The sequence below is a fragment of the Hyperoodon ampullatus genome (genome assembly GCF_949752795.1).
Source record: "Hyperoodon ampullatus genome assembly, chromosome: 6".
In the NCBI taxonomy this organism is placed as follows: Eukaryota; Metazoa; Chordata; class Mammalia; order Artiodactyla; family Ziphiidae; genus Hyperoodon; species Hyperoodon ampullatus.
In genome coordinates, this window is record NC_136919.1 from 34274240 (window position 1) to 34379114 (window position 104875).

At 39.3% G+C, this 104875-nt stretch overlaps 1 protein-coding gene across 3 annotated transcripts; it reads right to left on the reverse strand.

Moving 5' to 3' along the window:
• Positions 1 to 6778: 6778 nt before the first annotated feature.
• TMEM245 (transmembrane protein 245) lies at positions 6779 to 104638 on the reverse strand (the record flags this gene model as incomplete). Of its 3 annotated transcripts, XM_079705829.1 has the most annotated exons (18): positions 6779 to 6824; positions 17875 to 18069; positions 22863 to 23037; positions 24160 to 24260; positions 35326 to 35471; positions 35600 to 35722; positions 39653 to 39784; positions 41837 to 41935; positions 51584 to 51674; positions 55468 to 55550; positions 67489 to 67593; positions 72881 to 72904; positions 76400 to 76569; positions 77723 to 77941; positions 80235 to 80351; positions 92677 to 92778; positions 94314 to 94431; positions 104024 to 104638. In XM_079705829.1, 18 exons carry the CDS (start codon positions 104636 to 104638, stop codon positions 6779 to 6781), a joined length of 2661 nt encoding a protein of 886 aa, XP_079561955.1. The 3 variants fall into 3 exon arrangements, with proteins under 3 accessions (XP_079561955.1, XP_079561956.1, XP_079561954.1); XM_079705830.1 differs by lacking the exon at positions 72881 to 72904; XM_079705828.1 differs by lacking the exon at positions 72881 to 72904 and having other exon boundaries at positions 35600 to 35739; positions 39643 to 39784.
• Between the last annotated feature and the right edge of the window lie 237 nt (positions 104639 to 104875).

Consider the following 104875-nt stretch of genomic DNA (forward strand, 5'->3'; position numbering starts at 1 on the left):
CTCAGATTATTCCTTAGTGGGTTCCACACACGTCTCGCCCCTTCTAGAACAGAGAAACAAGATACCTGAGGGCGTCCCACGGCCACGTGGCTTCTTACCAGGGCAAAGACATCCATGCCCAGCGAAGCTTCCCATGCTCCCCAAAAGTGACTCGTCCTAACTCCGAATTCCCCGCGATTACTGGAACCTGCGCTGGGATTGAAACTAACTGGTAGACCGGGACCAGAGTCAAGCCTGTAGGGAAGGGCTTTTACCGTAAGACGGGAATTCTACAGGTTATAGTTTTTCTGGAGCTTCTCGGGAACGTCCCATTTCCCCCTTCCACCCTGCTCTTTTCCTAACCGTATCTTTCTCACAATTTCAGCTGGACTGAAGATGAAACTTTTGATAATGCAATCGTTTAAGGAGTATCTGGGTACTCGGCAAGAAAACAGTGATCTGGGTATCTTCAGGCTACTGTTCAGAATTACTCTTCAAAAGGAAATTAAATAGAACATATGGAAAAACTTCACCTCTGCTCAACACTATTACTTTTTAAAACTACTTTTCAAAATTACTTTTCCCCTCGTGCCTAGCACAGAGCAGTTTCTCAACAGCTGTTCAGTAACTGAAGATCATTTGTGTGTATCTCTGACTAAACTCACTTAAGGGTAAGGCTAAGAATCAAGGAGCCCCTGTGTGATGGAGATGGGAGGGAGAACTGGACACCTGTGACCCTAAAGTTTCCAGAAGCAAACCCAGAGGAGGCTGACAGAAGCACACACCCTGTGAAAGGGTCCTAGGCTTATGCAACAGACTGAGAAACATGAAGAAATATTTTGTGAACTAGCGTATTTGCCAATAAGAAACTATCAAGAGTAGAAAACAATCTGAATCTGAGGCTGGCTAGTCCACCCCTTACACCTTTGCCAGGATCATTTTCTCCATCTATAACGTCAGATTGATGAGCTGAATACCACACCAGCTCGAGGTGTCAGAAAGCTCTTTCCCAAGCACTGTTGAGATGTGTTTCAAAATACCTCCACTTGGGGTTCAGCTCCATCTGCTACTGCTGCGTAGATTATCTTTGCTATTGAAGATAGCCATACCTTAGGTTTGTTTTCTTCATTCAAAACATGTAGTTCTTTTATCCAACTTTGAGTCTCACTCCCCAGCCACCCACCTCATCACTTCCTTATCTACCAAAAAGTCACCTTCCCCTGGGCTCTGAGGGCTCCAGCCTTAGCCTTGGACCCTTTCACCTCTTTAAGGTGCTCAGCACCCACTCCACAGGTACATCTTCCCTTATGTAAGTTGCCCATATTTCATAAAAATTCAGTGTCAGCACTGGTGTCAAAGAAAAGGCAAGATATAAGGCCTAAGAGATGGATGTATTCTTGAAAGTCTGACTTCACTGAAGACCAAATTTCTCAACAGAAATGAGACTAAGTTTACCATCTGATTCATTCAACACATTGTAATTTTATTTCAAAATATAAATATTTTACATTTACAAAGATGTTACATCAGTTTGTTGTCAAAGCAAGTTAAAGCTAAGAAACAGTTTGTGAGAATAAAGGTGTATTGTTGTATTTGAATAATCTTTTTTTACTTTCAAACCATCTCTACCTTGCCTGAGAATGCAAAGATGATACATTTTCCAGAAGTTACATAAGCAATTAAAACTATATATCCAGGGCTTCCCTGGTGGCACAGTGGTTGAGAGTCCGCCTGCCTATGCAGGGGACACGGGTTCGTGCCCCGGTCCGGGAGGATCCCACATGCTGCGGGCGGCTAGGCCAGTGAGCCATGGCCGCTGAGCCTGCGCGTCTGGAGTCTGTGCTCCGCAACGGGAGAGGCCCCAACAGTGAGAGGCCCACGTACCGATAAAAAAAAACAAAACTATATATCCAATCTTGGTTTCAAAATCAAATGGTATTTGAAATACACTCCAATCACCTAGACAATCACCTAGACAAGTGGCACTGCAAAAGCACAAAAGAAGGGTTTTCTTTGGGATAACTACAATTGGAGTTACACTTTCTGGGTCACTGCCATAAAAAATAGTATTTGTTAAGAAGCCAAAATGATGTTTAAGATCTGCTTCCATACCTTTCATAGTAAAATATAAAGCTAGAAGAAAAAGTAAGTGTGGAGTAAAGCATTCTGGACTTGGAGTCAGAAGCTCTGCACCTGAATTCTGGCTCCATTATTTTGTGGTATAAACTTAAGGGAAAAATCACAAAAACCTTTGAGCCTCCAGTGCCTCATCTGATAATACTTACACCTGCCTGTCTCACAGGGCTGTTATGAAAGCATTCTGAAAACTATAAAGTGCCACACAAAAAAGCATTATTAAAATGTAATATCAATATATCACCACTGTATTTGCACACCAACTGATCTTTGAAAAACTTTCAAAACTAAAACACAAATACTGATTCTACACACCATAGGTAGAAAAGAATCTCTATACTTGAGGTATAGTTCTGAATAGCAAATACGTTTTCTTTCTGGTATCTCACTAAACTTTGAGATATATTACGGTTTACATGGTGGATGTACCATTCAGAATTCCATTAGGGATGTCTTCTAAAAGACCTGTAACTTTTATTTGAGAGCCATGTTTCCCAAAGGACATGGAGTCCTTGGAGCTGCTCTGAGAAAAGGAGGATGGGGCGCAGTTTAAGGTCAAATAAGTCTCGTAAACACAGTCTTTGTCCCCTTATAAATTCACAATATATAAGAACACATTAAAAACTCTTCGAAGTCCTACAGAAAGGAAACAAACTCAGCATTCCTCAATTTTAACTGACCCTGGAGTCCCCACCCCCCCACCCCATAAACACTTTTGTTCTCTTGTAACATCTAATAACATCCCTTGCAACTACTGCTATAAGGAACACATCTTTCCAAAAGCTGCTCAACTACAAGAGAAAGGGAAGAGAAGTAGAACAAAGGGCTGAGAGAAAAAAGAACTTACTCTGCTCTGAATTGTTACTGACTGGCTCTGTGTTAGAAAAGACACTTTAACCTGTGGATTTGTTTCCTTCTCTAGAAAATGACAGGATCACCTAATTAGATAAGGCTCATCTGGCACAGAATTTCTGACTCCAGGATGCAGGCAGAACATCTTGATTTGTAATTCTCTTGATTATTTTTGAACTACCAAAAAAATTAACTGTTCAGTGGTTTCACATAGCATTCATATTTTTTGCAGATCCTCGATAAGTTAATGAAATGAATATATTTTAATGGCAAAATGGCTAAAGACAAGAAGTACATAAAAAACAAAGAAATACTTGTTCTTGGCGGGAACTAGCATTTGGAAGTATGTTGCCGGAGGCTATAGTTCTACTGCGAAATGCCTAGTCTAATACTTTTGTAAGGATCTTGGAAGACCCTTAGAGGAGACTGCAGGGGTTTTCCTATAAACCTTGAGGTTGAAAGTTCTGGATAACTCACCTAAAATTACTTTGCTCTAATCTAACCCCTCATAGCCTGAATTTCTGAGCATTTCTTGCTCAGTAGCGACACATCCTGAAGCTCTAAATACAACCAAAGTGGGAACTAGGGGTACTAGCAAGTCCTGATGGGTCACGATGGGTTCTTGTTAAGACCAAGGTCAGCCAGAGGACCTCATCTGCAAGCCCTTTAATGGAATAAACTGCTATTTCCAAAGCTACTTAGTTTGTTTAAATAACACTTCTTGGGTATCAAGAGTCAATTTGCACCAGTCTCAGAAGTCACGGGAAAACTCTGCCAGCTAACCACCTCTAATGGAAATGGGTGTTAAGAATCCTTGCAAACTTAAGAATAAATAAAACTGGTATCTAAGGCAGCCTGGCAGAGATCACTTCCAGAAACAGAGAGTGTGATAGGAATTTTGGAAATGAAGCTGGACTTACATGACATGGAGTTTATGCTGAAAATCCCGTGCCTCGTTCTCGGAAAAGAGAGGAACATACTGTGTGGGGAGATCTTATCCCCTCCATTCAGTTTACAATTGAGTAGTGAATGGGACCTTCAAACTCATCTTCAATAAAGCTATAAAATGCAGGACATTGTGATAGGATTTCTGTACTATGTTTTTACTGAAGCTACTTCTACTTCATCAATGCATTATCTGTTCCTAGGGAAACTTCTTCTTTCTGGGTCAAATCCTGAGAATCATCTTTGAGACTTGAGCTTGAAACTCCTACTTTTTCTTATCATTTGACCTCAATGCCTTATGAAGATCTGTAAAACCTCCTCACTGTATCTGAGGGGGCATGTTCTCTCTGTTTTTGAGGGTTCCAGGAAGACCTTCCCCAGCTGCAGGGACTTCAAGTCCTTAGGCTGTTGCTGGAGTACGGGGGCAGTTCAAGTTTCCTGACAGGACTGGGGAGTACTCTGGGGCACCTCTGCTCCTGATACCTCAAGGTGATACTACATCATTGCTAATTTTGGCAGCTCTAAACTATTCTCTTAGGGCTCAGAGTCCCCCTCTAAGGACCTGGTATTCACACTAATAATGATGACCAGCAAGAGCCATATATTACCTCAAATTTATACTTTTGCAATATCACTTTACAGAGCTAAAAGCACTTTGGAAGAACATAATTTGCAAATGCACACTAACTCACTGTGCATAATATTTGCCTCTCATAAATATGTGCTAATCACAGCTGTAAACTTCTCAGTATACCATCAACAAAAACAAACCTGATTTCTTTCTTAATACTTTTAATGCAAAATTTTTAATTTTAGCAATACACATGATCTGGCTAAGATTTAAGGTGAGAGAAGGCCTTCTTATGAGTTATCCCCTACAGCACCCTGTACAGTGCCCGGCATAGAACCTAGAGTCTGGCAAACTCTCAACCAATGTTTTACTGAATGAATAACTGAACAAGTGATTAAAGAATGAGTTACTTAGTGCCACTTAGTGCCAGATGTAACACTTGGTGGAATACCAGATTGTAATTGTTGAAGGATTCACAGGAAATATATGAGATCTGTACAATCTACTCTACAGACAGAGACCTCATGGTAGCCTCTTTCCTAGACGGACTTTTTCTGAAGTAATATCAGAATAAATTTAAAGTAATTATCATTAACTATGCTTCTCAATGAGAAGATGTTTTAGAAAAAGATGATTTCTACTTTTAAATGTTTTCCAAAAATGAAATCTTTGTTACTTAAGAACTCTTTCTCCTCCATACTCCTTTGGGGGCGGAGAAAGAGCCTGAAGATTGTTTTACACAGTGGAAAGGGCACAAAGCTAAGAGCTGGGTTCTAGTCCCAGCCCTGTCATTAACCTTAGGACAAGTCTATGCAATAGAACAGGACACCTATTCTACCTCATAGCACTGGAAAAATTGTGTAAGATATTAAAAGAAACACTACAACATAGCAGAGTTGGCAGAGTGTGGAGTCAGAAAGATGAGGTCAAATTTTACTAAACTTCACAACTTTTGAGTTGGTCACTTTCCTGAACCTTACCTTCCCCATCTGTGTGAAACTGTTGCAAAATAATGTAAAGCTGTATGAAAGCTGATGTGAAGTGCTTGTGAGATAATATGTGCAAAAAGACTTGGTCACATGTAGAGCACTACGTGGTTACTGGGATCTCTGAGATAGTTTAAAAGTCATCATTTAATTCAACAAGCATTCATCTAGAGTCTATGTGTGGGCTTCCCTGGTGGCGCAGTGGTTGAGAGTCCGCCTGCCGATGCAGGGGACACGGGTTCGTGCCCCGGTCCGGGAATATCCCACATGCCGCGGAGTGGCTGGGCCTGTGAGCCATGGCCGCTGAGCCTGCGCGTCTGGAGCCTGTGCTCCTCAATGGGAGAGGCCACAGCAGTGAGAGGCCCGTGTACCGCAAAAAAAAAATAATAATAATAGAGTCTATGTGCAAGGCACTGTGCTAAGTGATGGGAAAATACCTCACAGATATAAAATTTTACTGCTAATAAAACTAATTGGTCAAATTCCAAATAGTGAAACAGGGATACTTTTAATGAATCAGAGCACTGCTGCCCCTGAGATTTTTTTCTTAAAACATTTAGAAAGAAAAACATTACAACATGAATTCTATCATACTGTTACCATTAATAGCAGCTTAATAAGAATTTAATTTCAATGTGGTCAGCCAAGTTTTTAAAATTTGGCAATAGAGCAGCAGGGGATGGAGGGAGAAGGGGAGGAAGAGCTTCGGTCTTTCTGTGGTCTCCTGTGGTTGTAACATAAACTAACTGAACTTCAAATAAGCCACCTGCCCTTACACTGAAGATTTGCTCTTCCTTACAGAGAGGACCATACACTGTGGAAGAAGGGAGAAGACTCATTTTTCCCACTCAAGCAACTACATTCTCAAAAGTGAAAGCCCTCTTCATGGAAAAGTGACTGTCACAGAAAAGTTTAAGAACAGATTTCTTAAAACAGGAGAAAACTACATTGTATACAGCAGGTAGTTTAGGACTCTTTAAAAAACTTTATAAATACATATTATAATATACATAACCAAAGTGGGAAAATTTCAAGCCATGGTACCAGTTTATAAACTGAAACTTTTCAAGCCATCTTAGCAACAGTTAAGTGAGTAAACCACATTTCTGAGCTCCAAAGCTGTGCTTTAAAATGCAAAGCACAGCAAGTCCTCTCTTGTCCGGGCATTCTGTATGGAAGGCTAGGAGGCTTCTGCTTCTCCTGGGCTCTGTTTGCCAGGCACAGCTGAAAGGATAGGAGGCCACAGCTGAGCTAAACTCACAGTCAAGGTTGAATTTCCCAGAGAAATCACTGCGGTTTAGAAACCAAGTCAGTCTACTGAAGGCTTCAGATCTTCAGAAATGTCACGGAAAGCCCTTTAAGAAAGACAGAATGATTAGTTTTGCTTTTGGAAAAGGGGAAAAAATAAAACCACAGAGAAGGGAGGGAGGGAGGGAGGGAGGGAGAGAGGGAGGGAGGGATGGAGGAAGGAAGGAAAGAAAAATAGCATCTAACCAGTAATTCATTGCCACAGAATATCTTATTTTTATAATTTGAGAGCCTTGATGAGGTTATGTAGTCACTATTTTTTTTCCTGATATTTTCACTGAGTATTGTTTCAAAGTCTGATAGCTGTCTCTCAATCTTTAGTAACAAGAACTCCAGGTTTTTGGAGGGTCCATCCAAAAGACTATTTCCCCAGACTCTCTTGAAACTAATGACCCTGTGACTAAGATCTGGCCAATTCGAAGTGTTGAGTGAGTTCTGGACAGTGTACTTAAAAGAGAAGGGTAATCTTCAATCCTTCCCCCTTCTTGCTGACTAGAAAGTAGACACAATGATATTAAAGAGAAAATCATTAAGAGACCAAAGATTAAACGTTAGCAGGATAAGTTTTATTGCAAAATAGGAAAACTGACCCAGCAATGTCCAAGCTCTGAGGATTGTGGTTCAGGGCAGGAGAAATGGGGTAGGTCTTTTCAACAGATGACCTTGTACTTGTACTGTCTCTAACCTACATCAAGCAAGCCAAGTAAATGTAGCTAATTGGCAGGCAATACCTGGGTTGGATGGAGGTGGTCTGCTGCATCTTTGTGGTGCCTACCTTAGGACTATAAAAGCTAGTTGGCCTTTGCTACGTAATTTTTACGCCCAAGCTAAGATGATATCACCCAGCCAGGTCTGCATCTGTGTTGGCAGCCACATGGCCAGGTCAGAGTTTATCAATGAACATGAGCTCAAGCACCCATCTTAGATGAAAAGACCTCACACCAAGGCTGGCGTTAAGGTAAGGCAAAGCTTGGCATGGATGTTTGTGGAACAGACACACTAGTCCTGATCTGCCTGCCTCTGCACTTCTTACACCCAAGAGAGAAATAAACTTCTGGCTCATTTAAGTCACTGTTATTTTAAGTTCTACTGATGGTGGATTCTTTTGAGTTTGTTTTTTGGTTATAATACAGGCAAATCTATCTTAACTGATACAGATATGAAGCACAAGTTTATTACCATCCTTTTAGATAGAGGTTGCCTTGCTCCTTTACAACAATGTCACCAATTAGGAGGGTTCAACAGGCAGGGCAGAGGTAAATTAAAGACTAACCCTTTAGCACAATGTAGGAAGTACTTTAAAGTCAAGAGGGGCACAGGTAAAATGTTACAGAAAAAAGATTACATTCAAGGATGCTCAGTTATCTCAAGGCTCCTTCACTGCATGAGGCCCTACATCTAAAGGAACAGCTTTGAGGAAGGGGTAAGCTTCCTGGTTATGGTTCCTGTGGCTCTGAAAGGGTTTATATGTGACATGACTGAACCCCATGTTGAATATATGCTGATAGGTCAAAGAATTGGAATGAATTTCTTTCCTTAAATATTTTTTATTTATACCTGGAGAAAAATTCCCCCAAACTAAGATTTATACAGACATAAATGTTTTATATATATATTAATATCCATCTATCTCTACATCCATCAAATCAGGGTTTCTCAACAGCCGCACTGTGGACCATTTTGTGCATTGTAAGATGTTTAGCAGCATCCCTGCCTCCACCTACTACAGCTGTGATGATGAACATGTCTCTAGACATTGCCAAATGCCCCCTGAGGGGAGCAAAATCACACCCTCCTCCTATGAACCATTGCTCTATATAGCTATCTACCCATTTATTTATGTATCTATTTTTCACAGTCTCACCTAAATTTTTGTTTTTACATTTGTGTATAGGCAAAGCTGGCTACAAGTTGCCTCAGACTATATGAATTTCAAGTAGCACTTAATTCTGGGAAGCCCTGGAAAATCTTTAAAACCAATAACCAAAAACTTGTCAATATTTCAAAGTATTTTCCAACACCCAAAACGGTTTGTAAACTCATTCTTTGATACCTTTTCAACTTTCTAAGATACCCGCAAATTTGAATCTCTAACTCTTCAATTCCCCTAAATTATGAATGAAAATTTCTGCCTCAGGGCAAAGATGCATGAAATAAGATTAAGGCTGTGGTTCGCCTGGCGACTGCTTTCTTTTGACAAGTAAGCTTAGCTGTGACCTTGAAATTCATACCTGCTATTCAATTCCGCCTCCAGGCCAAGAAAGTCTCCACAAGGACTCAGAAGAAAGAAAACAAAGTGAAGCAAGCTAAGAAAACACGGGCGGGGGCGGGGGGGCGCGGAGCGGAGCTAATGTGTGTGTAAAACCCTATAGAAGTAACACTGATCTTAACTGAACCTCAATTATCTCCTGGAAAACAAACTCCATAAGCTAGAGATAGAGAAATAATTTCTTTCTGGCCTCATCAAAGGCACAGTACTAACTAATCTGCAGGGCTCATAAATCTGTAACTCTCTAGATTAGGAAGAAACAAAGGAATAAATATTGCATTGACAGTACTTCCTTCTTTCTTTCTTTCTTTTTTTTTTTTTTTTTTGGCCTCAACGCGCAGCTTTCGGGATCTTAATTCGCCAACCAGGGATTGAACCCAGGCCCTCGGCAGTGAAAGTGCCGAGTCCTAACCACTGGACTGCCAGGGAATTTCCTTAACAGTATTTCTAAAAATGGCAAATGTCCTACCTAAACCATCTAAATACAGTATTCTTTCCCAAACCATAAGGCTTATTACACTCCTTTGAACCATAGTGGTAGAATTTCTCAAGAACAAGCAATGCACAATGGGGCCACATGAGACTGGGGGCGCACAGAGGACTGCTGTTAACATTTTATAGTTCCTTTAAGAGCAATGGAGATTGTGCGGTGTGATTTCTCATTTACAATCTCTGCTCCTTGGAAATATTTTGGGATCTGCTTCCCTTGAAGTTTCAATGAGATTTTTAAAAATCCATTTATGTGAATGTTTAAATCTTTTCTGATTTAACAACTCAAGAGTTGTTGACTCCCAGCCTCCCAGAGAAGCAGAGTAAATTGTGGATGTTTAACTTACTTTCGTTGGCTCAGGATAGCAAGTGTGTATTTCCTAGACCCTCACCTGCACATCTTGTGACAGAGCACATGTCATCACTATTATGTACATTCCTTCCCTTCCAAAAATTTGGAATAAAGTTCTAAGGCTGGAGTTTACCATGGCCCCTCCTCTTTTTATCAGCCTCACAGTTACACTGCAAAAATCTTTTAATCTGATCTGCTCTTGGTTTCACTAATCTATTAATTCATCAAATTTTCATTGAGCACTTTCTATTTGCCAAACACCATGCCAGGAATGGTAACACAGCTGTAAACAAGTTAGACATAGTTCCTACCTTCAGAAAGCTTACCAATTAGTGGAAAGACAAACACACATTTATATAATAGGTATTAAGTTAGGATAAGTGGAAGATGCTATGGGAACACATTGCAGGGACATCTTATCTAGTCTAGAGAGTTCTAGTAATGCTTCTCCAAAGAAGAGTACTTTAAGTAAAGGTTATGATACTGGACTTGGCTAGAAAGGGGGTAGTATTCTTTACAGAGGGGAAAACACGTGCAAAGATCTCACTGATTCCACAAAACTAAACAAGTTCAATATCCCTAGAAAAGAAAATGTAAGGCAGGCAACAGAGAGAGATGAGTCTGCTGAGGTAGACAGAAGGCACGAAAAGTCTGATGGGCCGATTTAAAGTTTCAACTTCATCTTGAAGGCCATGGGAAGCCACCATGGGAATTTTAAGCAGCAGAGGCATTTAACAGTTATGCTCCAGAAAAACCAGAGAACAAGATGGGAGGGAAGTAAGACTAGAGGCAGGCACCAGTGAAGAGGATGTTGAAGAAATCCTGGCATTGGGTCAACACCATTGGGAAGACAGAGGAATGAACAGATTCAGGAAAGTTTTTAAGTGACAGTGTCAAAGGAGAAGCACCCACCAACGGAGGGGGAGTAGCGTCCAGCTCCCTTCCCACCTCCAGTTCTCCTTTGTCCCTCATTATCCTAAACTGGAACGATGGGGAGTACACTCCAACTGAAATCCTTAAGGTTAATGTAAAGACCTGGAGGAGTGGTGACTGTTTTTTGGAGAACATCTTCATATCTTATTTTGCAAAGACAAAAATAACTTCTTGCTCTATAAAAAGTAGGATGTGTTACACCGTAGCTTAACTGCCAAATACTGATCTTTCTTGACTTAGGATGGTATTACGTCCCAATAAACCCACTGTAAGTTGAAAATATCAAGTCAAAAAGCATTTAATACACATAACCTACGAAACATCATAGCTTAGCCAAGCCTACCTTAAACATGCTCAGAACACTTACATTAGCCTACAGTTGGGCAAAATCATCTAACACAAAGCCAGTTTTATAATAAAGTGTTGAATGTCTCATGTAATTTACTGAATGCTGTACTGAAAGTGAAGAACAGAACGGTTGTCTGGGAACTGCATGGTTGCAGGCCTATCAGTTGTTTCTTTACCTGATCGAGTGGCTGATTAGGAGCTGCGGCTGCTGCCGCTGCCCAGCATCACAAGAGAGTATCGTAACGCACATCACTAGCCCAGGAAAAAAACAACATTCAAAGTTTAAGTACAGTTTCTACTGAATGTGTATCACTTTCATACCATCACAAAGTTGAAAAAATCGTAAGTTAAACCTTCTTAAGTTGGGGACCATTTGTAATTTCTTTTATGAAAAGATACTGAACTTTGTTTGAACTTTGGGTATTAAATCATGAAAGATAATCACAGTCAGGTTAAGATAATGCTTCTAAAAACAGCAATGAGTTACTAATTACTCTATCCTAGAAAAAGATAAAGCTGAGTTCCTAAAGGGCCACATTCCAGCTGTCACCTCCGGTCATAACAAGGTATGACAGAGGGCAAAGGAAAACTTGAATACAGAGAACAGCGTTCCCACAGGAGTTCCTGCGACAGGCCCTTACTTTCTACTTACAGGTTTTTCTGAGCTTTAACATTCAGAGATTGCTGCTCAGTTTTTGGTAGGAGTGAAATAAGTACATCAAATCAAGTCTGATTATCCTGTCCAAAAATCAAGAAAGCACTTGAAAATGTGTGACAGCAGGGTGTTTTGATCCTTCCCCACACCTCCCAAACAGCCCCAGTGTTAACAGAGAACAGGGGAAGCAATAGGTTCTGATTATTGAATCAAGGCCAAAATAGTTGGGAGCCCAAAGCTGTGCTGTGTCTGCGACATTCACCCTTGTGAAATAGTGCAACCACCACGATCAACAGTGAGAAGCAGAGAAAGGGGGTCCACCCTCCTTCATCTTTCCTTAGGTGGACAGTCATTCATCCGTCTGAAGATACATGGCAGTACACAGAAATAGCCGTGCAAATGGGTCTTCTCAGCCACCAGTGCCTCCATCTGCAATTAGAAGGTATATCTGCCTAATGGAATGAACAATCCACCCTCCATTATCACACTGTAACAACATGAGAGTTCCTAAGACAAGCCGAACCCTTCCACAGCTCATGCCTCTGTAGGGACTATTCCCTCACAGTCCATTCATTCCTTCAACTAGGAAGAGAGCACTTTCCAAGGTTGACAGGTGCTGTGGATACACCAGTAACTAACATGGACATGACCCCACAGTAACAGCAACCACAGTCAAGCGGGAAAAGACAAAGAATCAAGTATATAAGTGAAAGTCGTACGAGAAAGGAAAGGTACAAGGTGCTATCTGTAAGAGCATTAAACTAGCAGAAGGACGTAACCTAATCTTGGGGGTAGGGAAAGCCGCTCCCATGAACTGACACTTGAGTTGCGATCTGAAGAATGATTAGGAGTTAACTAGGCAAGGAAAGATGGGGGAGGGGGAGAGTGTCCAGACAGAGAAAGCAGCGTGCTTCAAGTCCTAGAGTTTGAATGGAGCTGGTGTCACTGAGGCCCTGACACAAAGCCAATGTGGCTGCAGCTCAGACAGGGGAAAATGTTTCAGAATTCGTGAAGCAGGCACAGGTAGATCATGTAGGGCCTTGGAAGGATTTTGATCTTCCTTGTAAGGACAATGGGAGGCCAGTTTTGGTAAGCACGACCAGATGTGCCTCCATTCTGAAAAGAAAACATCCGCTGCAGTATGGAAAAGGGACTGGAGGACAGTAAGAGTGGACACTGAGAGACCGGCTGGGAGACTGAGATGCCTGCAGCAGTCCAGGTGAGAAACCTAACAGCTGGGCCCAGGGCAGGTGGAACTGGAGAAAAAGGGGAAAGGACAGATTTGAGATAAAACTGATAGGACTTGGTAAAGATGGTTACTGAGGAGATGGAAAGTCATAAGGATGACCACACACTGGCACATATAATTAGAGGGTAACATCTACTGAGGAAGGAAACAGAGGAGAATGTTTTATCTTGTTGGGGCGGCGGGGGGGAGATGATTAAGGACAAGAAAGATCTTTAGTTGTAACACACCAGCTCACCTGCTTATTACTATGTGACTAGAGGCAAGTTAACCTCTCTAAGCCTGGATTTCTTCATTTATAAAATATGGAAAACAATCTTTCCTAACCTCACATGAAAATATTGGACAGATTAAGTAAAATAAGACAACGCAGGTGAAGTTTTATCACAGAACTTGGCATGCTGAGTCCCAATAAATGTCAGTAGGGGTTGTTTGTTACTATTTAAGAGGTCATTTAGACTTTCCACTAGAAAGTGCTGTGTTGAACACATAGTTCCTTCAGGCCTTCTCAAAACCCCATTAGAATGCCAGTAAAAAGTGTTTTTTTAAAGGCATAAACCTACCTGAAAAAAGAGGAGAAAAAAGAGAACATAAGAGGTTAAGAGCAACAAATTTTTAGAAGATGGAAAGCAGATGAACAACTGCTATGACCCAGCATAACCTAAAAAGCTGAATCCTAAGCCAGAAGTTATTCAGCAAAATTGCCCATAAGGCTCAGGAATTGGTGATATCAAGTAACTTTGGAAGTGGGGTTGAAGGTGGGACTAAACACAGAAGGGCTGCTTTAAAGTGTGCTTAAAAAGCAGTAAGACCAAGCTGTCAAACTCTGGGCAGGAGATTAAAAGATCTTTCTCTGAGGAATTTAGGAATTTAGCCCCAAAGGGAAACCAAAAAGCACTGACATCAGGGGTTGCACAAGACAATGGTCCTGGCAGATTATATTATGGTAACACACATAATAACCAACCCACAGATCCTGAGTAGTTCACTCTTAACATAAGCCAGTAGTCAAAAATATCCAATACCTCCTATTGTGATTATGTGGTATTAATATGGTGAAGGTGAAGGGATATTACAGATGTAATCAAGGTCCCTAAGCAATTGACTTTAATCAAAATGGCAATATGTTCAGTGGGCTAGGTCTAATCAGGTGAGCCCTTTACAAAAGGGTCTTAGCAGTCAGAGACAGAAGTCAGAAAAATACTCTCCTGCTGTCCTTGAAGAAGCAAGCATCATGTTATGAAATGCCTATGGAAAGGGGCAGCCTCTAGAAGCTACAAGCCTCAGTTCTACAACTGCAAGCAAAGGAATTCTGCCAACAACAGGCAAGCTTGGAAGAGGGCTCCCCAATCTGCAGATGAAATCCCAGCCCAAGCTTACACCTTGACCATAGCCTTGGCAGATCCTAAGCAGAAGACCCAGCTGAATTATGCCTGTACTCCTGACTCATGGACTTTAATATAAATGTATGTTGTTTTAAGCCACTAAGTTAGTGGAAATTTGTTATGTATCATAGAAAAGTAACACAGACCTATATGCCAAAAGAGGTAAATTTTATTTATACAAATAATACCTTAATAAACCAGACCCCCCAAAAATATGATAGCAGAAATGGAGACCTCTAAGAAGGTGTTAGAAGATAAAGTTGGAGAAATCACCCAGAAGATGGGAGCCAAAAAGACAGAACCACAAGAACATCAGAGAAAAGGTTAAAAAATGATATGAACAGTGTATGCGGGTCAGCACCAAAATAAAAGTAGTTTTGAAAGGGAGAGAAGGAAATCATTAATAAAATAACTGAAGAAAAATTTCAGAAGCACAGAACATAAATTTCCAGTTTTAAAGGTCACAAAGAGGCTTCCCTTGTGGCGTAGTGGTTGAGAGTCCGCCTGCCGATGCAGGGGACACGGGTTCCTGCCCCGGTCCGGGAAGACCCCACATGCCGCGGAGCGGCTGGGCCCGTGAGCCATGGCCGCTGAGCCTGCGCGTCCGGAGCCTGTGCTCCGCAACGGGAGAGGCCACAACAGTGAGAGGCCCGTGTACCACAAAAAAAAAAAAAAAAAAAAAAAGGTCACAAAGGCACTTGATACAAGTGCCAATTGGAACAACAACAACAAAATAGATTAAAAACAACAAAAAAGATCCTATAGGTTTTCGAACAGTTAAATTACAAAGAATCAGGAACCAGAAAGGCTTCAGAATTTTAACAACCGTGAAAGGTAGAAAAACAATGAAGAAATAAAGTTCTAAAGGGAAAAAATTTTAAACATAGAATTCTCTACCCAAACTATTGAGTACGTATGACTTTAGAAGAAGCCTTTTCAGACATGTATCGTCCCCCAAATTTACCTCCCATGCATTCTTTCCCAAAAATCTACAGGAGGATGTGCTCCAACAAAAAGCAGGAATAAATCAAGAAAGAAAACAATATTGGGAAATCATATGGGAAATAAGGATTCCAACAGAGGGGAGAGCTGAGGGAATCCCCAGGGTGACAGCTGTAAAACTCTGCTGGAGCAGATCAGAACAATCCAGGAGTGACGTCTTCAGGAAGATAACTTATAGCAAACCAGACGCAACTGAGCATGCTGAGTGAGAGGAGAGGTAAATACCTGGTGCAAAGCCTGGCATTGGACTAATTATAAGTTCACAGAAAACAAAGCAAATAAAAAACAGTATCTTTATAACACAAAGGAAAGCAAAATGTTGTACAGGTAAGGAACTATAGACAATATACAAGAAGGCTTAAATAAGAATGTAATTTACAGAGCCATAATAATGTAAACACCGAATACTGATCTAACCAATATCCCAGTTTAGTAATATCGGGCAGATGGTTAGTAGAAGAGATAATTTCTCACTTTCCAAGTGGGAAGTAAACAGTGCCAATACATGAAAAAAATCAAGAAATAAACACAATTTCAAGATATGGAGGTAAACATCAGATAGAGTCGAAAGTGGTTCCTCTTAGAGAGGAAAGGAAGGGGCAGGGAGAAGGCAAAGGACTGCTCTTTTTCACAAGCTTTATAGAAATTTTTGACTCTTTTAAACTATATACATCCGTAACTTCGAAGGAAAAAGATTACAGCGATATCGGTCCTTACATTATTTTTTCAAACCCCCATACCACTTAATTAACAACATTCTGCCTTCAGAAGGGGACCAGGGGAAAGGGGTCACTTGCCTCTAGAAGGATTCATATTAGCTTCTTTTGTTTCACCTTAGAAACTAACTCTTGCTCTACCAACCTGGAATCATCAAAAGTCTTTTTCTAAAATAACAGCAAAATATTGATCAACCAATTTTCTTTTTACTTCTTGTTTCGTGAGCCCAAGGAATATGGTATCCACTCAGCAAATGCTCTCTACTGCTTTCAAGTAACTGTCCACTGACTTCTCAGGAACCCAGTACCTGCCTTTAAGAGCAAAGGCAGGAAAGGATATCATAGTGTAACCACCCCCAAACTGGTGACGTCTTTGTTAAAACCTCTAAGTACCTCTTCTTTTCACTCTTCTTCAGGAAACTGATATTTCACTGCCATCAAATAAGTGCCTAGAATTAACTAAGATGGCCCTTTGACCAACTAGCTCTAACTCAGAAACGTTATTCTACTTGTTTTGGGTTAAAGGACTATGTCTTTCTTCACAAAATACAACACTTAAAATTAAATAAGCAGAACATTTTAGAAGAATTTTAAATAAAAATCTAGTTTCACTAAATACATTTTCAGAATCAACTTGTTAATGACTCCTTAATTACACTAGAATATGCAACAAAAAAATTCTTCTCCAGCTGAAAATAAAAAGGGAAATGCAGTATAGTCTCTGGAAAGTTAAAATACTGTATTCTGAGACTTAGTTTTTCATTAAAAGTCCTTCTTACTTTTCTGTTATTAAAATGTAATTTCTGGTACAGCCACATAGAAAAACTGTTTTGCAAGTATCCACTAAAGTTAAACCAGATGTAGTCCCAGCCATTCCTCTGCTGGTAACATACTCACCTGGAGTAAGTACTCATGTTCACCAAAAGCCATGTACCAGAAAGTTCATAGCAGCCTGATTCATAACAGTCCTAAACTGGACACTACCCAAATGTCCATCAATACTACAATGAATAAATAAATTGTGGTATATTCACACACTGGAATACTACAGTATATAAATAAATATATATAAATTAAATAGTATATAAATAAACCTACAGAAAAATTGAAATAGTACAATTAACAGCCATATGTCTGTCCTTCATCTAGATTCACCAGTTGTGAACATTTTGCTACAGTCACTTTCTCCCTCTCAGTTTGACAGCTCATCCCTAAAGGATATTCTGCTACATAACCAAAGTATCACTGTCAGACCTAAGAAATTTACCATCAATATAATATTATTTCATATATGGTCCATAATCAATTTCTCTAACTGCTTCAGAAATGTTCTTTATAGATTCTCTCCATTCCCCAATCCAGCATCCTGTCATGGACCCATGCACTGCATTTGGTTGTCCTATTTCCTAAGTCTCCTTCAATCTAGTATACCACTGTCTCAAAATGGTCTTTTAAAATTTATTTATTTTTGGTTTTTCATGACATTAACAATTCTGACCCAATCGGTTTTTAAATGTTCCTGATATGCGAAACCCAAAAGTCTACACACAAATGATTTCTATTTACTTTAGTGTCTTCAATCTTTAGGAGAGCAGAGGAACTGAAATACTCTGTATCCTAACAGACTGTATGCAGGTGAAAAACAATGAGATAGGTTAGTTCAATTTCACACACAGCTGATGATCATTTTGCTGTAACTCACCGCTGAGTCTGAACAGGCCACGGGGTCTGGTTTGGTGTGGGTACTGAATTCGTGGGACTCATTAACATAGCACTATAGATATTGGAAGCGACCACAAGTATGCAGAGAAGTATGGGCCCAATGATTGCTCCTTCTAGGCCCAGGTAGTACGCTCCACCAGCCACTGCCAAGCCTGTCAAGTAAGGATGGCCACCTCTGGAATAAAGAGCACACAGATTACTCATGACTTTTAACAAACATAAACCTTGGAGTAAGTCGGAAATACATTCTCTAACACAATGTTCATTCTGTAACACACCTGCCTTTTGATTGCATTATCAGCTTTCTTCAGATTACCTCAATGCAGATAACAAGATGCAAAAATTTTCTCGCCTACATGTGTGACGTTTGCCTTTTTATAGGTCCAGCAACTGAAGGAGTGAAGTCAGCAATGTTAACAGGTACCATTGCAGGGCTGTCTGAGGTGGGTTAATGTCAGCTTAGGACTGGTTATATAATCTACCTGTTAGGTTTACCTCCATCTAGAAAAATTAAGTGGCACAATTAAGTGTGTAGTTCAACTAATTATGCTTTTTTTATAAAGATGATAACAATACAATGACATCCCTGTTATTCATAAGTTAGTCTTCTAGCAACCTCCTAAAATAGAGATTTTAACACAGGTAGTGATAAAAGCCCTCATGAGGAAAATATTTGTTAAAAAGCCCAAGATTTTTATTTCATAGGAGAGTCATAAGTGTCTTCCAGCTTATCACAGTATCACTTACATAACTGGAATGAAATAAGACATAGGCAGACCTCAGAGATACGCAGGTTTGGTTCCAGACCACCATAATAAAGCCAAATATCACAATAAAGTGAGTCACACGAAATTTCTGGTTTCCCAGAGTATATAAAAATTATGTTTACACTGTACTGTAGTCTTTTAAGTATTCAATAGCATTATGTCTAAAAAAATGTACATACATTAATTTAAAAATACCTGATTGGTAAAAATGCTATCATGTAAGCCTTCAGCAAATTGTAATCTTTTTGCTAGTGGCGAGTCTTGTCTCGATAGTGACGGCTGCTGACTGATCAGCGTGATTGGTTGCTGAAGGCAGGGGCAGCTGTGGCAATTTCTCAAAACAAGACAACAATGAAGTTTTGCTGCATCCACTGACTCTTCCTTTCATAGATGATTTTTCTGTAGCACTCAATGCTGTTTGAGAGCATTTTACCCACCACAGAACTTCTTTCAATATGGGAGTTAATCCTTTCAAACCCTGCTTCTGCTTTATCAACCAAGTTTATGTAATACACTAGATCCTTTGTTGCCACTTCAACAATCTTCACAGCATCTTTACCAGAAGTAGATTTCATCACAAGAAGCCACTTTTGTTGCTTATCCATAAGCAAAGAAAGTTAAAGTTTTATCATGAGACTGCAGTAATACAGTTACATCTTCAGCCTCCACTTCTAAATCTAGTTCTCTTGCTATTTCCACCACATCTGCAGTTACTTCTTCCACTGAAGTCTTGAACCCCTCAAAGTTATCCATGAGGGTTGGAATCAACTTCTTCCAAACTTCTGTTAATGTTGATATTTTGACCTTTTCCCAAGAAATACAAGTGTTCTTAATGGCATCTAGAATGCTGAATGCTTTCCAGAAGGTTTTCAATTGACTTTACCCAGATTCGTCAGAAGATCTGGGTAAAGTCTTGCATAATAAGACTTGAAAGTTGAAATTACTCCTTGAACCACAGGCTGCAGAATGGATGTTGTATTACAGGCATGAAAACAACATTAACCTCATTGCACATCTCCATCAGAGGTCTTAGATGACTGGGTACATTGTCAGATAAGCCAAAGTATTTTGAAAGGAATCATTTTTTTCTGACCAGTAGGTCTCAAGAGTAGGCTTAAAATATTCAGTAAACCATGTTGCAAATAGATGTGTTGTTATCGAGGTTTTGTTGTTTCATTTCTCGAGCAGAGGCAGAGTAGATTTAGCACAATTCTTAAGAGCCCTGGGATTTGTGGAATGGTAAATGAGCACTGGCTTCAATTTAAAGTTACCAGCTGCATTAGCCCTTAGCAATAGAGCCAGCCTGTCCTTTCAAGCTTTGAAGCCAGGCGTTGAAAGTCCTAGGTGGCATCTTTTTCCAATACAAAGTTGTTTTGTCTACATTGAAAATCTGTTTAATGTAGCCACTTTCATTATTTCTCTTTAGCTAGACCTTCTGGATAACTTGCTGCAGCTTCTACATCAGCACTTGCTGCTTCACCTTGCACTTTTATGTTCTGGAGACGGCTTCTTTCCTTAAACCTTATGAACCAACCTCTGCTACCTTCAAACATTTCTTCTGCAGCTTCCTCACCTCTCACAGCCTTCACAGGATTGAGAAGAGTTAGGGTCTTTCTCCAGATTAGGCTCTGGCTTAAGGGAATGTTGTGGCTGGTCTGATCTTCCATCCAGAATACCAAAACTTTCTCCATATCAGCAAAAAGGCTGTTTTGCTTTCTTACTATGTGTGTGTTCACTGGAATAGCACTTTTCACTTCCTTCAAGAACTGGTCCTTTACATTCACAACTTGGCTAACTGACTCAAGAGGCCTAGCTTTCAACATACCTTCTTCACTAAGTTTAATCATTTCTAGCCTTTGATTTAAGTGAGAGGTGTCTGACTCTTCCTTTCACTTGAACACTTAGAGGCCACTGTAAGGTTATTAATTGGCCTTATTTCAATATTGCTGTATCTCAGGGACTAGGGAGACCCAAGGAGAGGGACAAGATAAGGGAACGGCTGGTTGGTGGAGCAGTCAAAACACATACGACATTTATCAATTAAGTCTGCCATCTTATATGGGTGTAGTTCATAGCACCCCAATACAATTACAATAGTAACATCAAAGATCACTGATCATAGATCATCATAAAAAACATGATAATAAAAAAGTCTGAACTATTGCAAGAATCACCAAAATGACACAGAGACACAAAGTGAGCAAATGCTGTTGGAAAAATGGTGTCAATAGACTTGCTCAACACAGCGTTGCCACAAACCTTCAATTTGTTAAAAAAAAACAAACAAAAAAGCAGTATCTGTGAAGCACAATAAAGCGAAGCGCAATAAAATGAGGCATACCTGTAGATTACAGCAGCACAGCACACTGATAATAACATATGACCACTGACATAAGAGGGACTTAGAAATAAGGTATATTTTGTTTGTTTCTAGTTTCTAAACACGGATGATTAGAACAATTTAGTGAAGGGAAAATAACTAAATACCTTGGAAGGATATCCTGTACTGTATTACAATTCAGTAACATTTAAGGTGAGCTAGTCTTCAGGAAACCAATAAATTATATTTGTAATTTACTTGTCTTCTTCATTCCAAAAAGGATTTAGGGTAATATTCCATGTTACACTATGTAAGCAAGCATTTTCCCTAAACAATACATTTAAGGAAAATTTTTATCAAAAATGCTTAAAGCTTAAAAAAAAGCAAAAAGTGTGGGGGCTTTTAAATAAAAGCTTAATTTATTACAAAATAAAATAAAGCAAGTTATGTAAAAATTTTCATTTCCTAATGATGTTGGTTAAATAAGGTGTTACTTTATTATTAAGATAGAACTATATCTAAGTCTTAAATTCTAGCTAAAAACCCTGATATAAAATTTACAGCAAAGTTTAAAGAAATGAAAACACTTAACTATAAATCATGTAACTACTCTTACGGTTTAAATTTCAACTATTAAATGTTAGTTAAGCTCACTATGAAGTTCTCCTGTTATCTTTAAGTTTTAGGCATAAAAGTTCCCCTAAGGTTTGCTTATGGAGTTGCTTGTTTCTTGTTGCTCTGGAACTTTGGGGCTTCTTAGTTGTTCTATATCATTTATTTTCTATTTTAACTTACTAGAGAAAAAACAGGGTAGCATATGACTGGTCTCTTCATAATTTCAAATTAACTGAAGGGTCCTCTTCCTGTAAACTGAGACCCTGTCTACGTTTATTGTGATGAGTTTTACTTAAAGAAAATTTAAAATATTAACTATTATGATAGTTTCAGTAGGTCATATTCTGAATTTGAGTAGCTAAATAAAATTCAATATTTGTCACATCCTAGATTGTAATAAGCAATGTTAATCTGGATATGTGACTAAATGAGAATCAGCTTGATTTACTGGATGCAATTTCTAAGAGACATCAAAACCTACAAAAACAGATATTTATTATATTGCCAAAGTTTGGCTTCTGCCTTAAATTTAATCTGCATTCATCATAGAACCATACTATAATATCTAAAGTAAGAAAGCACTGCTTGTCAGATACGAACTTGATGAGGTTTCATTTTACGTGGAAATCCTCAAACTTACAACCTAATAATGTGTTTCTCCAAAAGCAAAGAAGTTCTGAAAATAACTACTAACTTGTTATCGTACTTAAAATATTTTTATTTTGAAGTATGTACAGTAATACTTTTTTCCTAGGTTAAATGTCACTAAACCAGAGGATTATTCACAATTTTTAGGCTCATGTATTGTAAATAAAACTTATAACAAAATAGCATACTTTGCAAATGATATTAATTAAATTAAACTTTGATTATATCAGTGGGATCACAAAAGATTACTTCACTGAAAATCCTACCACCAGTCCTTTCTCCCATGCCCAAAAGGAAAAAAAAAAAAAATCTTCTTAAATAAGGCCAAAGGAGGGGCTTCCCTGGTGGTGCAGTGGTTGAGAGTCCACCTGCCGATGCAGGGGACACGGGTTCATGCCCCGCTCCAGGAGGATCCCACATGCCGCGGAGCGGCTAGGCCCGTGAGCCATGGCCGCTGAGCCTGCGTGTCCGGAGCCTGTGCTCCGCAGCGGGAGAGGCCACAGCAGTGAGAGGCCCGCGTACCGCAAAAAAAGAAAAAAAAAAAAAAAAAAAAAAAAGGCCAAAGGAATTCCTGGATATGATTCATCACCAACTTCAGAAGTTCTGTGGAATACTTACCCTGATATATCAGAATAGATGGCAGTATCTACAAAGTATGTCGGCAAGAGATGAAAAACCAACAGTAAGATGGCTTTGCATCCTAAGCCTTGTGTAAGCCACAGGTCTAGAACTGCAGGTATTGCTGCCCAATATGTGCCTAGAAATGGCACTGCTCCAAGGATTGCTGCTAAAGCTAATAAAGATTAAAAGAAGAAAAAGCAACTTAACATCATCAGCAAAGCAATAACAAAACAGCAGAATCTAATCACTAGCTCCTACTACTTAAAAGTTTCCACCAGAACAAGTTAAACAAATACAAACTCAAATTTTAGGGGAATTGGGCTTCCCTGATGGTGCAGTGGTTGAGAGTCTGCCTGCCGATGCAGGGGACACGGGTTCGTGCCCCGGTCCGGGAAGATCCCACATACCGCAGAGCGGCTGGGCCCGTGAGCCATGGCCGCTGAGCCTGCGCATCCGGAGCCCGTGCTCCGCAACAGGAGAAGCCGCAACAGTGAGAGGCCCACGTACCACAAAAAAAAAAAAAAAAAAAATTTTAGGGGAATGATATGCCTTGTTTAACTGAATTTGCTAGTTGAATGAGGTCCAAGATCTTCAAACTGGATCATGAAAATCTTTCTGAAGTGTGTGTTTACTTCATGAATCTGTTCTTAAGCAACAAAATTTTAGTGTCCCACAGTTGTTATTCTCAATCAATGGTTAGTTAATACGTATGCAGGTGGCCCTCCATATCCTCAGATGTGGAACCTGTAAATACAGAGGGCCAAAGGACCTGAGCATCCGCAGATTTTGGTATCCTCAGGGGGTCCTGAAACCATACCCTCAGGGATACCAAAGGACAACTGTACAGTCCTATAATATAACTATAGAGCACTGGTCAAATATTTGTACTGATTCCAAAGCCAAATCAGAAATTAGTTTCTAAATCTCGGATAAGAACGTATATTCTTTACCTTGCTTCTTTCTAATAAAAATGAAGTGTAATTTCAATAAAATCACCAAAAATAACGCTGCTAACCGAAGGACCTTACTTTACACTCATCCCTTTCCAGAACAGTATGTTCAATTAACAAATAAGTATTTGTTATTTATGCAGTGCTTCCTATGTGCTGGGTATTGTTTTAACTACTGGGGATACAGCAATAAACAAACATTCCAAATCATATTTCTGCTCTTAATCTGGACTGGATTAGATCTCAAAATTTAGCATTTTAAATTTAAGGAAGCTGACAGTATATGTAAAATGGCTTAATGTCCCTTAAATAGAGGACAGCAGAAGTTATGATACAGTTGTTACCTGATGGTATGAAGACAATATTGATGCCAAATATAGTATGAGTCAGCCAGGTGTACAATCCGTAGAAGCCAGCCATTTTGAGGGAAGCATCAAACACCCCTCTAGAACGTCCAAAGATAAAAGGGAAAGAAAATAAACACAGTATCATACTGTGATTCAGAAAAATCAATATTTCTAGGCTTCTGGCTACTTTATCCAAATCTGATAATAGCTTCAATTTTTCCAATGGCCTGAGAATGCTTTTTTCATTTTATTTCACAGAAACATAAAAATCTTGTATTGAAAACTTGAAATAGATTTACTAAACTGTTCTTTAAATTTCTCTAATGAAAAGATAACTGAAATAAAACACCTTAAAATACCCTATTCACTGAAATAACTCATCAACTCTTCACTTCTAAAGCAGATCGCTCACCACCAAAATAAAGAGAAAGAAAAATAAGTGTGAATATCTTATTTCTGAGGATGTAGTTAAATTTGGAGACATCCAGGCTGTGGCCAGCCCTCCCCTTTGGGAAGAGCAAGTGAGGAATACTATAGCCGGTACTTCATCAGTCTTTCTTCTCGTTAACAAAATGTTCCCACACATCTTAAACCATGCAACCCAACTTCAAAGTAACTTCAAAAAATGCTATCAAAGAATGCAGGTCATTGGGAGAGAATTTACCAAAAAAATCTTATTAATTCCGAAGTAAAATCAGAAAGGAAAATACAAGAGGTGTAAAAACAGACACACATATTCCGTGGTTAATAGGAATGAAAATATGCAATCTCAGGTACTTCATTTTTGCTTTGGAAGATTAAGGTAGTACTGTATAAGGAGGAGAAATAAGGAACTGCTCAGAGAGAGCACAAAGGCAGCAAATCTTAAGTTATCCCAAGGTATCACAAAGTTACAAAAACCAGGCATCTGTGGGGTGCACGGGACACACGCTTATATACTCATGAGAGAAGGAAAAGATTTTTGTGATTGAAAAAAGCAGAGACCGTGGCAGCAACGTAACACTGTACACACAAAAGGACACACCAAGATTTTCCAAAGCATCCCAAGAGGTGCACTGTGAGACTAAGTCAAACTCTGGAATCCAGTGACTCAGTCATTTCATAGGGTTCTGAGACATGGATTTGGTGACAGAGTGGCTCCCAAAATTGTGAAACCTTGTCATACTGACCAGCAGCTTTCACTGAAAATAGTGCCATAGGCTCTCTAACAATAAGGATACAGGCTAAAGAGATACCAAAAAGACTTAAAGTAAGGGAGATAGCCCACAGGAAATATAAAAGATCTGAACAGTAACTGACTAGAAGACATGGAGGAAAAAAAGAACATAAGAGATTCAGGTTTTAAACCTGAGGGAGAAAGAATGGCAGCGTCTCAAAGTCATGGAGAACCCCAGAATGGGAGAGGACATGGAAGAAAAGGGAATATGTTTAGTTTGGGCAGTGTTAAGTTGAAAATGGATGATGAAAATAAATACCCTGGAGGTAGCTGGAAATAAGAGACAAGGCTTAATAGTGAACTTGGGACAAGAAATTTGAGATACACCAAATAATCATAGGAAACGGTAAGATATCCCAAGGGGCAAGCCTAGAAAGAATGAGGCAATGAGCTCTGTTCTCATAAGGGACCTAAGGACAAAGATACACCAGCCAAAGAGATAATGAAATCATTTCTCTAGTAGGAAGAAAATCACTAGAGTACACTATTCCCAGACAGCAAGGGAGAAGGAAGCTTTTGAGAATGAGGGAATAATAATATCAAATATCATGGAAAGATTAATGAGAACAAAGTCTAAGAAAAAAAGTACAGAATCTGGCTAGGATGGGGAAGGGGGGCTGGTGAGAAAAGATATAGATGTGATATTTCGATCAACCTTATGGTGTTTTAAAAATTTTAAGCCAAAAATAAGTTGACATCAAAGTGCAATGGAAATGTAAGGCCAGACACTATCAAACTCTTAGAGGAAAACATAGGCAGAACACTCTGTGACATAAATCACAGCAAGATCCTTTTTGACCCACCTCCTAGAGAAAGAGAAATAAAAACAAAAATAAACAAATGGGACCTAATGAAACTTAAAAGCTTTTGCAGAGCAAAGGAAACCATAAACAAGACCAAAAGACAACCCTCAGAATGGGAGAAAATATTTGCAAATGAAGCAACTGACAAAGGATTAACCTCCAAAATTTACAAGCAGCTCATGCAGCTCAATAACAAAAAAACAAACAACCCAATCCAAAAATGGGCAGAAGACCTTAATAGACATTTCTCCAAAGAAGATATACAGATTGCCAACAAACACATGAAAGAATGCTCAACATCATTAATCATTAGAGAAATGCAAATCAAAACTACAATGAGATGGGCTTCCCTGGTGGTGCAGTGGTTGAGAGTCCGCCTGCCGATGCAGGGGACATTCCCCGGTCTGGGAAGGTCCCACATGCCACGGAGCGGCTGGACCCATGACCCATGGCCACTAAGCCTGCGCGTCCAGAGCCTGTGCTCCACAACGGGAGAGGCCACAACAGTGAGAGGCCCGCGTACCGTAAAAAAAAAACAAAAACTACAATGAGATATCATTTCACACCGGTCAGAATGGCCATCATCAAAAAATCTAGACACAATAAATGCTGGAGAGGGTGTGGAGAAAAGGGAACACTCTTGCACTGTTGGTGGGAATGTAAATTGATATAGCCACTATGGAGAACAGTATGGAGGGTCCTTAAAAAACTAAAAATAGAACTACCATACGACCCAGCAATCCCACTACTGGGCATATACCCTGAGAAAATCATAATTCAAAAAGAGTCATGTACCAAAATGTTCATTGCAGCTCTATTTACAATAGCCAGGACATGGAAGCAACCTAAGTGTCCATCAACAGATGAATGGATAAAGAAGATGTGGCACATATATACAATGGAATATTACTCAGCCATAAAAGGAAACGACATTGAGTTACTTGTAGTGAGGTGGATAGACCTAGAGTCTATCATACAGAGTGAAGTAAGTCAGAAGGAGAAAAACAAATACCGTAAGCTAACACATATATATGGAATCTAAGGGGAAAAAATTTCATGAAGAACCTAGGGGTAAGATGGGAATAAAGACACAGACCTACTAGAGCATGGACTTGAGGATATGGGGAGGGGGAAGGGTAAGCTGTGACAAAGTGAGAGAGTGGCATGGACATATATACACTACCAAACGTAAAACAGATAGCTAGTGGGAAGCAGCCGCATAGCACAGGGAGATCAGCTAGGTGGTTTGTGACCACCTAGAGGGGTGGGATAGGGAGGGTAGGAGGGAGAGAGACGCAGGAGGGAAGAGATATGGGAACATATGTATATGTATAACTGATTCACTTTGTTATAAAGCAGAAACTAACACACCATTGTAAAGCAATTATACTCCAATAAAGATGTTAAAAAAATAAAATAAAATATTTATCACAAATCTTGGACATAGTAAGAATTCAATACATCTTAACTGATTCTAAAAAAAAAAAAAAAATGCAATGGAAAACCACAACTGAATCACCCCTCTAGGTGGCAAGTAAGCAAAGCTCAATCCAAAAAGGACCACTCATAGGAGAAGTCTCTTTCTACCTCTGGGAATATTGACTGTTGGTAATATTCTCACTAAGGCAACTTTTAAGTAATTTTGTAGACCCTAAATGCACTATCTATTGTTTTCAGTAACTAAACATTTTCATGTATCCCAATGAGGGAAGTAAAGACAACATATTTCCCCTACCTTATGATCTGGCACACAGTTTTTTAGAAAGCAGAGAAAAATCTTCTAATAATTTACTAAGAGAATTTTTTAACTCCTTCAAATTCCTAGCCATTTTTTCTCCTCTCTTTCTTCTATATAAGTTTTATTGAACTATGATTTACCAACAATAAAACTCACCAGGGCTTCCCTGGTGGCGCAGTGGTTGAGAGTCCGCCTGCCAATGCAGGGGACACGGGTTTGTGCCCCGGTCCAGGAAGATCCCACATGCCGCGGAGCGGCTAGGCCCGTGAGCCATGGCCGCTGGGCCTGCGCGCCTGGAGCCTGTGCTCCGCAACGGGAGAGGCCACAGCAGTGAGAGGCCCGCGTACAGCAAAAAAAAAAAAACCCCAAAAAACCAAAAAACAAAACTCACCAACTTTTAGCGTATGATTCCGTGAATTTTGACAAATGTATACAGTTGCATAACTACCACCAGAATCAAAACATAGAACATTAGCATTATTCCCAAAAAGTTTCCTCATGCCCTGTTAAAGTGAATCCCTCCCTGAGCCCTGGCCTCTGACAGCCACTAGATATGCTTTCTGTCACTATGGTTTTGCCTTTTCTAGAATTTTGTACCAACAGAATCATATATTACGTACCTTTTGAAAAAAATGTGGTAAAACAGACATAACATGAAACTTACTATTTAACCATTTTTAAGTGTACAGTTCAGTAGTGTCAAGTACATTCCCACTGTCATAACGCAGCTTTTTGTGTTTGGTTTCTTTAACCTAGTACAATGCTTTTGAGGTTCATCCACATAGTAGTTTGTTCCTTTTAAATTGCTGAGTAGTATTCCATTATATGGATATACCACAATTTGTTTATCCATTCACCAGCTGATGGGCATTTGGGCTATTTCCAGTTTGGGGCTATTGTGAATAATGCTGCTATGAACATTTAAGCACAAGTTTTGGTCATATGCTGTCACTGCTTTTCAGTAAATGCCTTAGAGTGAAGATGTTGGGTAATATGGTATCTGTTTAACATTTTAAGAAACGTTAGCAATTGTTTTTATCTCTCCATTCAGAGAAAACCTATAGTCTATGGACACCCAGCCAGAAGTTACTGCCTGCTACATCACACCACATCTCCTCAAGGTGTAAGGCTTAAACTTCATACTTATGGTATTACGTGGGTGGATGCTGGCAGAAAGAACAATTCAGCTCATGAAAAGCTAAATGACAATGCATCTGGAGTCCCAAGTAACTGACCTGATACACACTTGGTGCTCAATAACAGTGGCTAGTATTGGAGCCACTGTTATCAGGTATCAAGTTCACCAGCCTCATATGTATGTAGCATACGGTCTTCCTCCACTATCCACCCCAATCTTTTTTTTAAATATTTATTTATTTTATTTATTTATTTGGCTGCATCAGGTCTTAGTTGTGGAACACGGGATCTTGGCTGAGGCATGCGGGATCTTTCGTTGTGGCGCACGGCATCTCTCTAGTTGTGGTGTGTGGGTTTTTCTCTCTAGTTGTGGTACACGGGCTCCAGGCCATGTGAGCTCTGTAGTTTGTGGCACGCAGGCTCTCTCGTTGAGGCGTGTGAGCTCACTAGCTGTGGCGCACGAGCTTAGCTGCCCCGCAGCATGTGGGATCTTAGTTCCCTGACCAGGGATCGAACCTGAGTCCCCTGCACTGGAAGGCGGATTCTTTACCACTGGACTACCAGGGAAGTCCCAATCTTTTCTTTTGAGTGGAAGAATATCTGCGTGTGCTCCACCTTCTAGGACACCTCTTTTCAGTGACTCTTTAAAGACTGACAGTTGTTCTCTAACTACATCTCCAGGCTTTCCTAGCACTCAGCAGTTGGAGAGAATCAAATTCAGAAGACTCAGCAGGCTCTTTTCCTCCCCTCTTTTGGTAGCTCAGTCAATCTGGCTCAGCAGGCCTGACTTAGCTGAATGGATGAGACTGACACCAGCCCCTGAGCTGGAAGCTCCCCCTTTCTAACAAGGCCACATCCTCACTCAGAGACCTTCCACTGTCAGACAGTCCTATAGATGTTCCCCTGCCCCATGCCATATGGAGACTGTTACAAGGCAGGGTCCCCTCTACTGGAAGGCAGGCCATAGCGCATCCCATCCAGTTAGGCCTCATCTAAGCATACCTCTCTGTGAATAAAAGTTCCAAGTTCATGAACAATCAGCTTTCTAAGTGTAATTATACTTGTATAATTATGCCACATAAAGGTTTGTGTGTCCATGCCTCGTTTACACAACTACATATCTAACTCCTCTGTACCAGAGACTTGAATTGACTTCAAATGATTGGTTAGAATTTTAATTCTTAACCAGCGCTCTGTCTTTATCCTTTATAAACTCTGAGATGAAACTGTTATTTTCACAAGTTTTTTACTTCAGCTCTCAGCCCCCTCTCATTTCTGACCGAAAGAGTATTTATGTTACTTTTCCAAACTGGGTGAGAGAGAACTAGCCAGCCAACTCAGGATTTCATCAGATGACCTGCTTTTAATGGAGTGAGACTTGAAGCAAGGACATGGGTGGGGAGAATGAAAAACCATAGTCAAGAAGCTCTGTGCCCTCAGGGTACACAGGGCCCTAGACCACAAACAAGTAGGAAGCACAGTCTAAGGGAAAAGAAAGAAAAGGAGAGTAAAGAGTCCACAATCAAATTCTGCCTACTGCTGACATTTCCTTACACGGGTTCTGCCCTCTTTTCTTTCTAAAGGTCAGACAGGAAGACTATTAGACCATCATTCCCCAGGGAACAACAGTAGTCTACCCTCACTGCCACACACCGCACCTCAAGTAGAAGGTGAGCTAGTGGCGAGGGCAGGCATGTTCAGAGACCCCGTGTATAAAATGACCAATCAGGGATCCCTTCATTACAACCCCCTCCCTTTCCTGATTCACTAGCCACCCCAGAGACCCAGCTCCACAGTAAAAGGTACAGAAACTTGGTTGACACTGGATTTCCATTCCAGAGGGGAATGGTCACGCTGTGCACGCAGACCTAGCGTGCTGGTGAGGGACTCAGGGAGAGCTGCTCCCATAGACGCCTTCCGTCCCCACTGGAAATAACTGTGAATCACACACACAAGCGTACGACTGTGGCATCACATTAAATCGTGTGGAGTCCTTGGCAGCAGTAAATACTAATTCAATATTTTTATATAATTAACACATTGTTTTGTGTCTTTGACAGTGCCTACCGATCATGGATACTTACTCTAGTGCTAATTAAAAAAATCAACAAGAGGTTGTTTCAATTACATCCGCAAATAGCAAACATTTGTATCTCAACACTAGTTCTATTATGAGCCTTATTAAAATGAATTTAGCAATTTTTAAAGCACCACAAAGAGAAACTAAATACAAGACAAAGTTTTAAAAAGTCATTTCCCTTGGAAACTTGAAGCAAAGGTTTAAGCTTATTAAACTGATCTTTAATCAAGTAGGTTAAAAAGGCATTATATTTACTGACTTGGTTATTATTTAAGAACTCTACTAATTTTAATTTTCCCAAACATGCATAAGAGATTCTGCCTCTCTATTTCAGTGTTAGGAGATCTCTTCAAATAAATGAAAATATATTTTCTTACAGCTTTAAACTCTTCCTTATACATTTTAATTTAAACAAATAATGTTTATAACCTTAACTCCACAAGAATTTCCTTCTAATGAATATTTAATACTTCCAGTAAAAACTGGAAATACCGATTTACTAAATGATTGATGCTGATTTTTTTTTAACCCAAATACTTTTAATTCTGCAAAACTGGAGGATAGAGGTGGGAAGCATGTTCACCGAAAATCTCACAGTACATACATTCTCCCATCAAATTCATCACTAGGACTCCCATCCACCGACCCTGAAAAGCTGTAATCCCACAAGCAAGAGCCCTACCCGTGTGCATGCACTCATGTGAAAATATCACACACACTAAATTGCACTGAGGCCGTGACAACATGCAACTTAGTAATGTGCAATATCTCCACCAGAGCAAGCAGAATGGAGCGTCGGGGAAGAAGGGTGTGATGCAAACATTCAGGACACAACATGCTCTAAGGGGAGGAAAATGGTTTGGGGGTAACGGATGCATGCCACTAACTCAAAAATTCATGAAATGAAAACCCAATCACAAACGTATTCGGTGTAGAAGAATACCCATTCAGAATGGAGAAAAATAACTAAGGTTCAGAAATTCAATGAGACAGTGATTATCTAGTAGCCACATATTTCAGAAGGCAAGCTTGAAGAACAAAGACACTTCCACTGTCTGGACATGCAGTTAACTCCCAATTTCAATTCCACTTTTAACTTATTAATGGATCATATAAAATGAGTTTAATAATTCACTTAACTGCAACATAGATGACAACTAATGACTGATGCTTATAAAACCCGACATCACTGATAATTTACACACTAAACTTCAGTCTCAGGGCATTATAATAATATTTTCATGATCATTTGTATAATATTTTCCCTCTTAAAATCTTTCTCCATGAAGAAACATATTCCATCTTGAACATAATCCTTAAGAATGAAAAAACTGACAGGAGCTTGTAGAACTAGAACTCATTGTTATCTTACATATATGAGAAAGTTCTTCAGAGGTATCTACGTAAGACTGTATATTTTAAGTCTTGAATTTGACCCAGTAAAGAAATAAAAAGCACTCAGGCTGCTAAAAATCAACCTGAATTACAATCTATAATTTATATAACTTGATACAGTTGTGGTTAGAAAAATGGCCCAGCCTATAACAAGTTATCTTGTCTGTACCATATTTTTCAGACTCACAGAAATCTATCAATTTTGAGAACAATTAGAATTGTAGTGTTGGTTGTTAATTTTTTTTTCTGTATTAAAATAAGTCCTCTATGTGACTTTTGCCACAATAAAAAAACATTAACCTCCGCTGTGCACCTGAAACTATCACAGCATTGTTAATCGGCTATACTCCAATACAAAATAAAAAGTTAAAAACAAATTTAAGAAAAATAAGATAACAAAATGAATGGTTTTTGTATGAGTATACGTTAGAACCAAGACATGGGCTATTCTTATAGTACATAATTAGTGTGTACAATCCCAAGAAGATAAAGCAAACCTAACCTGTGAGAAGACATATATGTCCTCATATCTCTGTAGATGACTGTACGCTCTCTAACCTCAAATTCCTTCCTGAGCCAAAGACCTAATTTTTTAAAAATTTTTATTGAAATATAGTTGACTTACAATGTTGTGTTAGTTTCAGGTGTACAGTAAAGTGATTCAGTTATACATATATATGAATATATATATTATTTTTTACATTCTCTTCCATTATAGGTTATTACAAGATATTGAGTATAGTTCCCTGTGCTATACAGTAGGCCCTTGTTATCTATTTTATATACAGTAGTGTGTGTATTTTATTAATCCCAAACTCCTAATTTAACCCTCCCCCCCACCTTGGTAACCATAAATTTGTTTTCTATTTGTTTTGTAAATAAGTTCATTTGTATCCTTTTTTTTAGATTCCACGTATAAGCGATATCATGTGATATTTGTCTTTCTCTGCAAAGAACTAAATTTTTAGCTGCCAGCCTCATGTGTCCCTGTGAGTAGTCTTAACAGTACCACGAATTTAATTCATCATCTTCTGTTCCAACCATCTCCTGGAAGAAGGCATCATGGTATACCAGAAGAATGTGTGATCTCAATCAGCTGGACTTAGGTAAAAATCACAGCTCTGCTTACCAGTTCCAAGGAACCATGACGTTAAAGAATAATCTTTAAAACAAAGGAGGTGGCATATTTGGCATAAAAAAAAAATGACTCAGTGACAGACATTTAGAGGACAGTCAGCTGTGCTAGTAAAGGTTACTTCAGGAAAAAGAAGTATCTTTCTTGAAGTTCTTTATGGACAAGCTAGATACTTTTCTGTAAGACTTGGCTTAAGTCACACTGACTAGAGGATTATGGCAGCCTTTGATATAGCTGATTCCACAGCTTTATCCTATTGGGAAGATAGAAAGTTATTTTTCCTTTTTGGTAAGGTATTTGCATAAACTTTTTTGAGACAGATGTCACTTAGATACACTAAAGTTAATCTATTGATAGATTAATAAAGATGATAACCAATGGTCAAATAGGCTTAGAAGGAATGCTAAAGCCAGCAAGTATCTTTCCTGAAGACAACTTCACCCTGAAAGCTGTTACAGTAGACAATATACTCCCAAACTTAGAATATTTACATGGATGGCTCCATGTGGATACCTGGGAGCACCAAAGGGGATAAGAGCTTTTTTGGTTTTAATCCCAGCTACTGTCCAATAAAGTAGGAGGAAAAACAGAAAACCTAGCAAAGTTTCCAGAGAAAATATATTTTAGGTGCATGCATGCTATTTGAATGTAACCAAGGGTTTTCCAAAGATCAAAGTGGTATCCTCACCAGCTGTTACATGAACACAGTGAAAAAATAAGCCAAAATCAGTCAGACAGAATTATCAGGTCAAATCAAGATTTCTGTGGCAGACTAGTTTCAACAAATTACCATTTTCTTAAAAGTATGTGGAAACAGAAATGCCAGCCAAAGATTCACTATTCAAGAGAGGCTTTAGACCGCCTAACAGCTTATTAGAAAAAGGAGCTCTAATGGATAACATGAGGATTTCATTTGAGTAGCTATTCATAAGAAGTCAAAATGAAGTAGAGTCTTATTAATGAGTTAGAGCAATGAGGGACAAAGTTTTGGGAAGGAGCTGAGACAAGGCTGCAAAAGGTCTCTCCCTACCTGACATGATGAAGAGGAAAAAGAAAAAGGCATCAGTGACTTAGAAAGAGGATATGAAGAATATAAGCTGAAGAATCATCTCATTCAGAATCAAGCCTGCAATACATAGACCCCAGAAGACATGATGGAAATTTCTGGCTGGAACCTGCGATACACACAGAGGGTGTGACTTGGAAATAACACAAAATTTTGCATTTCCGGTATCCAAACTACCCTCTGCAGAGGGCACAGCCTGGCTGCAGAGGGACAGAGGAAGAAACAGGAAGGCCACCTACTCTCCTCCCCAAGCAAAGCTAGAATTCCTGAGAATACAAGGAAGGTTCTGAGAGAAGCTGAGGTGTATGTGTGGTGCAGGAGGGGCTTCTTCCGAGCAAATTATGTGACGATCAGGAGCTGCAGCAAGGGCCTGGGGACAGGCCATTAGACCTTTGTACACCACAGGCTTGAGAGTAAGATATTGAAACTGTTTTACATTATCCTCTCAAAGGAGATGTTAAAAATTTGAAAATACCAGCGTCCCTCACTAGCTTAGCACTGAATGTTACCAGGAAGTCTCAAGACAGAAAAATGGGCCTCTCATGGAGAGCAGTTTCTGAAGGAACTAAGAACAGCATAAATCTTATCCCTACCTGATAGCTTCTTCCACAGACTGGCCAATAATATTAGAAGAAGGACCTGGCTGAGATAGTGGTGTCAGGCTTATCACCCACTTCACTGGCTTGTAGTACTCATCACTGGAACTTAACAGATAAAATAGTGTGGTCAGGAAAATTACCTGCAAAACAAAGAATAGTACCTCCTAAAATATCACATTTGGAAACTACAGGAAGGAAACATAAATGGAACCAAGAATATGCTTTACTGCAGAAGGAGTGTGACACGTACTCATCTGTGTGTACATACCAGAGACAGAACAAAGTTGAGGAGGGCAGTCCCGCTGTAGAAGAGGATGGCCAGGAGCGTGGTGACAGTGGTGAAGAGCAGGCTCACATTCCGGCTCATAACGATCCACAGAGACTCTAAGATCTGGCGAGGAAGGAAGGCTAAATATTAGAACTAATCCTCAGGCAAGAAGTTTCCACAGCTATCTAGTGTGCTCTTAATGGAGTGTTTTAGTACCATAAACTGAAACAACAAGAACTGAGGGGGTTTTTTTGGTTTTTTTTTGCGGTATGCGGGCCTCTCACTGCTGTGGCCTCTCCCGTTGTGGAGCACAGGCTCCGGACGCGCAGGCTCAGCAGCCATAGCTCACGGGCCTAGCCACTCCGTGGCCTGTGGGATCTTCCCGGACCGGGGCACGAACCTGTATCCCCTGCATCGGCAGGCGGACTCCCAACCACTGCGCCACCAGGGAAGCCCAAGAACTGAGTATTATTTTATCTGAAAACATTTGAATGTTGATTAGTAAGGAAAATGGTTAAGTAAATTATGGTGAATGTACTACAAATAATAAGAGGCGGCCATTAAAACACCTCTATTATAACACAGAAAAATATTTTATGATACAATGCTAAGTTCAAAGAACAGGACAAAAAAGCTTATTTATAGCATGATTATAACTATGAAAATGGCACGCATAGAAAAAATACCTACAGAAGAATATGCCAGAATGCAACCTGTAGTTGTATGTAGCTTGTAGGACCACAAGCACAGGCCAAGAAATTCTAACATTAGTCTGATTAGCTATACCTCCCCCACCGACTTGCCATCTTCAACTTAGAACCAACAACAAACACAAAAGCGTCACTTCAATGACTTCACTAAGGTCACAATAAAAGAAATGAACAGATGGGGTCAGAGCTCTGCAGCTGAAAACTTTTCCTCAGATAGATAATGACCCTATATCAAGACCTGATGAGTTCATCTGATCCATCACCTGCAAATTCACTGGAACCAGATGTTAATACATGTTAAATATTACTGAAAGAAGTTGCATAATATCTATAACACACCTACGTGTTTTCACGTAGGTGTGTTATAGATATTTCCTATCTCTTCATGAACTTAAAGTCCCATATGATAATGTCTGTTCTATTATTCTCCCCAAGAGGACTATCCTTCCTCTTAATGAAAAACAAGGAAGCAAGATGATCAGAAAAACACCTTCCATTATAGTTTTCAAAATGCTCGCATAAACCTCACAGCAATGCAGCGAGGGAAGCAATGTAGATGATATCATCTTTATTTTACAGATACACAAACTGAAGCTCAGAGATTTTTTAAGAACTTGCCCAAGGGCATGAAGCTAATAAGCGGAACTAGAGCTAGGACCAGAACTCCTAATGGCTGGTTTTATTTTGGTGCCCTTTCCAAAAGAGAAGTTCTGTTTTTTGTCATATGCTCAAGTTATACCATCTCTTCCATGAAAGGCCTATCCATTCCTTTCCTACCTCAAATGTACCACTTATAAAGGCATATTTTGTTGTCCTCAGCATTTCTTGCAAACCTCAGCTCAGCCTTCATAAGAGGACTTCGGCAGGCTAATTTCATTTACAATAGCTCCTTACATAAAATCTTGAAAATGCTTCATGATGCCTACAAAAATATGCATGATTGACTGTTTGACCTTATGGGATAAAGAATGAATGAATACTGCCACTGATTCTAAGAAACAAACCAACAATGCCCTTACTTGTGATTTTTACAAACATTCTTTTGGGGAATTCAGTCGCTTTGGAATTTTTGTCAAAAAAAATTTTTTAATAGTTTCTGGGTCATACTGATAGGAAATACTCTGTGGTAATTCTTAAGAAATTAACTGAATACATTAATTATAGACTGGTAGTCACTAACAATCCAGTAACTTTTCTATGTACTCAAAGTGATTAGGAAGAAAGGTTCAGAAAAGAAGAAAGAGATGCTGGGTATTATAAAACCAAAAAATTCAATCAAGGGCTGACCTTGACAGTTTCTTAAAATTTGTTCTGATGAGATAGGTGGTGATATTAAAGAATGTGACTTTTTTTAATACTGTATAACAAAACGTGTCAATATTTAGAATATATGTATTAGATATTAGTGAACCAATATTCCAAATGACCAGTGCACATTACAAAATCATGTAACGGTAGAAGATCCATTCCTAGCCAAGATAGATCAAGGGACCTTAATATAAGAGAGTAGAAAAAGTTCACTGATACGGTTTCAAATTCTACACTGCAACTAACCTTTAACAAATACCATTTGTTGAGTTTTGGTGTAGTATCAAAGAATAGTCATGATGACCTGAAAAGGTTATTAAAAGACTACCCGCTTTTCCAGCTACATATCTGTGTGAGGCTAGATTTCCCCATATACTTCAACCAAAACAACATATTCCAACAGACTGAATGCAGAAACAAATATGAGACACCAGACATTAAACAGGTTTGCAAAAATGTAAAGAAAGCCACTCTTCACACTAAATCATTTTTTTTGTTTTGGAAAATGATTATTTTTCAGACATAACAAGCATGTTCTTCATGTCAACAAGTAACGTTATTTTTTAGTGAATTGATAAATATTTTTAAAGTTCTCAGTTTTAACTGCTAATACAGTAAGTATCAATAGAACCCACATCAGCAAAAGCTCTTTGAAGTCCTCACACCAAAACGTGAGAGCCACTGGACTACAGAAAACAGAGGGAAGGGATTATCAAAAACAACATTCTTAGAATTGAAGGACATGAATTTCTAGATGTAATTTCAAACTGTTGTAGCTACATTAGGCGACTGGGAGAAAAGGAAACTGTGAGTGCAGGGATGGGTGAAGGAACCAAAGGAGTCGTAAGAAAACCCTAAGGGAGCTGTAAGGAAGCACTGAGGGACTTGTATCTTCATCTTCCATGTTAGGAAGCCAAAAGATAATACTGTAAAACCAAGAAAGAGCAGCATAAGCATTATTTAAGAAATTTAGAGGTAAATACACAGAGAAAGCTAAAAGAATTGAGAGCTCTTTTTGGAGAATGAGACTGAAGTGGGGAAGCACAGAGCAGGGGCACTGCTATTTTTTATTAAAAACCTTAAAACATTTTTGACCTTTCAGCTATGGTCATCTATTATTATTATTATTATTTTATTTTTTTTTTTTTTTGCGGTACACGGGCCTCTCACTGTTGTGGCTTCTCCCGTTGTGGAGCACAGGCTCTGGACACGCAGGCTCAGCGGCCATGGCTCACGGGCCTAGCTGCTCCACAGCACGTGGGATCTTCCCAGACCAGGGCACAAACCCGTGTCCCCTGCATCCGCAGGCAGACTCTCAACCACTGCACCACCAGGGAAGCCCGGTCATCTATTATTTTGGTAAAAATTAAATTTTAAAAATATCTAGCACAGCAAACCTCCCCTTTTATTAACATGATGAGTTACAAGCTTATTCACAAGAGAAGTCTTCTCATCTCTGTGAAAAGCCACAGACCAAGATACCTCACAAAGTATGCTATGGAATGAAGAACAGTCGCTAAAACTTGGCAACACAGCAAGCTGTTCCTTGCTGCCTTTGATCCTTTGGTAAACAAGGCAGAGGTGGGTGGTGCATGAGGGAAGGACAGGTGGGATGATAATAAGCGAAGCCTTTAAACATCCAGTTTCTCTAATGTGACTGGAACCATATTTCCATCTGCCAAAGGGCTTCACCCACCAAAGGTGTCTCCCTCTCTAGTGGTCCAACTAGGGACATTCTGGTCAGCCTAGGGGACAAGGATACCATCTCAGAATCTGAGAGCCACAGCATCATGTGTGCTACCTGAGTCAGCATCTCTTGGTTACTCTTCAACCACAGAGGAGGCATCAGGGGAGCTACACCTGAGGCCTATGGCTTTTGGACATCCTTCTAGTGCATTTCGAACTCTCCAAACTGTAAATGTCATGGCATTAAAAACAGGGTACCGAAAGGCCTTTCAGTGTGTGAAGAAAACTTGGAATTAGAGCTTCTGTTTTTGTTCCTAAGTCCAGTTTAACTATAAATACTATTTCTTACCGAAAGAAATGTCTCAATGTTCTCATGGACAAAGGAAGCGATGTCCTGCCAGTCCAGAATGTCTCCCAGCCAGCTATTCTGACGATTTACGTGCATCTTGTGTCCTTTGAGCCTTCCAGAGTGCGTTACATTCTATGGAATAGAACAGTTCAGACATGAAATCTCCATCTTAACCTAAAGAATAGGAGGTATAAATAGTCTATTTTGTTTTAGGTCCACTTGAGCAATTTAGTAAGTGCACAAAGGTGAAAAACTTTCTATTATTTAAGAAATCAACAAAGAACTCCACCGAAGGACCTGAAATATATTTTTCTGTTTACATTCTAGTTACTGTGTCTCAGCCTAGCTTAAATGCTTCCCTTCTAAGTACGTTCATGAACACACTTTACTTGTCAGTATGTTCAACTGAACACGAACGCAGCATATACTTTCATCTTATTTTTCCTTTTAGCCCCAGTAACCTTTCTCTTGGTCTCCCAGTTTTGCTTTTTTCCTCCCTTGCTCATCTCTCTTATTACTCCTCCATACACGCTAAAGGAAGCAGAGGGGAAACAAGAATATGAAAAAGTACAGCTAAAATCAATACAATGTTATATGTCAATCATATCTCAATAAAACAGGGGAAAACAAGGGTCGGGGGGAATCTAACTTGTCTATCTGGAAGAGAATTACAATGGCAGAAATGCAGGAATAACAGATTTGAAAGAGTGATGTATAAACAAAGTGACTGGTAAGGTTAAAATTTAGAAATAGAAGTAGATTCTTAACATTCTTGTGTTTCCATTCTCGCACTTTTTTCAAACAGCACTGTGATGCCAGCCTTCATTATGCAATGAAGACATTAGGTTCTAGTAAAGGAGGTAAAGAAAGCAATGCACTTACCCACTTACAAACCTATGCTTTAAAAACACTGACCACCCTGGACCATAAGTGAAGCTCAAAGGGGGTGAGGGACAGTAAAAACTGTTTGTCTGTAAGCAGAAGCCCCAGAGTCAGCAGAAGTGAATACATCCTTTCCAATAGTCTAGCTCTTCAGCAGATATCTACCCAGAGATCCCCCAGTTAGTTTTAACTTCCAGTTTTGGAAACCCACAAAAACCATCACTGTTCCTTCGACTCCTCCTGGGGCAAGAGTACACAATGCCAAACAGGTCACTGAGCAACAAATTCAAGTTTAAATCAAGCCCTCCTACCCCCAAACCCCAAGTTAAGAGATTTATTTATGTTTCTCTTCTGTTTAGATCAACCCAGGGAAAAACCAACCACGAACTCTGCCCCACTCTATCTCCTTCCCCTGGATGGGCATCTTCCACAGCACAGCTCCTAATGGCCCACAGGCCTTGCCAGCGCAGTGTATAGAACAGCCCGGCACAACTAGCTGCTTTCAAACCATCATTTTTATATTTAATGAAAAATGATGCTATTTTTTGTCATAAATTCTGAAATAGGAGTACATCAGCACAAGTAGCATTAAAGGTTTATTTAAAATAAAATAAATATCTCTAAACTTTTGGATCTATTTTCACTTCCTCAAAGAGAAAAGTTCTTAGTCTGAAGCTGTATTGTCCCAAATAGTAGCCACTACCCACATATGGCTACTGAGTACCTAAAATGTGGCTAGTCCAAAAACTGAGATGTGCTGTTAGTGTAAAAGATAAACTGGATTTCTAAGACTTAGAATGGAAAAAATTATATATATATATATATATATATAATATATATATATATAAATATATATATATATAATCTCATTAAATTTTTTTATTCATTCCATATGGAAATGACATATATTGGGTATACTGGGTTAAGTAAAATACATTATTAAAATCAATTTCACCTGTCCTAGTTTTTTTTTAAATGTGGCCACTAGAAAAATTAACATTACATGTATGACTTGCATTCATTACATTTCTACTGTACAAATCTGGTCTAGAGGATGGGATGCTGTTGATGGTAATGAACAGAGGATGGAATACTGATACACCAGAGAGACTGGTGGGTCTGCCATGGAGACTAATCATCAATTCAAGCTGACTTTTAGTGACCTGAGGTTTAAGAACTTGCGGCTTAAAAATGTCAATAAATGAAATCCCAATGTTAACACAATCCTACCTAGTCAATGAGTCCATAAAATAAAAGGACACTATTAGTTTACAACTGAAATCCTTAGCTAAAATAACTTACCTTTACAAACCAAGAATGATACAGTCTGTCCCAAAGTTCTAGTACTTGCTTTTCAATTACGGCAGTATTGTTCACCTTATCTCCAAGAATTTTATGAAGCTGGAAGAAATACAGATATTATCTGGGTTAATATTTCAGGCAACAATTCAGTAAAATTAATACATGCTGGGTCTTTCTATCTGTTCCAAATCAAACTAAAATGTTCCAGCCTATTTAATTGCCTCTAACCACATTATGTTCTTTCCTTAAACTCTACTCCTCAATATCCCCAGTAAATTTCCTCTCTCCCATCTTTTTGCTTCTTTTTTCTTTCCTTTATTCTTAGATCTCTAAGAGAGCTTCTTTAGGTTTTAAGAGAATTAAGCCATGCTTACTGACTTTTCTGATCTTACCTGCCCTCAGTCTTCTCTGCTAGCTCACTTCTCTGAGCTTCAAAAGCTTAAGTGCTGCAGGAATCTACCTTTGGTCCTCTTCTAGCTATATTCTCTCCTTAGGCCATGTTATGGGCTTAATTGTGTCCCCCGCCCCTAAATTCTTATGCTGAAGTCCTAACCGCCAGTACCTCAGAATGTGACTGTATTTGCAGATAGGGTCTTTGAGGAGGTAACCAAATTAAAATGAGATCATTGGGGTAGGTCCTAATTCAATATTACTGTGTTCTTATAAAAAGAGGACATAAGGACATAAACACACATAGAGGGAAGACCATGTGAAGACAAAGGACATCTATAAGCCAAGCTGAAAGAGGCCTCAGAAGAAACCAATTCTGCTGACTCCTTGATCTTGGACCTGTAGCCTCTAGAATTGTGAGAAAATTAATTTATGTTGTTGAAGCACAAAGTTCATAGTACTTTGTTATGGCAGCCCTACCAAAACTAATACAGTTCATCTCTACCAATCACATGGGTACTATCTGATATTCAAACTTCCATCTACAGCCCAGATCTCTCCCTTGAGCTCCAGCTAGGTATGTCCGATTGTATGTCTACTTAAGATATTTAATATGCCCTGAAACAGAATTACCAATCTACATGCAACACCTACACCCCACTACCACCTCCAATTCTCTTCATCTAAGTGTACAGCTATCCTTCTAGTTAGACAAACGAAAAACTTCCTTCCCTTGCACTCCATAACCAATCCATGAGCAATTCATGTCAAGACAACCTCAAAAACATATCCCAAATATGACAATTTCTCTCAATTTCCACTTCTACAATCTTAGTCCAACTCATCAACATCTCACCTGGACTATCAGAATACTCTTTCAACTGGTCTCCCTGCCTTCTTTATTCTTGCCCACTTCTCCATAAAGCAGCCAAAATGAGCTTTCAATATCCTAAATCTGGTCATATCCCTGTTTTAAAGTCCTCTGCAGCTAAATTAAAATCCCAAGTTCTTTATGACCTAAAGGCTTGTTTCAACACCACATTCCTTATTCCAGCCACAGTGACCTTTCTTTCCCTCATTCAAGCTCCTTCCCATCTCAGGGCCTCTGAATTTTCTATGCCCTCAACTTGAAACATTCTTTTCGAAGACCTTCATAAATTGCCTCCTTCTCACCATTCAAGTCTTAGTGAAAACATCACCTTCTCAGAGGCATTCTCTGGCCATTCTAGCTAAAGCATCACTTGGAGTTACTCTCTACCACATCACTCTGTTTACTCTGGTCACAGCACTTTCAGATCTGAAACTTTTATTTGTTTGCACATTTAATGTTTGTCTCCTTTCACCCGGAATGTAAGGCTCCAGAAGAGTTGTAATTCTTTCTGGTTTACTGCTTTTCGCCAGCATTTAGAACAGTGCCTGACATGTTTGTGCGCTGGCTGTCACTTTCTTCATTCTTGTCATCAGAGAAGGGACAGAGGAAATGTGCTCATTACTTATTCTCTTGCTGTATCAGGGCAGTATCTCTAGGTACAAATTTTAGAAAGAGAATACAAGTAGAAAGGATAGTTAAAGCAAGGATGTTGTATGACAAAAGTAAGCTGAATATTGAGAAAATAGTAAACTGGGAGGTCTGAGTAGAACCCAAACAATGCATAGAGGACATGGGAGATATGGCTGACAAAGGAGGCTGAGGGCAGACAGACAGGAACCCTCTCTGTTCATACCTGAACACACCCTATAAAAAACTCTTTTCCCTTCCTGAGTGTAACATTTTTTTCCCCTAGTTTGACCCTTTCTACACGTTAGTTCTTAGGACCCAATTCTTACATGATTCTTAGCTGGATAAGATCTGAGCTTACTGGAAAGCTACCTCTTCAATTTCAATGGTTCTTTTTTATTTAAACAATTATACTGACATATAACACACACCTTACAATTCAACCATTCATTTTTATATATATCACTTTTTTTAACATCTTTATTGGAGTATAATTGCTTTACCATGTTCTGTTAGTTTCTGCTGTGTAACAAAGTGAATCAGCTATATGTATACATATATCCCCATATCCCCTCTCTTATGCGTCTCCCTCCCACTCTCCCTATCCCACCCCCCTAGGTGGTCACAAAGCACCAAGCTGATCTCCCTGTGCTACGCAGCTGCTTCCCACTAGATATCTATTTTACATCTGGTAGTGTATATATGTCAATGCTACCCTTTCACTTCATCCCAGCTTACCCTTCCCACTCCCGTGTCCTCAAGTCCATTCTCAAGGTCTGCGTCTTTATTCCTGTCCTGCACATAGGTTCATCAGAACCGTATTTCTTTTGTTTAGATTCCATACATATGTGTTAGCATACAGTATTTGTTTCTCTCTTTCTGACTTACTTCACTCTGTATGTCTACCTAAGGAGACAAAAGACCTGTCTGCAGAAAACTATAAGACACTGATGAAAGAAATTAAAGATGATACAAACAGATGGAGAGATATACCATGTTCTTGGATTGGAAGAATCAACATTGTGAAAATGACTCTATTACCCAAAGCAATCTACATATTCAACGCAATCCCTATCAAACTACAACTGGCATTTTTCACAGAACTAGAACAAAAAATTTCACAATTTGTATGGAAACACAAAAGACCCCGAATAGCCAAAGCAATATTGAGAAAAAAACAGAGCTGGAGGAATCAGCCTCCCTGACTTCAGACTATACAACAAAGCTACAGTAATCAAGACAGTAGGCTACTGGCACAGAAACAGAAATATATAGATCAATAGAACAGTATAGAAAGCCCAGAGATAAACCCACGCACATATGGTCACCTTATTTTTGATAAAGGAGGCAAGAATACACAGTGGAGAAAAGACAACCTCTTCAATAAGTGGTGCTGGTAAAACTGGACAGCTACACGTAAAAGAATGAAATTAGAACACACCATATACAAAAGTAAACTCAAAATGGATTAAAGACCTAAATGTAAGGCCAGACACCATCAAACTCTTAGAGGAAAACATAGGCAGAACACTATGACATAAATCAGAGCAAGATCCTTTTTGACCCACCTCCTCGAAAAATGGAAATAAAAACAAAAATAAACAAATAGGACCTAATGAAACTTAAAGTCTTTTGCACAGCAAAGGAAACCATAAACAAGACCAAAAGACAACCCTCAGAATGGGAGAAAATATTTGCAAAGGAAGCAACTGAGGAAGGATTAATCTCCAAAATTTACAAGCAGTTCATGCAGCTCAGTATCAAAAAAACAAACAATCCAATCCAAAAATGGGCAGAAGACCTAAATACACATTTTCTCCAAAGAAAATATACAGATTGCCAACAAACACACAAAAGAATGCTCAACATCATTAATCATTAGAGAAATGCAAATCAAAACTACAATGAGGTATCATCTCACACTGGTCAGAATGGCCATCATCAAAAAATCTACAAACAGGGCTTCCCTGATGGCGCAGTGGTTGGGAGTCTGCCTGCCAATGCAGGGGACACGGGTTCATGCCCCAGTCTGGGAAGATCCCACGTGCCGCGGAGAGGCTGGGCCCGTGGGCCATGGCCGATGAGCCTGCAGTCCAGAGCCTGTGCTCCGCAACGGGAGGGGCCACAGCAGTGAGAGGCCCACATACTGCAAAAAAAATAAAAAAACAGTATATGTTTGCCGTGGCTGTCGTGTATCTGGGTGTCTCTGTGTACATATGATGGGGAAAGGATGAAGAGGAACTGGGGATTTGTGGTGACATGAAAAGCCAGCTGTAACTTTAAAAATTAAATGCAGAATATTTAAAAAAAAAAAAATCTACAAACAATAAATGTTGGAGGGAGTGTGCAAAAAAGGGAACCCTCTTGCACTGTTGGTGGGAATGTAAATTGATACAGCCACTATGGAGAACAGTATGGAGTTTCCTTAAAAAACTACAAATAGAACTACCATACAACCCAGCAATCCCATTACTGGGCATATACCCTGAGAAAACCATAATTTAGAAAGAGTCATGTACCAAAACGTTCACTGCAGCTCTATTTATAATAGCCAGGACATGGAAACAACCTAAGAGTCCATCAACAGATGAATGGATAAAGAAGATGTGGCACATATATACAATGGAATATTACTCAGCCATAAAAAGAAATGAAATTGAGTTATTTGTAGTGAGGTGGATGGACCTAGAGACTGTCATTCAGAGTGAAGTAAGTCAGAAAGAGAAAAACAAATACTGTTTGCTAATGCATATATATGGAATGTAAAAAAAAAAAAAAGGTCATGAAGAACCTAGGGGCAAAATGGGAATAAAGATGCAGACCTACTAGAGAATGGACTTGAGGATATGGGGAGGGGGAAGGGTAAGCTGTGACAAAGTGAGAGAGTGGCATGGACATATATACACTACCAAATGTAAAACAGATAGCTAGTGGGAAGCAGCTGCATAGCATAGGGAGGAGACCAGCTCGGTGTTTTGTGGCCACCTAGAGGGGTGGGATAGGGAGAGTGGGAGGGAGGGAGACGCAAGAGGGAAGAGATATGGGAATATATGTATATGTATAACTGATTCACTTTGTTATAAAGCAGAAACTAACACACCATTGTAAAGCAATTATACTCCAATAAAGATGTAAAAAATAATAATAATAATAAAAAAAATTCCCTGATGACAAAAAAAAAGATGCAGACCTACTAGGGAATGGACTTGAGGATATGGGGAAGGGGAAGGGGAAGCTGGGACTAAGTGAGAGAGTGGCATGGACATATATACACTACCAAACGTAAAATAGATAGCTAGTGGGAAGCAGCTGCATAGCACAGGGAGATCAGCTCGGTGCTTTGTGACCACATAGAGGGCTGGGATTGGGAGGGTGGGAGGACAGGAGATGCAAGAGGGAAGAGATATGGGGACATATGTATATGTATAACTGATTCACTTTGTTATAAAGCAGAAACTAACACACCATTGCAAAGCAATTATGCTCCAATAAAGATGTTTAAAAAAAAGTGTATTATTCTGTTGTTTTTGGATGGAATGTCCTATAAATATCAATCAAGTCCATCTTGTTTAATGTGTCATTTAAAGCTTGTGTTTCCTTATTTATTTTCATTTTGGATGATCTGTCCATTGGTGAAAGTGGGGTGTTAAAGTCCCCTACTATGATTGTGTTACTGTCAATTTCCCCTTTTAAGGCTGTTAGCCTTTACCTTATGTATTGAGGTGCTCCTATGTTGGGTGCATAAATATTTACAATTGTTATATCTTCTTGGGTTGATCCCTTGATCATTATGTAGTGTCCTTCTTTGTCTCTTGTAATAGTCTTTATTTTAACGTCTATTTTTTCTGGTATGAGAATTGCTACTCCAGCTTTCTTCTGATTTCCATTTGCATGGAATATCTTTTTCTATCCCCTCATTTTCAGTCTGTATGTGTCCCTAGGTCTGAAGTGGGTCTCTTGTAGACAGCATATATATGGGTCTTGGTTTTGTATCCATTCAGCCAGTCTATGTCTTTTGGTTGGAGCATTTAATCCATTTACATTTAAGGTAATTATCGATATGTATGTTCTTATTCCCATTTTCTTAATTGTTTTGGGTTTGTTATTGCAGGTCTTTTCCTTCTCTTGTGTTTCCTTCCTAGAGAAGATCCTTTAGCATTTGTTGTAAAGCTAGTTTGGTGTTGCTGAATTCTCTTAACTTTTGCTTGTCTGTAAAGGTTTTAATTTCTCCATCGAATCTGAATGAGATCCTTGCTGGGTAGAGTAACCTTGGTTGTAGGTTTTTCCCTTTCATCACTTTAAATATGTCCTGCCAGTCCGTTCTGGCTTGCAGAGTTTCTGCTGAAAGATCAGTTGTTAACCTTATGGGGATTCCCTTGCATGTTATTTGTTGCTTTTCCCTTGCTGCTTTTAATATTTTTTCTTTGTATTTAGTTTTTGATACTTTGATTAATATGTGTCTTGGCGTGTTTCTCCATGGATTTATGCTGTATGGGGCTCTCTGTGCTTCTTGGACTTGACTGACTATTTCCTTTCCCATGTTAGGGAAGTTTTCAACTCTAATCTCTTCAAATATTTTCTCAGACCCTTTCTTTTCCTCTTCTTCTTCTAGGACCCCTATAATTCTAATGTTGGTGTGTTTAATGTTGTCCCAGAGGTCTCTGAGACTGTCCTCAGTTCTTTTCATTCTTTTTTCTTTATTCTGCTCTGTAGTAGTCATTTCCACTATTTTATCTTCCAGGTCACTTATCTGTTCTTCTGCCTCAGTTATTCTGTTATTGATCCCTTCTAGAGAATTTTTAATTTTATTTATTGTGTTGGTCATCATTGTTTGTTTGCTCTTTAGTTCTTCTAGGTCCTTCTTAAACGTTTCTTGTATTTTCTCCATTCTATTTCCAAGATTTTGGATCATCTTTACTATCATTACTCTGAATTCTTTTTCAGGTAGACTGCCTATTTCCTCTTCATTTGTTTGGTCTGGTGGGTTTCTACCTTGCTCCTTCATCTGCTGCATATTTCTCTGTCTTCTCATTTTGTTTAACTTACTGCGTTTGGGGTCTCCTTTTTGCAGGCTGCAGGTTCATAGTTCCCGTTGTTTTTGGTATCTGCCCCCAGTGGGTGAGGTTCGTTCAGTGGCTTGTGTAAGCTTCCTGGTGGAGGGGATTGGTGCCTGTGTTCTGGTGGGTGGGGCTGGATCTTGTCTTTCTGGTGGGCAGGGCCGCGTCCGGTGCTGTGTTTTGGGGTGCTGTGAACTTAGTATGATTTTAGTCAGCCTCTCTGCTAATGGGTGGGGTTGTGTTCCTGTCTTGCTAGTTGTTTGGCATGGGGCATCCAACACTGGAGCTTGCTGGCCGTTGCGTGGAGTTGGGTCTTAGCGTTGAGACAGAGATTTCTGGGAGAGCTCTCACCGATTGATATTACATAGTGCAGGGAGGTCTCTGGTGCTCCAATGTCCTAAACTCGGCTCTCCCACCTCAGAAGCTCAGGCCCGACACCTGGCCAGAGCACCAAGACCCTGTCAGCCACACGGCCAGGTACATGGGGATTTTCTTGTCTTTTGGGAAGTCTGAGGTCTTCTGCCAGCATTCAGTATGTGTCCTGTAGGAGTTGTTCCACATGTAGACGTATTTTTCATGTATTTGTGGGGAGGAAGGGGACCTCCACCTCTTCCTCCTCCGCTATCTTGAAGGTCCTCCAATTCACCCATTTAAGTGTATAACTCAACAGTTTTTCAGTACATTCACAGTTATGCAACGATTACCAAAATCAATTTTGGAACATTTTCATCCCCCCAAAAGAAAACTCCATACTCATTAGTAATCAATCCCCCATTTCTCCCCAATCCCCCTACCCTGAAAACCACTACTCTACTTTGTTTCTGTACACTTGCCTCTTCCACACATTTTACATAAATGGATGTGGTCTTTTATGACCGCTTCTTTTACATAGGCTAATGTTTTTAAGGTTCATCCATGTTGTAAAATGTATCAGTTCATCCTTCCTTTTTATGGCCAAATAATATCCCAGTATGTGGATATACCACATTTTGTTTATCCATTCATCAGTTAATGGACATTCAATGGTTGCTTTTATGTATTATCCCTGTGTCTTGCAAATGAGGATCACAAATATTTTATAGTGTTTCGTAGCAATATCATCTCTCTTCAGCTGTCTTTCCTTTTAGACTCTTGAGCAAAAGGTTTCAAACCTATCTTTTCTCTAAGTAATTTGAAATTTACTTCTTTAAAATCTAAGGCACATTTCTCCAGCTATCCAAATTCCCCTTCTTTATCCTTTTCCCAAATACGTAAGAATTCCAGAATAAAAATTTCTCCTGAACAGATAATTCAAAAATCAAACACTATGCTTTCCATAGAATAAGTCAGGCATATACACATATAAAAGTCTAAAAGCCTTCTGCAATGACTGGATCTTTCTTCTATGATAGTTCCGAGATGTATATCCACATACAGTGGCCCTTTGACCAACACAGGTTGGAACAGCACAGGTCCACTTACACGTGGATTTTTTTCACTAAATATGTACTACAGAGCTCCACAATCTGTGGTTGGTTGAATCCGAGGATGTGGAACCAGGTATATGAGCACCAACTGTAAAGTTATACGGGAGTTTTTTGACCACAGAGAAGGTCAGCGCCTCTAACCACCACATTGTTCAAGGGTCAACTGTACTTATCTTTCATTTATTCAATAAATATTTTTTTTAAAACTTCCATGTGACAGTTGATTTGGTTAGCTGGCATGGACCCAGGAAGATCAGTAACACATTTTTCTCTTAACTTTTAAGTTGACCACAATTCCATCCTCAGGTTAGCAGATTACTGCATGTACAATATCATTTCCAAGATACCTTTTTTTCTGAGATTTTGTTTTTGAATTTTAAATAAGAAATCACACACTAATACGTTTTTTCTGGCACACATCTCACTGCAACAAATCTTGTCAATCCCTAGACAATCCTAATTACTTCAATACATTAAAACTTCAAATTACCTTCATTTCCACAGGCAAAACTAGGCAGGAAAAAAAAGAGATACCCCAAATCCATATCATGGAGTCTGATCTTAGCTGTGGTAACTGTGCCTTCTCCTCTGTCTTTCATCTCCCCTTCACAAAGCTTCAGCTTCCTGTCTCTAAATCTCGGATCACATAAATACCCCTTCTTAAAATATACTCTTCCTTCTCTATATTCATCCAGGACCTATCATTCCATTCCTTCAAGGTTTATCTCAAGTGCCACATTAAAGCACTAAACTCAGTTCCAGGCACACACTTCTAGCACACCACAGTAGAAAGAGCAAGGGATTTGGAATTAGTCTTCAGTTTGAAACCAAGCTCTGCAATTTACTACCATGACCATAGGGAATTTACTTAGCTTTGCTAAGTCTGTTTCCTCATCTATAAAGGGGATAAAATAATTCAGACTACAATAAGTTTCTTGGAAAGATTAAATGAAACAAATTGGAAACTGCCAAGCACAGTTATCAGTAAATAATAAAATATAATATGTGTTAATACTTTTTTCTCCACAAAGCCTTATTTGTCCACCCAAGCTTAGTGATCATTCTGTTCTAAAGCACAAATAATGAATCAGAACTATCTTGAACATGAAACAAAAGGCCTACCTCTCAGATTGTTCAGGCTACCAGCACTAATCAATATGATCATCCAGAAGGTTTAATTTCATCGTATATTGCTTGTTGACTTGCAGATTTAAGCCTATCTCAAAAATAGAAATTGTTCTAAACAGAATCTCCATTTTTGCTTTATCAAAGCAAGAAGTCACTACCAATGAAGACCCTGCAAAGAGAAAGATGCAAAAAGAGGCTCTTCCCTTACCTTGTGGGTTATCCATTCTCGTCCATACTGATACACATTGTTAGCCGCGGAATTAAGGGCTCTTTGGACTACCTGAGCCTCAGGAAGCCAACTAATTTAAAACAAACAAAGAAAAAATGAAAAACTAATATAGTGCACTGCAGCAAACTCTTGGAGCTTAATTTTTTAAACACTCATTAACTGACATCACACACTTACAAATGTAATAATCTTATAGTATAATAATATGAACAGGAAATTTGGATCTCTAAATAGAGATGTGACTTGGGAGAAATTAAGTAGCTTTTAAATTACTCCAGTATTTATAGATTCATTAGTGGTTTCAAGAGACTGTTGAATATTTTCAGTTACATGGTACTACATTTTAGGGGAAAATTATAACCTGTATTATTATTTAAAAGTGTGAAATTCACAGAGGTATCTGGATAGATCCTTAATGACTAACAAACATCTATTAGGCCTGATTAAAAAAATCTTGCTGGCTGCTGTGAAAACACTTTGCCACTGTATTCATGCAGGTGTCTGAAGAGCAACAGATAAAGAGGAGCTGTTGTGAGGCCAAGTCAAAGGCTTTGGCTCAGTCCAGACCTCCTCACAACCAGTGCCCTCTAGGAGACATGGGGCCAGAAACAACCTGAGCAACCTTTGCTGGGACAAACTGGGACACACCTTGGTCTTATACCAACCACAGCCTCTAAACTGAGCTTCTTGCTTCAGATATTTACTACATCAGCCAATCACTAACTCTCCTAGCCTCAGTCAAAAGGTATCCCTCAGGTGAAACCAAGCTCCTACAATTAGGACTGGCCTACCCTCATCGTCCTGGGTAAAGATTAATCTCTATCACAGTATGACCTACCAAGAGAACAGCCCCAATTTAAAACAGCTTCATCTACTGGGTTCCTCCCAAGTAAGGGCAGGGCTAAGTGACGTTCAGTACCATCGTAGTGCCATCTCCTAATGCAGGTCCTGAGAATCAACAGGCTTGAGACTAGTGAGTAGTAAGTAGAAAATGAGTTCTAGACTAATAATACTGTCCAGGAAAAGAATTAAGGTGTGTTCCAACTTCACCTTCATTTTCTTTGAAGCTCTACTAGGCTGATCCTACCCTGAGTCTTTCTAATTTATACTTCAGCTCACCAAGCACATCCACAGGAAGTCGAGGTACCTATGTAGGGCACACAAAATGTGTACCACACTGGAAGAAAGTATATCTAATCAATTCTTAACTGTATCACCTCCACTAAGAGCACCCACATGAATTTCCCACATGGTCAACTGCCATCTTCAGGACAAGAATCCACTGAGTACTGAGATTTGCAAGAAAACTATTAATTCATGACCACCCCCCTAATCTGCTGCATAAGAATCAGACCTCCCACAAATTACTGAAGTCTAAATAGCTTTTAAATTCTTTCCTGAACAGAATATTATTCAGCAATAAAAAGGAACATACTATTGCTACATACAACATCTTCAGTGGACTTCAAGGGAATTACGCTAAGTGAAAAAAGCCAATCTCACAAGGCTGCATACTCTATGATTAGATTTATGTATCATTCATCAAACAACAATATTATAGATATGGAGAACAAAATACTGGTTGCCAAGGGTTAGGAGTATATTGGAGGAGGAGGTAGAGGGTAAGTGTGGCTAAAAGGGGTGGCATGACGGAGCCTTGTGGTGATGGAACAGTTCTGTATCTTGACATGGTGTTGATAGCTAACAGGAAGCATGATAAAACTGCAGAGAACACATATAATTTACATGCACAAATACATACACAAGTGCATGTAAAACTAATGAAATGTCGATTTCCTGGTTTTGTTATTGTATAGTTATACAAGATGACAACTACAGTAGAGAAGGTGGGGCGAAGAGTCCAGGGGACCTCCCTATACATTTCTTTGCAAGTCCCTGTGAACTTTATAATTATTCCCAAATTTAAAAACAAAAACAACCAACTTTCTGAACTACTCTGATCTGGGGCTCCCTAGTTTGTGTGTGCCTTCAAAACAATAGTAGAGATAGTACTATTACAATTGAAAACCAGTACAGAAGGGCTTTGGACTTATTTCCACTACAGAAGAATGACCACCAAAGAAAAAGAGTCCTCTTCTAAGGAGATAATTAAGGCTGCCAGTTTTTTAACTTCACTCCAGATCACTCTCCTGAACTGTACACCAACATAATCAATAGCCTACTAGAGGCCTCTCTTGACACTTACCATAAACACCTCAAACTCATCAGGTAAAAAGTAAGTGAATTAGTTTTCCCACCATATCTGCTTCTCTGTTTCCTATCTTGGTGAATCCACCATCATCCACTAAGTTCGAAAGTTTGAAACATTAGAGTCACGCTAGGTTTCGTTTTCCTATACCCAATTAATCACCAACTAACCCCTTAAGATCTTACAAATCTGTCTGTCCTGTTCACTCCACAACAACTGTCCACAATTAAGAGCTTTACTGCCTCTCACCTAGTTTTACTCTAGCTTTTAACTGGTCTAAGAGGCTCAAGTCTTGGAACACCTTCCACCTTTTCTCCACAGCACAGAGGGAGACTGTTACAGAATAAAATCTGATCAATGTTACTTCTTATATCCTTCACTAAGACAATGAACATACCTATCACTCTCAAAAGTTTCCTTGCGCCCCTCTGTACTCCCTCCCTGGAACCCACCCCTATCCACAGATAGCCACTGATCTGTCACTAGATTAGTGTTTTCTAGAACTTAACATAAATGGAATCATATCATATAGACTCTCTTTTGCTTGACTTCTTTCATTCACCATAATTATTCTGAGATTCATCCATGTTGCTGCATGAACTGACAGTTCGTTTTTGTTTAATGCTAAGTATTATTCATTTGAATGGATATACTACAGTTTGTAACTAATCAGAAATATTGAGAACAAGCACTGAGTATGCTCTGGGTAATAGGAGATAAGTGGGTAGAAATATAACAGAAGTCCTTCTGAGAATATTTAAATATGATTCTAAACCAAGTTCAAGGAATGTCCTAAGCAGGTTTTATATAAAGAAATAAAGTCAAGTCAAAGGAAAAAACCAAGTTAAATCTCAATTTATAATCTTACAACTGGCAGAGTATTTCCTAACATAAATTAGTGACCACCGTGGCGTTAGTAAAAAAGGTCATGTAATTTGTCATCAAGTTCAATTAGGTGAACAGCGTAGTCCAGCTGAACACTCTCCTCAAAGACATAAAAACCCTCTCACAGAAGCCAAATTAAACAAGCACACAAAGAGATCCTCTAAGATAGGGGTTGGCAGATTTCTTTTGTAAAGGGCCAGAATGTAAATAAATATTTTAGGCTTTTCGGAACATATAATCTGTATCACAACTACTCAATTCTGTCTGCCTTTGTAGCCCCCAAACAGCTACAGACAACATGTAAATGAATGGGTATAAGTTGTTCCAATAAAACTCTATAAGAACAGGTGGCTAGATTTGGCCCTGAGCCACAGTTTGCAATCCTGCCGCAAAAACGATACAATATGGGAACACTGCTGACTGTGCCATGGGGGACTGTCACAAATTCCTTAGCCTTTGATCCTGCCTCCTCATCTGTGAAAGGGGGATAATCTCTTCAACCTACTGAGGAACACATAACACAATGTAGGTGAAAGCTTAATAAGTCACAAACATGTGGAAAACTGTGAATCTCAATTCATATATACGAACTCCCCCCTCCCCACCATCCCATTACATGTTATTTTTATACAAAAATGACAACATTCATCAAAGCCTTGGCAAATTTCTTTTCTCTTCCAAGGTAACTGTATCAATGAAGATCATTTCATGCAAACAGACATAGAACCTTGGCCATCCATCTCTATTTTTCTCAAAACAACATTCTTACTTTGCCCACTCAGGGTGATTTGCTAGAGTTTCATTAATCAAATTGCTTGTGACTTCAATCATGTGTACACTCTCTTGATGTACCTGTATTATGGATAAGAAGAGAAAAGAATCTCAATAAAAATTAAACCCAATTTAACATTTATTTTCTACACTATTATTGGAACAATGCTTTTAGAGTCAAGTACTTATACATCTTAGTGTCAATTAACTTAGAGACCTCCACTGAATAGCCGCTATCCATAATGTCCTAGGACACACACTATGGGAAATAAATTGTGCAGAACAGCTCCCTGTCTTCAAGCTCAACAATGGGGGGAGAAATGTAAATAGATACAAATACTTCCAAATATATACAACATAAATATATAGATATATTTAGTTCACATAAGTGTATGTATGTATAGCGTGTATATATGTGTGTGTGTGTGTGTGTGTATATGCAATATCAACACTACATGGGCTTTAGAATTATAAGGCAATGTGAGACATACAGGGAAATAATCAACCAAGTAAGGTTTGTGAGTAAAGTAACCCAAGTGAAAATGAATCTCAGAATTTGCCTTGCTCAGTAATCAACAAAATGAGGGGGATAAAAAAGGAGAAGCCAATGTCAGGGAACATGTTCTATACGATTTTACTATTTTTAAAAGTATTAAATGGAGATTGGTTCAAGATGGCAGAGTAGAAGGACATGCACTCACTCCCTCTTGCGAGAGCACTGGAATCACAGCTAACTGCTGAACAGTCATCTACAGGAAGACACTGGAACTCACCAAAAAAAATACCCCACATCCAAAGACAAAGGAGAAGCCGCAATGAGATGGTAGGAGGGGCAGAATCACAATAAAATCAAATCCCATAACCACTGGGTGGGTGACTCACAAACTGGAGAACACTTATACCACAGAAGTCCACCCACCAGAGTGAAGGTTCTGCGTCCCACGTCAAGATTCCCAACCTGAGGGTCCAGCAACGGAAGGAGGAATTCCCAGAGAACCAGACTTTGAAGGCTAGCGGGATTTGATTGCAGGACTTTGACAGGACTGGGGGAAACAGAGACTCATTCTTGGAGGGCACACACAAAGTAGTGTGCTCATCAGGACCCAGGGGAAAGAGCAGTGACCCCACAGAAGACTGAACCAGACCTACCTGCTAGTGTTGGAGGGTCTCCTGCAGAGGCGGGGGGTGGCTGTGGCTCACTAAGGGGACAAGGACACTGGTAGCAGAAGTTCTGGGAAGTACTCCTTGGTGTGAGCCCTCCCAGAGTCTGCCATTGGCCCCACCAAAGAACCGGGTAGGCTCCAGTGCTGGGTCGCCTCAGGCCAAACAACCAACAGGGAGGGAACCCAACCCCACCCATGAGCAGACAAGCAGATTAAAGTTTTACTCAGCTCTGCCTGCCAGTGCAACACCCAGCTCTACCCACCACCACTCCCTCCCATCATGAAGCTTGCACAAGCCTCTTAGATAACATCATCCACCAGAGGGCAGACAGCAGAAGCAAGAACTACAATTCTGCAGCCTGTGGAACAACAACCACAATCACAGAAAGATAGACAAAATGAAAAGGCAGAGGACTAAGTACCAGATGAAGGAACAAGATAAAACCACAGAAAAACAACTAAATGAAGTGGAGATAGTCAACCTTCCAGAAAAAGAACACAGAATAATGATAGCGAAGATGATTCAGGACCTCGGAAACAGAATGGAGGCAAAGATCGAGAAGATGCAAGAAACGTTTAACAAAGACCTAGAAGAATTAAAGAACAAACAAACAGAGATGAACAATACAATAACTGAAATGAAAAATACACTAGAAAGAATCAATAGCAGAATAACTGAGGCAGAAGAATGGACCTGGAAGACAGAATGGTGGAATTCACTGCCACGGAACAGAATAAAGAATGAAAAGAAATGAAGACAGCCTAAGAGACCTCTGGGACAACATTAAATGCAACAAGGTTCACATTATAGGGGTCCCAGAAGGAGAAGAGAGAGAGAAAGGTCCAGAGAAAATATGTGAACAGATTATAGTCGAAAACTTCCCTAACATGGGAAAGGAAACAGCCACCCAAGTCCAGGAAGTGCAGAGAGTCCCAGGCAGGATAAACCCAAGGAGAAACACGCTGAGACACATAGTAATCAAATTGGTAAAAATTAAAGACAAAGAAAAATTATTGAAAGCAGCAAGGGAAAGATGACAAATAACATACAAGGGAACTCCCATATGCTTAACAGCTGATATCTCAGCAGAAACTCTACAAGCCAGAAGGGAGTGGCAGAATATACTTAGGGTGATGAAAGGGAAAAAACTACAACCAAGATTACTCTACCTAGCAAGGATCTCATTCAGATTTGATGGAGAAATCAAAAGCTTTACAGACAAGCAAAAGCTAAGAGAATTCAGCACCACCAAACCAGCTTTACAACAAATGCTAAAGAAACTTCTCTTAGTGGGAAACACAAGAGGAGAAAAGAACCTACAAAAACAAACCCAAAACAATTAAGAAAATGGTAATAGGAACATACATATCAATAATTACCTTAAATGTAAATGGATTAAATGCTTCAACCAAAAGACACAGGCTTGCTGAATGGATACAAAAACAAGACCCATATATATGCTGTCTACAAGACACCCACTTCAGACCTAGGGACACATACAGACTGAAAGTGAGGGTATGGAAGAAGATATTCCATGCAAATGGAAATCAGAAGAAAGGTGGAGTAGCAATACTCATGTCAGATAAAACAGACTTTAAAATAAAGAATGTTACAAGAGATAAGGAAGGAAACTGCACAATGGTCAAGGGACCAATCCAAGAAGAAGATAAAACAATTATAAATATATCTGCACCCAACATAGGAGCACCTCAGTACATAAGGCAAATGCTAACAGCTATAAAAGAGGAAATTGACAGTAACACAATAAAAGTGGGGGACTTTAACACCTCACTTACACCAATGGACAAATCATCCAAACAGAAAATTAATAAGGAAACACAAGCTTTAAATGACACAACAGATCAGACAGATTTAATTGATATTTATAGGACATGCCATCTGAAAACAGCAGATTACACTTTCTTCTCAACTGCACATGGAACATTCTCCAGGATAGATCATATCTTGGGCCACAAATCAAGCCTCGGTAAATTTAAGACAATTGAAATCATAACAAGCAACTTTTTGACCACAATGCTATGAGATTAGAAATCAATTACAGGGAAAAAAACATAAAAAACACAAACACATGGAGGCTAAACAATACATTACTAAATAACCAAGAGATCACTGAAGAAATCAAAGAGGAAATCAAAAAATACCTAGAAACAAATGACAATGAAAACAGGACGATCCAAAACTTATGGGATGCAGCAAAAGCAGTTCTAAGAGGGAAGTTTATAGCAATACAATCCTACCTCAAGAAACAAGAAAAATTTCGGGCCTCCCTGGCGGCGCAGTGGTTGAGAGTCCGCCTGCCGATGCAGGGGATACGGGTTCGTGCCCCGGTCTGGGAGGATCCCATATGCCGTGGAGCGGCTGGGCCCGTGAGCCATGGCTGCTGAGCCTGCGCATCCGGAGCCTGTGCTCCGCAACGGGAGAGGCCACAACAGTGAGAGGCCCACGTACCGCAAAAAAAAAAAAAAAAAAAAAAAAAAGAAACAAGAAAAATTTCAAATAAACAATCTAACCTTACATCTAGAGGAACTAGAGAAAGAAGAACAAACAAAACCCAAAGTTAGCAGAAGGAAAGAAATCATAAAGAGCAGAGCGGAAATAAATGAAACAAACAAAGAAAACAATAGCAAAGATCAATAAAACTAAAAGCTGGTTCTTTGAAAACAAAATTGATAAACCTTTAGCCAAACTCTTCAATAAAAAGAGGGAGAGGACTCAAATCAATAAAATTAGAAATGAAAAAGGAGAAGTTACAGTGGACACCGCAGAAATACAAAGCATCATAAGAGACTTCTATAAGCAACTCTATGCCAATAAAATGGACAACCTGGAAGAAATGAACAATTTCTGAGAAACGTATAACCTTCCAAGACTGAGGCAGGAAATAACAGAAAATATGAACAGACCAATCACAAGTAATGAAATTGAAACTGTGATTAAAAATCTTCCAACAAACAAAAGCCCAGGACCACAGGTGAATTCTATCAAACAATTAGAGAAGACCTAACACCCATCCTTCTCAAACTCTTCCAAAAATTGCAGAGGAAGGAACACTCCCAAACTCATTCTATGAGGCCACCATCACCCTGATACCAAAACCAGACAAAGATACTATAAAAAAAAAGAAAATTACAGACCAATATCACTGATGAATATAGATGCAAGAATCCTCAACAAAATACTAGCAAACAGAATCCAACAACACATTAAAATGATCATACACCATGATCAAGTAGGATTTATCCTAGGGATGCAAGGATTCTTCAATATATGCAGATCAATCAATGTGGTACACCATATTATCAAATTGAAGGATAAAGATCTTCAATCATCTCAACAGATGCAGAAAAGGCTTTTGACAAAATTCAATACACATTTATAATAAAAACTCACCAGAAAGTGGGCACAGAGGGAACCTACCTCAAGATAACAAAGGCCATATATGACAAACCCACAGTAAACATCACTCTCAATGATGAAAAACGGAAAGCACTTCCTCTAAGATCAGGAAGAAGACAAGGATGTCCACTTTCACCACTATTATTTAACGTAGTTCTGGAAGTCCTAGCCACAGCAATCAGAGAAGAAAAAGAAATAAAAGGAATACAAACTGGAAGAGTAAAACTGTCACTGTTTGCAGATGACATGATACTATACATACAGAATCCTAAAGATGCTACCAGAAAACTACTAGAGCTAATCAATGAATTTGGTAAAGTTTCAGGATACAAAATTAATGCACAGAAATCTCTTGCATTCCTATACACTAACAACAAAAGATCAGAGAGAAATTAAGGAAACAATCCCATTCACCATCACAACAAAAAGAATAAAATACCTAGGAATAAACCTACCTAAGGAAGTAAAAGACCTGTACTCAGAAAACTATAAGACACTGATGAAAGAAATCAAAGATGACAGAAACAGATGGAGAGATATACCATGTTCTTGGATTAGAAGAAGCAACATTGTGAAAATGACTCTACTACCCAAAGCAATCTACAGATTCAATGCAATCCCTGTCAAATTACCAATGGCATGTTTTAGAGAACTAGAACAAAAAATCTTAAAATTTGTATGGAGACATAAAAGACCCGGAATAGCCAAAGCAATCTTGAGAAAGAAAAATGGAGCTGGAGGAATCAGACTCCCTGACTTCAGACTATACTACAAAGTGACAGTAACCAAGAGAATATGGTACTGGCACAAAAACAGAAATATAGATCAATGAAACAGGATAGAAAGCCCAGAGGTAAACCCACACACCTACAGTCAACTAATCTATGACAAAGGAGGCAAGGATATACAATGGAAAAAAGACAGTCTCTTCAACAGGTGGTGCTGGGAAAACTGGACAGCTACATGTAAAAGTATGAAATTAGAACATTCCCTAACACCATACACAAAAATAAACTCAAAATGGATTAAAGACCTAAATGTAAGACTGGACACTATAAAACTTAGAGGAAAACATAGGTAAAACATGCTTTGACATAAATCACAGCAAGATCTTTTCTGACTCACCTCCTAGAGTAATGGAAATAAAAACAAAAATAAACAAATGGGACCTAATGAAACTTAAAAGCTTTTTCAAGGCAAAGGAAACTATAAACAAGATGAAAAGACAACCCTTCAGAATGGGAGAAAATATTTGCAAACGAATCAATGGACAAAGGATTAATCTCCAAAATACACAAACAGTTCATGCAGCTCAATATTAAAAAAAAAAAAAACCCAGTCAAAAAAATGGGCAGAAGACCTAAACAGACATTTCTCCAAAGAAGACATACAGATGGTCAAGAGGCACTTGAAAATCTGCTCAGCATCACTAATTATTAGAGAAATGCCAATCAAAACTACAATGAGGTATCACCTCACACTGATCAGAATGGCCACCATCAGAAAATCTACAAACAACAAATGCTGGAGAGGGTGTGGAGAAAAGGGAACCCTCCTGCACTGTTGGTGGGAATGTAAATTGATACAGCCACTATGGAAAACAGTATGGAGTTTCCTTAAAAAACTAAGAACAGAACTACCATATGACCCAGCAATCCCACTACTGGGCATATACCCAGAGAAAACCATAATTCAAAAAGACACATGCACCCCAATGTTCACTGCAGCACTATTTACAATAGCCAGGTCTTGGAAGCAACCTAAATGCCTACTGACAGAAAAATGGATAAAGAAGATGTGGTACATATATACAATGGAATATTACTCAGTCATAAGGGAATGAAATTGGGTCATTTGTAGAGATGTGGATGGACCTAGGGACTGTCATACAGAGTGAAGTAAGTCAGAAAGAGAAAAATAAATATCATATATTAACACATATATGTGGAATCTAGAAAAATGGTACAGATGAACCGGCTTGCAAGGCAGAAGTAGAGACACAGATGTAGAGAACAAACGTATGGACACCAAGTGGGGAAGGTGGCGGGTGGGGGGATGAATTGGGAGATAGGGATTCACATATATACACTAATATGTATAAAATAACTAATAAGAACCTGCTGTATAAAAAAAAATAAAATTGAAAAATAAATAAATGTATTAAATGTATTGAGCACATGGTTTATCTTGGTGAGTATTCCATGTTTACTTGAAAAGAACATGATTCTGCTCTTGTCAATTAGGTCAAATTGCTTGACAATGTTTTATATCCTTACAAATTTTCTATCTACTTATTCTGTCAACTATTCCAAGAAGAGTATTGAATCCCCAACTATAATCATTGATTTACCTATTTTTCCTTTTAATTCTGAACATTTTGCTTCATGTATTTTATTTTTTAAGATTTTTTTTTTTTTTTTTTTTGGCTGCACCAGGTCTTGGTTGCAGCACATGGGATCTTTTGAGGTATGCGGACTTCTTAGTTGCAGCATGAGAACTCTTAGTTACGGCATGCATGCAGGATCTAGTTCCTTGACCAGGGTTTGAACCCGGGCCCCCTGCAATGGAAGCATGAAGACTTAGCCACTGGACCACAAGGGAAGTCCCTGCTTCATGTATTTTAGAGCTCTAGTGTTAGAACACACATTTGTAATTTTTTTATCTTACTGCAGTATTAACTCTTATCATTATGAAAAGTCCTCATTTGTCTCCAGTAATATTTGTTTTAACTACATTGTCTGATATTAATATAATCACTCCACATCTCTTATGTTTACAGTTTGCTTCGTATATCTTTTTTCATCCTTTTACTATCCATCTTTTTGGTTCTGAATTTAAAGTATATCACTTATAGATACCATTTAGGTGGAACTTGCTTTTTCGTATCCAATCTGAGAATCTGCCTTTTGTTTAGTTGCCTCATATTTAATATAAGCACTGATATGATTGGATACAGATCTGCCATTTTGCTATCTGCTATCTATCCCATCTCTACTATTCCTCTTTTATTGCCTTCTTTTGTGGTAAGCAATTATTTTTTTAGTATACTATTTTATTTCCCCTAAAATTTGCGTTATTTAGTAGTTGCTGTTTATCTTAACCTTATCATACCTTTAATTTATAACAAGTTATTTCAAGTTAGTATTGACTTACTTCCAGTAAAATATCTATAGGAACTTCATATCAGTTTAGTTACATTTCCCAGTCCTCTTCTTCATGCTACTGTTATACATACATAACTTATCTACATATACTATAAACTCTACAATACAGTGTTATAATTTTTCTTTAAATAGGCACATGTTGTCCAAACAAACTGAAGGAGAGGGAAGAATATAACTTTTATATATACTTATATATTTACCAAGTGCTCTTCATTTCTCCCTTTGGATAGAGTTATTTCTAGAGTAATTTCTCTTCAGTCTGAGGGAACTCCTTTAGCATTTCTTATAGTGCAGGTCTCTTTATTAACAAATTCTCAGTTTCACTTTATCTAGAAACATTTTTATCTTGCCTTTACTTTTAAAGAATAGTTTCACTGATTATAAAATCCTTAGTTGACCACTTCTTTTTTCCCCAAGACTTTGAATATGTCATTCCAATGCCTCCTTGGATTCACTGTTTATTATGAGAATTAACTCATTGTTTTGTGTTCTCCAGTGTGTGATGTGTAATTTTTCTCTTGCTTCCTTCAAGATTCTTTCTCTGTTTGGCTTTTAGTAGCTTGACTATGATGTTTCTAGGTGTGATTTTTTGTTTCTGTGTATTTATTCTACTCAAAGTTTGTCAGGCTTCGTGGATCTGTTAATGTTTTTCATGAAACTTGGGAAGTTTTTGACCATTATTTCTTCAAGTATATTTCAACTTTTTTTTTTCTTCTCACTTTCTCAGATGCCAATTACGTGTCTGTTAGGTTCTAACAGAAACGTTGATATTGTCCCACAGATCTCTGAGGCTCCAATATTTTTTAAATTTTTGTTCTTCAGATTGTATGCTTCTACTGATCTTTCTTCAAATTCACTAGTTTCCTTTTTCTGGATTGCAAATCTGCTGTTGAGCCTATCTAGTGATTTTTCATTTGTTACTGTTGTTTTCAGTTTCAGTTCAGTCTAGGATTTCTATTTGGTTCTGTTTTATAGTCTCCATTTCTCTGTTGAGTCTGCATTTGCTTACTCATTATTAGCATACTTTCCTTTAATTCTTTGAACATATTTACAATAGCAGCTTTGAATTCTTTGTCTGCTAAATCCAACATGTGGACCACTTAAGTGTCTAATTCTTTGGGTTTTTTTCCCCTTGAGTCACATTTTTCTGTTTCTTTGTATGTCTAGTAATTTTTGGTTAAAAATTGGATGTAAAAAAATGAGTTGCAAGGACTTCCCTGGTGGTACAGTGGTTAAGACTCCATGCTCCCAATGCAGGGGACCCAGGTTCTATCCCTGGTCAGGGAACTAGATCTCACATGCATGCCACAACTAGGAGTTCACATGCCACAACTAAGGAGCCCGCTGGCCGCAACAAAGGAGCTCACCTGCTACAACTAAGGAGCCCATATGCCACAACTAAGAAGCATGCCTGCTGCAACTAAGACATGGTGCAGTCAAATAAATAAATGAAATACATTTTTTAAAAAAATGTGTTGTAGCAACTCTGGATTCTGTTTTGTACCTCTGAGAGCTGTTATTTTGTTTCAGTAAGCAAATAACTTATCTGTAATCAAACTGCAAAGTCTGTCTTCCCTGTCATTAATGTCTCTGCTCAATGTCTTTTATTTTTTGAAAAGCCTAAGGGTTTCCCCTAGATCTGAATAGCTTAACAGACAGCAAATAATTTTGGCAGAAGTTATGCTCAGACACTTCACACTAAGAAGCTTCATCCTCTGCAGCCTGAGATGTGTGAGAGCTGAGAAATACAATCAAAGGCACAACAAATTTGCAAATCTCCCAGGCTTTCAATATTCACAGGACTCCTTGAGGTCTCACATATACCAGTCTAGAATGTGTGATTTATTAATCTCAGCCCTTCTATGGCTCTCTTGCTTCCAGAATCTCCCCCTTTAATTCACAGCTTCTCTGTTGCCAGCCCCAAACCAAATCCACCACCTCCCATAAGAAAAGCTGCAGGTTTTTGCTGCTCATGCCAGGCAGATGAGGATAGGTAACTCCAAGCAAGCAAGCCCCAAACTACGTGTTTTTACCAGATGTGGTAGCAGTTTTTCTTGAGCAAATACTCAAGTTATTGCCTAACTGGTCATTTTCCAAAGCCCTGATATGGTGTTTATAGTCATTTTTATACCATTTTATCCTTGCTTTAGGTAGAAAGGAATTACCTGACATCCTCACCCTGCTATTACCCCAAGATATATCAGGAAAATGGAGGCAAAAAGGATTTTCTGACAGACTGGATGTGGATATAAGATAAATAAAGTAGTCAAGAATGACCCTGAGGCTTTTCACCTGAGCGAGCAGAATGAAGCTGTCACTTACCAAAATGGGAAGACTGTGAGAAGAACAGACAAGCAAGGGAGGTCTGGAATTCAGTTTTGACATGTTACATCTGAGATGTCTATTAGACATTCAAATGGATACTGTCGTGGTGTCTTAGAGAATTATCCTTTTATTGGTTGGGAGAATGAACTAGATAACCAGTAAATTTCCTTCAAAAGCTCAGTTTTTGCATGAGTCCTAGACCACAATGAAGTGGTTCAGTAATACTTGTTATGAAAGTTCAGGGAAGCAAAAGCTCACTGAAGCATGGGATGAAAAAGAAAAAGAACTTGAAAGATGAACAATTGAGATGGGCAGGTAAGAAGACCCTACTCAAAGGGATGAAGAAGGGAGAGTGGAATAGAAGAGAGAGGAAAAAGAGAAAAAAGGAAAACAGAAGACCATACTGGTGAAAGGTTTCTCTAAGAACTAGGAACTCATGCAGTGGCAGGTTTAGGTGAAATATGACAAAAACAAAGATAGGTCTCTAAACAAGGCTGTCAAGTCTAAATAAGTGACTATACACGATTAAAATCCAAAGAACAGATAAAAACTGCATTGAAACTGAAACAGGTACACAGAGAGCAGGTTGATAAGATTAGGGCATACTGAGGCTAAGAATGACTGAGAATAGGACTTGCAAGTAGAAAGTCAAATAGCAGGAAACAGTGTAATCCTTTAGTAAATTGCTGCATATTAGATTATCTACTGATAACAGGTACTACCATATCTCTACAGCACTACAGGAAAATTTTTCATATCCATGATTTCACGTAAGCTTCACAATTCCTGGAAAACATATAAAAATCTGGGATGCAGAGTTGAGTAGAGTCAATATAAGGATTTAAATAGATTATAAAAGTTTTTTAAATAGTCCGTAAAAGACATCACTATAGAGAAAATTTTAGTTGCACTTTGGAGAGTGATTTTCTTTGATGAAAGAGGGGTGATATGGACTAAATTTCTGTACCCTCCCGAAATTCATATGTTGAAATCCTAACATCCAATGTGAGGTAGGGCCTTTGGGAAGTAATCAGGTCATGAGGGTGGAGCTCTCATGATAGGATTAGTGCCCTTACAAGAAGAGACACAAGTTCTTTCTCCCCACCATGTGAGGACACAAGGAGAAAACAACCATCTATAAACCAGGAAGAGGACCTTTACCAAGAACTTGACCATGCTGGCACCTTCATCTGGGACTTCCAGCCTCCAGAACTGTGAGAAATGTCAGTTGTTTGAGGCACTCAGTCTATGGTTTTCTGTTACAGCAGTGCAAACTAAGAAGGGGGAGAGGAAATGCAAGCTGGAGAGATCTGGAAAGCGAGAAATATCCTAATGGTAAATCAGGAGAAAAACTAATGAGACATGAAGGAAAGGAATTGAATTCTGATCTAGGAAACAGGATCTACACTAGAAGTAATGAGACCAGATCATAGTTCTCCTATTGACAGAAGAAGCCACTTTTTCCTCAGTATCTTAATTTTTCATCTGCATTTACCTCAGAGGATTTTTATGAAATAAAAATGCACATTAAAAAATATATTAGGCAGGGCTTCCCTGGTGGCGCAGTGGTTGAGAGTCCGCCTGCCGATGCAGGGGACACGGGTTCGTGCCCCGGTCTGGGAAGATCCCACATGCCGCGGAGCGGCTGGGCCCGTGAGCCATGGCCACTGAGCCTGTGCTCCGGAGCCTGTGCTCCGCAAGGGGAGAGGCCACAACAGTGAGAGGCCCGCCTACCGCAAAAAAAAAAAAAAAAAAAAAAAAAAAAAAAAAAATATATTAGGCAAATTCATGGCAAAACTAGTAATACAAAAATCATAAATACTTTAACTGTTATACATACTTATAAGCAAAGTAATATTTCCCATGCCTGCATCTGCTAGCTTCTTACCTACACGACAAATTCTAACAATTAAGAGTTTATTAATGATAACAGTATTGTTGTACTCTACCTTTGCAGTCAGGAGTAGGGCTAAAAGAAGGGTTCCTATCACTAACAAAAATATGATGAAAATGCTAATTATTTTGTCTAACATCTTCTCCAGCCAGATGATCATCTGCACAGAAACGAAAAAGAGAATTAGTTATCTTTCAAACACAACTTAATAAAAACACATATGTATTCAAACATCATGAAGACAAGATATTCAGCATTGCAAAGCAAACTATGGCATAATGATTAAAGCAGGGAAAGCTATAAACCACTTCAGAAAGTTAAGTAACAATATTAAATACCATTGTTGTTTATAGAAAGAGTTTATTATTGTCATACCTAAGAAAAGGCAGTCAGTTTGAATGTAAACTGTATCTATGCTTGGATTCTCACACTGTGGTATATTTACCTTTAAAATTATAATTTACAATCTGATAAATATTCTAAAGAAATAATAATGACAATCCATTAGTGACCTCAAATCTCATGAAATTTTACTGTCAATTAGCAAATATAGATGACTTTAGAAAAAGTATGACTCTTACAGTACAGGTATGTCCTAAATTATACAGATAAAATAGGAGCAAATTAAAATGGGAATTACATTCAAACTATTTTTTCCCTTTAATGTCACTAGAGTTATAAAAGCAGTAAGAATAAAATCTAATGTTAAGGTAATAATAAATACTAATTTCAGAATAATAGTTACCCTGGGGGCAAAACGGTTGGGAAGTGGATGCACAAGCAGGGAGGGGTACACAATAGGCTTCAATTGTATAGGTAATATTTTGTCATGCTGGAAGATAGGCATGTGGGTGCTCTTCTTATCTTTTTATATTTGAAATATTTCATAATAAAATACTTTTAAAAATCTGATATTCCACTTGATATTTCTATTCTTTTTAAAACATAAGCTTTATGACAAATTGTAATTGACTGTAAATAAAGAATAATCATTAAAGTAATGGTTATTCCTTAATCAATAATTAAAATTATGCTTTCCCTAAATGCTACTTGATGTTCTATTTTGAGTATAACTTCTCTCATCTTTCACAATCACAAATAATCTTACATTTATAAAAATTTTTGTTTTGAGATTATATAATTCTGATAGATTTCTAGAATTCCTGCCATGCAAAGCTATCATTTAACATTTCAAAAATACAATCAGACTGATGACTGAAATACCACATTGCACCCCTCAACTCCAACATGAGCATTGCTGAATAAGTTACTCTTAATTTAAATATGAATTATGTTCTCCAAACAGTGAGTTAAACATCCAAGAGCAAAAAAATGGTGGTTAAAAACAACATGCCTTCTAAAACATTTATTTTCCACTCAGTGATTGTAAGCTTGCATCTCCTTATCTTTCATGAAGTACACTGTCATTAAGAGATCAATGCTACAGTGAACTCAAAGATAAAAAGTGCATCTTTTATCTTGGCAATTACAGCTTCAAACGGAAGAGTTAATTTTCAGTGCATGCTACCAAAGCATCAAAGACAATGCAGAGATTAAAAAAAGTAATAACAGGTTTCTAAGATATGGAAGGTCAGAGGTCATATTTTGAATGTAAGTTCTAAAACCAATGAAACAGAAAAGTTTCACAATCAGAAACTAACTCTACATCTAGTTCTTGATACAGTTCCCTGAGGAAAGAGCTAGTGTTGTATTACTCTTCTTTGTATCTCCAAAACCTAACAGTGCACGGCATGTATTAAAAGCTCAGTTAATACATATCTGACTAGGCAAGATAAATAAAATAATTTCAGAATTAAGACCGGATTTGTATTCACAAGTTATGATTTCTGAAAATAACTTAGGAGCCTCAATTTTTTTTTAGAAAAGTCATATCCTGAAATATGTCAACATAAATGCTATTTTATTTGGAAAGTCTGAATATCTAAATTTATGTCTGGGTATTTTTAACATATAAAATGTGGAATATTCACAAACACGTTATGTACAACAACATTACAAAAGTCAAACTTTGTTTTTAAGCCAGGGTAGAATTTTCCTATCACAAGTCTATAACCTAAGGCTTGGAATAAGAGGCACCTAAATAAAGATTTATTTTCAAGAGATAATACTGAAGGTTAGATGTTTCATTTAAAACTTAAAATACAGGCAGACCTTGTTTTACTTTCCTCATTTCCAATTTACTGTGCTTTGCAGATAATGTGTTGTTTTTTTTAACAAAGTGAAGGTTTGTGGCAACCCTACATCGAGCAAGTCTATTGGCACCATTTTTTCCAAAATCATGTGCTTATTTTGTGTCTCTGTATCACATTTTGGTAATTTACCCAATATTTCAAACTTTAATTATTATGGTATTTGCCATGGTGATTTGTGATCAATGATCTTTGATGTTACTACTACAACTCACTGAAGGCTTAGATGATAGTTAGCATTTTTTAGCAATAAAGCATTTTTAATTAAAGTTTACAGCTTTTTAGACATAATGCTACTACACACTTAATAGACTACAGTATAGTGTAAACAAATTTTATATGCACTGGGAACCCAAAGAAAATCATGTGACTTGCTTTATTTGCAATATTCGCTTTACCGGGATAGTCTGGAATGTAACCCGCAATATCTCTGAGGTGTGCCTGTAAATCAAGTCATTTAAGGTGTTCAGTACAGGGCTTCCCTGGTGGCACAGTGGTTGAGAGTCCGCCTGCCGATGCAGGGGATACGGGTTCGTGCCCCAGTCCGGGAAGATCCCACATGCCGCGGAGCGGCTGGGCCCGTGAGCCGTGGCCGCTGAGCCTGCGCGTCTGGAGCCTGTGCTCCGCAACGGAAGAGGCCACAACAGTGAGAGGCCCGCGTACCGCAAAAAAAAAAAAAAAAAAAAAAAAAGATGTTCAATACATAAGCAAAAAAGTTGGGGCGGGGGGGGTTCTATTCACATTACATCCAGCTAAGATATAGGTGAGAAAACACGATGAAAGCGAAAGAGAGCACAAAGAGTGGGAAAAAGAGACAGGAAAGACTTAAAAATGTGAAGAACTAAGGACCAATCGAGAGGAAACAAAATGGATAGAAAACTTATGGAGGAAAAGAAGCCCCTGAAAGAGTGAATGGAACAAGACTCATAAGGAAACAGCAACTGATAGACACAGAAAGAGAAACATGGTCAGAGGAAGCAAGGGGGAAGGGGAAGAGGAAGGAGGAGAGAATTCGTAAAGAAATGCCAGTGGTGCCGTCCCATGAGGCTCATCCTGTTCTGTGGTCCACTTTGGGCAAAGGGAATCACACCACCTGTCAAACCCTGCCCTGCTCGTGGAAATTGCACAGTCGTCTACTAACTTTCCCAGCCTTCCACACCAAGAGAAATTATTTCAGATTTTAAACTTTATTTTCTAAAAGTGGAAGGGGAGTAATTTTAAAACAACATTCTTAATGTTTCAAGTATAAATGAAGGGCAAGCATTTTTTTTAATGTAGCAATGTCAGTAAATTTATAGTTATACCAAATGACACTCTGAAACCGACTGGCCCTATTGATCAAACTATGAAGGAAGTGTCATTCCACTACTGAGTTTTCTATTTCGTTATTCTGGACCTGGAGGTTTTTATTTTGCTTTGTTTTTTTTAACCAAATTCTAGTAGTCTTAGTGCAAATAATAAATACTAAGAAATAAAACAATTAAGGCTTAAGAAACAGTTACATTTCAATTAATCATAGACGTGTCTCTCACCCTCACTTCTCTTGAATTACTCTCTAATTCACTCCACTTGAACTTGGAATACCAATACGCAATGCTGCAAATTTTCTGACCTTGGATGAAATGTAACAAAACAGACCTCAATTTATTTACGTGCTTTCCTCAGAACTTAAAGCAGTTACTCCTACTCTACACCAATGCTTTACCTACACTACATGGAATCACCAAAGAAAAGGAAAAAGTTACCTGATCTCTTAGGAATCTTTTAAAACTAACTCACAACTAGTCAGCTATGAACTAGGTAACCTAACTCATTTAGTCACCAAAGGTTACATCAGATTGAACCTAATGACTTTATTTTTTTTCTAAAGTCTTTATTGAATTTGTTACAATATTGCTTCTGGTTTATCTTTTGGTTTTTTGGCCATGAGGCATGTGGGATCTTAGCTCCCCAACCAGGGATCAAACCCACACCCCCTGCATTGGAAGGCAAAGTCTCAACCACTGGACCGCCAGGGAAGTCCCTGAACCTAATGACTTTAAATCTTTCTCTCATCTCTAGAGGACAATTTCATTTCAATATACACAAACAGGGGAAATATATAAAATCACCTACTTTAATCAAAGTAAGAAAATGTAACTTATATTTGCAGCACATCATTTGCCAAGGATTGAACTCATTTACTCATACCAGTTTTTTAGAGAGTGGAGGTATACACAGCCATTTGTGTATGTGTGTTTGTGTATGTGTGTTTGTGTGTGTGTAGTGGTGGTAGTATGTGTGTGTACTTATTTATTTCACACACTGCTTATTTTCAATCCAACGTTTAAAAGCGTAAGCATTGTCAAGAGTCTCCCCTTTCTTGTTTCAACAGAAAGAATGAAACCCTAATCTTTACACCCAAGAGTCACATTTTGATCTATTTCCAAGAGGTACCACATCTTTCTTAAGGCCTGCTATATTTTCACTGAAGATTTTTAAGGTCTTATTGTGTTTAAAGACAATACACATGAATGATGTCATCTTTTGCTATCTGCCCTAGGGATCCGATGATATTAAGTCAGAACTGCTGTATGTGGACAATGTATCAGAGATACAGCACCCCTAATATATGTGCATTAGCCTTTATTGAAGTTATGGAAAATTCCATGCTGATCATGTGAGGCATTGACCATAGATACCTCACACTTTGGGAAATACATAAAATTAGATATCATAGGCCATGACTACAATCTTTTTTAAGATAAAAATAAAATTTTGGAATACTAGTTATTAAAAAGGACAACATATAACATTACCAGCCAGGAGAATCAGACAAGTATTTCACAAATTTATATTTTTTTAAAATTATTGTGTTATTTATAGAAAAAGTAGCCATAATGAGTTCTCTTTCCTTTTTAGTAACTTCTGCGTAATGTGCTCTTACACAACAAAGGAGATTAGAGTATCAGACTGGGTCACATTATAGAGCTAAAAAGGAATGGAAATCACAGTGGACAAAAGGACTACAAGACAGAACTTACACACACTTGGGCAAGGAGATATCATCCACATCCTAAGTTTTTAGCAAATTGTACTGTGACAATATTAATGCTTCATGACCTTCCATAGCTTATAATTAGAACTTTAAAAACAAAAACTTAGTTTGACATATGGACAGAAACAGGGTGAGAACGGAGATTTGGGGGGAAGTTACAGAATTCAATAGTAAAAACCAAAATCCAGGTGTTTGTTTACCTTCTTATTCAGCCAGTGCCAGAGCTTGAGGATAGGGGGTAAGGTGAGAGAGAGAAGATAAGAACAGTGGCATATCATTAGAGAATACAGTAATAGCATGAAAAGGAAAGAAAAGAAAATCACTGAGAGCATGAGGAGGAAATTATCTCAGACAAAGGAAAAACTGGAAAAAAAAATTGTAATGCATTAACAAAGTTTTTAAATCAAGTGAATGTAGTAGTCCTTTAAAATACACGATTGAAATGATGATAACCACAAGCTTTGTTGGCAATTCAATAATTAAAAGTACATAAAAATAGGGCTTCCCTGGTGGCGCAGTGGTTGGGAGTCCGCTTGCCGATACAAGGGACACGGGTTCGTGCTGCGGTCTGGGAAGATCCCACATGCCGCGGAGCGGCTGGGCCCGTGAGCCATGACTGCTGAGCCTGTGCATCTGGAGCCTGTGCTCCGCAACGGGAGAGGCCCCAGCAGTGAGAGGCCCGCGCACCGCAAAAAAAAAAAAAAAAAAAAAAAATACATAAAAATAACTTGAATGCTTATAGGCTTGAACTTTCACACCAAAGTCCAAAGATCAAAGTGATAATTAAGATTTTTCACATATCATGCACCAAAAGGATTTTCAGTCCCTGTATAAACTAATTTATGTTCATATACTACATTTTTCATTGAACTTTGTAGTTATAGCTTTATAATACTACTTATTTCACATTTCCTAGAGTAAAACATTTCGGTGCTCATTTGGAACAGTGAACACCTGGCAAAAAAGCAGACATATCTAAGATTCTGATCAGATTTGGTGCATCTCCTTCTATTTCCAATTTTTTAGGCACACATTTTTCTACCATATATAATATCCTTTTTTCATATCAACATTATGTCATTTACACCTCACAATATTTAGCACTATAATAACTCATGCTGATTAGTGGATACATAATCTAAAAATCAATAAACATAAGATTTAAGGCATTATTAGTGACATAAAAAGCATAAAAACTAAGACGCATAATTTCATCAGAGTAACTGTAAATGTTCTTTGCAGAGCTTTCCCTAAAGTACACCCAATATATGTTTAGACACATACTTAAAACAATCTCCTGTATATGAATCATTTCAAAAACACTGGTCTAATCAATAGAAATTAAACAGAAAAATAGATTTATTCCCCAAAGCAGGAACCCACATATATTATTATACTACACAGAACATAATTTTGACATCAATTATAATTAAATATTCAGTTTGAGACAGCCATTTATTCTGGTATGTATTACATATAACAGAAAATGCTAGTTTTATTCATTTTACTGTCTCTCTTCCTTAAGAAGGACAGATTGACATATAAATTAGAATAAAAATGAAAAATTTTAGGGCTTCCCTGGTGGCGCAGTGGTTGAGTCTGCCTGCTAGTGCAAGGGACACAGGTTCGAGCCCTGGTCTGGGAGGATCCCACATGCCGCGGAGCGACTAGGCCCGTAAGCCACAGCTGCTGAGCCTGCGCGTCTGGAGCCTGTGCTCCGCAACGAGAGGGGCCGCGATGGTGAGAGGCCCGCGCACCGCGATGAAGAGTGGCCCCCGCTTGCCACAACTAGAGAAAGCCCTCGCACAGAAACGAAGACCCAACACAGCAAAATAAATTAATTAATTAATAAACTCCTACCCCCAACATCTTCTTTAAAAAAAAAAAAATTTTTTTTACAAGGCTACTCCATAACAAATACTTTTTGACACCCCTGGAACTTCAACTGACACAACTGTAGAGTTTTCCTAAATGAAGGGTTCCAAATACAAGTTCATGGGAACACTGAGAAGGGGATTCAGTTTCTATCCCATCCGATAGTGCTAAGACAAAGGAATTAATTGAAGTAAGAGTTACCCTCTTTAAACAGTTTGAAGTGATAAATCTGCTCTAATAAGATAAAGCTTCACCTTAATCAGGGAGATGTGATAAATTTGAAATTTGTGAGAAGTTTTAGATTCTTTCTTATTTAAAAAATTGAAAAAAAATAATAAGAACACAATAGGCAAATTACAAAAGAAAAATATAAACAGCCAATAAGCAAATAAAAGGATGGTCAACCTAATTTTTATTTTTAAAATTTTCAAATTAAAACAACACTGAGATACTTCCTTTTACAAAACAAAAATGGACTTTTTGTTACACTATAACATCCAGTATTGGCAAGAGCTCAAGGAAGTGGGCATTCTCACATGTTGCAGTGGTGGGAATTAAAACTGGCAAACTTTCTGGAAGACCATCAGGCAATATGTAAGAAAATGTATCCCCTGCATCTCCTTCGACTTCCTCCCCACTCACATGAACTCCAGTTACCGTTCTCATCTATATTTACATTTGTTTCAAGTAACAGTGTTTCTCAACCATAAGTCATGGATGGACCTGTTAAAGGAAGCAATCACTAGCCCTGTGATGAAGTCCAGGTTGCACAGCGTGGCACATAAAAAAGCCTTCGTGATCCAGTCTCACCTGACCCTCCAGCCTTGCCTCCCACTAATTACCATTTCACATATCCCAGCCATTGCCATTTTCCTGGTGTTCCCTAAGAACTCATGCTATGGGAGTCTCTGTGCCCTTGCACTGCTCCATCCACCTGCTCTTCTTGCCATGTCTACCTAATAAACTCCTGCTTGTGCTTCAAAATTTGCTCTGGCATCACCTCTGCTGCAAAACCTCCCCTCTCCCACCGCTCTCCGACAGTGAGTCCTTTCTTGCTCAGTACTACCAATGTATCCTGTACACACTTCTCCTCCCCAAATTACAACAGCAGCTTAACACTTATATAGAGCTTACTGTGTACCAGATCCTGATCTAAGAATTGTACATATATTAACTCATTTAACACTCACAACCATTCTATGAGGTATACCTGCTATTATACTCATTGTATTGGTAAGAAAACCAAGGCACAGAAAGGTTAAGAAACTCATCCAAGGTCACATAGCTAATAAGTACAACAGGGATCTGAATCCAGAGTTTGAATTCAGAGCCTATGCTCTTAACCACTAAGCCTCTGAATCTAACTCGGCCTCTAAATTTTAAGGGATTTCTATCTCCCCACTAAACACAGCTTCTGTACCTAGTTTTCCAGGATTCATCTGATTTTCCCTAAGACTGAGCGTAATAGCTGACACATGAGAATTTTCCCAAAAATATTCACTGAACTGAGCCACCACCTGGCCGTATAATTTTAGGCAAGTCACTTAACCCCTCTAGATTTCAATTTGGTCCTTATAAAATGAGAGAGTTGAACTAGGTGCTCCTTGTCTCCCATTTTTGAGATATAAAAATACAAACACAATACTTACTGAAACTAAATCTATCCCATCCTTATATAAACCATAATTCTAAACTTTAAATTTCATCATAGAATTAGACATTAAATGTGCTATCCACAAATAAAACATAAATACCAGTATACCAGTATACAAATAAATGGAATATTTTAGACAATGAAATACATAAACCCCATTAAAATAGCTCAAGTTCTTAAAATACAATACCTTGCTATCAACTTTTAACAAGAATTTTCCAAGCCCGAGGATTGGCCATGGTGCCAGGGCTTCCTGCCGCTCCTTCAGGAAGTGCTCTATAACCTGCCACCACACGGAGCAGCGCTTCTCCAGGAAGTTCACAACGCCAAAGTGAATAACGAGCTTTTTGAGTATCCATACTATAAGGATGAGAAATACACAGATAAAAAAGATAGAGACTACAAGGTTTTAACATGAATAGGTTCCTCAATTTCATATAACTTCCTGAAACAGTAAAGCTAGTGTTAAAATACTGTGTTTTTTTTTAAAAGGAGGAGGGAGAGAAGAAAGTTCAAAATGTCCAAACTCATGTAATTGCGACAACTTTCACACAATCCCCACCCACCTATATCCCTCCTTCTCTGTGAAGTCTTAATCCATGAAGGGGTCAGGGATTCACAGCCCATATAAACATAAGATACCCTGATCATGAAGATTTCAGTGACTACAGTCTTGGCCCCTCACGCCTTACCTTTCCAGGGTAAAGAATACTAACCCCCGACACGTCCTAATCTCTTCGGCTATTATAGCTGCTCTTGCCAAATTTTGTTCTTTTCCTTAGATGTTTGATGTTTAGTGACCAGAGAAGTATAAGGTATTCCATATGCATCATGATTATACCACTGCAGGGCAACATGTTCATCTGTTTCTATTTCTCTACTCGATGCTGCTCTGTACATCTGAATCTCTTACCGGCATTCGGTAGAGAAGCGGGGTGAGTATGAGCAGGGCTGTCACAAACAGCTGTGTACTATGTAACTTCAGTGGGAACCACACAGACTACAATGTGAAAGTACCCCTCTGCAGGTGGGCAGTGTGGTGGCCCTTCAAACAGAGGTTAAGCCTTCTGTTAAAGGCCAACTAAGAAGGTGGAGGGACTAGAAGGAAGTGCTATTTATCTGTGAGGGTTGCCTTGAAGTTTGGACCCTAGATAATGGATCCCAACCACTATAATTTCCCAAACTCAAGGGAGTTTTGTGTCCTTAGTCCTGGCCTTATAATCTTACAGTTCACAGTTTACTATTTTGAACCATGAGGTCAGTGTTACATGCCAATTCAACAATTCCTTCATCAGCATTTTTAAATCTCTGGAGAGGTCCTAGGAAAGCTCCTATGGTCTCAAGAATAAGACCAGGGCAATTATAGTTGTAAAAACTTTTAAGGGGCCACCTTGTTCACAGCCTGCTCTCCCTTTTTACTTAAAAAGACAGTAAAGTTATCTCAAACATAAAAATCCAAAAGTTAAAGAAAAAAGTCTTCAAAGGCAAGACAAGATCATAATTAAGCAATTACCTGCAATAGGCACTGGCAGCAACTGTACAATCCACAAGTTCAACCAGATCTGGACTCCAACAATGGCCCAAAGGAGAGACACAAAGTAGATATCGCTAGTTTTCTTTTTTCTAAGAAATGTTCCAACTTCAGGCCTTTGTCTGCCCAAGGTGGGTGAAGGGGAGGAGGGTGAAGCAGATGAGGACAGTGTTGGAGGGGGTTCTCCTCTGTCCATGGTTTCTGTCCCTGGAGAGGGAAAGAAAAAAAAAATCACCCACATATTAAAAATAAATTATTTATTTATAATTTATAAATGATAACATTAATAAACAGTAATACAGAGCAATTAGCTAGGCTATCCTAGTTTAAGCTTTCAAAATGTATTCTGACAGTATGATTACATTGGGTTAAAAAAGACTTGGATGTATGCTTGCATATGCAATGAAAAAGGTGTGGAGAATTAATGCTGTGTTTACATCTAAGGAAATTAAGTTTTTTGGGGAGTAGGGTTGACTATGAGAAATGTTTTACTTTTTACTTTATACACTTAACATTGTTCAAGTTTTTTTATGACATATATATCATTTATATTTATATATATATCATTTAGACAAAAAACTGAAGAAAAACACATGACAAAGTAACTGAGAATTATAATTAGCCCATGAAAATTACCCAAACCATATAAAGCAACAAATTTTAACATACAGAATTCTTTATTTAAAAATTCTTCCTCTTTTAACTTTATAGTAGATGTATTTATGTATATTTCTGAAACAATATGGCTTTTCAGCATCATTTTACCTGAATGGAGCCAACTGCTCTTACAAGAACCAGCCAGGGATTTGTAGTGTATCTTTCTCTTAGAATTAGATATGAAAAATGACAGACTGCTGGGGATGAGGAATTTTCAAATACGGGATATCACACTCAATTATTTCACGAGGCACTCACTGTTTTCTAACAACGCAACTACTATTACATTTCACTGTTACTCAGAATATACCATGATGATGGAAATGCATAAGATCCTAAAACCTGCATTTTGCCTTCCATAAAAAAAGTTAATGATAAAAGTATACCATATTTCTTAAAGTCTAGGTAAAAAAAAAAAACATGAACACTCCTAATCTCAACGCCCTATTTGCCCCATTGTCTTTACATATTTTACATAGCTGTATCACATTCCACTTATGACATTTCCCACTTTCTCCCTTCAGTTGAATGTCAGCTCCAGGAGAGCTAAGACCTTGTCTATCTTGCGCTCCCCTCCAATGATTTCCTAGCACACACAATAGTACCTGATATATGGAACGTACTCACTAAATATTTGTTCTAACAATGCCTTCCCTGTTATTTCATAATTTTCATAAGTAACCACACAGTAGCCTTCTGAGCGTTATGTCATAATTTCCTTAGTGTTTCTTTTTAATGTTAAATGATTAGTTGTGAGTACATTTTTACTACTGATGTCTAACTAGCACCATGGTAAGTCAGCCCACCTCACCAGAACAAACATTCTACCCTGAGGTTTGGGGCTAAAGCGCAAGCTAATTATAATATGCTTCTGTTTGACTCTACTCTCTGAATATCTTCCTAATTTGGAAACTTCACGTTGGTGGATGTGGCAGATATTTAGAAGAACAGTAAGTCCATAACTAAAACATCATCCCCTTTCCACTTTGAAAACATGATTCGATGTGCAAGAAAAATAACATTTTCCTACTACCCCAAATGCCTTTTTCTTAGCCAATCCCTTCTTTCAAGACTTCTCTGAAGTCCATTCTTCAAAAATAGCTCATGAAAAACATTCCTTAACTCCCCAACCTCTGGCACTAATGGACCTCTTGGCACAGACAGGGAAGGCCTTTTACATTCCTGAACCCTGTGCAAGTACAGTGACCTACCAGCTGGATCTTACAGGAGCTTTGCATGCAGAACAACCAGAGGGCTCTGTTTTAAGGGAAACAGTCAATATACTAACAGCATGAGGCATGCAAAGCAAACTCTGAGAAGAAAAGCAAGAAATGCCAGGGAAATGAATGACTGGAAGATGGAAAATAAAAAACAAAAGAAAGAGCTGGAGAAAGGGAACAAAAACAAAAAAGCAACATAAAGAGTCAGAGCAAAATAGAACAACGGAGAACTGACAGTTGCAGAAGAAATAGAAAATAAAAGGACTAAGTAGGAGAAAATATGGACAAAGGTAAATAGGACACTAAGAAAAGGAAAATAACACGGAAGGAAAGTGAGAGAGAGTAACAAGAGAAAAATAAGAAAAGCACTTTAAAAAAAAGGAAAGAATGAAGAATCAAGGTAAGAAACCTAAGAAGATAAATAATTAAATGTATGAAAAAAGTGATATATGAGAACAAAGATGAGAAGGAAAAAAGTGTAAAAATAAGAACCAGAGAGAAAAATGAAGGACCAGTAAGTAGCATTTTGTGGTGCTAGTGTCTTTCTTAATTTTATATTCTACATAGATTTCATTTTCCAGAATATTTTGAAGGCACTCCTTCACAACGTCAGTCACCTGCAGGCTGGGTAGAGGGCTGGTCCTCAGTGCTCGATTCATACCCTGTGATGGAGATGGCCAAGGTTGCTAGAGTAGAAGCGGCCATGGAGATAACTTGCCCTGGTAACTCCGCTCCTGTAAAACAAGCATGCATTTTTTAAACTTTTTAAAGGCAATGGACAAAATGGGAAATAACCTCAAACTGAAACATACTCCTAAGTTTTGAACAGCAATAAAACAAAATGGTTATTACTGACCCACCAGACCAGTGGTTCTTCGCCAAGGGAGAATGCTTAAGAATCAACAGGCTACTGTACAGCGCAGGGATCTCTACTCAATACTCTGTAATGACCTAAAGAAGAGTGGATACATGTATAACTGATTCACTTTGCTGTACACCTGAAACTAATGCAACATTGTAAATCAACTATACTCCAATAAAAAGAAAAAAGAAAAAAAGAAAAGCAACAGGAAAGTCTTCTAAAAATGCAGGTTCCTGGACTCTCTATGTATCTCTCTCATTTGGGAACTTGATGCTGGTGCATGGGGCAGATAGTAGATATATAAACGTGGAGTGCCACGCTTATATTTTTTTTACTTCACAGGTTAATTTTACTGCACATCTCTGTTGAAATACACTGCCACACCAAGTCTGTGAGCTTCTTGAATGCAGACTTACTTTCCTTTGTATTACTAGCTCCTAGCACAGCATGGAACAGCCCATACTTGCTCTCAATAACAACATTCCATGAGTGAATATGCAAATGTATGGGTATCATGCAAAACCATATACAGTTGATCCTTGACCAACACGGGTTTGAACCGTGCAGGTCCACTTATACGCAGATTTTTTTCAATAAATATGGTATCTGTATTTTCATTTTACAGATCTTTAAATTAACTAAGTGTGGGGAAAAGTTGTTGTTCGATGAGAGATCACAACATGTGGAATCAAAAGAACTAGGATTTGAATTCTGATTCTACCCAAACTGTTTCAGCTTCCTGCCCTTGGCTGAGTTATTTATCAATTCCTTTGTTTCTGAGGCAGAGACAGGAGCTCACAGATTTTTGACTGCATGAGGGAGTCAGTGCCCCTAACCCTGACATGGTTCAAGGGTCAACTGACTATCTATAAAGTACATAATTCAGCACAGGTGAAATCCACCGCTTGAAAATCTAAAAGATCGTCACTACCCTGTTTCACGTTACAGGTTCTCATGTTAAGTTCCGAATAGGTAGTAAACCAAGTTTAACCATTTGCACGAGATTCAAAAAAAACATACACTGGTCAATGAGGTCTATCTATAATGGTCAGCCTTTAATTTGCTATGGCAAACAACACAGACTAGCTCACACAACACCTCATTCTAGTGTGCTTTCTTGTGCCCTAGAGACTGGAAAGCTAAGGATTGTATTTCTTGGACTCCTTTGCAGCTACAGTTCCACATGTGATACAGCAGAACACTTGTGCAGGCATGCCTGGGAAGACTTAGAAGCCCTAAGTGACTCACTGTAATTTGGAAGCTCTCATGTCAAATGTCAAATACAGTCATATGGTTTTTCTGCAGGTACTTAGCAGAAGTTCCAGAGGTTCTGCTGTATGATCTCCAACTTTGTGGCAAGCAGCAGCAGCTGTGGCACTTCTGCTCAAACAGTCCTTTGGTGTCGTTGAGCATTTCTCCTGGTTGCATTGGTTCTGCATGTCAGATCCAAGCTTAACTGTCTGGTCCTTCCAAAAATTCTGTATGTACAAATTCTTTATGCTAACCAATACCTCTTTCTATTTAGACTAGCTGGCATGGATTCCACTGTCCAACTGAGAACGCTGAGTGTTCTCAGTCACCAGATCATACGTGCACCCACACTCATGCAGCTGGGACCTTTGGGTAGGCCAATATTCAATGTGACAACATAAAGCTCTGCCAAGCCAATGAAAAGAGCCATGACCTTCAGAAGGTCAATGAATTACAGCTTCAGATAATCTCTGCACACCCAACAAATTCAAGGCTGGCCATCTCCTAGAGGTAAGCAGGCCAGGGGTCTGAGATGGCTCTTTGGTAGCCTCAGCCATCAGGATCAAGCACGCTCATCTTGCTCAATCATATCCTATCCCTCCTCTAATAAATGCCTCTGTAACCTGAAAGAGGTTTAATTTTTAGGCAAGCCAAGAGAAACTCAAACTCATGATCTGGGAAGAGAGCATAAGCTAGATATCTGGATTGGAACCTATTCTCCTGGCCTAGGTATCTAAGGTGCTTTTTTGATGCCAGTAAGAGAACAAGGGCTGGCAGAAAAACACAGTGTCTTTCAAGTCTTACATGTTTCCATTACTCACTGTACTGAATGCTGGGGATAAAAACACAGACCCTGCCCCCATGGAGCTGACTGGAAGAGACAGATACAAATTAAAGAACCACACAGATAAACGAATGTATACAAATTGTGATGATTGCTATAAAGGAAAAATACTGGGTATTTTATCAGCTCCTAACAGAAGAAATCTGATTTAGTCTGGAAAATCAGGAAAGGCTTCTCTTTAAGAAGTAAAAATGGGGGGCTTCCCTGGTGGCGCAGTGGTTGAGAGTCCGCCTGCCAATGCAGGGGACGCGGGTTCATGCCCCGGTCCGGGAACATCCCACATGCCGCGGAGCGGCTGGGCCCGTGAGCCATGGCCGCTGAGCCTGCACGTCCGGGGCCTGTGCTCCGCAGCGGGAGGGGCCACAACAGTGAGAGACCCAGGTACTGCAAAAAAAAAAAAAAAAAAAAAAAAAAAAAGAAGTAAAAATGGGGACTTCCTGGGCAGTCCAATGGTTAAGACACCACCCTTCCAATGCAGGGGGCGTGGGTTCGATCCCTGGTCAGGGAACTAAGATGCCACATGCCATGAGGAGTGGCCATAAATAAATAAATAAATAAAATGGGGTTTTATTAAAAAAACAAAAAGTTTCCCAAATGATTCTTTAAAAAAAAAAAAGAAGTAAAAATGAAGCTGACATACAAAGAATGAGGAGGAATTAACCAAAGGAAGGTAAGTAATAATATTTTGGATGATGGAAGCAAATAGGAAGGCTGTAAGTGAAGAAACTGGCATGTTAAAGACAGTAAAAGGTCAGTGTGTTTGGAACACAATAGGAAACTGGTATCAAATAAACAAGGCTGGAGATGGTAAGCCAGATGATGCAAGTTGCAGAAGACCATACTAAGGACTTTAGTCTTTATCCCAAAAGGAGTAGGAAAGCACTGAAGAGTCTTAAATAGGATAATAATTTTTTTTACTGAAATGTTATTAAGATAATTGTAACATCACATGCAGTTGTAAGAAATAATACAGAGAAATCCTGTGTACAAACTGTCCCCACTACCCCTCAATGGTAATATCTTTCAAAACTGCAGTACGCTACCACAATCAGAGTATCAGCATGGATACAAGATACAGAACAGTTTCATCACTGCAAAGATCTCTCATGTTGCCCTTTTATGACCACATCTCCCCACTCTGTAAATAAATAATCAGTTTTGAGATATAAAAAGATCATTCCTACTGTTTGGTCAAGAACAGATTAGAGAAGACCAAGAGTAGGTAGAGGGAGATAAGTTATTGCAGTATTACAGGCAAGGCTTGATGACAGCATGGTCTTCAGTGGTTAACAGGAAAGATGTTGGGAAAGCCGCTGCATTTAAGAGACATGGAGTAGTCAAAGTGGACCAGACTTGGTGACAAAACAATAAACAGTTCAACAATGACCCCCAAGTTTCCAGATTATGATCAGACAGAGAACATGTAGGGGAAATGGATGAAGATTTGGGGTATACTAAAGTTCTTTTTAGACTTCCAAATAGAAATTTAAACACAAACTGATTACACCAGAGACCAGAGAGGTCTTAGGTTCCTGTGTGCCCACAGGAGATTTCTTGGGTTCCACTCAAGAGAAAAGGTTAGGAACACCTAATGACTAATGGCCTGGGACAGCACAGTAAGGTGGGGAAGGGGGAGACTTCCAATCAAAACTCAAAGAAACAAAGTATTCTCTCATATAAGAGTAAAGACTAGTTCAGGGTCCTCAATTACTAAACCTACCTCTTCACAAGTAATTTAATGAAGTGGTAACTTATCCTTGAGAGAGTCAGAGAAAGAAGTCCCCTGATGGTTAGGTAGCTCCAAAATAACAAGATCATTTTATAGCTCCTCAAATACGGGCTTTCAGTTTGGCTGCATTTTGGCTTATACTTCTAAACTCCCACTGAGCATTCATTCATTCATCAAACAGGTGACTAGGCTATGGTGCTGGGATGAGAGACTAAGTTAAGACCCTAGTCTCAAGCTCAGTCTAATACTTAAACTATCAGTTATGATTCAGTATGTTAAGAGCTAATGTAGATATAAGTGTATAATATTTGGGGAACACCGAGGATAGAAACCTAACCCATGCCTGGGAGAACAGAGATGAGTTTCCAAAGGGGCTATCTGACAAGGATGGTAAAAGATGCCATCCTTTAAATCCATTGAAGCAAGTTAGTCAGATAAACAAGACAGAACAAGTTTAGCTTGGGGAGAAAGGAAGGGGCTGGTATCTTAGAGGACAGAGGTAGAAAAGTTTTCCAGAAAGACAAAAAAGCAGGTGCAAAGACACAAAGGCAAGAAAAAGCAGAGCGTGCTGTTCAAAGAACTCTAGGAAGTTGAATAAGGATGAAACACAGGGTACAATGGTAAGAGTGGAGAGACAGGAGGATACAGAGGGAGAATGGGACCAGAGAGAATGGGACCTGTGCTCATATTTACTATGCACAGGGGCAGTACAATTCAGTGGTTGGAATCACAGGTGAGGAAACAAGAATGCCCAGGTTCAAATCTCAGGTCTATTTCTTACTAGTTGGATGACCACAGGCAGGGTACTTAGGATCTAGATGCCTTAGTCTCCTCAAGTGTAAAATGCAGCATAGAGAAATTCCTATCTCACGTGAGAATTAAGTGAAACAATACATATAAAATGCTTAGAACAATGCCTGCTGTGTAGGACTCAACAGAAGTTAGCTCAATAAATGATATTATTATCACCATCATCTTTATCAAAACTGTTGGCTTTGACAGGATAAACTATAAGCACAAGCCACTAGCACTCCTACAGTATTTGCCTGTACCTCTCATCCCCTCCCTGCTCTGTATTACAGCCATTTCCCTAAGTCTTATCCTTACATTTTTAGATCTCCCCTCAGAGCTATGCAAAACATCTTACATACAGTCATCACTGAAAGACTTGAGGAAAAGTTAAGAACAACAGATTAAATCTTCACAACTACGGTTTAAAAACTTTCTCCAACTTGCTGATATCACTAAAATATACAATAAATATTTAATAAATCTTAGCTAAATCAATGCAAACTATGCAATTATCATCCTAGTTAATACACAAGTGATTCAGCAAATTTTTAGAATGCCTGAAACTTCACAAAGGAACGAAAGGAATAGCACACAGAAAAAATCAACAGAGTATCTGAAAATTATGGATATAAGATTTGACAACTGCTCTTACTCATCAAACAGATATGTACTTGAATGACTTTTGTCTAGTGATATCTCTCTGCACTTCAAAAACCCCAAGGGTTTGGGCAGAGAGATGATAAACTAGACAGAAGAATGCCAGGACCCGGAATCCAGGCAGACTCATGGTACTGGGAAAAAAGCCCCAGCTAAAAATAGGCACATAGACAAGGGAACATAATCTTGGGACCCAAGAACTATAAACAAAGAAAGGAAAGAGCATCCAAGGTTTCAAGAGTCAATCTACCCAGGGAAAGGGCCAGTATTTTTTTTTTTTTTTTGCAGTACGCGGGCCTCTCACTGTTGTGGCCTCTCCCGTTGCGGAGCACAGGCTCTGGACGCGCAGGCTCAGCGGCCATGGCTCACAGGCCCAGCCGCTCCGCGGCATGTGGGATGTTCCCGGACCGGGGCACGAACCCGTGTCCCCTGCATTGGCAGGCAGACTCTCAACCACTGCGCCACCAGGGAAGCCCGGGCCAGTATTTTACTGGAGGGCCAAACAGCAGGAATCCACACAAGTCCAAATAAGCAGACCACTGACATTAGCAGCCTAGCACCAGGGGACAGAAACTCATACTCTGGTATAAGAAATAGATCACATGTTCAGATAATATCTGTTGATATGGCTAAATCGACAATGGGCAGAATAATTTTTTTTAATAATAGAGGGAAACATATTTTGAAGCCAGTCTAAATAAGGAGATACTTGATCTACTTTGTTCTCTTTCACAGGGACAGTTGAAGTTACCAGGAACACACCCAAAGATGCTTATTGGAAGGAGGCCCTTTATATCAAGTAAAATCTCCCCAGCATGTAAAGTTCCCTTTGAAGAAGGCTTCTGTTTCCATTACTAATGTGGAAAATACATCTCCTCCTCAACAGCTTCTAGTATCACTTCACTGTACTACTGGTCAGTAACAGGGGTTTGGATATGGACCACTAGGAGTTTCTCTAGGTCTATTTAACTGACAGTGGCAGAACTGGGGAATGACAGACAAGCAGTAAGAAATTTACTTCGCACTTTTTCTTCCTCCAATTTGGGCTTAACTGGACCAAACTTGTTCATTCATATCACATGCTATCCCAAACAATTAAGACAAAATGAAGCCTTCCTCACCAAGATATTTCTGGTCACTCATAAACAATTACCAATGTTAAGAGGATCAGGCCCAGGTGTAATTGCCTGTACTACTCATCATGGGTGTCCTGGCTATGAAAGATACATCTGACACTTGTTTGCCTAGCTTTTGAAGAAGCACTTCTCATACTCACAATAAATGGCTCTCTGAGCCTAAGTTCCTTCATCTGTAAAACAAGTATAATACTAATCTCACTGGTATACTATGAAAATTAAATGAGATAGCATGTTTTAAGAGTCCTACAAGGCCTCACGCATAGGGGAGAACAACAATGCTTATGTTCCTTTCTCACAGGCCCAGGGAACACACCAAAGCTAGATTCCAGGTTTCTGCCAAGTAAGACTTCTGGGGCCCGGGAGGCAGAGAAGCTGGGTGCTGTGCTTGTGGTAAGCCACCGGGGCCAACATGAAGACTAAAGGAGCTGACAACTACAACTGAGTGCAAGACGGATCCGCAGGGCTTCCCTGGTGGCGCAGGGGTTAAGAATCTGCCTGCCAGTGCAGGGGACACGGGTTCGATCCCTGGTCCGGGAAGATCCCGCATGCTGCAGAGCAGTTAAGCATGTGAGCCACAACTACTGAGCCTGCGCTCTAGAGCCCACGAGCCACAACTACTGAAGTCCGCATGCCTAGAGCCCGTGCTCCGCAACAAGAGAAGCCACCGCAGTGAGAAGCCCGCACACCGCAACAAAGAGTAGTAGCCCCTGCTCGCCGCAACTAGAAAAAGCCCGCGTGCAGCAACAAAGACCCAGCACAGCCAGAAACAATAAATAAAATAAAATAATAAAATAAATTTATTTTTAAAAAAAAGACGGATCAGCAGTCGATACTTTTTCAGGATGGCTGATGCTTGTCAAAGAGCCTGGTGAAAGGAAAGAACACTGGGCATAGGTTAGAGTCAAGGACATAGGCTTAAATTTTAGCTCCACCAGTCACCCGTGGGATTGTGGGCAAGTCAGTTAACCTGTTATTAAATGTCTTCACCTGCAAAACAGAGAAATCTATTTTACAAAGTTGTGGGGGGAATGTTTTGTTTGTGGATTTAAAAAGATAGTACACTTAAAAGCATGGTAGACACTTAACATTTTTCCCTACATTAACTTGAGGTTCCCGGAAATACCAAGTAAGAGTTCCTAAGGTCTAAGAAAAAAACACTGAGTAAGGTCCCTGGGTTCAGAAAGAACCACTGAAACTAACTCAGCAGTGATCCATAAGAAGAGTTTTCTGGATCTAGGAACTAAACAAATTCATGCTTTGAAGTATGATGACATCCAAAGGATTAATTCTGTGAATCCAGCAAACCACAGATTGTAAAACAGCAAAAGATTCAAAGCTCAGAAGACACAGAGAAAGATGCCTACACAAGTGACTACGATACAAGAGCAGTCCTACAATGGGACAGTGGAGGTGACAAGGAAAGAATAAATGCACACACTGCCATGGCAGTACACTGAAGCATTCCCGTGCCTAACTATATTACAGTGACATCTACAGGAGGGAATTGACTATAAAAAAGGGAAAGGTTGTCCCAATATGGCTTGAAAGGTACTAGGGGCAACAGGAAAAAAATATTCAGAAATTTAGAAAAATAATGGTTAAACAAATTTATTTTATGATGAGGATTATCTACACTAGAAGTCCATAAAAAGATTCTAAATCAAGAATAACCCATTCTGAAGTAGGCTGGAATAGGAGTAAACCAAACAAGGAAAACCAACATTTCCAAATCTGCTCTCAACATTTATTCTGTGTCTCTATGACTTCCTTTCTTGTAATAGTCTGGAATACAAATACCAGAAATCTGGGTTGCAAGCCAACACACCACTATCCTGGGCTTATGGGGGATAATAATCAAACACAGTCTTTTTTCCCAAGCTCAATACTTGGTCTTAGAACTCCTGTCCTCATGGCTCCCTAGGCTGCCATCACCAGCTGACCAGAATTTATACCCAAGAGAAAAACCATGTGAAACCCCTGGTTTAGACCTACTTTATTCATATACTTGCAGTAAAGTACTTACTTAGCCCTGGACAAAAGCAGTCAAAAGGACAAAACTGTCCTCAAAATATTAAAAATAGAACTACCATATGATCCAGCCAATTCCACTTTAGGATATATATCTGAAGAAAATAAGAACATTAACTCGAAAAGACATATGTACCCCCATGTTCACTGTAGCATTACTTACAAGAGCCAAGATACAGAAACACCCTAAGGGTCCACTGACGGATGCTTAAAGAAAATGTGGTATGTGTGTGTGTGTATACATACATATACACACATGCGTGCGTGCGCGCACACACACACACACAGGAATATTATTCAGCCATAAAAAAGAATGAAGTCTTGTCACTTGCAGCAACATGGTGGGCCTCAAGGGTATTATGCTAAGTAAAAGGGGTCAGAGGAAGACAAATACTGTATGATCTCACTTACATGTGGAATCTTAAAACAAACAGCAGCTCAAAGATACAGAGAACAGACAGGGGGCTGCCAGAACTGGTGGTGGGGGTGGGATAAATGAGTGAAGGGAGTCAAAGGCACAAACTTCTGGTTATAAAATAAACAAGTCCCAGGGATGTAATGTGCAGCGTGGTGGCTACTGTTAGTAACACTTTATTGTAGACTTGAAAGTTGCTAAGAGAGTAGGTCTTAAGAGTTCTCATCACAAGAAGAAAGTTTTTTGGTAACTATGTAAGGTGACAGATGTTAACTAGACTTATTGTGGTGATATATACAAACATGGAACCATTATGTTGTACACCTGAAACTAATATAATGATACATGTCAAATATACCTCAATTGAAAAAATAAAAAAAGAGAGAGAGAGAGAAATGCCAGAAGAAAAAAAAAGGAGAAAACTGTCCTGGGGTGAGGGGTGAAGGATAAGCAGAGCTGTCTGAACCACTACTATTAGGGGAAAGGGGAAAAAAAAGAGACAAAGCTAATCAGAGGAACAAGTGAAAACCAAGCTTTCTACAGTAGTTGCCAAAACAGGAAGTTTACTTCTACTGGTTCAATATATAACCACAAAGTCTAACAGACTGTGACCAGAAAGAGAGGCTCAGCAAAGAAAACTTAGACAGACAGAAAAATATAATAAAATCGTTCATATTTTCCACTGTCAGAGAAATAAGTAATTAAAGTTTCTTTGTTTCAGATAGTTATTATAAAATTCTAAACAAATATTTATGAATAAAAGATGTCTTACAATTGTCAGACACTACTCATCTACCAAATAAAATAATAAACAAACAGCAACTTAATTTAAAAAAACTTCTGTAACGTAGCTATACACATACATGGAAGTGCCACAAATAGCCTTGTGATTAGCATGAAAAGGAGATGTGAAAAATAACATTGCAGAAGTATATTCATGCACATAGAAAGGCGTTCGTGACATAATTAAATTTTAAATGCAGTTTACAAAACAATTTCACTATGATCCAGTTTTCTTGTGTCTTAAAAAGCCCAAAGGCATAAAAGTCATTAGTTAACATTTTGGTATAATCTGTGGGCAGTGGGATTTTTAGTGATTTTTCTTTTCTTCTTTTTGTTTCTCTCTATTTTCTAACTTAACTGTAACACACTGGTATTTGAGAACTTTTTTTTTCCTCCAAAAAATCTGATGCAATTAGTAATTTGCTCTTGTAGTTTATGTATAACTATCAGAAAGAAGCAAGGGACAAATGTCAATTACTGTGGAAACTGTGTGCTGTTCAAACCTACCTCTCTGCTCACAGCCATTCCCACATGGCTGACTAACTAGAAGTCCAGTCTGATGATCTCAGAACAGTGACTATATCTGCCCCTGCACCCCACCCCACCACAACCGCCATAGAACTCATTAGAAACCTGTATCTTTAACAAAGCGCTCTGGATAAAGGCCACGTGCAACCAGGGTACCTCAAAAACAATCTTTAAAAAAAAGATTATGGGGCTTCCCTGGTGGCGCAGTGGTTGAGAGTCCGCCTGCCGATGCAGGGGACACGGGTTCGTGCCCCGGTCCGGGAAGGTCCCACATGCCCCGGAGCAGCTGGGCCTGTGAGCCATGGCCGCTGAGCCTGCACGTCCGGAGCCTGTGCTCCGCAGTGGGAGAGGCCACAACAGTGAGAGGCCCTCGTACCGCAAAAAAAAAAAAAAAAAGATTATTTTAAAGAATAATCTTTAAAATAATCTTTTAAAAATAATCTTTTAAAGAATATTAATCTTTATTCAACATTGTAGTGGAAGTTTCAGCCAGAGCAATCAGGCAAGATAAGAAATAAAAGGCACCCAGATTAGAAAGTAAGGAGTAAAACTATTTCCATTTGCAGAGACATGATCTTATATATGCAAAATCCTAAAGAAGCCACAGAAACTATTAAAGCTATTAAACAAATTCAGCAAAGTTGCAGGATACAAGATCTACAGGGGTAAATACTCATGACTTTGTATTTGGCAATGGTTTGTTAGGTGGGACACAACACATGGAAATTAAACAAAATACTTCTGATTAACCAATGTATCAAAGAAGAAATCAAAAGAGAAATCAGGGCTTCCCTGGTGGCACAGTGGTTGAGAGTCCGCCTGCCGATGCAGGGGACACGGGTTCGTGCTCCAGTCTGGGAACATCCCACATGCCGCGGAGCGGCTGGGCCCGTGAGCCATGGCCGCTGAGCCTGCGCATCCGGAGCCTGTGCTCCGCAACGGGAGAGGTCACAAACTGTGAGAGGCCCGCGTACCGCAAAAAAAAAAAAAAAAAAAAAGAGAGAGAAATCAAACAGTATATGATCCAAAGAAAATGGAAACACAACATATCAAAATCTATGGGAAGGGGCTTCCCTGGTGGCACAGTGGTTGGGAGTCCACCTGCTAATGCAGGGGACACGGGTTCAAGCTCTGGTCTGGGAAGATTCCACATGCTGCGGAGCAACTAGGCCCGTGAGCCACAACTACTGAGCCTGGGCGTCTGGAGCCTGTGCTCCGCAACAAGAGAGGCCGCGACAGTGAGAGGCCCGTGCACCGTGATGAAGAGTGGCCCCCGCTTGCCACAACTAGCGAAAGTCCTCGCACAGAAACGAAGACCCAACACAGCCAAAAATAAATAAATAAACAAATGTGGGGTTTAAAAAAAAAAAAAAACCTATGGGATGCAAAAGCACTTCTAAGAGGGCAGTTTATAGCAATAAATACCTTCATTAAGAAAAAAGAAAGATCTCAAATAAATAACCTAACTTTATGTAGCTGCTTAATGGGCACAGCGTTTTCCTTTAGGGTGATGAAGATGTCTTGGAACTAGATGGAAGTAATGGTTGCACAACACTGTGAATGTACTAAATGCCATTTTAAAATGGTTAATGGGCGCTTCCCTGGTGGCGCAGTGGTTGAGAGTCCGCCTGCCGATGCAGGGGACACGGGTTCATGCCCTGGTCCGGGAGGATCCCACATGCCGCAGAGTGGCTGGGCCCGTGAGCCATGGCCGCTGGGCCTGCGGGTCCGGAGCCTGTGCTCCGCAACGGGAGAGGCCACAAACAGTGAGAGGCCCGCGTACCACAAAAAAAAAAAAAAAAAAAAAAAAAAAGGTTAATGATTAACTTTATGTTATATGAATTAAACCTCAATTAAAAATGCAAAAAAGGGGGGTGGAAATGGTCTAACAATCTAAAATATTTTAAAGAAATTTATTTTCTGTTCAGAAAATACCACCAATTTAAAGCAGTTCATCATAGTATGTTTTATAAATAAAGTTATTCTCCCAAATACTTAAGAGTAATATTAATAGAATGCCATATTTCTTACCAGAAGACTCTTTTCCATTCTGTTTTTCATAGAGGGTGCCCACAGACATCAGGAAAACAATAACCAGGAATACTGGAATCCTCCATGAGCCAGCCAAGGATGCTGCAAATTATTAAGAATTAACATTTTTAGTGAAATAAAAATCTAGCACTTGTCTTTAAAAGACTCAGTTTAGTAGACTGACAGAACAATTTGGCAAATATGTTAATAACAAAATTGTTTCACAGGGAAAAAATTTTTTAAAAGGCAACTGAAACCTCAATTCAGGGCTCCTCTCAGGAAGTCCAGCCCTGCTCTCAGAGGCCCTGGTCTAAAGGATTGGGTATGTGCCAGCTTACCTTTAAGAGGCTTGTATCACCTGAAGAATCAAGTCCATTCTAAAGCACATCCAGTGTTTAAGACCATCAAACCCCCTGTTTAACCCCCGAATGACCTGCATCAGGCATAGAACTTTAAGTCATGGTGCCTGACTTGATTTCCCGGAAATAGCACTGGGTGTGAACTCTACCTCTCAAGAAAGGGTGGAATGGCCCACAAGAGCACGGCAAAAAGCTTTAATGTCTCCTCAGTGTACAGAGTGAAAACGCTAACAAGTGGCCAAGGATCAAAAGCCTTTGCATTTCCCTGAGCTGGTCTACAGCCTTACGAACATACCTGCCTGCCTCCCTCCTCTACTCTACCTTCCCCAAATTCGAAATGAGTCCCATCAGACATTAGGGGATCTTGTTGAGAAACTCCTTTAGCATTCCAAGTCAGCAGAGCTAGAGAGTAATGCTTTGTTCCATATCAGACTCTAAGCAAAGACATACTTTCAACCAACTCTGGTTTTTTATTTTATTTTTAACAATAAGTAGCTCTAGAAACTACTACTAATAGGCTACCTACTGCTCTAGGTTACTGAATTTTGTTTTAAAATTAGAACTTGATGTTTCCATATAGTTAAGACTTGGAGGTAAATGAGTTCCTGAAAAATCACTCTACAACATCCTGGCAGCCACTCAGCTAACAGTGAAGAGTCTCAAATAACGGGGAACTCATTACTCTGAGCAGCTCTGACACTGATCATCCTTATGTTGAACAGAGACTTGTCTCTCTGAAGCTGCTCGTTGCTCTGACATCTCTCCCAAATGGCTACAGAGATCTGTTTAAACCACTCTTTCACAGTCCTTCAAATACCTGAAACCGGCTTCCATATTTGGTATCTTCCTCACCTCTACCTCCTCCCCACCCCTGCAGCCCCAGTGCCCTTCTCTTATGGAGAGTAAACATCTCTGGTTCTCTTAAGAGTTTCTCTCACATGCTTTTGAGCACTTCTTATCATCCTTGGCTGCTTAGCTATATCCTCCCTAAGTAAGACACTCAGAAACAGCCATGAAAGTCCAAGTGTGCTCTACTTTATAAGATATATTTATTTTTAAAAGACCATTTTGAAAATGAACATTCCATATAATTAAAAGTAGACATTTTAAAGTACAATATTTTCATTCAAGATTAATGAAAGATTAAGGCAGAATATTTTGAAGGATTATTTTGAAGAATTTTAAACGCAACACATAAAACTTCAAAAAATTCACTTTGATTCACACGGTCAGCCTCCGCTGACCTTAAGCTAGACTTTCTTAGAAAAAGGGACCCACCTAAATGAAAAAGCAATATAATCCAGACAGGAATTGAAACTGCTCTCAAGTAGCGTTCAGTGCTTGCATTCCACTTGAATGAAACAGTCAACACATAGCCAACTACCAAGGTCCAGATCTTAAATAAATGAAATATAGACACAGTTGTAAAATATATACACATGCAATAAACATACAATTATACAAAACTTGCAAGCATCTACATAGCAAAAGAGCTGTGGATACAACACAGATGACGGTTGGTGGTGCTAAAAGGAGTGTGCATAGGTTTTCCTCCTCTGCTTAGATAAATCAAGCTTGGAAATAAACAGGTTTGAAATCCCATGCAGTGATATTATTTAAATCTTTAACAAAAAATACATAAATATAGTTTTAATTTAAGATATGTTAAAGTTCAAAAACTATTATATGCATAAAGATACTTACGATAAAATATTCAATTTTTAAGCCATGGATTTAAATTAAGCCCTTCACCTGTGGAATTCTTAAAGTTTTCTCTGTAGATTAATATTTACAAAAGAAAAGAAAAAACAAGAGCGAATTCCCTGATGGTACAGTGGGTAGGACTCCGTGCTTCCACTGCCAGGGCCCCAGGTTCCATCCCTGGTCAGGGAACTAAGATCCCGCAAGCCGGTGTTACTATGAAAAGAATTTTTTAAAAGCTAAAAAGAAGGCAGCCAGCTGAAGTGTGACCCTGCTGAAATAATCTTGGTAACAGATGGTTAGAGTCCAGTTATACTCAGTTGAAGAAGTGTAGCTGAAAAAAATATTACCAGAGGAAGAAACAGCGAGACTTGAGAACAGAAGAAACAGCCAGGGTCCCTCTCCTCAGTTTTCCCTACAGTTAAACTAAATGACTCTAGTAATCACAAAGCATCCTACACAGAAACTCTCTAATAACCTCATATTTTAACAGAACATACACAAAAGATGGAAAGAATACATAGCCTAGAACAAACGTGAGCACCAAGAATTTATTAAAACAACATGAACCTTGAAAAAAAAATAGGCAAATTAAAACAAAAAAAGGACTTTATGCTGTAATTCAGAGAATGAAGAAAGAGGAACTGATATGGTTACTACAAAAGCCAGAAAAAAACTACCTCCTACTTTATTTTGATCATATCTTCAAAATACTCTTCGGGTCTTAAAAATGTTTATAGCTTCAGACCTGAGAATTCAGCTTTGGGACCTTACTAAATAATGATAAATTCTGAAAAAGGGTTAAAAATAAAGAAGCTCATTATAGACTAATTTAGAACACTGAAAAGTTGATAACCTAAAAGTTCAATAACTGGGAAGTGGTTAACTCTGGATGAGTCACTCAGTAAAATGTTATGCAATCATTAAAACAGGCTTCTTTAAACAAAGACTATATAACTTAAAACATTCCTAAGATATTATTAAGGAAAAAGCAAAATTAAAAAAACACATGTGGGGCTTCCCTGGTGGCGCAGTGGTTGAGAGTCCACCTGCCAATGCAGGGGACATGGGTTCGTGCCCCGGTCTGGGAAGATCCCACATGCTGCAGGGCGGCTGGGCCTGTGAGCCATGGCCGCTGAGCCTGTGCGTCCGGAGCCTGTGCTCCTCAATGGGAGAGGCCACAACAGTGAGAGGCCCGTGTACCGCAAAAAAAAAAAAAAAAAAAACACATGTGACATGAGTATATCTACTGTATGGTGGAGGAGGGGGAGGAAATGTACTAAAAAGTTGTATTTAGGTGATAAGATTTTGTTTTTCCCTTTTCCTTTTCTCTATATTTTCCAAATTGCCTTTAATGAGCACTAGTTCTTTTATAATGAAAAGGATATTAAAATATTTTTCTTCAAGCAACTAATAAGATGAAATATTAAAGAGATCTTAAGCCCCAGATATATGAGCACATGGGAAGTGAGACTACAGCTGCTTCCAAAAAGTTCAAGCTTGTAGGACCATACAAATTTAACCCTGGGAATTTAGAGAATTTGAGATATGACAGAGATAGAGCTCAGAACAAAATCTGAGTGTAGTAACAGTACACTTATGTAACACTTTGCCTTGTTCTAATACTTTAAACACATGAACTCATTTAATCCTCATAACCCCAGGAAAAAAGTACCATTATCACTCCCATTTTAGAGATGAAAGAAACTGATACTTCAGAGAAGTGACTTGCACAAGGTCACACAGCTAAAAAGTGACAGAGTCGGGAAAGTTGGGTTCAAGGCCTTTGGGGCAGCAGACTTAGCCTTGGACAGGCAGCGAGACGGGAGGAAAATCCAGGTAGAAAGACAGCCAAGGCCAAAAAGCTTCGAAAGGATACCACCCAATCAGTATCTTAAAGATGGAAGAGAAATAAGCCAGAAGTCTCTCTTCTAGAACCCTGTCCTCCTGCCTCCAGGGGACATGGGTTCAATCCCTGGTCAGGGAACTAAGATCCCACATGCTGCAGGGCAACTAAGCCCGCGCACCTCAACTAGAGAGAGAAAACCTGCACGCCACAACTAGAGAGAAGCCCGTGCACCACAACGAAAGATCCCGCATGCCACAACGAAGATCCCGCGTGCTGCAACTAAGACCCGATGCAGCCAAAAAATAAAACATAAATAAATACTATTTTTTTTTAAAAGAAAAAAAAAAGAAGTGACAGAGTCAGGATTAGAACCCAGAAACGTGGCTCCAGAATCTGCTTTCTTAACAATAAGGAGAATAAAAGGTAGTGCCAGAAAAATAAAGAGGAAAAGCTGCTCCAGTATTCACAAGGGAAAATAAAAACAGTTGATTTTGAGGACTACAAATTGCTGAAATTTAAAAAGAAAATGATCCTCAGCAAGCGGATGGTCTTCAGCAGTAGGCTACACAGGGGTAATCAGCCCTGCCTTATTAAACATGTAGTCAGTAATTTAGGTGAAAGACTAGAAGGCATATTAGCCGAACTTGTAGATTACACAAAATTGGGAATAGTCAATATAAATGATTCAAAAAGATATCCTGAAATTAGAACAATGGGCTAATCAAATAAGATTAAATTTAATAGAGAGAAATGCAAAGTTCTGCTTTTAGGTTCAAAACTCATCTATACGAGTATAGAATGGGAAGAGGATAGCTGGTCAGAAATGTAACTGGTATGAGTGCCTATTAATAAAAGTACAATACATCAGGGAAAGTGATTGTTTCAGTGACTTACACTACCAAACCACATCGGCAATAAAATTCAGACTGGGAAAGGAAATGGAAATCACAACATAGGAGATACAGATACAGCTGGGGGGAAAACCTGTTCAGCTTAGAAAAGAGAAGGAAATAAGATTTGATAGCTATCTTCAAATAGCTGGGGAAATGTCATCTGAGAGAGGGACAGACAATTTTCTGTGGTTCTGAGGGCAGAAATAATAGGTGGAAATTAGGAAGCAACATATTTCAGCTTTATATAATAAATTTTTCTAATAAACTGTGGATGTCTATAAAGGGAATGAGCTACCATCGCTAAAAGTCTGAGCAAAAGCTGACTGGAAGTCAGGCATGACAAAGTAGGAGAGTGTGCCCTCAGTGAGAAGCTGAACTAGAGGATCACAGAAGGATATACTTTCAGATTTTAAGCCTATGATACTTTTCAACCAGTCTCCAAGAAGTTTTTGTTTCTTATCTGTATTCATAAGGAATGAGTATCACTTGCAGAGGAAAAAAATGAGAGACTGCATACTTCAGATTTTTTCAAAGAAACTCATGATCTAAAGAGAGGTATGTGTTTTCACCCAGTAAACCTGAAACTCACAGACAACCTCATTTCAGTTTAAAAGAACAACTTATTAAATATACTCCCCAACTCCACTTCTACAAATTTGGTTTACAGAAGAACTACACACTGTGCAGATATAAAAATGTTCACTGTGGCAGTTTAAAATATTAAACAAACAAATTAAATATAACAAATTAAATGTCATTTTATAGGAGACTGTTTAAATTATGGATCTCCAAAAATGAAATAATTATTCAGACTTTCAAAAGTGTGATAAATAACTTTATTCAATGACACAGTGTAAATTTATGCATATGTAAATTTATAATGGTGAAAATATACTCACCACAATGTTAAAAAATATTGTCTCTGAATGGTTGGATTTCAGGGGGTAAGTTGCATCTCTACACTTTTCTTCAAGTATTGAATTTTCTTCTAAGAGTAGTATTATGTTTATAAATAGTAAATGTCTTTTACTTAAAAAAAAATCTTTTGACTTTTTTTTCAGTATTTTCAAGAGTTTCCTCAGAAAAAATTCACAGAATATTACTGGTTGAAAAAGTATGGCCATTTATAAAAACACTTTAAAGTTTCTATTAAACCATTATGATTTTACAGTTACCAATGTTTAAAAATGTTTATCAGATACTAATACAAATTCAGTGCTAAAATAATTTGGTAGGAACACTTTCTAAAAGGCATCCAGAAAAAAAAAACTATAGACTACGCTACTATTAAAATGAAAGAAGTATATCTGAAAGTACTATCAAGGAAAGATATCCACAATACAATGATAATGAAAGAGCAATGATAAAAGAAAGAGAATTTTATACATATATATATAATTTTTGTTTTAAAAAACAAAACCCCTATACTTTATACAGTCACATAGGTGTAGAAATAAATTTAGAAGGCTATTCACCAAACAGTTAACAACAGTGACATCTATACGGTGGGAAGAGAAAAGAGACAATTCACTTTTACCATATAAACTTACATGCTGCTTAAATTTTTTTATATATATAACAAGCATGTTTTTTTACTTGAGTCAATATTTTAAATCGCTAAATATTCTTTTACTGAAATTAAGGATTTGTACATTCAAATTTCATACATAATTTCCAGTATGGATTCCTATAAGTGTGCCTTTATGAGAGCTTTTTATTTCTGTCTCTCTCTGAGAGATATGTTTAGCCTCTGAGAAAACCTGTTCAAGTATGAATTTTCTTCCAGGAATAAATCAATGAGCCACAGTTTAAACAGAAGAAGGTATACTTTCCCAAACTATGTTCTTCAGAGCAATGTGTCTGTGCTTTTCAAAATATACATTCAATACTCATTTTAAAGCACCAATGTGTGCTAGATACTAAAGACTGTCCATAAAAACTGTCAACATTTATTTAGCACTACAAGTAAAGCAAACTAATAAACAATCACATTTTCCTTTCATTTGACTTATTAACCACATATACTTTTCTGATTAAATAAGATATTAAATGCATAAAACATAAGTAGACTTTGCCCTGTTGACCATGTCTTTGTTTTATTTATTGTCATCTGGGTATTAACTGGAAAAGCAACTTGGCTTGCTTCTATTGCATGATTTTGCAGCACAGTTTCCTAAGTCTTTTACAGAGAGAATAAAACTACTGATTTCTTCCCAACTTATGGAGCCACAGCCCTAATCAGCTACTGCTTCAGGTACTTCATTCTCCTTTAAAACTTCATTCTCCTTTATTCTAATTTGAAAACTTTGTTCTCTTCATGGTGTGGCAACTTAAGAGTCAAGACTCTTTTATAATCAAAGTCTTTAAGTGAGAAAGAACCTAAGTACTGGAAACTTTCCTCCTTACTGTTGTCAGGCAAGTAAAACATCCCAGGAGTAGGCCTGGCCGGCTGGCTAATGTGCATTTCCCAAGAGCCTTGCTGGCAGTACTACCAAACTCTGGGGATCTGTAAAACTGAATATCCAGGAACCTTAGAAATCATCCCCACACTTCACGCAACTAGAGCTGAGTAGCCCAGAGACGGGCCCTGGTCTGTCCAAGGTCACAAAGCAAGCTACTAACAGAGCTCAGTTTAGAATTTACACTCTTATCTTTTTTTTTTTTTTTTTTTTTTTTTTTTTTGCGGTACGCGGGCCTCTCACTGCTGCGGCCCCTCCCGCCGCGGAGTACAGGCTCCGGACGCGCAGGCTCAGCGGCCATGGCTCACGGGCCCAGCCGCTCCGCGGCATGTGGGATCCTCCCGGACCGGGGCACGAACCCGCGTCCCCTGCATCGGCAGGCAGACTCTCAACCACTGCGCCACCAGGGAAGCCCTACACTCTTATTTTTCAGCCACTGTTCCTTCCACTTCATGCTTCTTTATAAAGTAAAATGGAAACAATGTGATCAGAGACCATGGAGAAAACAAATCTATTACTACTGCAAAAACTGTAAATGTCTTCAAAACGTTCTAACAAGTCTGAACTAAAGGAGAGAGGAAGACCCAAAACACTCCCAGCAAAGAAAAATGGTGGAGCAGGAAGGCTAGATTTTTAGATTTATCTTGACAGCTCTACACCAAGGAAAGATGCCAAGGACCCTAAGGACTGAGTTATATGTGAGTTTGCTGCAACAGATGATTTTTTTTAAGTGTTTAGAAATCACTAAGTCAGTACAACATTCTAATATATTTGAAACCGTTTTAAAAAATTGCTCACATCATGGATGGTTACTCTTTCACTTGCAAGCAGGATGGAGAATTAGCAGAAAAGAGCTAGGAGACTGAAGGAACCCCAAAGTGAGGTGAATAGGACCTGAACTGTTAGGATAAACTGGTAACAAAGGAAAACACAGGTAGTAAAGACATTACAAAGGAAAACGGGATAGGACTTGGAAATAACAGATACAAGGATAAGAGAGATGACTAAGATTTCTAGATGACTAGAATCCAGGGGCCTTTGGGGGAATATGTGTGGTTAGTCCAATCCTGATATTCTTCTATTTTTTTTCCTGAAAACTAAAATCAATTTATACTATAAATAAATAAACACAATGTATTGGGGGAAAGCTTTTAAAAATCTTTGTTGAAGGTTTTGATGACAAAGGGCCTTCAACTGCTGATAGGTCTGTTGAGTATCATTCACTGACAGAATGAACAGATCAATCTCTAAATCTCACCTGTGAAATTCCTCCCTCCTACTTCACATGACTGTTGTAAGAATGAAATAACACACATACATGAAAGCGCCTACCAGTACATGGTAGATGCTCAAAAGCTGGATCTTAAATGCATGAATTGTCAGCTCTCCAAAATGTAGATTTCCTTAAATTCACTTTTCTCTCTACCTCCCCCAGCCATACCTCTCAGCAGCAGCAGGCTCCAATTTACAGGTTGTTTAGAAAGCATAAAGACTCTTTTTCTATGACAGGCAGCCCTTCTTGGGCTCACAAAACCAAACCAGCTGTGAACTATGATAGAAAAGTTATAGAGAGGGCGCTCTGCCCAGTCACATGACCTTTCACTTCTTGTCAGGCCTTAATCAGCACTCCTGACTGAGAAGTGAGCACTCCCCATCTCCGCTTCCCAGGTACACTTTTAGCTCACCTCCATCCAACCACCCACTCCTAAGAACTGTTTCAAGAAAACACAGCCGCAAGTTTCTCTCCAACTCAGATCAACCTCATTTTAGGCTCCCTACTCACTTCTAATTAACTCATACTGTGTCTTTTATAATGGGTTTTTTTACCCCTTCCTCCCTTGCCCCCATCGCTTTAGGCAAACAGCTGAGTTTCAAGCTTTTTCAAAATTATTAATTGGCTTGACCTTCCTTCCCCTCTTCTAACCTAATCAATCTTGGCCCTTCTCTTCTGCTCATCCACAACCCATTCAAGGGTACGTAAATAAAATACAAGGAAGGGGGGTTTATCTTCAGTAAAAAGATATTCATAGCTCTATACACGGAGCTGCAGGCACTTTTCCACAATTATTCAATTCCTCATCTCTTTCCACTATCTGAGAGGGACTGGCAGAAATGCCCCAGTTTCTGCTAATCATGGCAATTAACCCTTGTATTCAATTCTTACTTTACTATGAAAATACAGTGTTCATATATGCTAGGGCCTTCTTTCCTAATTTCCTACAGTTTGGTAGATATGCTACTTGGTCTTGCCTACAGTAATTACAGTAAACTGCATTATCAACAGTCAAAAATGTTAGCAGAATCTGGAAATATGTCTGAATTTGACAAGATTGAATCTCTTGAGGATAGGAATCAAGTTATAGTAATCTTTATATTTCTTAACAGCATATAGTACTCTGCCTTCTATGTAAGAGGCATTCAGTCCACTTAACTGAACTGTGAAACAACAGGTAAAGGAGAAATAACATGGAACTGGGACTCCATAAAGTGAAGCCTGGGCTTGTTCAAAGTCTGAGCGACTTTGGGACCATCACATTCTCCGGATCTCAGAAACCTCTCCTGAAGAGCGCCAGGCAAGCAGGCAAGAAAGAGTAGGATCACTTTCACCTGACAATCTGTCAAGCCTCAGGAGGTGAAACAGGGTGCTTCCACATCCCTCCCTCCTACCACAACTGAAATAACCAGGCCTCTTGGAGGCCAAGGATTCTGTCTGATAACCTAGCAGTTACACACACAAGGAGCATCCCAAAATTATGGATGAGGTGCTCCCCAATACCTTGCAATACCCTGCTGGCCCATAATTGGTGGGTAATGAACATTTATCTGTGTGTCTGTCATCTCCATAAGAATATGCTCACATATGATTATGTGTGCCTTGAACACAGAGCCTGCACCTTACTCCGTTTAAAGCCCTCACAAAGCCCAGTACCTAACAACATACTCAACCAACTTTTAACTTGAACTGAGAGGTTGTATGGATAGAGCAAGAGCAGACAGTTCTGGAATCAATCACCAACTCTAGCAATAACCTCAGGCAAGTCAAAACCTTGCTTGACAGATAAAGGGAATTATTTTGCAACTTGATATCAAGGTGCATTGAACACTGACAAAAGTGAATAAATTTATTTTTAAATGGTACTGCTTATTGATGAAATAGCATTCTTATGCATTAAACATCCACTTGTTTTTAACAGCCCCCAGTGAAATATTTGGATCATTAACTGGTCTACAATCTGGTCTGAGTTAGGAAATGTGTCACTAGATTATGCTTGAAATCCCTTCCAACTCTCAAGCTCCGTGATTTTCCAAGAATAAGCTCAGATGATGCAAGAATCACAAATATACCTTTCCTTCACCCAGTCTGCCTAAGTAATCCAGGCGGGAGGAGATGTTGCACAGCAGTCCCTGCACAACGTTAAGTAGTTCCCAAGAACAGACTGTGGTGAGAAAGAGGCCCACGAGGCTCAGCAACCAGGTAGGTACCTTGCACAAAGTACACTGAAATCACCTGAACTGAGAGGCAGCTCTGAACTATTAAGAAAGATTTGCTCTAGGACTTGAGAAACTTGCGTCAACCAGTGCCCTCTTTGTGCCCAACTAGCCCTAGCCTGGTAAGAAGTCACCTCTCCTATCTGTAGGATGACAGGCTGGACTAGGATCTCTAAGGTCCCTTCCAGGAAAGTCCCACGTGAGCAGAAGTAAGATGCTGAAGCACCCACTCTCCCTGACCAGAAGTAAATTCATGTCCACCTGCCGATGCACTGAAGCCCCTACCTGCAAAGGGGAACAGCGATTCCTCACAGGGCACACGCCCCGCTAAGTGGTTCCGTTAGGACGGGGGCGGGGAACGGGGAGACTGTTTCAAACCACACCCGCCCTCACTTTGGAAGGAAGTGCGCCAAGTTCCTAGGGTGCACGGGAAGGAAGGCTGAGACGGACACTGCCTGCAGCGCAGGTCTGGACCTCTGGCCGCGCCTGCATCGTGCGGAGGGGTTGGCAGGATCGCACCCCAGCGAGCTGCGGGTGTGGTGAGGGGCACTGCGCGCTCGCCGGGACCGCCCAGGGCCCGGGCCGAGGCTCACTTACCCACAGGCTGCTGAAGTAGTCCAGCCCGCGGCAGATGAACGCGCCGGCGTGCGCCAGCAGCACCTGCACGCCCAGGTAGCTGCCCAGGCTGTAGAGGCCGTAGAGAAGCGGGCCGCCGGCGCCGAGCAGCAGCAACAGGCGGCGGCGGCGCAGCGCCTGCTCGCCCAGGGCCTCCACGCCGTAGTCTGCGAAGCAAATTGGCAGCAGCAGCGCGGCCAGCACGATGGGCGTGTGCGCGCGGTGAAGGCACTGCAGCCAGTGGCGGCCCAGCCGCGTCAGCGAGCTCTTGAAGGGGTGCAGGAAGGTGCCGCACAGCACGGCCCACAGCAGCGGCCGCAGGAAGGCCTCCAGGATAAAGTAGACGAGCACGGCGGCGCCGCAGCACAGGCACACGAACAGCACGGCCCCGGTGTTGTAGAAGGCCTGCTTGATGGGCTTGTCGAAGCGCAGCGCCAGCGCCGCCGTCCGCGGGGTCTCCCCGCAGCCGCTGCCGCTGCCGCCGCCGCCGTCGCCGCCGCCGCCGCCGCCCGGCCCGACCGCACGCTGAACCCGCGGCGCCCGGCCCGGGGAGCCCCGCGGACTGGGCAGCTCTTCAGGGGAACTGTCGTCTGCCATGGTACCCCCTGCCGCCGCCGCCGCTGCCGAGAGGCGGTACTGGAAGCCTAGCGCGAGGCACGGGCGAGAGGCAGGGCGGGCGGCCCGCGGCATTGTGGAAGTCGTAGTTCCTAGCTGGCCATTGAGCGCTTACAGGACCTTTGGGGAACTACAACTCCCAGAGAGCGTAGAGAGCGCTCCTTCGCCCTCGGGCTCCCTTCGTTCATTGGTCCCTGAGGAATCCAGGTAACAGGTTTC